Below are 144,179 nucleotides of genomic sequence, written 5' to 3'. Positions count from 1 at the left end.
CTTGCCCACTCCTCATTTCCCACCCTTCTGGTAACCACCAATTTGTTCCCTGTATTGACAGATCTGATTCTGCTTTTCATGTGTTTATTCATTTGGGTTTCTTTTTTTTTTTTTTTTTACATTCCACCTATGAGTGGAATCACATGGTATTTGTCTTTCTCAAAGTCTGACTTATTTAATCTAATAGAATACTCTCTAGGTCCATCTATGTTGCTGCAAATGACACAATCTCATCCTTTTTATGGCTGAGTAATATTCCAGCATGTGTACGTGTGTGTATGTGTGTGTCTGTGTGCCCGTGTGTATTACATCTTCCTTATCCATTTGTCTATGAGTCAGGACTACATCAAAATATAAAGCTTTCACACAGACAAGATAGCCAGACGGAGTTTTGAAAGCATTGAAGAAGAGATTGGTAATTAGATAAACACAATTCCATTTCAATAAAATATTTTTTTGTTCACCGTTGCATTGTCTCTGACCTGACACTTAAAGGAAGCTATGTTTCTTTACAGGAAAAAGACTACAGTCCTGTCCACCCTAATTGAGATATAAACTCCATGAGGGCAGAAGCGAGGTTGATTTTGTCTGTATTTCCATCAAAAACATGCAGTTTCTAGCATTGCTAGAAATGCAATGCAATTCAGGCAGCTGAATGCAGTAGACACTCAAACACCTTACTTAGTCTCTGTTTCCCAGAAGTTATTTGTTAAGTGGCTAAACAAATAAATGAGTAGCAAAAAATTTAGAGCATAAAATATTGGCAAAGGAACTTAATATGCCATTGAACACAAAAATAATGCACTAGTTAAACAAGGATAATTTTTACATACCTTGCTGATTTCAAATCCAAAGACTTCCTCAAAATATGCTGGCTGGCTAATAAGCAGTAAGTAGAAAGTCCAGCTTCTGCAGAAGTTTGCAACAATTATTGCATAGACAGGCATAGATGTAAAAAATTTCCTCCATGGAGTCTTGAATTTCTGAAATCCCCAAAAAAAGAGCCATTCTGACCATTTTAAACATTTTCTAACTTAAATAGAAATAATAGGTTCTTTGCATTTTCAGGATGCACATGTTGAGGCATGAGTAGGAGGTAATGAATAGTTAATTGCAACAGTCTGGTTAACCTTAGTTGCATAAATTATTCTTGGAAGAAAAAAAAAAGATATTAGTATCTTTTTCTGATTAAATTGGTCCCAATTTAAGATATAAGATATAAGATCCTATGTTAATAGAATCAATTCCAAAAGCACAGATCCTAGTTTCTAAGAATTTTTTTTGGGGGGGGGCAGTGACAGATGATGCCTCAGCTAATGATCATTGCCGTATCAGTGACCTTGTTGGTATCCAAAATATTTTATCTAAAAATATTGAAAATTCAATATAGTCAGGAGGAGAAAAATAAGAAAAATTAAGAGTGCAATACTCTAGACCCTATCTAAAGTTAATAATACCACTGTCTATAAATTCTCTTGATAGACAATGGATAGCAATATAAATTCTGTGATGCTGAATTGCCAGGTTCTGTAAAACTTACATGGTATATGGCTGGGTTGAAGTATTTAGCTATTCAACACACCATGGGCACATCATAATTAGTTATTTACGATAGTCACCACCTTCTGAATCAACCACTTAAATATGATTGGCTTATGGTATCCATTTAAGAAATATATCTAGTGTCCTTAGAGATCCTGCATACGCCTAAATATAAAGCAAGTATCTTTCTCCAAGACTAAGATTTTTAGACCTGAAAATGTCTCTTATACTCTCTCTCTTTTTTTTAAAGAAAAAAGATTTTATTTATTTATTTGAGAGAGCAAGAGCAAGAGAGAGCACTAGAGGTGCAAGCGGAGAGAGAGGTAGCTGGAGAGGGAGAAGCAGACTCCTCACCGAGCAGGGATCCCGACGCGGGGCTCAGTCCTTGGACCCCTGGATCATGACCTGGATCATGAGCCGAAGGCAGGTGCTTAACCAACTGAGCCACCCAGGGGCCTGTCTCTCACATTCTCATTTTCTTAAGGACTTTGTTTTGAATGGCAAAATACTGTTTGGTGAATACTGTTTGGTGAAGAAACAATAGCTTGGAATAATTGTTTAATGCTAGCTTGTGATCCCTAACCTAACTAAATTAGTAAAAGGGGAAGCAAACATTTTTCAGAGATTTGGTAATTATTCCTGGATGGAGAGCCTCATAATTACTAGTATTGATTGTGACTCTAATTAAGCCTTCCAAGAACACTTTAAAAGTAATGTAGCAGGGATCCCTGGATGGCTCAGCGGTTGAGTGTCTGCCTTTGGCCCAAGGCCTGGTCCTGGAGACCCAGGATCGAGTCCCACATCCGGTCTCCCTGCAGGAAGCCTGCTTCTCTCTCCGCCTGTGTCTCTGCCTCTCTCTTTGTGTCTCTCATGAATAAATAAATAAAATCTTTTAAAAAAAATAAAAAAAATAAAAGTAATGTAGTAAGAAGTTATACCATTGGGATCAAAAATATGTATAAGACAAAAGGAAAAACAAAAAAGCATGTCCGAGTAACATATAATAAGTACTGTGGTTAAAAATAATAATAATAAGTACTGTGGCTTTGAATGGCTTTGAATAAAAATATCCAGTGACAACATCACAGATGGATTCAAAAAGTGCATTTTTAAAATCCTAAATACTCTGGGAAAATAATGTCAGATAAATATGCTGATTTCATAGATAATAAAAATTGTTGAATACAGGGATGTCAGCATTGTAGTATTATGTTTGTATAAGAAATAGCTTCAGAATATTATTGAAAGTAAATATCTTTGTCCTGCTGGGAAAATGTTTCCATTTTTCATGAGGGGATCATCTCTACTAAGAACTTTATTCTTCTGGTTGTAAAATACTTCCTCAAATGTAAGATGTTAGTGTTTAATTTTATATCTTAAAAAATTGTTCGGGGTCCTGGGAGGGCTTATAGTCCATCTATTCACTGACCTGGTTGTTCGCTTCACAGGTGTGAACAAAAATTAGGCAAGTTGTTCACTTATGATTTGTGCATTTTTCTGTATATTAAATTTTTTTCAGAAAAAAAGATTTAAAAGGCATCACAGTCAGCTGCAATGTGTGATCCTTAACTGGATACAGACTCCAAAGAAATAGCTACAAAGGACATAATGAATATAGACTAGGTATTCAAATTAGGACTGGGCACTAGGAGTCTGAATATGATCTAGATATTGGATAATGTCAAGGAATTATTCTTAATTGTTTTAGATATAATAACAGTACTTAGTTTGTGAAAGAGTATTTTTATTTTTCTAGAGAGGCATATGAAGTATTTGTGGGTAGAGTGTTAGGGTATCTCCTCTACTTTGAAATCATTCAGCAATAAGAAAAGTGAAGTAAATAAGGCAAGGGGTTGACAACTGCTGCATCTATGCAGTGGACACATGGATGTTCCCGTTACTATGCTTTCTGCTTTGTTGTATATTAAATTTGTTCATAGTAAAAATTGAAAATAACATATAAGCATTATAACTAAAATATGATATCATTTTAATTTGGTTTCAAATTACAGGCAAGTATAAAACATCAGTAAGAAGTAAAATATTATGTTTAGAAAAGTGGTAAGGTAAGGAAATGGGGAGTTTGAGATTATCTATGCTCTTTAATAAGCCACCAGCTATTCTTCCCAAGGTCATTTCCAGAAACTGGTTTTCACTTAAACTAAGTTTCTGATTGTTTAAAAAATTCATGCTTGATTTAGACACACAACCTTTCAAGAACTCGTAAATAAAAGAAATATATTTAACTAATGAAAGTATAGTTTGATTGGATTCCTTTGGGTTAGAAATTGAGGCTAAATGCTGAACATAGATCAGCCTATATTTAGTTTCTGCTCACAGTAACCACGGCTGGTGGGAACCAGAGCACGCTGCCAACACCCGCCCCATCCCCACATAACCACTTATTTCCTCAGTAGCCACTGTTGGAAAGAAACTATCAGTCCATGAACAGAAGGAAACAAGAAGGGGGACGTTCTAATCCCAGGCCATAGTGTAAGAATTTTTTTTTTTAAGTAATGAAGTTTCACTTCTGAATGATATCTAATGTGAGATTTTTCTTATTCATTAATGGCCTCAACAACAGCAGGTGATAGACATTTTTACCTAGGATGAGATGTCAAAGACAGACCTTTTCTAACAAACGAAGTAGAGAATCAGAGCTGGAATGAGATATAATTAGAAAGAAGGGAGGAACCTTCAAAAGAAAGAGAAGCATAATATATAAGAGACACTGGTTCTTCAGCCGTGCATGGTACCTTCCAGCTCTCAGCACAAGGAAACTGAGTTACTATTAGGTGCTGAATTGCTGAACCTGCCTTAATATATTAGTTTTGCTTCCCATTTTTAATGGTATCAAATGGCTATTTGTTAATTAATATGTATGATATGTTAATGTCACACAGACTAAAATATTTGCATTGACACAGTTTCTCTGTGTCAAATATTGCAGTTTCTCTTTCTATAGAGCCCGTGCAAGAAATCAAATTAGAATCAGAAAAGGGGTCCATGTTATATTTTTATGATACTTTATCTTCATAATAAGAATCCTGAAAATGATAAGATTTTATCAGTAACAAGATTATATTATATTAAGAATATTTTTATGTCAGCTATCTACTACTGACATTCTAATGATTTCATATTTCTTTAACCACATCTAGCATAAATACACATGTATAACACGTATATTTAGACAATTCAATACACAAAAAAGAGTCTTTTTCATGATTGTATTAGGTTATCTGGCATTTCCTACAGTCTGAAATTAACAACAAATATTCATTGAATTTGTTTAATTATGGACCATATTGAGCTGTTTATAAAAGCTTATTTAGTTTTATAGTCATAGCTATAGTCCGCGGCAAATTTGAAGATTATTAAGAAAAGATAAAGAAAAAAAAAAAGAAACTATAGATGGGGGAAGTAGCAATCATTCCTAAGTTAGAAAGTATGAATGGAGGAAAGAAAACAATCATGATTGACACCAAATTGGTTTTGTCGAATAAGGACTCAGATAGTAGTTTGATTGGTCAAAGAGAGGTGAGATGAGGAATAAGAACAGGAATATACACCATAATAAAGTTCTTACTTCCATTGCACCTAAAAGATTTGCACTCTCTCCAATGCTTTCTTCAATGTACCTACGTTCTTCATCTGTAATAGTAGGATGCTTTGCAGGACTCTCATAAGACACCAAAAGCCAAAACATGTACCAAATCATTCCAAAGCTCCCTGCAAGGAAGAGTTCAAAAGGAGAAAGTCAAAAATCTATAAGTGCCCCCATTTAACTGTCATTTGCTGGAATAAAAATTACAGGAATCTTATGACAAACACATTCTACAGAATGCAAATTGCAGTTTATGCTTCTCCATGGACTTCAGCCTGTTGTTGTGCTATGCTACTAAACTTCAAGCTTCAATAAATAAATAAATAAATAAATAAATAAATAAATAAATAAATAAACTTCAAGCTTCCTGAAGGCTAGTCCTGGAGTTTTATCTCTTTGTCTCCAATAACGCGGACACACAGCCCTGGATAATTATTGAATGGTATGGTTTGAAACATGTTCATATGACCGACAAACATTTGCTGAGCATTTACTATTCCAGCCACTCTGCTAAGTGAGAGAAATATGGTGAACAAGACAAAACTCCTGTCTTCAAGGAATTTTACAAAGGGTGAGTCATTTTCTTATTTGCCTTCCTTGAATATATGAGAGTGGCCTATACTTCCACAAAAAGAAATACTCTCTTTCCTGTTAGCGCTTCCAGATTTAAAAGTAAACAGACTATTAAATAAAATCTAGATTATTTTAACCTGGGTGGTTATCATTCCTTAAATAATGGGGAGGGGGCTTCAGTAATTCATGTAGTAAGATCTAACACTTTATGTGACTATATGCCATTATTATTTTCAGTATATAATATTATCTATTGATCGTTCTTTGGGCAAGTGAAAGCTATAAATTCTAACACAATAGACCATTTGCAAGTTCTTTTGCATTCCTTTTTTATTTAGCACTCTCGCTATTTAAACATGCCCTTATTGGATAATGTAAATCTAAAGTATTAATAAAAGAAAGAATTTCAAGTGATTTATTCTTGTTTCCCATTTTTGGCCTCTACTCTTCTTTATCCCTGGGGTAACAGTCTAAATGCTTTTGATCTCTATAATACTTTTTTCTTGCTTGTTCGATCTCTAAGAATTATTTCTTAATACCACAGATTTTGATGTGTCATCCTCCTTTTCACTACCAAACAGGAGAGCAAACATAAATAGGGGTTAGATAGTACGTGAAAATTTGGGATAGTGTAGTGGTTATGGAGTACAGCTCTCCCAGATTAAATTCCTGGCTGTGTCACTCATTAGCTACATGCTCCAATCGGTGACTGAATCTCTGAATCTTCACTATAAAATGAGACAATTTCTTTTTTATAAGATTGTGGCAAAGAAGAGTTTAAGGAGATAATGCATGAAGCAACTAGCATGGTGAATGGCGCAAAATAAGCACTCGATAAATGAAAGCTCTTGCAATTCAGTAGTAATTATCATTACCGCTAACTAAAAGCATCTGAAGTGCCAGACATTCGGCTAATTGCTATATATGCATTATCTTTTTTTTTAACATAAGACACCATACAGTCCTTCTCTTATTAATTTAAAAAATATTAGCGTTGAATGTGTAACTCAAAGATCTAATTTTTTGTTATATGCAGTAAGTAAGCAAGTACTATAGGGATGTGATTTTTTTCAGATTATCTAATATTTAAACTTTGTATCATTCAATGGTAAATATTAAATGAGATACAACTTGACATAATGAGATTGATTTTCATGAGTGCTTTATGGAAGTTAATACTTTAAAAAAAAAGATCTATTTATTTATTTTGGGAGAGAAAGAGCATGTGCGTGCACATCACACACATGAGCAGGAGGAGGGGCAGAGGAAGAAGGAAAGCAGACTTGCCTCTGAGCAGGGAGCCTGACTCCGCTAAATCTCAGGATCATGACCTGAGATCATGATCTGAGCCAAAACCATGAGTAGATGCTTAACTGACTGAGCCACCCAGGCACCCATGAAAATTAATATTCTTACTTTAAAGTCACATTAATTTTCAATTAATTAATGGATTCAATTAGGGCACAAATCAGGGGATTTAATTGCCCAGCATCCCAACGTGTACTGTACACTCTATACCCATTTGCTTTAAACTTCTTTGAATTATGGACTCTTGAAAATCTAGTGAAAGACATGGATTAAAATCTAATAAAAAATATCTCCCCGGGAAAAAAATGTACAAATGCATGTGTGGCTTATAATTTTGGACATTCATTAATCTAAAACCCACCCATGGCTTTTGAACCAGAATAAGAGCTCCTGCTATAAAGTATATTTAATAATATTCTGCAAACATAAGAATTTGCTCTGATGAGAACATTTTGAAATGGGAATGGATCATGTCAAATTCAGAAGCAGCCAAATACTGTTCGGTCCTACCTCATGACTTCATTAATATTTCACATTCTCCTGCCCACATCCAAAGACGTTATTAATCAGTGACATCAGTTGGAATCCAGCTCTCTTATATTTCTCTTTTTCTCATGGCTAAAAAAAAGGTCTCCTAGAGAGAGATTTTAGGGGTACTCTCAAGCGGTAAGCTTTCTGGTTCTGGTTAAAAAGTGATCAGAAAGAGACTTCGGACTTAGGGTTTCTTGGCCTTTTTAATTTCTGCTGGAGGGTTTCATCTCATTGAATCCTGGAGTCATGAGGACTCAACTGTGCTGTTGCTGCAGGTGACTATTAGTATTTTGTCCCAAAAGTGAACTGTTGCACTTGCACTACTATTGCCTTCCAGCTTCCCATCTCTATCCAGTCTTGACAAAGTTGGGGAAATAACTGAGGAGGTAGTAGCAAAGAGGTGCTGCGTAGCTCTTTCCTCTTAATTGGCTATGAAGCAAGAGCTAATTTATTTTTTTCTTCATAATTGAGGACAATATATGAAATATATCACAATGTTTCCACCAGCAATATAGTTCATTTTTGAAATAAATAACAAAGTAGGGAGAATCATAGAAATAGAACATTTTTCTTGATCTTCTCAAAATATAAGGAAAGGATTCTTTAAGGAAAAAAATGTGAGTAAAATGCAGAAGTACATCCAGTGATCTATGTCACTGTTTTAGTTTATACCCATTTCTTTTAACTTTACTGTACAGATATACCACATACCATAGACATAGAATACTGAAGACCAACCAGTATACTGCACAAGAATGCCAGCTAAAGGCATTGCAATTACAGCTCCAGCATATGAGCCTAAAGTAAAAGGGAGAGTGGGAAGTAGGTAAGTGAAATAAACAGAAATTCTTGACTTCATTTCACGTTTCTTGGCAGGCTCTCACAAACACACACTTGCACACTCAGGTGCATGCACACTCATGCCTCTATATCTCCAAATACATATATATGTCTACATACATTACCAGTGATACAGGACTACACTAGTGGATATGACCTACTTACCCAAGACACAAAGAGATCTAAAAATAACAAGAATAAAAAAAAATAACAAGACTATAATAAAAAAATAAATTTCAAGGACTCTTATAAAAATTATTCACAAATATCTGAAAACTTAGAGTGGATGAATGCCTTGAAAAATACAAAACATGGAAGAAAGAAATAGAGGATTTATGGAGACCAATGAGAATTAAATAAATTGAAATGGTAGTCAAATGCCTTTCCACACACGCGTACACACACACACACACACACACACACACAAGCACACACACCAAATAGTTTTACAGGTAAGCTTTATCAACTTTCAGTTCTTATCTAAAATATTCCTAAACGTTCATCCAGCATAACTATAACTGCATGCAGTACTCACCACAAAAGGAAGTGGTTGCCAATCTACTCCTCTCTAGAGGAGGAGCCCATTTACTCCAAATCCCATGACATGCTGGGTAGGTGACGCCCTGTGATGGGGAAGACGCACATCACCATTTAGGATACAGGGTCACGGAAAAATAAGCGCATTCCCTTCTACGATGCTGTCTACTTAGAATAGGTACAAGGTATTAGGGAAACCTGCTACTCATAGATCTTTGCTAATTCCCTGAAATTCCACTTGAAAGCCTTTCAGCCCAGATCAGGTTAGACATGGTTTCTTTTCAGTGACCTGTCCAAATTCTCCCCACCCTTCAAGTCTTCCTTCCACCTCAGTTTTCTTCTGATGAAGATAAAAGAAAAGGCCCTCTAGTACTTCATTCATCCAGAACTCTGAACAGTTTGAGAAATGTGGGAGGTCTTTTTGTGAGGCTTTAAACACAGTGATTCCTAAATATAAGGAATCGATACAAAGGAAGATAAAGCTTAGGTCCTTGAAGCTCACACTTCCTGAAAGTAGCATCCAGAACTTAAGACCTATAAAATAATTATCTATTTTATGTATTTCTATCCTATCACTTTTTAAATTTCTTTTTGGAGAAAAAAGAGAGTGTTCTCAGTGCCTTAATATCGGATTTATCTTCTCCCACTATACTTCCAGAGAAGGGCAAAAGTAGGCGAATCCGAAGTTTTTAAATGATATTTTTTCAAAGGCTATAGGGTGATGAAGCAAAAGTCATTCATTAGAGTTTTATTCCCAAAGAACATAGTCAATGAAATATTTTGATGAAAACTCAAATCATGATTCAAGTCCAACAGGGATTTGGTATAAAACTCCCAAAAGGTATTAATTCAGGGTTATCATCAGCAAAGGACGGACTCAGAAATTCTCATCACAGCACATTAATCAAACTGTGTGTCCTTTTTTTTTTTAAAGTCAAGCAGTCATTAAGTGTTTTTTTTAATACTATTCAATTCTAAAGAAGGGGAGGCAAGCAGTCACAATCGTACTTTAGCATTATTTAAACACAAAAGATCTAATTGCCTAGATTTTCCAATTTTTTAAGCAAACTATGTAGACACAACCTTATAAAATGTTTATTTGTAGATCAAGTCAAAGATAATCTGCTGGTTCTAATCAACATGCCAACCTTAAGATGACGCCATCCTGCAGTTTCATACCTCAACAAGGCCTTGTAATATCCTGACAAAGATGACACACCCATAATGCACTCTGGCTGCTGATGGGATTAGCATATTCAGAGTAGAGGTAAGAAGTATGGCAGCTCCAAAAACCCTGAAAAAGAAAAGGAGTTAAGGGATCTAATTTTCTCAGGTCAAGTTATTATGCAATTTTAAGATCGATTTTTTTTTTTCTAAAAGAATAAAATATGTTTTGGACTTGCTTGGTTGGCCACTACAAATAGATACTTCAACTATCTTGAAATGTTACATTATTGAAACGTGAGAAATAAAAGAAAAATGTAACAAATCCTGTTATATGCACTTGTATTTATTTTCTTCTTAGATCTAATTACAAAATGCAAATGTTTAACGAATCATCATCCACCGCTTGGGTTTATAGCTCAGTCTGCAATGTAAGCTGCTTTGGGGCAAGAGTCTGTTGTTCAGGGAGGGACACTGTTGCATCCCTAATACAGCACGGAGCCTGACACATAGCAGAGATTCGCTGAAAAGTTGTCAGAAAAAGAATAAATGCCTGAGTGGAGCTATGTCTCACATTATACGACTACTTGCATCTTCCCTAGAAGCTGCATATACATAAATATTTTATGAATGGAATTATACTTTAAATGCCCCAAGAAATCTCATGATCAGATCCCACAGCACAAGGATTTGTAGTGAAAATAACTATTATATATATATATATTTCTTTCTTTCTTTCTTTCTTTCTTTCTTTCTTTCTTTCTTTCTTGTGGATGTGGGTGGGGGTACTGTCTGAGGCACACCCCTGGCTGTGCGCCGTACACAGGGTGATTCAGAAAATAATTACTGAAAATATGGTTCTTGCACCTTCCTCCACCTGCAAGCAAAAATTCCACTCTGTTTTTTTTTTTAATCTTCCATAATGTTCATACTAAGTAAGAAAAATAGTCCCTTAACTGGTTAAATTTAGAAATATCCTCTTGCAGAGGAATTTGGTGACACATTATCTCGAATGAGCTAAAGCTGTGTGTCCTGGGCAAGTTTTCTCCAGTTGAACACTGAGCCTCGAATTCAGGGAAGATGGTTGCCTCATAGAAGGTCTGATCCTTCCATGGGGCACATTTAAGTGTAAGAGTTAAATGACTGGAGTTTCCAAAAGGGTCCCTGGTCATTATTGATCAGCTACTGAAATTTGAGAAATGATTTTATGAAGGGCTGAAGTGGAACAGCTGTTTTTCCACGAATCATAGACCAGGTCTAATACTTTTGTTTACCTGATGTAACCTAATACCGCCTGTCCTCAGTGGCTTCTCTCCACTGAGATGGGTCACACAGGACATAAATATCCTGTCCTGTACTTCCCCTGTGCCGTTTGCAAAATAGGTATTGTTAGGTTTGAGTCAAAAAATAACGTATCTCCTAAAAGTCTATCGCAAAATAGAATCTTTCTATTTCTAAAAATGATTACTCCCATTACAATGCCACACCTCCAGTGACATTAAACCTCTGCTGAATATGAATTTATTTTTCCAGAAAAGACATGCAAAATCATATAATGTGTCTTTGTAAAATAAGAACCCAAAATTGTTATAAAAACTGACTTAAAATGTGTTTTTATTGATCATTACTTTCACATTGAAAGAATTTTCACCTCTCTTAAAAATGTAATCCAAATGTTCTTGTGTGCAAAGCCCAGGATACTTTGGAGGTTTCCTTTAAGGCTGAAAGGAAATAGGAGAAAGTGCATGGAGCATGTTTCCTGGACCTAGTGGTGAACAGTGCAAGTTCCCAAAGGCTGCGAGATGAACATGTTTACGCTGTTCTGGGAGTAAGGAGTGTTTTACCCATGTCACAGGGAGGATGAAGGCAGGTAGGACAGATGACACTGGGGTCTTGGTCATATTGAGAGGCTGCCTGGGTACTGCCAAACTCGTGCTGACTGTATTTTCTGTAGATGGATCCCACGTTGCTTATGATCCTCAATAATAAAAGAGACTGACCGTGCTTCAGCCTTTAAGGATAATGAGAACCAGAGCTACATGATGCTACAGAATTTTTGAAAGTGTTTATAGGAGTTAGGCATCCACTTCATTTAGCCCTTTGGAAGAATCCCTTCAAACTGTTGTCCATGAACCAGCTGCAGGAGAATTCCCTGGAGTGCTTATTAAAAATGCAGATTTTTCACACCAGAGTTTCTAAATCAGACTATGCTGGGAGTGAAGCCTGAAAATCTGTGTTTTATTAAGAAATCCAGGTGATGGGATGCCTGGGTGGCTCAGTGGTCGAGCGTCTGCCTTCGGCTTGGGGTGTGATCCTGGGTCCTGGGATCGAGTCCCACATGGGGCTCCCTGCAGGGAGCCTGCTTCTCCCTCTGCCTGTGTCTCTACCTCTCTCTCTGTGTCTCTCATAAATAAATAAATAAATAAATAAATAAATAAATAAATAAATAAACAAAATCTTTAAAAAAAGAAAAAAATCCAAATGGTTTTTTTTTTTTTGTATGCTAAGGCTTGCAAAAAAGCCCACAAAATGCTCATATCCAAGTTTATCTAACATGTGTGTCTTCTTTTCCAATAATTTCTTGAAAGTATGATGCAGGAAGTTTATTTTCTATGAATTTAACTTTCAACCCTCACTCTCTCCATTTGAAGAGTTTTAAAATACTGCATTTCTAGATAGGCCATTGAGACATGAATTTTACCCATTTCTCAGCCTCTACTCTACTGATATTTCGGGATGGATAATTTTTGTTGTGAGACGCTCTCCTGTGCATTATGTGTCTAGTGGCACCTATCACCTTTCTGCAGTAGAAGCCAGTAGTGTTTGCCCCCAAGTTGTAACAACTAAAAATGTCTACAAAAATTGCAACATTTTCCTTGGGGAACAAAATCATCCACCAGCAGAACCGAATCAGTCATGAATTATTTGTTGAGCACTTACTAGAGTTAGACCTAAACCTAGTAAGTGCTTCTTCAACTTGCCAGACACCATGCAAACACTTCACATGCCATAAAATCCACTTCACAACCAAATGAGATGGATATTTTTCATACATCCATTTGATAGACGAAGAAACTAAGCCCAAGACAAGTGAAATCACTTGCACGCGTTGTTCATCAGTTCCAAGTAGAAGAGCCTTGGCTCAAATCTATTCTCTCTGACTCCAAAGCCAGTGGGTTTTACCACTAGGGTCTTCATCTGATTATGCACAAGTGCAGTTAGTAATGTGTTTCGGAATTCTAACTGTAAATCTAAATAATAATAATGTAATTTAAATAATAATCTTCACAAAGCTACCCGAACTCATCCTACTATTCCTAAAATAAAACACCAACAGGTCACTCTTAAAGTTTATTTTCCACCCTTGCCCTGAGTAGTGTTTCTAATTATACAATCTTGTGACATGTCTAAATGCTTCCTACTTTTACCTAAATTCTTTTACCTATCCCTTTTTCATTGTTAGTTGCTATTGGATCATAGAAATGCATTGACTTTTCTTCTATTTAAGAATAAATCCATCGTAGGGCACCTGGATGGATCAGTCCATTAAGCATCTGCCTTTGGCTTAGGTCATGATCTCCGGTTCCTGGGATTGAGCCCCACATCTAGCTCCCTGCTCAGTGGGGAGTCTGCTTCCCCCTCTGCCTCTACTCCTCCCTCTGCTCATGCTCCCCCTCTGTCTTTCTCTCAAATGAATAAATAAAATCCTTTTTTTAAAAAAAGAATGAAATCCATGGGATTTTTCAGAACCTCATCTTTTTAAAATTTCATATCATTGTTATCCAAGTCAATATCCAAGTAATTAAAATTCTGATTATCAAAATTCTTGCTCAGTACAGGAAGCCTTCAAGCTTTCTCTTGCTGTGCTACACACAGCCAAAATTAAAGCAGCCACTTCATTCAACATTCATTTATGCATTCACACTCCAATTCTTTGTGAGACTATATTTAGAGTAGGGTACTGTGCTGAGGAGGAAAAGGGAGCTAAAGCTTACAAAGCTCTTACTATACTCACTCCACCTACCTTAATTCATTTAATCCTCACAACTACTCTCTGAGCCGCACATTCTTCTCATTTTACAAATAAGAAACCGGAGACAATGATTGTGCAAGACACAAGCAAGCATTAAGTGGAGACTGGAATCCAGGGCTCTCTGACATGAAAATCTGTGCTCTGTCATTGGTACGATGCTATTAGGCACTTAGTAGAAAAGATAGGATGGCCCTTGGTGTGGTAGGGGAAAGGAAGGGAAAGACAAGTAGCAAGAAATAACTTAAGCCAAAGGTCATAAGAGAAGTAAAAGTGAAAAGCAAGGGAGGAAAAGACCCAATCCAGCTGGAGTGACCAAGTAGTGAGCCCTTCACAGGAAATATTTTCACACCGGGCCTTGGAAGATGAATGTTAAAAGGAAGAAGTAAGAACTTCCAAAAAGAGGAAATGGATCAGCAAAGGTTCAAACAGTGCAAGAGATTTCATTCTATGTCAGAAACTAGGTCAGTATTTAAAATGGCTGGACATGGTGGCCCCTGTACCCTGAGTAGGAGAAGTAAGACCACCAAGAGTGAGATTATGAACAAGGAAGGTGTGAGGAAGACTTGAGGAAATACAGATTGAACGAGGGGAAGAGCAGAGTCTGGAAGTCCATGGCACCCAGGAGATGATGCAATTTAGAGTGATTGTAGAAGATAATGATTAAGCCTTCTGAGGGAAGTAAGCAGAAAGCTTACTAGAATTAAGGGGAGAGGGATCTGTGAGGCCAGTGCGACAGAAAGTGATCAAGAGCCATGTAAATTTAGACAAGATGATGGGTTACAGAGGAGCAAGGCGCCAAAGTCACGAACGGTGGTAGAGGGGGAGAAAGTAACATAATTATGGTACAGAAATTTTTATAGGACCCAAGCTCTGTTCCTTAATAACTATGTGACTTGAAAATTAGTGAACTTCTCTAGGCTTCTGATTCCTTGCCTATAAGACGGCAGAGTCACATAATGGTCAAGAGCATGGTTTCTAAGACGAGACTGCCTGGCTTCAAATTTCATTTCTGTCATCTATTACTCGAATGATCTCGAGTAGTTTGTTTAACTAACTACACTTCATTCCTTGCCAACAAAATGAGGATTTTTTTTATAAATTTATTTTTTATTGGGGTTCAATTTGCCAACATATAGCATAACACCCAGTGCTCATCCCGTCAAGTGCCCACCTCAGTGTCCGTCACCCATTCACCCCCACCCCCCGCCCACCTCCCCTTCCACCACCCCTAGTTCGTTCAAAATGAGGATATTAACAGAACCTACATGTTATTACAAGTAAAGCACCCAGAAGAACACCTGGCATACACTTAAGGGGCGTTAGAATCTGTACAATGTTGATAAATTCATGTATTACATGTCATAGGGTTGCTGTGAGGCTAAAAATAATACACTTGAAAGGTGACCTACATGTAAAAATAAATCCATAAATGTGAGCCAGTCAGGTAGAAATAATACTAAATCACCAATGGTTATTGGAAGTGTTAGTGTGTGTCAGTCACTGTTCTAGATTCTCATTTTAAAGTAACAATAGGATCAGTTTGCTGTAGGATTGCAGCTACTGCTGTAATTATTTCATAGAACAAGTACAAGTGAGTTTAAATAGCTTGCTACAGTCACATAAATATAAGTGGAGAAGTACGGTTTGCATTTACTCAGGCTGGTTGTAGATCCTAGACACATTCCCGCTAAGCTCTCCTCTACTGTCACAGCAGCAGAACTAGTACTCACACGGTGCCAGCAGCAGCAGGTAAAATGGCAACAATTTGGGAAGACAAAAACAACTTGGATAATGGATGATAGCAGTGAGGAGTGAAAGAGGATTCTACTCCTGCCCTATGTTTCAAAGTAGTCAACCTGAGAAGCTTATTTAGGGAAGGTTTGGTCTCCTTATGAGCCAAGTCTAGGTTTCAAAAGAGAAATGGAAGAAATAGAACTAAGTATGGAGTAGGAGTCCCAGAATACAAAATAGTTCAGCATGGTGATTTTTCAGATTTCATCCTTCATGATCACCGCCTTCAAGGGTTTGTCCAAACACTGCTGGGTGCCAAAGCTTCTGGTTCAGTAGGTTTGGGTCAGGACCTGAGAATCTGCAGTTCTAACTAGGTCCCAGGTGACGCTGATGTTACTTTTCCTGACTTGAGAATCATGGGCTTAGCAGTATTATGCTAGATTTCCCCCCCAAGACAGCATAAAAAGAGCAGATCTGGGGCAGGGCTGGGGACAAACCTAAAATGGACAGAGGTAGACACCACTGCAAAAGGGAGTTTACCCTTATTTATAGAGGGGAGGGGCAAGAATGGAACGGAAACACCTGCTAACAGGGGCGATATCCTTTACAAAACAAATTGCCATTTGATGGTTGAAACAAGACCCAAAGTGAAGTTCTCTGGCCTCTTTTGGACTGCCCTCACTGACCGAATCGACTGAGCAGCTGCTGTATTTCTCCTGGGGACATAGAAACAGCACAACATAATATTAAGAATAAAAGCTGTGGTTACGGTGTGTGAATTCAAATTCCAACTCTGATTTCCTTCTAGGTATAGTGTTGGGCAAGCTGTTATTAAGTTCACTAAGCCTCACTTTTTCCTTTTGTAAAATAGAAGTAGTAAGTTTTCATACTTCAAAGGACTATCAGGAAGATTAAACGAATTAGTTATGAAAGGGGACAGTGTCTGGTTCAGAGTAAATGGTTTATAAATATCAGCTATCACTATACAGGAATTTCCCAACATTCCTTAGAGTTTTCAGAGAATTCTTCTTCTTTGCCCTTTTTTTTTTTTTTCCCAGAGTGCTTTTGTCCTGGTTAAATAGTATTGTTTCTGCAACAATGGATTCAGAGTTGTTTCATGTCATCTTGAAATCCTATCAGCTTAAAGTGCATGAAGACATAGAGAAAAAATTCTATCGCCCAGTCCGAAGGCCTACAGAGTGGATTGCACTGCATCGGGCTCCCGATCTGTGCCTCAATAGACAATCTAAAATATCTGGCGGGAAACAAAATGTTTTTTTTTTTTTTACATGGACAGGCATCATCCAAATGAATTATATGTGTCTTGGTAATAGCTTTGCCTCCACCCTTATCCCTAATACCTACCCCCCGCCACACACACACATGTACACCTCTTTTTTCAGCTAATCACGTCTCTCAGATACTCCTCAAGCACTGTAGATTGCTTTTATAAGACTTAATTCAAGACATCACATATTCCCCTAACCCTGCATTGTTTGTGCCCCTTGGGGAACACAGTCTGGGTCTTTATTTCATGTTTTCAAACCCCATGTTGCTATCAGAATGCTTTATACATGACATGCTCTTAGGAAATGGCTACCCAGTTACTTTTGTTCGAAGACTTTAAAACAGAAGGCGATAATAACTTCCCTTTCTGAGGTATATGTGGGTGATAACAGATCTTTCTTCTTTGAACCTTTGTTATCCCAATATCTATTTCAATCAACTGATCATTTCCTTGTTCTTGAGCTTTTAGTAGAGATGAACTGCTGTTCTGGGTATCCTAAAAATCCTAGGAAGCTGAGTTACTCTCATAGAATAACTGTAGGATGGAGGCTATGGACTAGAATTTAGAGTATTCTTGCGGATATTTATCAAATCCTCACTTGAGAGAGTTGCTGAGTTCAAGTACGTGGCCCAGTCTGGCCTCATCCTTGTCTTCCCAACAACACTGTAGAATCTTCTGAAACCGACTGCCATTTACATTCTCTGTTTATCACAGCATCCTCATCAGCCTTTGAAACCACTGTCGCTAAAGCTCTGCTTTCAAAATTAAATTAGGCGGTAATGCTTCAGAGATGACATATTGTCCTCTTAAAGAATCCCACCATTTATCAATATTTAATGTCATCATCTATATTGTATTATGCTTGACAGTCGTTCGTTTCGTTTGGCCCGATGTCAACCAAAACAAACAAATAAACAAACATAAGCATTGAATATATTTTTGATATCGCAACAGAAGGAAATAGGTTATATACCAAGAAATATTTAATATTCATGTGAATTTCATTATCTCTAGCACTGGTTTCAACACTGACACACAATTGCATTTCACAGCGCTGCTGCCCTGAAAGCAATCTCTACCATAATAGGTTTCCAAGTTTATTCTGATTAGAAGGCTTGTCTAAAAACCAGAATCGTGAAAAAATGTTTTAAATTATTCCACAGCCATGTTCTTCCCTATGAGCCTAGCCTAGCACTAAATAATACAGTGAATTTTTTTAAGAAACTGTAAAACAAATGTTTTAAAGAACACACGCTAAAGTTTTTTTTTTTAATAGGAGAAATGTGTTTTTTTTTTAAAAAAGGGAGAAATGTGTTTAATAAAAAAGCACATCCTTTGAAATCAGATATACTGGGGTTGATACTCCAGCTTTTCCTATTATCAGCTAGTGATCTTTGGGGAAATAACTGCTATTTTGCCTTCAGTTCTCTCATCAATAAAACGAGTGTTAAGAATGTCTGCCTTACAGAGTATTTATGAAGAAGAAAGATGACGTATGTAAAAAGTTTAGTGATAAAGTATATTTAGTCTTGTAAATGAATCTGTCTAATTTCATCTGTCTCCTGAAATGAGGAACTAAGGCAATTACAAAAACAATTTACAACTCATATCCTCTCTCTTCCCACCCCAATACAAATGTACTCTTTAGGGAGAGGTAGAAATGTTATCCCTGAATGATCTACTTCACATTGATTGAAAAGCTTTCTGATGCTCACTCACCCCTCTCCACTGTGCCTGGTTAGAGTAGCTCTTCTATGTTTCCATTCAGTTGAGCTGGCTTTGTTTTTCCCCATTTTGATCTAAAAGCTAGATTTCTAAATTCTTTTTAACTACAGAGAAGGAGAAGGCTGTCTTTTACTCCATCATATAAATTAAGTAATCATGTCACTGCTTGACTTCAGTAGAACTAAGAAGAGCATCAATGCTGCTTTTTAGGTTCGTTTTTACAATCTTAATTGTCTTTTGAAATTTCGCTGTGGATTTCCTCAGGTACATTTTCAATGTTTCTCAATAGGCCGAATGCTAAATTTAATGGCAGACAAATAATAATGTAGTTTATTTGAGAGTGTTTTCATGAATGCTGATTTTGAATAGAAATTTAAGACTCTATTCAATATAAGTAACCAATTGCACATTTGTAAAATTAAGCTGACTTCTGGTTTATATTCTGGGTTTTGTGTTGTTGTTTGTTTTATAATTCATGTCAGTTAAGAAGCTCACTTATGGTCTGATCCACCACTTATTCCAAGTAAAGTTGAATAATGTATAGGTAAATAGAGAAATATTATACTCTACATTAAAAAAAAATTTTCTAGAAACAAATATCCCCAAGTAAATATCTGCCTATTTTAATATATATATTATATATATATATACTTTCTAAATTTCTATATATATATATTACTTTCTAAATTATAAATCTGAGTTCTCTAAAATATAAGGCAGTGTTTATATCAGCATGTATAACATCAGGCAATATATTCATATCAGCACCACATATAAAAATAAACCATCAATGAAAATTCTAGCTGAATTACACAAAATTTTTTCAGCAATAAAATAAACTAAACCATTTCTTTCACTGAATAATCAAGCCATGTAGTTATTAATTAAATAAATTTTGCCAAACTTGAAGTCCCCCAGAGTAAGTTGCATCTCTACTAGCAATGATATTTCTTTTCGCCTAATGTCCTTCTCCTTATAATTGGCAGCTAGAGTTCCACCTGAAAAACCCACATGTATAAATATAAGTCAGAGATGAGTGTCAGTAATTGCACCAAGGGAAAAAAAAAGGCAAAGAAAAAAAAACATGCAAACTAAATGTGAAAAATCTTAACATTTCAAATGCCTTAGGAAGAGGATGAGAAACTGATGGGTGTTCTCCATTTCTCAGGGAACATCATAATCTCTGTGAAATAGAATAAGGGTCATTTGCTTATTAAGATTGCTTTTCAAAATGATAAACCACTTGAAAGCTACTTAAAATTGTTGTTTTCCTCATGATTTCTCCTGCAGCAAATGAAATACTAAAATGAATTCAATTTGCTTATTTTCAAGTTAAAACCTAATTTCAACTTGTTTTTCCTCTACTTGTTACTCTCTCTCTCTCTCTCTCCCTCTCTCTGTTTTTGTCTTCCAGTGTGAAATTACTATATTCTCTTACATAGAGTGACTTCAAGAACAGGGGTGTGTGTATGTGTGTGTAGGTGTGGTAGGAGGCTCTATATTACTAAACAGATTCCCAAAAGGGAGAAGCATATAGTGTCCCTGCTACAGAAATGTTTGGAAAAGCAGATGTAATTGCTGAAAACCTGCATCACACCCTGACTGATGATTAACATTTGGTGTGTCCAGGGTGAGTTAGCTGTGAAATTCTCAGTCATATTATTTCTCTATGACCCAGAACCACGAACACCCTCAGCTACCAAGCCCACCCCAAAAGGCTTTGCCTGCTAGAGGTGACAGGCACACTGGTGACCTGTCACTTCTGCAGATGATATTCATTTTCCCCAAATCAATCAAACCATTTCCATTTGGACGATGACTTGTCACTTAACAGGGAACTAGTGTTCCTCACCCCAGGTGTGGCACTAATCCTGTCCTAGAGGGTCTGTAGGAATAGACTGATGCAGGCTGTTTAATCTATTTAATCTAATCAAATCAGGGCTCAGGCGCCTCCCTTTGTCACATCTGATGCCCCATTCCCATATTTTAAAAGGAATACACAGGCACAAGCCAGCCCTCTGGGTCCCTTGGTACATCATTAAGTTGTAAAAATGACTTCATCACTCATGACAGAGAAATTAGACAGCCCCAACAGTGGCATATGGCAGCGGGAGAATCATTGTACCAGCTGCCCACCTGACTCTCTCCTCCCTCAGAATCACGTCCCCCCCTCCCCAGGCTGCCTCTGCACTGCAGTAGTTGGATGTGGCGGCCGCAGGGGAAGCCAGAGCTAGTAAAGGGTGAGAGGAGAGGAGGATGGAAGGAAAGAGAAGCTCCTGTCAGCAAACCACGTGCAAGCCCTTGGGGACCCCTCCCCCTCTCAATCCATTTATTCATCTTGTGGAAAGGGTATTTTCTTTTGTTGGAAAAAAGGAAGGTCTCTTCCGCACAGTCCCAGACACCTAAGACATAGAACCCACAATGAGGAGGCGGTGAGATATCCGATAGGCTGCCAGATGAGTGAAACAGTCACCTCTGGCCCTACAGGACTGGATGGTGAGAAACCATTTCCACCGCAGCAGGACGGTGGTCTCTTGCCGCAGCTTTCTGTTCCCAGTCTGAATTATTTTCTCAGACAAAAGGAATTTGCAAATGTTTCTCACTGGAAGGGTTAAGGAACCTCTGCTTGCGATAGATGCTGCAATGGATAAGTAAATGAGCGATAGATAATAGATGATAGATAGATAGATAGATAGATAGATAGATAGAGATAATGTTTGCATTTGTGTTTAGTAATGTCACTTAAGAATTCATTTCCAAAGCTTATTCCAATAAATAAAGCGCATCTTCATTGTTTTATTTCTGTGAAGGGAAGAGAATAACACCAGGAAAAATGTTCCTTTCTGGGCTTAAAGTATGAAGATGTTATGTTTAAAATATCTTCATCCCTCTCTTTCTGAAAAATCCCTCTGACAGGAGAATTTTTCAGAATCAGGAAGGCCAGAGTATACTCTTACCTAAAGTATACTCCATTTCATTTTTATAAATGCAAAGTCACATTACTTGTTTTAAAATCCATGCATTTGAATTCATTGCTTTTTTTTTTTTTAAGTCTAAACTACTCTCTCTCTCTTTCTCTCTCTCTCTCTCATGATGGTGGTATGAATTGAGTTGTATCTATCAAAATCCCAAGGAAGAATTTCTTCTTTTTTGCAGATAAAAGGTCTAAACTACCCCAACTACCTACCCACCCACACCCCTGCCCAGTGATACTCAAATCTCTGAAATCTTGCAGGAGACCACGTTAGTAGGTTGGGAGAAAAAGTTCTAAATGCCACATTTTCTCCTGTAGAAAAATCACACTATATGTTTAAGTCATTATCATGTTTGGGTTTTTGTGTCTTGTAGAGAAGGGAACAGAATCATTCCTGAAGCCACACCATTTGGGAGTCCCTGCCTACACACACACAAAAAATACAGTATGTTTCTCCTGCCACCAAAACCAAAGGATCCCTTGGGCCAGCTAAAGGCTTCTCTTTCTAATTCTTGGATTTTTGTCCTGGATTTGGGGCATGATGGATTGTAGGCACTCATTGAGAGAGCAGATGGTTCAGCTCGCTGCTGAAAGTGAACTTCGCCGTGAAGCACGTAGTTTCAGGCAGAGATATTAAATTTCAGTGTAGAGATAACCTGAGGTCATGCATTACTGGATATCTGAGTTTTGGTGCCAATCTCTTTGTGATCTTGGGCAAGTCACCACCTCCCTGACTCTCTAGTTCCTTTCCTGGTCCCTAAGGGAGAAGATTGGATTAGATGAACCTTATCTTTCTCTAATAGGGATTTTTTTTTTCCTGTTAGCTGAAGTTCACCACGTGCTACAGACACATAGGATCCTCAATCTCTTATGCAAATAAAGAACTATTTCTTTTTGTTTTACTTTAGCAAAAATCAAGTTAGAAACCCAAGAAATACCCGAAAAGACAAAATGCGGTACCAGCAATTAAACACTTTTTAAATTAACGAGAGGAGTAGAGGGAAATAAACTATGACTTTCAACAGAGAAGTCTAATCTCAAACTTAAAATGGATTTCTCTAAGTGTTTTTCTGGTGCCTGACTAGAATTCAAAGACTGAAAGCACTGAATCACTAGCACTCTCTTTACCCTTGGCTAAAAAGCTTTGCTAAGACAGTCCTTCAAATGAGACTTAAGGCATTTGTTATTATTTTGAACAATAATGTGTAAATAATGTGTATGGGAAAATAATGTTCAAGCTAGAAATCCAACGGGTGAAAGATTTGCATTTTTATCACAGTAGAAATAATCCTTTTGTATTACTAATACCAAAGACCAACTTAAACATAAGGAATATTGAATGGCCTCAAGACTTTATTCATTCTTTCATTTTTTTCTGAATTTAGGACCTTATTAATAATAAATGATAACAGCCAATAACTAATGAGGGCCAGGCACTTGTAAGAACTTCACATGTATTCTCTTATTTAGCTGCCATGATACTCATATCAAGTAGGTAGTTTGATTAGTCCCCTCTTCCAGAAACATAAATTGAAGTTCAGAGGAGTTAAATAATGTTTTATAGCATTCAGTGATTAAGTACTACATTCAAGAGTCTGAATCCACATGGTTGGTCTTTAGAACCTGTCTCTTAAACACTCTGCTCTAGGCTCTTTTTAAAAAGCCCAAATGCTTTGTTGGGGGTGTTCATTTTATTTATTCAACAAATACCTGTCTTGGGCCAGGCTGTCTATGATGCTAGGGTACAACCATGAAAACAGCGTGGATACAACCACCTGCTCTCAAGGAGCTTACACTTAATTGGACAAAACAAAAATAATTAAATAAATTAATAAATAATTAAAATTCTGATGTGACAGCTGGCAAGAAGTGCCTGTAAAAAAACTAAATCAGCATTGGCAGATCAAGGAAGCATGAGCAGAATGGGGAAAATTTTTAAATAGGGTTTATATAATATTGCCACCTAGACAGAAGGAAGAATAGTCTTGTGAAGACAATATAGTCCATTAAAAACATAAGGTTGACCAAATATCCTTTGGTAAATCTGACCATCTTTCATTAGGCCTTTTGCAAAAATTCTGTTGTTTCTCCTGTTAAGTACTTGCCTAGGTCCCTCATCAGTCTAAATGCAAGGTAAAAATAACCCTTAGCTATTTCACATGTGTAATTATCTTGATTACTATTATAAGCCTATTGTCCGGTCCTGTTTAAAGACAACATTGATCTGCCCCAACACATTGTTATCACTGGAGTAAATCTGTTCTCATCTAAAAACACTGCAGATTTTGTCAGGAATCTTCCTTGACTCCTCACCCCAAAGCCCTCCAGGGAGGTAACTAAATTCTCCTGCTCACAATATGCAATAGCCCTTTAAGAAAAGACAAAGGAAAAAATGATGCAAAGGTCCTCCTCTGGGACTGAGATTCCTCTCCCCGTGACTCCCCATTTTTTCCCCCTCAATGAGGAGGAAAACAAGAATACTTAAAGTCCGACCAGAAAAGGGACCAAGGATCTGTATTCTGACCAAGGGTTCAGCTGCTTTTGCTGAAAGCATAAAATAGAGAAGCCACATCATTGCCAATGGTTTTTCATTGAGACATGAGCCAGGAGGTGTATCCAGGAGCCCTTCTCTCTAGAGGAGCAGTCTCCACACACCTCAGTTCCTCTACTCCGCTTCCTCCCATACCTGTGATGGCAAACACTTTCCAAAGTGAGCTTTTTTTTACACCTAGAGGGAAAGGAATCTGTCCCCAGTACCCCACCCAAGGGAAATATTGTTCTATGATTAGATGATCTACAGGGAGAAGTTTATTTGAATGGGCGCACAATATTTGCAGGTGGAAAACTGGTCTTGTATGTTGCTTTTAGTTTTTTTGAAAAACGATCGTAATGGGAAATGTATAACTTTCAGACCAATTCTAAAAATCTCTCAGATTTTATGTTAATAAAAAACAAGTTCTAAGATAAAATTCTAGATAGCATACATAGGGCTGTTTGGATATTTACCAACATGTTAACAATAAGGTCTCTGTATAATCTATGATTTTTATTATATTTGATTTTTATATATTTTTCTTAGAATATGATACTTTCATCATGAGAAAAGGGACTATTATATATTTCTCAAACCTGTCTTCACAGGAGGCTTCAACTGTATTTGTAATGTTTTGTTATATTCTTTTAAATGAGGCAAATATATCAACGCGCTAAGATCTGATAAGGAAGTTAGTCTATATTTTCTATACGTTGTCATATTTTATAATAAATTGTAGTTTTCTCAGTCTTAGAGAACACAAGACATTGAAAACATTAAGTTTCCCTCTCTTGAATATCTGTATAAAGGTAAGGTGAATTCAGATCCAAATATGACTTCTAAAGTTCACACTTTTCTCCTTTAAGGAAAATCTACCAAATATATCAGAACCTGAGTTAGCATCAGTCTTTATTAAACATAATACAAATGATAGAGAGGAGCTTGCTTTTTTTTTTTTTTTTTTTTTTTTTTAAGCCAGGAAAACCTGTTTACTGACCTCCTAGTGTTACAAAGTGGGAAAAGCTGGGGCATCCCTGGTGTTTTTTCCTGGCAGGAAAATGTTAGCATTTTAACAATTGGCAAGCTGAGGGTTTTGACTGGGAAAAAAAAAAAAAAAAACACCTTAAAGGCACAGCCATTATCCTTTCATTTCACATTACATAGTTTCCTATATCATTTTTTCTCTGTGTGTGTGAATTGTTGCTTGTTTTCCCCTGAAGCCTGAAGTGAAAATAGTTCGTATACATATATTTGGACTATCTTTCTGTGAAGTTTGTTTTGTTTTAGAAAAGAATTTGGAGAGAAAAAACCCAATTCAAGACCTTATGCCTTGGGGATATGACAGCCAAAAGTGTAGCATGTTCATTACCAGGACTATTTAAGGAAATATTTCCCTTTATTTGAGTTATCCCATCCATAGAATTGGCTTCTCTAAAGAGTTTAATGATTTTCATTTTAAGCTAACTCCTTTTTTAAAAGAATAGTTTGTCTCCTGTTGGCTCTGAGTACAAACCATCATGATGTCAGGGGAAAGATGATATTCAAAAGGCACCGTTCCTAATCTTTCACTCTCTTCTTTTGTCATTTTGAAGGACTGTCTAAAAATCCTGGCCCAAGGATTCTGAAGCCTAAAATAAACTTGCAAGAATTCTTCCTTGGGCTTTGGACAGGAGAGGGCGGAAACATCTTGAGCAGGAAGTCACCGCTGGTGAAAGGGATCCTAGATGACAAAAGCCACTGAAAGAGGCCTTCTCGGAGATTTTACTGAGAAATGAGGAGGGACCAGTTTACAAAAGCAAAGAGGAGAGAGGTGCCCAGGTCAAGATCCCTTCCCCGGAATATCCGGCTTTGGAGGGGGCGAGAGAGGTGAAGTCACAGGTACAAAGTCCAAAGAAAGACCCTAAGTCTTCTGCGGGGGGAGGGGGGGGGGAGGGGGGTGTCTCTATGAAGCAACACTTGAAGAGGGGAGTGCGGGCGTTCTTTCTCAGTTTTATCCTTCAGACTTAAGGAAGATTAATTTAGTTTTATTTATCTTCATATCTACAGAGTGAAGCAAATACAGCTGCCCCTCCTCCTGCAGTGGCCAGGTGTGCTCCTAGAGCTCCGCACCCCCTGCGTCCTCACGCCCCCTACTCCGGGGTGTCTCCGCAGGTGACCCCGGTGGCTTTCCGGGAGCTTTGCTGGGACCTGGGCTGCGGGGCTGGAAGCCTCAGGGCGTCGCGGGGTCGGACCCCACCTCCGCCCCACCTACTGGCTCAGCAGCAGGTGGACTCGCCCCGCCCGCGCCCCCGAGATCCCGCTGCCCCCCTGGAAGCGCGTCCTCGAGACCCCGAGCACCGAGCACCTTGCAGGCGGCTCCAGGGCCCGCGTCGGAGGAGCCGGGGCCCGAGGGATGCTCTGGCCAGAGCCGCAGGTGTCACCGCCCCCCAGCCGCGCACCCCCGCGCCCCTGTGCGCCCAGCCCCGCGGCCCGTCTGGCCCCTCCCCGCGCCCTGGGGGCCGGGTTCTGTGAGGAGGCACCTGCCAGGGCGGGCGCCGCGGGGACTCCCTGCCCGCCCCTCCCGGGGCGCCAGCCCGAGCGCCCTTACCTGTTGGCCGCCAGCCGAGACGCGATGTAGCCGCCCGGGATCTGGGTGATGATGTAGCCCCAAAAGAAGGACCCGTGGATCATCCCCACGGTTTCCGGGTCCCAGTTGAATTTGGCTTTCTGGGGGGGAGGGGAGGGGAGGGAAAGAGCATCGTCAGTGCTCGGGCCGCACACCCCAGGCGGGGCCCCTGGCGCCCCGGGGTGCCCCCCGCGCTCCCCAGGTGGGGGTGGCCGACTTTTCGTTTTCTAACAGAATTGAACGTAGACCTTCTTGTAGAGGGAGACACGCGGCTTTGAACTGCTTGTTGGAAACATCTGGCAGTTAAGGAGGGAGCTGGGCCCTGGCCTTGCCCTCCCCCAGCTCCCCCCTCCCCATCAGGCGGGTGCGATCACCCCGAGGCAGGAGCCTCCCCTCTGAGCTCCAGGTGTGGAGGTTAGGGCCCTCCGGGGAGGCAGTCGCCTGCGGGCTGCGGGCTGCGGGCTGCGGGCTGCGGGCGGGGACCCCTGAGCCGGGTCCCTTTAGCTAAGGCCCGCCAGCACTAAGGCAGCAGCTGAGGTCGTTTCCAGAATGAAATCCAAGCAGGGCGATGCTGAGGAAAGGGACGTGGGGCCCTTGGGACGGAAGGTGAGGACGTCGGAGGAGCCAGAGCAAAAAGCATCGTCCCTGCAGATTGGGGACGCGCGCAGGCCGCAGAGACCCGGGTCGCCCGGGGACCTGGCGGAGGGTGGGGGCGGCCAGTGGGGACGGGAAGGTCCGGGGGGGCCCTACGGTGTCCGAAGCCCAAGACCTGACACCCCCGCCCCCCCCCCCCCCCCCCCCGCGCCAGCCCGCGCCGCCAGGAGAGAACCTTCGCTGCCGGCGCCCCAAAGGCCCAGGAGCGCTGAGCTCGCCTGGGCAGCTGAGGAGCGCGTTGCTCCCTTTGATTCCTATTTTGAAACCAAATGCACTTTGCGGGGGGGGGGGGGTGTCTCCTCGGTCCCGGTCGTCCCCGAACCACCCCCCTCCCCCCTGCACCCTGGCTCTGCCCTGCTGCAGCTCGCCCGGGCCCGAGCGGGGAGCGAGCCCCACAGGTGTCGGTGGTTCTGAGGCCTGAGTCTCCTGTCCCCAGGGCCCCTCCGCACAGCCATCAGGAGGGGGCGGGCCTGGGACCCCGGTGGCCCGCTCCTCAAAGCCCTTAGGCTCCCCGTTGGTTTGATTTTGGATTTGTTTCGTTTTTTTTTTTTTTTTTTTACTGGGAATGTTTGGCCGGAATTGGAGGACACCAGAGGGACCCCATCATCACTGACACGCAGCCCTCCTCCTGCGAGTGACCGGAAAAGATTCCGATTGACATTCAGCAGACATTAATTAGGCGACTTCTCGTATGAAGTCATTCTTCAGAAAGGAAAAAAAAAAAAAATATATATATATATATATATAGGGAGCTCGATGCTGTTTTGCACCTGGCAGGTGCGCAGAGGAAGGCCCGGGGAGCAGAAGCGCAGAGGGAGCGACTCGGCCCCCAGGTGGGTCCCTGTCCTAGGAGGGCGGCGCCGGCGGGGGCGGTGGGGACGCTGGGGCCCAGGCGGGTGCCGCGGCTGCCCACCTCCTTGATGACCTTGCCCCCGCGGTGGATGGTGCTGTTGTTGACCATGTCCACGATGGCCACGCCCAGGTTGCAGCGGATGCCGAAGGAGATGCAGAAGCCCAGGCCGCTCATGATGGCGATGATGTAGCGGCGCGGCAGGCCGAAGCAGGTGCAGTCGCACAGCGGAGCCTTCTTCTCCGGCACCTCGAGGGGCTTCCCATCCTCCGTCAGCTCGATGGTCTCCCCGGTGTCCTGCTTCTTCTCCAGCACCCTGCGCGGCAGAGCGGGGGGCGGGGGGCAAGGATGCGCGGGTTAGGCACCCCCGACGCCCAGGACCTGGCAGGGTCCTCCTTCGGGGCTTGGGGTGCCAGGGCGCCACCCGGCTTCGGGACCTCCCCGGCTCTCCAGCCTCCTGCCAGGCCCCCTCCTTGCACGTCTTCAACTTTAACACCACCTGGCTGGGTGTCCACCCCCGCCCCCATCGCCTCGGGATCCGTCCCGCAGCGCCTGCATTCGCCCACACGGGCCTAACTTTCCCGCGGGGTCTGTAGCTTGTGGGGAAACCGGGAGCGGCGCCAGGTGGGCCCCGGGGTGGACGCCCCCCGCCCGCAGCGCCTCGCCCCCCAGCGAAGGCGGCTGGACCCCGGGACCCTCAGTGCCTGTGCCCCGCAGGCTGCAGCTGTCCGGGTTAGGGACGCGCGCCCCGCCCCGCCCCGCCCCGCAGCTGGGCGCCGACCCCGAGGGACCCTGCGCCTCGCTCCAGGCCCGGGTGCCGCCCGACGTCCGCCCTCCCGTCACCTGCCTTACTTCCCTCTCCCTGTTCCTCGAGTTTGAAACAAAGGCCTCCGCAGCATATGGCCGACACCTAAGCTTCCCGCTGCCAGAACATGAATAATTAATTATTCACAATCTTGCGTCATTACTATCCCGGTTACAAACAGCGAAAAATGTCAGATTTCCAAAGGCGTCAAATGCGACTCCCAGACCCACAAACGTGCCCCCCAAAATCGACTCTGGTAAGGTGTTCCACCAAAAGTAGAGCTCACGTTTATGCTTTGTTTTGTGGTTGTTGGTTGTTTTTTTTTTTTTAATTTGCATAGTGTTTCACAAGATTTCTGCCGTCTAATTCAGTTCCTTTTAGGGTTTCGTCCTTGAGGGAAGGGGGAGGGGAGGAGGAGAAAGCGGGGTGATGGAATGGTTTGCCTAAAAGCTGAGGGTGCTGCTCTAGTTCACAACATAGCCGTGAAATGTCTACTAAAAAAGAAGAAGAGAATCAATGTGAAGAGGACAATCATCGTGGACTCTTGAGACGGATACTTCCGATATTTAAACAAAGAACCTCCCCGTTTACAATTTGCAGAGGTTTTTCAATCCACCGTGTAGTTTATTTTCCTGTGCGCCCCTTTCAATGATATATTCACACACAATCGTTTCCAAACACATGAGTAAAGCTAATGAAATTTTAAGATCGAATCCAAGAATGCACAGGTCGGGAGCTGACTGCCAAGCAATTTGAGGCTACCAGAAAAACAATGTCAGACTTCCAAATCCTACAAAATATCACCTGGAGGATAGGTCATGGAGGTTTTTGCAACCATGTTAATTCTTATTTTTTAAGTTCAACCTCAATGTCAGAACACATGGCAAATTCTTTATTCTGGGAGAAAAAAATAATGTGATTTTTTTTTTTACATTGGCTTATAGCTGATATATGCAAAGTTAGACTAGACACCTGAACTCCCCACCTGATGGCAATTGAGCTGGGAAAGAACAGCTCTTTCCAGGGCAGCTGCGGGACTGCAGGGCCCTTGCGGTATCTACTGCCGCATAGGTGCATGATGGTGCCTCCATGAAGCCCACCAGATCCAAAGAGATTTGGAAAATCGGGAAGTGCATTGCTCATTTTCTTTACATTTTCTATACACTTCTAAAGCCTTCAATATCCCAAATGTGAAAATTAGCGCTCTCTTGGAATCGTTTTATCCTTCTGTCCCTGCCCTCTCTTCTTAATTTTGCTCATATTATTAAGAAAAGTGTACTCATGTAGTATTCTTCAGGTGATTTAAAGTTGTAGAATTTTCAGCATAATTACTACATTGACTACAGGAAGGTTGAGAAAATGAAATCATTTCTAGTACTTTCAAAGTCATTTTGCTGGTTATTATTATGGCTTTTCTTATAAACACTGTGACAGGCAAGAAATAGACTTCTGGGAGAAGTCAAAGAATTAAAATACATGTACATTGTTTTAGGTTCTGAGAGAGGAACCGCTTTAGCTATTAATTATTGATATATTTTGATTCTTCTTCCTTCAGCACAGAAGGAAGATTCCACTGGGAGATTCTGTACTTGAGTGGCTTTGAAGCTGAGATCTAAATTTCCTTCTGCCATTACTCTTTGGAATTTCTTGGTTAATTTTTTGAAGGTTCTATTTTTTTTAAAAAAATTCATTTGTCTGCATCAAAGGAATTTAATTTGTTGTCACTATAAACACCAAAACAAAGATTCTTTGAACAGGTGCTGATCATTTCTCGATTGTAAAGAGGATAAATCCTGGGTAAGAAAGGATGAGAACCTGCAGGTACCAAAACAAAAACCCCACACACACATACACACAAAGCAGACAGGTTCATTTAGTGCAACATTCCCGAATTAATAAGCAGGTTTCCAGAGCAGCCCCGCTTGAGCAATGAGCAACAACAACAACAACAACAACAACAAAGACTTTCCGATCATATTACAATCTCTCAAAGCAACCAGGGTTTACGGAAATAGCCCTGCAGATTTTTTTCATGCTGAGCCCCAGGCAAACATGGGTTTGCTTTCTCTTACCTGTAGATCTGGCCAAGGGATTTTCCAGCAAAATTCTTTAGCCCCTCTTTTCCTGGGGTCAAAATCCTTTGTTTTACCGACTCCATTCTTGAAAAGACTGGTGTTGGCTCTCGCCAGATTTAAATAGTGATCGCTACGAAAGGCGAGAGTTGCGCATATTGTCTTAATCGCTTTAGGTAGTTGTGGGCTTTTTCTCCTCGGCAGAACGGTACTGGTGTGCCTCCAGCAAGAGTGTGAGTGAGAGAGGGGAGGGAGTGAGAAAGAGAATACAACAGAATAGCTGCATGCAACCCACGGGTTTCCTAATAGGAGAGTTGGTAGACACAATCAGAAAGTCTCATTGGAAGGGGAGGATCCGGTGGCAAAGGGCGCACCAGTGCCTTGGTATTTGGGCGGGTGCAGAGGAGTCCTTGTCCTGGAAGTCAGTCCACTGAAAAACAACGCAAATTCCCGGTTTTTGAAAACCTGATTGCTGTCAAATCTTCTGGCTTTTAAACGGAGGAGCAGACATGTCACAGAATCTTTGTGTAAAAGCAGAATCAGAAGAATAGTATTTTCTTTTCTTTTTTTTTAATGGTGTCTTTGCTGTAGGGAGCAGAGCGCTTCCAAAACTCCTGGGAGCATCTGAGGTCTCAGGTGAGCAATGCTGCTGTTAGTTTTTCCTTCTTGCCCGGTGATCTCCTCCCATCACGCCGGCGCAACTCTGCTCTGCGGTTGTGTCGAATTAAGATGGAGAAAGCTTGCTGCTCTTTGAGGACGTGAGTAAATAGCGGATACACAGTTCTGGGGCGGGCAGCGGCAGGGATGCTCTCCCGAGCGCGGCGGGCAGCGCGGGCCAGCGCGTCGCGGCCGCACTGTTCAGCACCACGGACAGAGTAAGTTTCCCGGAGACGCAAAGCTGCTGCTGGCTGGCCAGGTGGCCAACTTTCTAGGGGAGCTGGGTGGATCGCCCTGACCAAGGACCCCTGTGGGCATCTCCAGGAATGGATGCTATGGAAACCAAGCCTGTCATCATCGCCAGAGTTTGCAGAGAGGCTGGGTGCATTTGGCTCTTCAAGGGAGGAAGGCTTGATTAAAAATTGACAAGTTACTCCTCAGTCTCCTACATTCTGCTCAGCGCGCTACCGCCAGCCCTGACAGTGTGTGTGATTCGGGGAAGGAAGCTTACAACATATTGCATTTGTGTTTCTGGAATTCTGGGGCACTTGGGCTCCCTTGGATAGAAAACATATGTACACAGAATGCATAATTATATTGTTCATGTATCGTGTCTTAATTTCTGATAAGAAGGAAGGAAGGGGAAGAAAGAGAGGCGGAAGGCAGGAAGGGAGGGGAGAGAAAGAGAAAGAAAAGAGGAGCTGCAACCTCAGTGCCCTTGGTTAAATAAAATACAGGCGGTATTTATAAAATCCTAATATAAATTCCTTAAGATTTTATGATTCTTTGCTTAACTGAGTTACAGCATACTCTGATAATATCAATATACTGGCAAAATTTGTGGCTGTATCTTGTCCTTGTTAACAAATGACCACTAATGATATTTTCAAGATTCATTTGAAGTTGCTTATATTCCTTTAAAATGTGATATTTTTCTTTGTACCATCTTCCCCTAAAGTAGAATTACAGATAGACATTCATGTAAGACTTTCGTTGTCACATACATAGGTATAGCATCAATGAATCTACTTCATTAAGCAAAGCAAGAAAGCCATGCTAGCTCTATATTAATTATTAATGTCTTTAACATGAATCACAGACCTTTTAGATGCCATTCAGCCAAGTGATTACAAAACCGATTGCCCTTGAGCCACATTGTCAAGGTCAAAATCCTTGGATTTTATTTAAGCCAACAGGGGGAGTAGATTTTTCTTAGGGATTCTGAGACCAAATCTCAAAAGTATGGATCTAAATACAGAATCATGGAAGAATGTTCCCTGATTAGGTCAAACAATACAATGGATATGTATGCACTGAATAGATAGCCAAAAAAAGATAATCAAAAGTAGCTAAAACCATCTGCTGTTATTAAATTTGATAGTTGTTACATAACACATCAGTATGAATTATAATAAAGAAAAGAATACCAGAGGCATCTTAGTCTCATTTTAATAAACGTGTATTAAAATATACACCCCTATTGAACAGTGAACCAGGTTTTTCTAAAACTCTGGAATGCTTTAAAATAATATCCCCAAAGATGATCAAGTAGAAAAAGGAAACACACACACACACACACACACACACACACGTAACTCCTTTCAAATAAAAGGTTCGAGTTAATCAGAACTTTACTCATCTAGGGTGCTTTTCAAAATATTTATATTTTTCAATTCTTTAGTGTCCAAATTCATTAGATCAAGTTCATTTAAGGAGATCTATGATTTTTAAATTCTGGGAAATTATGCCAAAAATAGAAATTAGATAAATATCTGTGATGCTAAGAGAGTGATATAAAACTGATTCTTCTCAGCACTCCTGCTTACATTTCACCTCAAATAATTGAAGATCTAAACCACCAATAAACCTAATTGCTAACTCTGCACTGTAGATTATCTGAGAGTGTACCAAGCAATACAAATCCAACATGAAAACATTGTTTCTATAGTAAAATAGTTGTATTCACCTTTATTGAAATTCATGTCATCTGGCTCCTCCATTCTCTTGATAACAGGGCAAGGGCTTGAATCAGAATTATTGCTAATATTGATTAACTCATTCTAAAATTACTCACTTAGTGCCAAGAATTGCACTAGCTTCTGGGAATATTCCCTGAAAGATCTCAGAAGCTATGGGAAATAGACACATAAATACAATTACAAACAATTAAGGATGCAATTGGACAAGTAAATAACCCAGCCTGGGAGTAAAAGAATACAGAAAAGATCCCAGGAAATGCTGTTTCCTTGTCTGTCTTCATACTTGAATAGAAACTTAGCTCTATGGAGGTGCTGACAGCCCAGTGGAATTGGGTGAGGAGGGGCAGTGATACTGGGAGAGCATCCCAACCAGAGGGGACATCTTGAGCAAAGTCGTAAACAAAGGAAAATATCGTATGTGGAAAATTACAAAAATTGTTACTAGGCCACCTGAGACCAAAAAATGCCACTTAGGCTTTTCTTAAATTAATAGCTCCCAATATAAGACACATATATTCAGGCACTATTTGCACATCCAACAGATTTTGATCTGATCCTCCAATCCAGGCACTGAAAAATGTACTTTTGTCACCTTAAGATCACCAGACTTATCTTTATGCAAAGAAATATCAGTTGTTATACATATAGTATTAATTTAGTGATATGAAAAAGGCTTTTCTTTCTCTGGACACCTCCTTTACCCTCTTACTCCCACCCATACTTGCTTACCTCCCTTAGGCCTTACACCCTCTTCAATCCAATTTTAACAGTGCCTTAAATTGAATTATTAGACAAGTCTTCCTATAGAAGAAATGTCCCCTCTACCTAAGCAATCTTAAAAATAAAAGGAGGTGGGATCCCTGGGTGGCTCAGCGGTTCAGTGCCTGCCTTTGGCCCAGGTCGTGATCCTGGAGTCCCAGGATCGAGTCCCGCATCAGGCTCCTGGCATGGAGCCTGCTTCTCCCTCTGCCTGTGTCTCTGCCTCTCTCTCTATCTCACTCTCTCTCTCATGAATAAACAAATAACATCTTTATAAATAAATAAATAAAAGGACGTTACAGAAATTCATTCTATGTCTGTAGCACAGTACAAATCATGAATGACTTTCATTTATAGGATCACATTTATTCCTTATAATTATTTTTTCAAACTAAACTAATTTCATGCCATTGTATTGAGGAGAAAAATTAGATTGAATGAATTGCCTGAAACCATGCAAACAGCAATGAAGAAGGAGTATGAGTTAGAGTAGTTGGTCACCATTTAAGATCTTGTGAAAACACAGATTCTGATTCCATAGGTCTATAATGAAGCCTAAGATTCAGCAGTTTTAACAAGTCTTCAGTACCACTTGCTCAGGGATCACACTTCGAGTATTGACAGCATTACAGTATGAAAATTGAAATTGGCTGACCTGGGTTTGGGTCCTGATTCTGCTGCTTATCAACCTTGTAACTTTTAATTGATCATTTAACTTTAATGAACTTCAGTGCTTTACTTGTGTAAATGAAGTGTTATAGTAAGTGATTACTATATTTCCCCTTCTACTTGTAAAATTTTATTACTTTTTCATTAATTTATTCATTGATGTAAAGCCACAATTACTTTGTTTATTCCACCATGAGATTTTTCTATTGTATTTGAGCTAAATGGTTAATAATGAACAGAGGAAAGTACAAATAATATGAGAGAAATGTGCTTCTTTCCAGAAAATTGAATCTTCTTACATATTCAAGGAAGAACTAATTTATTGCTGGCTTTACTATGAGTAGACATTGAGTTTTATATGCAATCATTTAAATAATTGTCTTTGCAGTATTCTTTGAAATTCACAGAAATTATTACCCAATAACAATGTGATAGGTTCGCATTTGTTTATACTGTCCTGTGAGGAAATACTTTTGAGATATCATTTAAATGACTTGCAAATATTGCCCTCTGCTGGAAGGACATACAATTATTTATTTTAGAAGCAATTGTAGTCCCTAATTATGTAATTAAAAGTACAGTTTCCTTCCTTTCTGTTGGTCTCTTGCTCCCTCTGTCCTTCTCTCCCTCTCTCTCTCCCCTTCATTCACTCTCTCTCTCTTTAGTACTTGTTAAATTAATATCTACAACTAAAAATATGAAGTCCATTTTGTGAACAAACACTTCAATTGCCTGACCAAGTACTAAATGTCTTTAGAAGTAAGTTGATTGTCTAAAACTCAGTTAACCAAGGAGTTATTATAAAAACATTTAACTCTATCTAGATTTATAAATGTTATGGTAATCACATGGGGGAAAATGGGTTGAAGTGTCTAATCTCAATAGAATAAATTGTGAAAATTTTATAAATACTTTGAAATAGTGGTGTAGGTTTGATGCTTCCTTCTCCATTACCAAAATATATATATATTTTAAAAGCATCATACTTAATGCTATTCATAAATCTTTACTAGCGCATGTTTATGGCAAATTTATTTCAAAAAGTTCTTCAAGGTGTCTAATTCCGAGGCTATTTTAAATGCAACATTTTCTATTGTTTTTTTTTCAACAAATATCAGCAGATAATTTACACGTGTAGTGGACTAGGCCCCTTTCTGGAATGTAGTAAACCAGTGAACTCAGGACAATATCATAGCTTGTTATAATAGATGTAGGGAGTGTATATTCCTGAAGAAAAAGATGCTTTGAAAAGCCTTTAAAAAAATCACTTTTTATTATTTGACTTGAATTCCTAAATCAACATTCACTCTAATAATCACACATTTCTTTCAGGTTGAGTCTATACAAATAAGCTCTAGGATTCATCTGTGACTTGTTTCTTATCAAAGCTTTTTAAGTGGACAATTTTAGTTCAGCTTTATTTGACTTTACTTGGCAGTGTTAGCCTCAGAGACATTTCCAAGAAATTATGATTATACAATTTCTTGAGTGCCAGAGATAGAAGAAATAACTTCGTTTGTCTTATCCACATCTGTGTACATAACCCAATATGCTGCACTGTTATATTTAGTGGCCTAGAATAAAATATCTTTTGATTTCTCTGTGACCTGATCTGTCTGATTTAAAAACTGGAAACTGTAAGTTTTCAATAAAGCACAATGTAATCTTAATTATATATTTTAACTACCAAAAATGAATGTATATAATCATGTATGCTACTTGTTCTTCTTTTGGTGTGTATCTTACTCTGTATATTTTACCACTAGAAAGATGTATACATTTTATTCCTGCCCCTTCTTTTCTGTACTCAAGGAAAAAAACCTTTTTCACTACAAACCATTATGCCTTAGGAAAATCCAAGTTTAAAGTAAATGGAGAACAAATACTGTAGTTCCAATGCCAGAAAAGTATTTTTAACTTTGAATCCTACAGTATATGTAGACAGTAATGTGACAAATTACAGAAGGACTTTGAATTCTCTTTAAGCTCTCAAAAATTTTTCTTAATGTGAAAGATGTGATTGTAGAAGGGAATGTTGGGAGAAATTAGAGCAGAAAAGAGATGCAACTTGTAAAAAGAATAAAAGAAATACATACTTCAATAGGAAGGAGACGAAGGCAGAGATCACCATGACTTAAGATATTTTATAGATAAACAGATTGACAAGTAATATATAATATTCTCCAAGTCTGATGAAATCTTACTAATTGAAATCTTTCTCTCTTTCTCTCTTCTGGGTCCTATAAGGATCATATTTAACTTTCATCAGCCTAGGTTACTGTTTTCTTTGAATAGCATATGCTTGTCATTCCAGCTTGTGGAATATTATCTTCCTTGAAGGCAAGCATCTAACATTATAGAAATCTCCCACTTGGCTGCAAACAGCTAACTATCTTATGTTTAAATTGTTCACATTTTCTAAGTTACTTAAGCTATTAGAGACAGAAGGTGGGGGAATTTCACTTCTAGAATACTTACACATTTTCCAAAGTAAAGATATGGGTGCATAGTTTTTTTTAATAGGAAAGGATATTATGATACAGAATATTTCACTGCTGCAAGCACACATCACAATTTTGGAGAAGTAAAAACAACAGCAATAAAAATAGCAAATAAAAAAATAAAAAATAAATAAAAATAGCAAATAGATGTAATGAAACACAGAAGCAGCTATAAATCTTTCCTAACTGCTGCCCTCTAGTGTTGAAAATGAAAAGGATGCCTTTGAGTTAAAAAGGCTAAACCTAACGATTTAAATTATTTTAAAATCAGCGGGTAAACATGTCTCAGATCATATTCGTATTATTTGTATGTTTTCTCTTAGCACAAAGAATAAAGGGACACTGATTAATTAGCACTTAAGAATGTGCCACAAACCAAGTGGGATTTATCCCTAGGATGCAAGGTTGGTTCAACATTCATAAAACGATCAACGTGATAGATCATATTAATAAAAGAAAGACAAGAACCATATGATCCTCTCAATAGATGCAGAGAAAGCATTTGACAAAATAGAGCATCCATTCCTTTCAAAACTCTTCAAAGTGTAGGGATAGAGAGAACATTCTTCAATATCATAAAAGTCATCTATAAAAACCCGTGTGAATATAATTCTCAATGGTGAAAAACTGAGAGACTTTTCCCTAAGGTCAGAAACACAACAGGGATGTCCACTCTCACCACTGCTATTCAACATAGTGCTAGAAGTCCTAGCCTCAACAATCAGGCAACAAAAAGAAATAAAAGGGATTCAAATTGGCAAAGAAGAAGTCAAACTCTCCCTCTTCGCAGATGACATGATACTATACATAGAAAACCCAAAAGACTCCACCCCAAGATTGCTAGAACTCATACAGCAATTCGGTGGCGTGGCAGGATACAAAATCAATGCCCAGAAATCAGTGGCATTTCTATACACTAACAATGAGACTGAAGAAAGAGAAATTAAGGAGTCAATTTCATTTACAATTGTACCCCAAACCAAAAGATACCTAGGAATAAACCTAACCAAAGAGGTAAAGGATCTATACCCTAAAAACTATAGAACACTTTTGAAAGAAATTGAGGGAAGACACAAAGAGATGGAAAAACATTCCATGCTCATGGATTGGAAGAATTAATATTGTGAGAATGTCTGTGCTACCCACGGCAATTTACACATTCAGTGCAATCCCTATCAAAATACCAAGGACTTTCTTCATATGGTTGGAACAAATAATCCTAAGATTTGTATGGAATCAGAAAAGACCCCAAATAGCCAGAGGAATATTGAAAAAGAAAACTAGAGCCAGGGGCATCACAATGCCAGATTTGAAGTTGTACTACAAAGCTGTGATCATCAAGACAGTGTGGTACTGGCACAAAAACAGACATAGATCAATGGAACAGAATAGAGAACCCAGAAATGGACCCCCAACTCCATGGTCAACTAATATTCGACAAAGCAGGAAAGACTATCCACTGGAAAAAGTACAGTCTCTTCAATAAATGGTGCTGGGAAAATTGGACAGCCACATGCAGAAGAATGAAGCTGGACCTTTCTCTTACACCAGACACAAAAATAAACTCAAAATGGATGAAAGATCTAAATGTGAGACAAGATTCCATCAAAATCCTAGAGGAGAACACAGGCCACACCCTTATTTTTTTCTTTCTTTCTTTCTTTCTTTCTTTCTTTCTTTCTTTCTTTCTTTCTTTCTTTTTTTATTGGTGTTCAATTTACCAACATACAGAATAACACCCAGTGCCCATCACCCAATCACTCCCACCCCCCGCCCTCCTCCCCTTCCACCACCCCTAGTTCGTTTCCCAGAGTTAGCAGTCTTTACGTTCTGTCTCCCTTTCTGATATTTCCCACACATTTCTTCTCCCTTCCCTTATATTCCCTTTCATTATTATTTATATTCCCCACATGAATGAGAACATATAATGTTTGTCCTTCTCCGACTGACAACACCCTTTTTGAACTCGGCCACAGTAACTTCTTACAAGATAGATCCATGAAGGCAAGGGAAATACAAGCAAAAATGAATTATTGGGACTTCATCAGGATAAAACGCTTCTGCAGCAAAGGATACAGTCAATAAAACTAAAAGACAACTTACAAATGGGAGAAGGTATTTGCAAATGACATATCAGATAAAGGGCTAGTATCCAAGATCTACAGAGAACTTCTCAAACTCAACAGCAAAGAAACAAACAATCCAGTCATGAAATGGGCAAAAGACATGAAGAGAAATCTCACAGAGGAAGACATAGACATGGCCAACAAGCACAAGAGAACATGATCCGCATCACTTGCCATCAGGGAAATACAAATCAAAACACAATGAGATCCCACCTCACACCAGTGAGAATGGGGAAAATTAACAAGGCAGGAAACCACAAATGTTGGAGAGGATGTGGAGAAAGGGGAACCCTCCTGCACTGTTGGTGAGAATGTGAACTGGTTTAGCCACTCTGGAAAACTGTGTGGAGGTTCCTCAAAGAGTTAAAAATAGACCTGCCCTATGACCCAGCAATTGCACTGCTGGGGATTTACCCCAAAGATACAGATGCAGTAAAATGCCGGGACACCTGCACCCCAATGTTCATAGCAGCAATGTCCACAATAGCCACACTGTGGAGGGAGCTTCGGTGTCCATTGATAGATGAATAGATAAAGAAGTTGTGGTCCATGTATACAGTGGGATATTCCTCAGCCATCAGAAAGGACGAATATCCACCATTTGCTTCGACATGGATGGAACTGGAGGGTATTATGCTGAGTGAAGTAAGTCAATCAGAGAACAACAATCATCATATGGTTTCACTCATACACAAAATACAAGAAATACTGAAAGGGATTATAAGGGAAAAGAGGGGGAACTGAGTGGGGAAAATTAGAGAGGAAGACAAACCATGAGAGACTCCTGACTCTGGGAAACCAACATGGGGTTGCTGAAGGGGAGGTGGGTGGGGGGATGGGGTATCATGGAGAGCACATGATGAGATGAGCACTGGGTGGTATACTATATGCTGACAAGTGGAATTTAAATAAATAATTAAAACATTAAAATAAAAATCTTTTAAAAATGAAAAAAAATGTGCCACAACTTAAATAATGTTTTATATCTGACGATAGAATTATGGCAATGGTAAAAACACCTTTATACTGTAGTGAGAACCAAGGTGAGTAGGTCTTATTGTGTAAGAAAAAAAAAAAAAGAGAGGTATGGTCCTTCCCTGACACTGGATATTGAGCGCCATTCCCTTTGCTCATTCATTGTGGAGAAACAGACTCAGAAATCTGATCAAACCACACCTGAAACCTACTCCCCTAAGTCAATTGACTTCCCCAAATTTGAGAAATTGAGTCCCTTTTAATTAATATTTAAGTCAGTTTGAGTTGGGGTTTTCATTCCTGGTAAGAGAGAATCCTGATTTATCACCTTAAAAGCATTTTATGGATGAATAGAAATAAAGGATGAATAGATAGATTTGAGATCTAGAACATAAACCAAAAACACTGGAAAGAGAAGGAATATATAAAAGTAATTATAGAACAAAATATTAGAAAGGAAGAATAGGATAAGACAAAAGAATTTCAAGTGATTCAATTACATTTTTATTCAACATTTCTAAGTTATGATTAACCTATGTCTTTCGCTAGATACGTGGGGAACAGAAAAAATAACACAAAGATCTTGCTTTCAGCTCAGATTTCTCTTAAGAAAGTTAGATTTTTTTCCTTTAAATAATCAGGGTAACATTCTTAGAAGTTTAATCATGCAATAATGTGGTAAACTGTGGAGACAAGCTGGAAGCAAGGTTCTCAGCTCAGAAGACAACTATTGCGGTCATGTATCAGCTGACAAAGTGCTTTAAAAATTCGTCTTCTTTCCTATGTCATGATCCAGTTGTTGCTAAAGATAAGAACAGCTAAAATTAACATTTTCACGAGGCTGTTACTACTTTTAGTTTTCTTTCTGTCCCTGTTTTTCTGTTAATTTCCTCTTTTCCACTTTTGTTTTAGATTCTTTGAGAGTCTTTCCTCAAACACCTCGGGGTCCTCAGCAGTCCACTTGTATTCAAGAGGGAGGCGCTGTGGGGGTGCCTGGGTAGTGCAGTTGGTTAAGAGGCCTGACTCCTGATTCCCCTCAGGGCCTTGTGAGATCTAGCCCCCTGTCAGCCTCCAGGCCCTCCATTTCTCTCTGCTCTGCCCTGGGTCTCTCTTTCACTTTCTCTCTCAGAAGTAAATAAATCTTAAAAAAAAAAAAAAAAAAAGAAGAAGAAAGAAAAGAAAGAAAAGAAAAGAAAGAAAAGAAAAGAAAAGAAAAAAGAAAAGAAAAGAAAAGAAAAGAAAAAAAAGAGGAACACCTGGGTGGCTCAGCGGTTGAGCATCTGCCTTCGGCTCAGGGTGTGATCCTGGGGCCCTGGGATTGAGTCTCACATGGGGCTCCCCGCGGGGAGCCTGCTTCTCCCTCTGCCTGTGTCTCTGCCTTTCTCTGTGTCTCTCATGAATGAATAAATAAAACCTTAAAAAAAAATAAAGTAAGGCACTGTTGGGAGTGGAGTTTACCCACTGAGATTAATCACACAAAAACTCAACCTTTCAGTTGTGAGCCTTGGATAGCAACAACATGTCTTTTATTTTCTTGAGCCCATGAGCTTCTCTACATAGGAACCCTCCAATCTCTTTCCTGAAGATTATGCATATGGCAACTGGGATTCTAGAAGCTGAGTAGAGAAAGGAGCTAGAGAGAGAGTCTTGCTATTCAGTATATAAACTTTCACTTTTCCCCCTGATTTTAGTAAGGCATCTCCTCCCCTCAGACCTCAGCTGTGCCTACCTCCCTTGAGAGCCAGGCCTATATGATTCACCCTGAAGGGATAAATCTCCATATTCTACAAGAGTGAGGTCTGTTGACCTGTCGGAATAGGTTAAGGTAGGTAGAAGTCCTCCTGATACAGAATTGCAGCAAACCATCTTTTTAAGCCCATGATCCTGCTTTCAGATGGACCTGGTCATCTCAACTCCCAAGTTTTTTCCAGGGTTTGCACATGAATCAGATTGTCTCCCATTGGGTTTCCACGGAAAAAGCATTTAAAGTTCATCTCTCCCCACCATGTAGGCCACTTTCCACTTGTCTATCAGCTTCCCATCTCCGAAAATCTTGTTAACATCCTCTAAATATAAGAACCTCCTGTTCCATTCCCTTTATCCTTGGGCATTTATACCTTTAAAAAATGCTTTACTATCATTTTGTCCAGAAAATGGACATAAGAAAGTCTTAGGAGAAAAGTGGACGTAAAAGAAAGTCTTAGGAGAAAAGTGGACGTAAAAGAAAGTCTTAGGAGAAAGTGGACATAAGCTATATGTTCGATCATCCAGATTTAATTGGAAACCAGTGTCTATTTTATAGTTTGAAAAAATTCAATCAAAAACCATACCCACACAAAAACCTACACATGGAATGTTATAGAAGTGTATTTATAATTGCCAAAACTTAGAAGCAATTGAGATGTCCTTCAGTAGGGGAATGGATCACCAAACTGTGGTGCAACCAGACGATGGAAAATTATTGAGCACTAAAAAACAAATGAACTATCAAGCCATGAAATGACATGGAGGCACTTTAACTGCATATTATTAAGTGAAAGGAGCCGGTCTGAAAAAAGCACATGTTGTGTGATTCCAATGGTATGACGTTCTGGAAAAGGCAAAATTGGGGAGAGAGTGAAAAGATCAGTCGTTGCCAGGGGTTGTGGGGGTGGGAAGCTGGGAGGAGAGGGATGAACACGTGGATCACAGAGGATTTCCAGAGCAGTGAAAAGGCACCATCCTGGTGGACATAGGTCGTTATACACTAGTCCAAACCCATATGATGTACAACGGCAGGCGTGAACCCTAATATAAATTAGAGACCTTGGGTGGTTGGGATGTGTCCATGTAGATCAGTTCTAACAAATAGATCCCACTAGTTGGAGATGTTGGTGTTGGGTGTCAGCTAGGGAGTATGTGCAAATCTCTGTACCTTCCCCTCAATTTTGCCTTGAACCTTAAAATCCTCTAAAAACTTTAGGTATCATTTTTTTTTAAAGAATATAGTATAAATCTTGAGGCAGGTCTCGTGTTTCTCTTTTCCAGAGATAGAAAAAAATAATATGCTTATCACAGAAAAAAAAAATCTAATGTTTCAGCTTATACCATTCTGATTAAGAGCAGCTGAATGCTTCCTAGAGAAGCCCTCCTCTTCACCTTCATCTTACCTAATCTCATTCTTGCTCTTTACCCACCATGAGCACAGGGCAAGTGTGTTTTTGTGTTAGGACCTGTTCACTGGCTTACTAGCATATATCTTTTTTACAAAACCTCTTCATTATGAGGAGCCTGGGTGGCTCACTCAGTTAAATGTCTGACCCTTGATTTTGGCTCAGGTTATGGTGTCAGAGTTGTGAGTGTGAGATCCATTCCTGCATCAGGCTCGGTGTTGGATGGTAGAGCCTCTCTCCCTCTCCCTCTGCTCCTCCCCTCCCCGACTCCCTCTAAATAAATAAATAAATAAATAAATAAATAAATAAATAAATAGTAAAATTCTCATCATTCTAGATCATATCATTACCAAAAACTATCTTGATTAATTTTCTGCTTAATTCTGTTTTAGTTCACTATTGCCATTGTAACAAGTGAACACAAGCTCAGTGGCTTAAAATGGCACACATTGGGACGCCTGGGTGGCTCAGTGGTTGAGCACCTGCCTTTGGCCCAGGGCGTGATCCTGGAGTCCCGGGACCGAGTCTCACATCGGGCCCCTTGCATGGAGACTGCTTCTCCCTCTGCCTGTGTCTCTGCCTCTCTCTTTGTGTCTCTCCTGAATAAATAAAATCTTTTTAAAAAATAAAATAAAGTGGCACACATTTATTACCTTAGAGTTATGTCACTAGAAGTCTGACATGGGTTTCACTAAGCTAAACTCAAGGTGTCAGAAGGGTGGCATTCTTCTGCACACTTTAGGAGAGAATGCGTTCATTGTCTTTCCCAGCCTCCAGAAACTTCCTGAGTTCCTTGGCTTGTGGCCCTCAGCCACCAATCAAATCCCTCTGACCTCTATTTCCATCATCATTTCTCCTTCTCCAATTTGACGGTCTTCCTCTTCCATCCATAAGGACCCTAAGGATCACATTAGCCTCACCTGAAAAATCCAGCATAATTGCCACATCTCAACATCCTTAACTCAATCACTTCTGCAAAGTTCCTTTTGCCACATAAGAAAACATATTCACGGATTCTGTGAATTTTGATGAGAACATCTTTGGACTTGCCTGCCACACTATCCATTGGTTCTTTGTCTTGTTGCCCATTGCTAAGTCAGCTAGAGAAAACTCCTGAATGGCAGAAAATGTGCCTATTTTACTTTCAATTCTATCCTGGGCACCCAGAATACTCCTGCTATGAAGAAGGTCCTTAATAGGTTTTTGTTGTTGTTGTTCCTGTTATCTGTCGTTTTTGGAAAACACGTTTATTTTCAGTCAACCTTATTTTCATTTTTCTGCATTAGAGCCTATGGAAGAACAGCTTGAGACCACTTGATGGCCATCCCTATCCATTCATGACTTGTTTCAGTCTCAAGGGCAGGCTGAGCGCTCCAGTCCTCACCAGGGAACTACTGGATAAGCACACTGAGCACCTGCAGGCCTTCAGACCTCAGGCGGAGTAGCAGTCAACTCAGGAGCTAGAGCAGTCTACCCCCCTTGAAACACCTTCTTGGTCACAGCCTTTTCAGCATCAACTTGATCTTCCTTTTCATTCTCTCCAGGATTTCTAGAGAATTAAAGTCAGGCATGACCTCCCATGGGTTCTTACACGGCACCACACATTCTTGAAACTTCTAGGTCGACATTTATCACATCAGAACCCCTGCTGTTGTACAGAATGACATGTCCACCTAGGGCAGTCTGTGTTGCATAGAGCCATGGAGACAGGTTGGCATAAGACATGTCTTTGAGAGGCTGGTGTCATCCTTAGGATCAGTAAGCATCAGAATATGTGGCTCCTGGGAAGCCTCCTGGATCTGGTTAGTGAAGGTTCCAGAAGCCAAGCAACCAATAGTAAGAGTGGTTCTGGCAGCAGCAGCAAACATCAGCCCATCTCCATGGCCAGCATTCCTGGAGGATGTGACACTGACATCAGCCACATTTTCAATGGCAACAATGGCGTGAGCCATCAGCAGAAGCTGCTTCCAGGTGCTCTTCAGATTTATGGGGTCGATGCCATTGTATCACAAATTTCCTTCTGTAAGTATATGGTTGTTTGCAAATCAGTGTTGGTGCCGCCGATGCAGTTTCCTGCTGCAAGAAATTTGAGGACATCCTTCTTCACTTGCAAGATATCTGGGTTCCAGACACTGTGACCATTTCCCTTTCAGTTAGGACAGAAAACCGGGACATTGTCATAGAGACAAAACACTGTCTGGATAACACAGAAAGGTTCAGCAGATATTTTTTTAAGATGTTATTTATTTATTCATGAGAGGCAGGGACAAAGGCAGAGGGAGACACAGTCTCCCCTTGGAGAGTCTGATGCAGGGCTCCATCCCAGGACCCCAGGATCATTACCTGAGCCAAAGGCAGACGCTCAACCACTGAGCCACCCAGGGTCCCCCAGCAGGTATTTTTGAATAAATGAGTAATTGCTGTTTGAATTTAGTGTTGTTTTCTGAAGAAAGTGAATGGATTTTGTCCTCTCTTATGACATTTGGCTCCTAAATGGATTCCTGGTCACCAGTCTCTTCCAGGCTCCAATCCATATTTCACATCCCTGTGGGATTTATCTGCCTGAAGCAACACTCAGATCTTGCCACTTGTTTTTGCAAAATCTTTCAGAACTTCCATCTCTCTCAAGAATCATTTCACAGTTCCTTCTGACATCTGCTCGTTGGTCAATAGCTGGTCTGTATCTGCCATTCCCATTTGATTTCCCACTTTTCCTTTTCAGTGTTCTACATGCTCCAACAAATTGGAGCCTGTATTACCCACAAAAGCCCCACTTCTTGCTCCTCTGGCTCACTCCCACTCACCCATAATGCCATTGCCCTTGCCTCCATTTACCAGTGCCCTGCATGGATCATCATTCCAGACCCCAATCAAATGCATGCTCTTTAATGAGGTTCCTTTCTTTATCCCCTCCCTGGAAAGTGAGATCCAGCTCTGTCATTGGAAGAAATGAACAACCGTGAAGAAGAAAATTAAAACTCATCGAACGTCAGTTTCATTATCTGTTAAATGGAATGAGTTATATCTATCTTTTGCTAATTAAATTAAATAATGCACATTAGCCACCTCTCATAGCGCCTGGCATATGAGAGTGATCATTAATATGATGATGATTTATCTAAAACTTTTAGGTGAAATCAAAACCACAGTGAGATCCCACCTCACGCCAGTGAGAATGGGGAAAAATAACAAGGCAGGAACCACAGATGTTGGAGAGGATGTGGAGAAAGGGGAACCCTCTGCACTGTTGGTGGGAAGGTGACCTGGTGCAGCCACTCTGGAAAACTGTGTGGAGGTTCCTCAAAGAGTTAAAGATAGACCTGCCCTATGACCCAGCAATCGCACTGCTGGGGATTTACCCCAAAGATACAGATGCAGTGAAATGGCAGGACACCTGCACCCCGATGTTCACAGCAGCAATGTCCACAATAGCCAAACTGTGGAAGGAGCCTCAGTGTCCACCGACAGATGATGGATAAAGAAGCTGTGGGCCACGTATACAGTGGGATATTCCTCAGTCATTAGAAATGACAAATACCCACCATTTGCTTTGACATGGAGGGACCTGGAGGCTATTATGCTGAGGGAAGTAAGTCAATCGGAAAAGGACAAACATTATATGGTTTCATTCATTTGGGGAATATAAAAATTAGTGAAAGGGAATAAAGGGGAAAGGAGAGAAAATGAGTGAAAATATCAATGAGGGTGACAAAATATGAGCAACTCCTAACTCTGGGAAATGAACAAGGGGTAGTGGAAAGGGAGGTGGGCAGGAGGTTGGGGGACTGGGTGATGGGCACTGAGCGGAGCACTTGGTGGGATAAGCACTGGCTGTTATGATATATGTTGGCAAATTGAACTCCAATAAAAAAAAATAAAACTCTTAGGTGAAATGTCATTTTCAACCCTGTGGTCTTTGAAAATGGGGTTCATATTTGCATTATGTTCATTTTCCATTACTCTTGCCTGCCAGGGAAACAGTAAATAAGATTGAATAAATACATCCTCCTCAACTTTATTACTCGGTTCTGCTTGTGGCAAAGGGTACTGTATTAGTTTCCTCGGGCTATCATGAGTGACCACATACCGGGGGTGGTTGAAAATAACAGAAATTTATTCTCTCACAGCTCAGGAAGCTAGAAGTCTAAATTCAGGATGTCAGTAGGGTTGGTTCCTTCCAGGAGGGAGAAATCATCTCATGTCTGTCTCCTAACTTGGAGTGTTTGGTGGCAATCCTCGTCCTCTCTTAGCCTGTAGATGATGGGTCATTTCAATCTCTGCCTCTGTCTTTACGAATTGCTTTCTTCTCTGTGTCTCCGTGTCCCCTCTTCTTAGAAGGACTCTGATCATTGGACTTAGGACCCACTCTAAATTCAGAATGTTTTATCTCGAGGCCCAACTAAGATCACATCCTGAGGTTCAGGTAGACATGAATTTGGAGGAGACACTATTCAATCCACTACAAGTAAGTCCAAGAGCTCCTTCTTTCTTATAACAAATTGCAATTAAGAATTTAAATTTTAAAACTACGCTGCGCTGGCCCAGGCCTTGCCTCTTTACAGGGAGTGTGGCTTCGGTTTTATTACTTAACTATACCCGGTTTCCGTTTCTGCATCAGGGAAATGAGGATAGTAATAATATCTACCTTAAAGAGTTTCTGCATGAATTAAAAGAAGTAATCCTTACAAAGGGCTTAATGTTGGCTTCTTCTTTTATTTATTTTTTTTTCAGTTTTACAGAGCACATCTCTCAGCCTGGAAAGCTCACCCCCCACTTTTTAACTGATTAACCTCTAAACATTCGTGTCTCTGCTGAAAACCTTCATTCTCCGATATCCTCAGTGAGCTCTGATCGTCCTCCATAGTCCTTCTTTCAGTCCTTATCCTAATCATACAATGATGAACTATTATTACAAACAATAATTGAATGCACTTTAGGGAATTAACATTTGATACCTGGCTCCCCCCCCGGAAGTAGACACTCCACAGGGACAAGAACTCTGTCCACTTTGATAGGGACTCAGATGGCCTGGGACGAGATCCTGGCCCCTTCACCCTTCCTCCTTGCCCAAGTTCCTCCATCTGTGCAAGTCTGTTTCCTTACGGGAAGTGGCTTTAACATCATGACTTAGCCCAAGCAGTTGTGCGGATTAAATGAGATCCTGTGCATAAAACCCATAGCTCACAGTGTCTCTCACATGCTAAGTGCTTAAAAATTACTAATTGGAGTTTTGTTTTCAGTTCCTGGCATTTTAGTTGGTTAAATGAAAAAAAAAAAAAAAAAAGAGCCATGAGCCAGGTTATGGGTCAAATCTAGGAATACATTCTGTGCCACAGAGCAGTGTGGCAATTCAATAGTTTCCAGTGACCTTGTCCTCATTAGAGATTTTCTCTAAGGAAAGGAGCTAGAAAGCCCAAGGGAAGAGCTGCTGAACACCACTGACCCTGGATAATTTTCTTTCCTATAGCCGTTACAATCCCATTTAGAACCAGAATTTAAAAAAAAAAAAAAAAAGAAGAAGAAGAAGAAGAAAAAAAAAAAAGGTTCAGAGAATCCAATTTCTTTCTAGCCCGAGGGTGGTCTTTGGGAGGTGGAGAAAGACCTCTGGAAGGGCAGTGAAAAAGATCAGACTAAGCAAGTCTAGTTCTTTATTGTAACGCGAGGCTGGACGCAATAACACTTCAGTGGAAGGAGGCACAGAAACTCACCCAGACTCTGCAGCTTTTAATGTGCTTCTCTACAGTGGAGGGAAACAACAACAACAACGCTGTGTGGACACAAAACGGCAGCTTTCAAATTTTGATTATTCACTACCCTAAGAATAAATTGGTCTTCCGGAATCCAGATGCCCACCGAAGAGCATGCAGTATTATTTCTGCCCTTGTCTTTACAGCAATAGAAGCAATTTAGTGGTATAGTTTTGCCATCGGACTGACCCGGTTTAAAATTCAGATGGAAATGTCACTTTTTTTTTTTTAAAGGAGTCATGAATCACAGAGGTTTTAAATCTACTCTTTAGGGCTGACAGTTTGATGGCTGAAGTCACTTATATGTCCTTAAATAGAGGGAGCTGAAACAATGATAATTTTTTTTTTTTTGGTGAGACACATAATTTTAGAACTTGAAGATTATTTAGTCACTTTCCAACTATTCAGTAAAATTGATTTTTGTGTATTGACCTTCTATTCTATAACCTTGCAACATTCAACTATTGATTCTACTATCCTTTTTGCATATTCGTTAAAAAGTTCTACATACACAGTCATGCCATCCACAAATAAATACAGCTTTATTATTTCCTTTCCAATCTCTATGCCCTTCATTTATTTTTTTTATTGCCTTATTGCCCTGATTAGGACCTTCAGCATGTTGAATAGAAGTGGATTAAAGCAAAAACCCTGGTTTTGTTCCCCCAAATTTCCCCAGGTCTGATGTTAATGTAGTTTTTTGTTAATTCCCTTTATCAAATTGTAAAAATTCTCTCTCATTACCAGTTTGCTGAGAGTTTTTGTCATGAATGGGTGTTGAATTGTTTTTTTTTTTCCCCTCCAAAAATTTAAGCAATGAGATTGCATGATTTTTCTCCCTTATTCTTTAAATGTGGCTAATTATTTCAATGAACTTTTAAATATGAAACCAACTTTGCTTTGCCACTTTGGGATAAACCCCATTTGGTCATGATGTATTGTAATATTTGTATGTTGCTGATTTGGTTTGCTAGCATCAATTTAAAGATTTTTGTTTCTATTTTTGTAAGGAATATAAGCCTGTGCTTTTGCTTTCTTTTAACATTTCCTTTTGATTTTGCAGAGTAATGCTGGCCTCAAAAAATGAGTTGGAAGCAACCTCTCCTTTAAGTCCTTGGATAGACAGATAGATACTAGATATGGAGATATTAGCCAATTTAAAGTCAATGGCCAATAATTTAAAAAAAAAATAAAGTCAATGGCCAATAATTTAATCATCTCTGTCCCTTCTGCATCTGTTTGTGCTGAGTATTGACTTCTTGTTATGGATCATAGTTTCCCACTTCACTACGTGTCTAATAATTTTTTTATTATATGCTGAGCTTTGTAAATGTCACACCGTTGCATGTCTGGATTTTTCTTTCTTCCTTTGAAAACTGTTTTTGAAATGCAGTGATATTATTATGAACCCATCTGATTCTTTCATGACTTCTTTTTAAGCATTCTTAAGGTGCCTTAAGAGTAGCCTATACTCTAAGGCTAGTTTAAATCTCTCTCACATGAGACAACTCTAAGGTGTCATACTGAGCTGTGGCCTTTCTAGGATCTCTACGGATCATCACAGGTGTTCACATGTTGTTTTTTCCACCATATGTAGTCAGAACTCTGCCTTTCCCCAGAACTCTGCCTTTCAGAACCAACAGGAGCTTCGAGAACTGTTCAGCTGATAGCATCTGGAAGTCATTCGCTTGGCCTCACACAGAGTTTAGCAGTTGGCAAGAGAATCAAGGGAATTCCCATGCACATTTCTGGAGCTCCTGCTCTACATAGGTCCTTCCTTTCCAATAGTCTGTCCTGCAAACACCTGGCTCCTAAGTTCCCTGAGCTCCAGGATCTGTCCCCTCCAGTCAACAAGCCCGTCCCTGCTTGGGCCTCCTTTCCCTACTATTCAGCCTTGAAAGTGCCTCCAGGCAAAGAGCCAAGTGATAGGAGAGTTCTCCTCATTCCTTTCCCTTCTCTCTAGAAGCCCAAGCCAATGAGGTCCAGTTATCTACTCTTCGGGGGCAAGTCCAGGACCAGTTACTCTGATTCGCCAGAAGCAGAAGGGCACTTCACAGGGTCTTAATAATACATGAGTATTACATTGGAATTTAATTCTCACTTATGCGAGTCCTCTAGCATGAAGTCCTGACTAGTGGTGCTGATAATTACTCCTCTCCCTCACCTGCCCATCCTTCAGTTCACAGTAGCAATAAATTGACGTTTAGGGAATTATTTCATTATCATGTATCTGCAAATAGACCAAAATCCACTGAATTGTACATTTTTAATTTTTTTTTATTTTTAAAAAGATTTTATTTATTTATTCATGAGAGACACACAGAGAGAGGCGGAGACACAGGCAGAGGGAGAAGCAGTTTCCATGCAAGGAACCCGATGTGGGACTCGATCCCAGAACCCCGGGATCACGCCCTGAGCTGAAGGCAGGCACTCAACTTCTGAGCCACCCAGGCGTCCCTGAATTGTACATTTTAAATGACTGAATTATATACAATGTATTTATATGTATTTATATTTCAGTAAATCTGTTTTTTTTTTAATGCATTTGGCTTCCATTTGCAAACCAAGAGCTAAGCTTAGAAGTGTCACCCAGAGAGTTCTTTCAGTACAGAGAAAAAAATATCTCCGTTTGCTATTTAAAAAATCTTACACAAAAATGATTTAGTACTGGGGAAAAGCAATGTATGACAAATGGGAAATCTCACTGCTTTGGAGGATGGTGACAGCAAGATGAAATCAAAAAGAGGAAAGCATGTTAATTAGACATGAACTTCAATTTCCCCTTCAGCCCAGAGAGGAATGTGCATTCTAATAAGGTGAGGGGGGTGGGAGGGGGTAAGCAGATGCCAATGGAACCCTACGCATTGCCCCTCACTCACCTAGAGTTTACTGCGGCTTCGGCAGACAAGTTCCATAAAGACAGTGGCCATTCCACCCCCAAGTGCCTGCATCTCTTTCCCTTAATCAGAATGATTTTCCTGGCTGCTGGAGTGTTCTTGGCTTGTGACGACAGGTGGAAAACTTCACAAGACTCCTTCCTGGAAGCAACCTTTAATCAGTGAATGATGGGAGTTGGTGGATCAAGACCCCTTCTTGTCCCTCCCTCAGTGTAAGAATTCTGAACTTTGTTTCCAACAGGGTCTGTGGGGATGCTCAGTAAGGCCGAGCTCTAGTTTCCCTATAATGGTAGCCCCCTGATAAGCCCGGTTTTGTTCTCTGTCTCCTCTTCTCCCTCCTTGCAATCACATCTTCATCCTTACTGCATTCCCTGCACCAAGCAGGGGGGACACTGCAGGCAGGAAGCACGTGCCTGATACCCGGTTGAGGTCTCAAGGGGGGAAACTAGGAAGGTAGACAGAGGACTCTGCGCTAAGACGGACCAGCCTAACGTAACAAAGCATGGATGGGCGTCATCAGGCCAGATACCCAGTTGTCCTCCTCAAGCCTCCTTCACTTTTTGTGCATGGTGGGTCCTAAGCTGATAATCCACAAAACTGCCACTTAGTGCACTTGGAAGACCCCCAGCAGAGGTTGCTAGCAGGCCACTGGGCCAGGGGGCTAGATGGGGCCATGACATGAATTGGGAGGCAGCTAGCTAGGAAAACCTGAGGACAAATAGAGCTAGCTGGCAGGGGTAAGGTAGTTGTTCCCCCTGAGGTGTATCATCCAAGCCAATGTCACAGGTCGACTTGCCATAGGATGCCACCAGGGCTCTCAGGGGCCAGACCCACAGGGCCATCTTCCAGAGAACGGTGGGGAATGGTGCCCACACACACCTTCCAAAATCAGTGGGGACCAGGGACCCTTCTCCGTTTCCCTCCACTAATAAATCGCAGCCCCATCTTTGCTGTAGGAGAGGGAAGGTAAGCTCCCTGAGGGCTGAGCATCTTTATCTGGGGGTGACTGAGATGAACCTAAGCACACTGTCTACTTCTGTGGATCCCACTAACTTGGCAACCGGGTGATGGTTAAAAATTCTATTTCTCCTTGCTACCAGCAGGCGGCGACCAAGGTAAGAGGATTCCCACACAAAAATCCTACTCTCCTGGCTTAACCTCTGTTTCCCACCTGAGTTACATGGTGAACTCAACTGTGTACAAATGGAACGGCTGTTTAGCAGACTCTCCATTTAATTTTAACAAATAGACTGTGCTATCTCCCAAATGTTCGCTTATTTTGACTAATTACTTTCAGGTTATTTCCAACACTTGCTTATTATAAACAGTGCTCCGGTGAAAAGAATATACCTGAACTATCAAATTTCTACACAAATTCCTCTATCTGCAGTTTACAAGGTTTTTTGTTTGTTTGTTTGTTTCAATTTCTAGAGTTACATTGCTGGTCAGTTTGTAGTTTGTTGTTTTTGACTGTTAACTGTGAAAAATTTCAGGCATACACAAAAATAGAAAGGATAGATCTTAAAACCTGTATGTCCCCATGACTGAACTAGAACAAATGTGAACACCTGGCAGCCTGGGTTTATATCTCCTCCCGTTTAACTTCCCCTCCCCATCAGGAATTATTTTGAGGATATAATCACTATGCCACTTCAGCCACATATATTTAGGATGCTTCTTTAAAAGATACATACTCTCAAAATTATAGCAATAATGCCATTATCAAAACTTTGAAAATGATTTCATAGTCCATTTTGAGATGAAATAAGTAGTTTTCTGAACTTTTTTTAATATTATGAATGGGTGTTGGATTTTGTCAAATTCCTTTTCTACTGATATGATTGTGTGATTTTTCTTCATTAACTTGTTGGTCTGATGGATCAACTAATTGACTGTGAAGACTAGGCCAGCCTAGCATTCCTGGGATGAGTGCCATTTAGCTGTGGTGAATAATTCTTTTCCTGCATTGTTGGATTTAATATCTTGTTGAGAATTTTTACAACTTTTTTTTTTAAGATTTACTTATTTATTTATCATAGACAGAGAGAGAGAGAAGTAGAGACACAGGAGGAGGGAGAAGCAGGCTCCATGCCAGGAGCCCGAAGTGGGACTCGATCCCGGGACTCCAGGATCGCGCCCCGGGCCAAAGGCAGGCGATAAACCGCTGGGCCACCCAGGGATCCCTGAATTTTTACATCTACGATCAGGAGAGATATTGCCTGCACACCAATTTTCCTGCATATTAATGAAGCTGAGCACTTTGTCAACTTCATTATGTATTGGCCATTTGGAAATTTTTTTTTAATATTGTGTGTTCAAGCCTCCTAGCCATTTTACAATAATAGGTTGTCTAGCTTATAAATCTGTAGCAGTTTCCAAAAATATTGTGGATAGGTCTTTGTCAGAAATACACATTGTTGTAAATACCTTCTCCTATACCATGGTTATAATTTCAACTTTTTATTGATGCATAATATTCATAGAGTACAGTGAACAGATATGTACGGTCTAATGAATTCAGAGTTATTTACGTACCTGTGTAGCCACAACTCAAACAAAAATATAAAACATTTTCAGTGGCACAGGAAATTCCTTCATGTATCCTTCCAAACGACAACTCTCCCCAGAAGTAACCATTATTCTGACCTTTACTGTCATAGGTTCATTTCGCCATATTTCTTAACTTTAGGCACATCAAAAACATGTACATGCAAATATACTCCTTTGTGTTGAGCTTCTTTTCTGCCTCTATGAAATTTAATCATGATACTTCATTATTTCACTGCAGTTAGCATTCTATTTAATTAATATAGCACAACCCAATTATCGCATTGTAGTTGGATTTTCAGATTGGAGATAGCTTGGAATATAGTAAGTAAAGCTGCTATGGATATTCTTTACATGTCTTCTGATGGAGTTGAGTATTTAAAAGTTGTTCAGTCATAGGGTAAACTAATGCTTAGACTTAGTAGCTCATATCAATTTTCAAAGTGTTGGTAATAATTTTCAGTTCCATCAGCAGTGGATGAGAATTCCCCTGGCTTCTCTCCTTTCTAACACTATGTATTGTCAGTCATTTCATATTTGCCATTCAGGTAGGGGTGTCCTGGTCTAACTGGCATCCCTCTTACAACTAATGATGCTATTTACTTTTCCATAGTTCACTGGTAATTTGGACTTCTTTTGAAAATGTCTATTTAAGGCCTTTTGCTTGGGCTCTCTTTTTTATTTCATTTACAGAACTTATTCATATATTTTGGGTATGAGCCATTTTGGAAATGGCTTTTTCTTTATCTGTGGCATATATTTTCACACTCTTAATGTTGTCTTTTATTGAATAGAACTTCCTAGTTTTAAAGAAGTTAGTGTATCTATCGTTTCTTTAATGGTTATTGTGTTGCCTGTCCCCAGCCATGAAGATATTCTCCTGATTTGGGTAATTTGTGATTTCTCTTTCTCTTGATCATTTCTCGCTAGGCATTTTGTTAGCTTTTCCAAAGAATGAACTTTTGTTTTTGTTAATTTTCTCTATTGCATGCTTGCTTTCTATTTTTATTATGTGCTCTTTTATCCATTCTTTGGATTTATGCTAATTTTCTTCCTATATATTTGAGATAGAAGCTTAATCTATTTTCATAATTTCATCTAATATATGCGTTAAGATCCAGATGTTTTTTCTTAAAACAGTGATTTAGCTGCTTCCCACTAATCATTTCAATATTCATTTTCATTTAAAAATGTTATCTGATATCCACTGAGATTTCTCCTCTAATCCATATGGCATTGAGAACTGTGTTACTTAATTTCCAGATATTTTTAAATTTTTCTAATTATCTTTCTGTTGCTGAGGTCTAGTTTAACCCACTATGGTCAGAAAATATACGATTTCTGTCCTCTGAAATTGTATTTGCTTTATGGTCCAGGATACATTCCATTTTAGTAAATGTTTCATGTGCACCTGAAAAGAATGTGTATTTTGCTATTTTTGATGTAATTTTATCTATATATCAGTTCTCATGTTGATTGCATTGTTAAATATTCCATATTCTTGTTGCATTTTCTTTTTCCCACTTACTCTCAGTTATGAGAGTGTGTTAACATGGTTGTGGATTTATTATCCCTTTTAATTCTACCAACATTTTAAAAATATATTTTCTTGTATGTTATTAGATATACATCTTTAGAATAGCTAGGTATTCTTTTTAAAATTAACTTTTTTTCATTATAAAATATCTCAAACTCTTTATTGCATCTTGCCTCACTCTCTACTTTGCCTGATACTTGTATAGATCTGTATTATTTCATTTAAGTTACTGTTTCCATGGAGTATCTTTTCTTTCCACTCTGTGCTTTTCAACCTTTCTGTGTCCTTATATATAAAGTCTCAACAGATAGCCTTGGGATTTTACCCTGGCTACTTATCCTTGGTGTCCCTGGAACTTCAATATTTTCCCTAAGCCCGAAATCTGTCGAATGCTCAGCTCAGCTTTTCTCCCTTTCAGCTATTACTTTTGCTTTTGGAATTTCCAATTCCCTCAAGAAGAAAAATCATCACAAACACAGGCTTACCTCACTCACCATGTTTTTCTCCCCTTTCCTGGATACTGATTCCAAAAGGCTACAAGTCCCCATTTAGTAATTTTCTAGTATTTTCAACTTTTAAAACATTTTACCCAATTTTTCTAGTTGCTCTCAGAGCTTCCATGATCTGAACAGAACCCAGGCAATTATTACTGAAGTGTTATTTCTTTTTGCTGATTATTAAAGGGGTGAGTCCAACGTGTTCCCATTAACAATGTTTTCTGTAAGCTTTAATTTCTCCTCTTAGATTCATTTCTCCTTCCTTTTCCTTTCTGTTTACATCGCTGTTCTCTAACTTCTTTGGATGCTTAGCCTATTTTCATTTCGTTCTGTTTGAATAGCCTAACTGAAGGCTGTACACTTCCCCTAAAAGCAACCCACAAGTATTTAGTACAATCACAAAATTTGAGCTGCTCAGTACTTTTGGTCCCATGTAATTAAATTATATTTTTGATTTATTGGTTATTTCAAAATCGATCACATAATTTCTTAGTTATCTTATTATTTTCTAGTTTCATTTTATTGTAGACAGAAAAAAATCACCTTCTGACTGATTTTAGTCCCTCGAAATTTTCTAAGCTTTTCTAATGGCCTTGCATTTGGTCAGATTTTGTAAATGTTTAGAACATACGTGAAAAAAATTTCTATTCTTAGTTATTGAATGTAGCATTTTATGAAGGCAAATTGGCTCCATTTTTTTTAATCACATTGTTCAAATGATCAAGTTTCATTAGCCTGGTAAAATTTTGTTTATATGGTAGTTTTGGTTAAGCTGGAGCTATAATTCCCAGAAGTCTTTTCCTTATACGGTGTCCAGTTAGATTTGCAAAAGAGACAGAAATGAAGTTGCTGCTATTTCTCTCTGGAGGTCTTTGCGCCCCATAGATGAGGGACACAGACAGGAATCTTGTCTCACTCTTTGCCATTTCATGTCCCCATCTTCCTGACCAGCAGGGAAGCTGGGCTACAAACTCAAAGAAGTCGCTATACAGAAGCAACGGCTTTCCAAAGGCTTCGTCATTTGTCCTCCTTCCCAGTCTCATTTTAGCCGCTGAATATCCAGAACGTCCTTTAATTTGTCCACCAATAGAGTGTTCCAGGAGAAGTGAATACTTCCTTTCTCTGACCCTCCAAATCTCTCTTCCAAACCATTGCTCCCCACTTTCTTCCAGTTTCAAAAGGCCTATTTCCTATATCAAATTCTTTACAATATTTTGTCCTGATTAAATCCTGAAAATCTGTGTATTCCTCCAACCTACAATGTGTCTTTCATACATAGAATGTGATGTATTCACCTTAATTTCTAGCCAGTATGCACTTTTCTTGAATATACTGGTAAAAGCAAATATATTTTATTTCATCCTCTTTCTCTTTTTTTTAATTAAGTAGAAACTACAAGTTTAGGGCTTGTAGTTTTAACATATAAGATTTGGACTACTTCTGCACACTGCAGAATTAGAACAGTTATACAAACTTGGAAATCCTGAGTCTATATGCCTTGACACATGTCCTTGAGGAGCTGGAATGACAAGTTTGAGAGTTGTTATGAAAAAAGTGCTTTAGGCTAGGGAATTTGGCATTCTTAGGAAATTCTTGAGACTCATACCCACAAAAATGTAACCTGAGAGATTTTTTAGAGTTCCTCTCCCAAAGATTTTGTTCCTAGAGATCTGGGATAGGACCAAGGGTTATGCATTTCTCACAAATATCCCAGATAATTCCAGTGCACATGGTTGTGGGTTTCTTGTTCAGAAAGATGAGATTTTATTTTGAATATATCTCAACAAACTATTTTCCTCCCTGGGGCTTTCTGTTCACCTTTATCAACCTTCCAAAGTAAAAAAAAAAAAAAAAAAAAAAAAGGCAAAAAATGAAAGTACAGCTTTCTCCAAGTTTTCTGGACCATGCAGTCTCTTACTTTGAGGAATTTGCATCTTTAAATGTGACAAACATGTAATCTGGTGAATTAAACATGTTACACATAATGCATTTAATGCTTCTAAACAAAAAGAGGCTTAAAAACCTCTTAGAGTGCTATAATTCAGACAAATTATTTCAACATTTTACTGTAAGAATAAACTGAATTCATGTCAAAGTATTACTTTATTCATGGCATGAGTCTGAATCTCTTGAGATTTATGTACATGTTACTAAAGAGCAACTTTTCCTGCATAACCCCATACACATCTCCTTGGCGGAGGGAAAAAAAACAAAAGAAAGAAAAGAAAAAGGAGGACTTATTTTCTTGGTTAATGCCATGGCACAAAATCACTCATAGGGAAGACATTTCTAGTCAGATATTTTGGGGGGATGGAAAAAGGTATCTCATATACATTGAGCCGTGCTATTCTTTTTAATATTCTCATGAATTTTTACATAATGCTGGAATAATTGACATACTTGAGTTATCACACATAAAGCAGAAGAGTAAAAATTTGTTTAGAAAAAGGATAACATAATAGTTATAGTGAATCATGGTAGTAGACTTCAAAGACTAGTCAATGGGTACTTCTGGAAATGCTCTTTTCCTTATTAACATTCTTCGACAACATAGTAACTATTGCTAGTTAAAAAAAACAACTATTAAAGAGAGGGTCTTTCAAAACAACAGATTCCCCTTTTGAGCGAGCAGTACAAACTCTTCACCCTCAACTGGAGGCAATCAGCAGAGATTCAGGGCTACACATAGCACCGGACAGTACAAAAGCACTTTGGAATCAAAGTTTTCTTTTGACATGTGACAGTTTTCAAATTGAAACTTCTTTGGCTTTCCTCTCATCCTAAGATGACCTAGGAGAGACACTCCTCTTACTACCACATTTGCACCAGGCTGCCTCACAAATGCCTCTCCCGGTGGAAGCATGCATAGCTTCAGGAGAAAACTCGATTTCCTTCATCTTTTGTCCTCTTCTTTATCTTCTTCTTTCCATCTTCTCCTTGATAACTTGCTTAATAGCTTAGTTGAAGAAGAATGTTAAAGCCAAGAGGAATCATGAGATGCAGCAAAAATAAGACAGTGTCCCATCTCATTAAGATACCCCCTTCTTGATGGATTCCTCTAAAATAAATGTTTTGAAGTGGATTCTGCTTCTTGTGTGCAAAGGAAAACTAATGGAGGCAAGGATTAGAGATGACATTTGAAAGAGTTATGTCTTCTTTTTTTGTTTTTGCACTTAAAATTATTTCAAGTAAAATCTCAAATGGGTCCTGGAACATTTCTGAGAAAATGCATATGGGTTTTATCAGATGATAAAAACATCAACTTATATTTGGTAGTTAGGTGCTCTTAATGCAGCCCTCCCACAATAACCTGAGTTTAATTAGATAAGCCAAATCTACCTGAATTAATTTGGCTTTAGATTTTGATTAGCAAGTTTTTAGGAAAGTGAGGAATACTTGTATTTCATTTTAAAATCTTGGTAGAAACAAGGAGAAATTTCTTGGTAGAAAACTGAAACATGAATGCAAAGTATTTGCCAATAATATTTTAAAAGGAAATCTATACCAATCATAGGAACTGTTTGCTTGTCTTAAAATTAGTTCCTCTTTGCTGATTTTTCCATACATTCTAGAAACCTGAAACTTGAGTTGGTCTAAGATTGCAGTATACAGATAGCTTTGTGACTTAAATGTGTCTTTATTTATTTTAACACTCTAGGTATATAAATACAAACTAAAACTTATATCCAAGAAACCAATTTCCACACCATTCCCTATTTTTATTAGCACCCAGGAAGAAAGCAATACGTATGAGCTGTGCAGAGGGACAACACTGTAGAAACACAGAGTTTGATATGACAAGCCAAAGATACTGCATCTGTGGCTTATTTCGTAGTAACATTGACTGGTGTTCTCAAGCCACATAGGTCTCCTCCTCCTATGAAATCATTCTTCAATAATGAGATCATTTTAAATTACACAAACATGTTTTTGTTTTTTTTTTTTTTTATAAAATCTACCCAGTGGAAGACAAGTCATTACTCCCAATATTGGGAGTCTGTCTCATGGTTCTATAAAATTCATAATCCTCATTTCTATATGATTACTATTGACCATTAGTTAATACTATGTGCCAATACTTAATACTGGCAATTCTACAAAAATGTATTAGTATCAAATAATGAAACTACTTTAAAAAATATCTTGTGATAAAGTTTCTTTTTTTGTATGCAATTAAAAAAACACTGTTCTTAAAAAAAACACTGTTCTTTTGGAACTGAAGTATAATTTGAAGCTGGAGATGCAAGTACTATATCTGAACGGTATCTTTCACTTTATAGTGTTAAAGATATATATGAAGTATTTTTTAAGAGAAAGGGGAACTGGTGGACATGTGCCATAGGCCTAAGTATGAGAAAAATAATGCAATTATTATTATTTTTTTTACTTAGCTATCAAATTCATTATCCCTTTCTTATTTGGTTGATCTACTTTTGGTGTTAAACTCTGTGACTGATGTTAAATTGACAAAACAAGCTAGTATTTGAGATGTTACATCACATAGATGAACAGCACAACCATTTCTTGGGTGTCAAAGGCATAGGGACAAGGCACTGAGCATTGTATGAAGTGATGCATCAATAAAAAACAGTGTAAACCCATTAAAAGATTCAAGATTACCTGAAACAGAGAAATCTAATTTCATAAATAACTTGTACCTAACTTATACAAAGAGCTAATAATGCTCAAACAGGCTTCATGATGCAAAATACGCATTGTAGAAGAAAAATGATTTTTAAAAATAATTCAACGATTTTTTTTTCAGATTAAGGTCAATAAATTAATCAATATTCATTGTCCTGCATTCGTTAGCTACTAAGAAAACACATGGACTTCTCTATAACATCTTTCATTTACTTAAAGAACTGAAGCAACCTAACAACTTCTTAATGCTGTTTTCCAGATAAGGAAATCCAGCCTTGAAACTACTGTTACCAAAATGTTGTCTTTAAAGAACAGAGTTGTTAGTCTTTTGTTGAAACCCCAATGTTCAGTCTCTTGAAAAAAAAAATCAATTCTGCCTTGACCCGGAAGGGGAATCTGGGATTCTGATGGAAGTTTAACTTAGGATGATTTCAGGAACAAACCCCTGCCATGATATTTATCCAACATTTTTTTTAAGATGTGAGTTTTCTTAAGTCATCTGATTTTGGTTTTTCATTCACATAGTCTATGATGGCAGGATATACATGGCTCAGTAGGCCTCTTCACTTCCTTTCTTTTTGTCCCAACATTTTTTCTTGATGGGAAGGAGTTATAAAACAACCCAACAGAAGACCATGAAAATGTGCAGATGCCCTGGAATGTGATGGGACAGCCCAAGTTCAGTGTTTAATTCTAAACTGCAACATTCCATGATTTCCCAGTATTCTGATTCAACATGCCTTTCACAATCATTTCTAGAACTCCAGAAGACAGTATCTGGGGAGAGCTCAGTCAATGAAGTAGACAAGTGGTTTTCTTCCAACCTCACGAACTTGGCCTCTGCAAAAGTGTACAGAAACTCTGAATGAAAAAAGGAGGAGGAGGAGGAGGAGGAGGAGGAGGAGGAGGAGGAGGAGGAGGGGTGAAACTGACACATGCCTCTGGCCTCTGGCCCAAAACCCAGGGAAAATTGTGAAGCCAGACAGGCAACCAGTTGCTTGCTCATTATGTTGATTATACTGCTGATTTAGCCAGTTGTACTTTGTTTTCCTGGATTATGACTTGTTTGGCAAGTTCACTGGAATTAATTCTCAAGTTCTCTTTTAATTTATTAAGCTCAAAGTCATGGAGAATCTTGATAGTCATTAACTTTTCTCGCTTAATTCTGTCCAGAACATCTTTTGGAACATCAGGGATCATCCAGGCCAACAAAAATTTGACTAAAAACACAACATGCTGGAAGAAACATAAGAGAAAATCAAGAACACTGTTAGAACCATCAAATGTTTAGCAGGAAGTTCTTAAAATTCATTCAATAAACTGTGCTCAACACAGAAGGTATGAAGAAAAAACAAAAAGATACCGTTCCTGTCCTTGAACTTTCCCAGGAAAGACAAACATTAAACAAATATATACTAAAATGTGTAATTACAGAAATTTCAGTTGATCAGGAATATTAAATATGCTCTTTATCTGTGCTCACTTTTGAAAACCTAATAAAATATTTGTAAGGGGATTTTTAAAAATCGTCTAACTAACAAAGACAAAAGAAAGGAGGGAACAGTGGTAAAAGACTCAAGAGAGGGAAAAAAAAGCTGACACTTTGGGGCCCCTGGGTGTTTCAGTGGTTGAGTGTCTGCCTTTGGCTCAGGTCGTGATCCCGGGGTCCTGGGATTGAGCTCTGCATCAGGTTTCCTGCAGGGAGCCTGTTCTCCCTCTGCCTAAGTCTCTGCCTCTCTCTCTGTGTCTCTCATGAATACATAAATAAAAAAATCGTAAAAAAAGAAAAAGAAAAAGAAAGCTGGCACTTAAACTTCAATTGGTGATATGATGGTGGTAAAACCCAGTAAAACCCAGTAAGTCAAAAGCCAACTTTGTTTTAGATCTCAATAAAGCTCAGGAAAGATGGTCCTAAGGACTTTGAAGTGGGTGGGTGGAGTTGAAAACAAGAGGATTAGCCAACATTTGGCAAAAGGAAAAGTTGAATTTTCAGGAATTCTCTTCCATCGTCATCCAGGTACTATTTATCTCCAACCTTCCCCTGGCAGCAACTGAGTTAATTTACTTTGTGCAGAAATCAAAACAGAAAGCTGTGAACTCAGGAGCATCAGAGACAGTGGAGGATGGAGGAGAGGAACCAAACTGAAAACAGGGCAACTAAGTGAAATTCAGTGACTCCTAAGATCCCGAGTTTTCTTCTATCTTGCTCAGCTCTCAGAACACAGGCAGCCATAGAAGAGCTCCACAGAAAGGAGTTCGGAGGCCTTTTGTATGGGGAAAGTAAGTAGTCTATGAAATTAGAACTGCAAATACCAAAATTTTGTAGGTTTCAAATGAAAAGGTCCCCTCACTACCTCATCACTCTATGGTGAAAGCCACCAAGTGACATTCCTCCTGTACGCACACAAAGCCTATAATCAGTTTCATTCATTCATCCTTAACTACGAGCAGATTGCCTAAAATCAGCAAATACACAAGAAAGTCTTTAATGCAAAAGAAAAATATTGAAACAGACAAATAGAAACTAAAAGGAGACAGATAATAAAGGAGCAAAAGAACAGCAGAATAAAAAGACAAAAATATGGGACTGGGTGGCTCAGCAGTTGAGCATCTGCCTTTGGTTCAGGACATGATCCTGGAGTCTTGGGATCTAGTCCCACGTCGGGCTCCCTGCAAGGAACCTGCTTCTCCCTCTGCCTGTGTCTCTGTCCTCTCTCTCTCTCTGTCTCTCATGAATAAATAAATAAAATCTTAAGAAAAAGAGACAAAAATATGAGTTCATCTACTTATAGGAGAAAAAAAAATATTTACAATTTCAAAACAGGAAGTGTAACACCTGAATAGATCTTCAGAAAGACAGAACAGAGAAAAGAAGAACATAATAAAAAATAGTATGTATAAGCAAATTTCCTCAACTTGAAGGGTAGGCATGTTTTCAGGTTTACAGGGCTCAGAGAGGTGTCCAGAAAAACGAGTATTATCCAATAACAAGAAACAGTCTTGTGATGTTTCATAAAAGAAGGACTAGTGAGAGAATCCTTAACTCATATTGATTAATAAAAAGATCACAAACAAAGACTGGGGAATTGGAATGGTGTTGCATCTTATAACAACACCAACACTGACAGAAAATAGAGCACTGTCTTCAAAAATGTCAGAAATACCTAAATAAGGTTGGTTGAAAAATTTTCAGGGAAAATGACTTTCAATCTTGAATTGTAAACCATTTACTCATCTGTGAGGAAAGAAAAGAAATGTTCAACATTCAAGGTCTCAACAATTGACCACCCGTAATTTTCCTCAGAAAATTACTGAAAAATGAACTTCATCAAAAGAAACTCGTAAACCAAGAATGGGAGAAACACAAACTGCAGAAAATCCAGTTTTTCCAACAAGAGAAGGTGAAGAGAAGTTCTAGGATCCTGGTGAATCAGACCCTGGGATGACTGAAAACATTAATAAGAATAATAAAGAAAAATCAAGACAGCCCTGGTGTAACTGACCAGACTGAAAGGTGATCTAAATTTATGATGGAAAATATGGGAATGGAAGAGCGATAGAGTCGTACAGAACTGAGAGAAACAGAGACAGGAAAAATATGGGGAGGGGTATATGTAAGACTGCTCTCTTTTTCATCACGTAGAACTTGTGTGTGCTTGCATTAGACTTGGCTATCACTGAGCTTCATGGCACAGTGAGAAAGGGCCTGGCCTTTATTTCCCTCCCTTTCTGGACCTCACGTCTTCTGATACGGAATGACACTATGAAACTTACCCAAATCCGTGCTCTGCATTTGTTCTCTTTTAATGTGTGCCTTATAACCTAATAAGACTAGATATTCCACAAAGAGGGAAACACAATATAGTGGACAGAGCCGGGGCTTGGGAGTGATACACCTAGCATTGAAACCCAGCTCCAATATTGGCTGATTATCTTTAAACCCGCTGTAATTCTGTTGAGTCTCAGATTCATTTTTTTTTTCAGATTCATTTTTCAAGAGTGAATAATAAAGTTTAACTTACAAGGTCATTATTATAGTGTCTGGAACCAGTATGTAATAGCTGTTCAGCAAAATCAGTGGGTTCTCTTGTCCTTTTCCCTACCTCGAGGGAAGAGGCCGTATTTTTTCTGTTCTCTCTATTACCTTTATATCTTCAACAATAGTAGGTGACTAACAGGCAACAATCCATTGTGCTGAAAATATCCCTAAGATGCTTTTCAGGACAATGAATCCTTCCTTCAAAACAATTCGCTGAGATAATACTACTTTTCTGCTGAGAAGATACCTTTAGAAATCTGAAGGGAAAACACAGACTAACTGGAATGCAAGTTAAAGAGAAGCTTACTTCCATAACGATGATGAAGGTCATCTTGGCAGCGAGGACGTGCCAGTACTGCATATTATGAAAATATTTCTGTTCATGATCAGGAGGGTATCTGTAATCTCTGTACCTGAAAAAAAAAAAAAAAAACAGAATTAAATAAAAAATTAACTATAGCTTCAAATAGAAGACCTAGCACAAATTCTTATTATTTCTTGTAAGAGACACTTTTAATTGACTACAAAAGTAAAGTCATAGGAAGGTAACTGCTATTATGATACATTTCTTTTTTGTACAGATAAAAATCATGGCCACATGTTACTTATATTTAGTAGTTTGGTGCAGCAGGAGACACAAGTGAAACTTCTCTCCTGTCCTTCAAATTTCCCAAAAGAGTTAGCAAAACTCCACTCCCTCTCTTCCTACTCTTTAACACACTTAACTGAAACACATGGTCTCCTGTCATTAAACTGAGGAAATATGCTAATCCTCATCTTTTTTGGTCTTTTGAGACTGGGACTTGAAATTGTTGACCATTTCTGTTTTTTTAAAACTCTATTTTCTTTTGGCTTATCTGACACTGCATTGTTTTCATTTTTCTTACTATTCTTCTGGACTTTTCTTAGTGCTCAACTTTGTAAGCTCACTGTTTTCTACAAAGTTGCTAGGCATTGATTTCTTCAGAGATTTAGTCCAAAGAGGAAGTGATGAAATCAAGAACTGACACCTGTCCATGCTCTTACACACTATACTATGACTTCTCTATCTGCAAATCTAAAAATTTAATAATGGTTTGGTCTACCTGTGTGTCCACCAACATTTTGCTGTCTCTTTGCTGTTTTGCAGATGAAGCAGCTCATTTAAGGTTTAAGTGGTCTTGATGTACTCTCTCTACATATGTATATGTGTATATATATGTATATATATGTTATGATCTTTAGGTAGTATACATATAATTTTTATATCATATATACTTATTATATACAATCTTTGAATCATAGAGAAAAAAGATCCTCACAGTGTATAAGACGCTGAGTGTGGAAACAAGTTCACAAATCTAATCACATGCTCCCTGCATGGAAGAAACCCTTTAAGTGGGATGGGTAGTGAATTTATCATCCTACTTCTCCTTTTCTCACTCTATCTCTTTTTAAGAACATATAGTTAAATTCAAGTAGGTTAAATGCATATATAATAAATCTCTCCAGTAAATTTAGAAAAGAAACAATTCAAAATTGATATTATCTTTATCCATAATACTCTCTTACTTTTGTACATTCTACTTTTCCAAATCAGATCCATATGATGAGTGAATTCAAAAATTGATGCATTCTACCCAGGATATTTAGTGCCCCAAGTAAACCCTTCACATTGAAAGACATCGAGGAAATGGAGAACTTAAAAAATACATTTTACAAAGCAAAATTAAAAGCTAAGAAAACAAGAGGAAACCTGCAAGTGGTGAAGTCCCGTTTTTCCCAAGGGTGCAGTGTGGTTTGGAAAATCAGCTATCAGGAATGTTGACAGGCTATCATTGACATATCCTTTCATGGGCTCAGTGGCATCCTTTGAGTAGGCATAGTAGTAAACTAAACGGGGAATGATGTCCGATGTAAATGCAACAATAAAAGCCTAAAAGACAAGGCAAGAGGGAAACCTTGAGCTAACAATTTGGTTTTTAAAATCTGTGATTTGCGTATCTCTCAGTCCTATAGGGATGCAAATGTAAATGATTAAAATGCTATTACAAATCACGTTTATGTATGAGTCTCTCTTCTAAAACATGAAATAGTCCTTTCAGAGTGTTATGATTTGTATTCCAAAATTTCCCAGCTAAAGAGTGGCCTAGGTGAAAACTGAACCTAAATGCATGTAGCTCCAAAAGCTATTCTCTTTCCACCATGCCTTGTTATTTCTTATTATTTGTTTCACAGCACATTTCTACTGTCCTTAACCAAATTTATTTGCCTGAACCAACACCTTAAGCTAGGACAGTGTGTGCTCATGAGTCCTTGCATGCGTGTACAAGTGCACACACTGGTAGGTGGCTGGTGGGAGGCAACGGAGACAGAGAAGATCATGCCATGGTAAATTTCCCACAGGTCACTGCAATTAATTTCAGTATTTGATCCTATAGGAATGGTATTTTCCCATCCTTCCCTAAGCTCTGGGATAGTATAAAGAGCACATTTCTTTTAGGTTAGGTAATTCCACTTAAAACCATCTGGTGGGGATCCCTAGATGGCTCAGTGGTTTAGCGCTGCCTTCAGCCCAGGGAGTGATCCTGGAGTCCTGGGATCGAGTCCCACATCAGGCTCCCTGCATGGAGCCTGCTTCTCCCTCTGCCTGTGTCTCTGCTTCTCTCTTTCTGTGTATCTCATGAATAATAAATAAAAATCTTAAAAAAAATAAAACCATCTGGCTCTGCCTTCTACATTTTTAGTGGTAGGTTTTTAAAAAACTTTTAAGATTACATCTGTAGCTACTGGTCCATTCAGGTTTTCTATCACTTACTGAATAAACAGGCAGTTTTTATTTTTTGAAAAGGTGACAATTTCAAATAGATTTTAAAATTAATTGGAATAAAGAAACATACTGGTCTCATAATTTTCTCACCTGTATCTTATAACTCTTTTTTTCTTAATTAAGATTTTCAGAGTTTTGTTTACTTTATATGTCTTTTCAATAAGCCAACTCTTGATTCACTTAGAAATTATACTGCTTTTTATTTATTTTTCAATTTTATTATTTCTGATTGTATCTGTATTAATTCTTTCTTACTACATTCTGTTGATCAGTTTTACATTTTTAAGTTTCTGAACTCATGCTCATCTCATACTTTCAAGTCTTTTTAATAATAAAGGCATTTATTGCTATGAATTTTTCTGTAACTGTGGTTTTAGCTAATTCCTATAGGTTTCCATCATTTTAATTAAGTGCTCTTTATAATTTCAATTTTGCCTCCTCTTTATACAATAAAGCTTACTTAGAAGTGATAGTGTTAGGTGGTTAGATTCTTTTATTATCTTTATTATCAACTTCATTTTTATACCATTATTGTATGTAAATATATATTGTAAAAATTTCTGCTTTGGGGAATTTAGTTTTATCATCATTATTTATCATCATAAGTGCTCCATAAACATAACACATAAACGTTGTATATTCTCTATCTGTAGCATACAACTTCATGTATAATCAAGCTTTAACTCTGTTATTCCAATCTTTTTATACCACTACATCTTTTCTGTCTACTTTGTCATATGCTGTCAAACTGTATCGTGGTTATTTCAAGGAGACAGGTTTTACAATTTTCCTTGTATTTAAGAGTTTGCATGTCATAAATTTCTCTATGTCGTTTAGTGTACAAAAGTGTAGGGAATGGGGGCACCTGGTGGCTCAGTCAGTTAAGCATCTGACTCTTGATTTTGGCTCAGGTCATGATCTCAGGGTCATGAGATCAAGCTTGGTGTCAGGCTCTGTGCTGGGTATGGAATCTGCTTAGGATTCTCTCTCTCTTTGCCTCTGCCCTGACCCTGACCCCCATTCATTCACATTCTCTCTCTCTCTCTCTCAAAAAAAAAAAAAAAAAAAAAAAGTATAGGGATGATTTATTGTCATGGACTGTCATCATGATGAAATCAACATAAAGACTGAGTTAAACACCATTCACATCTCCCCATCCCCAAGAAAACAAAATAAAATACAAGGCCTTCCAAGCAAAATAGGTCCACTTACATTAGTTGCAACAGAAAGGACAGTCATTCCATAAAGAATGTCTTGCCAAACACCTATGCTATGAGCTTTAGCAGCTACGGGTCTCCTGTACTGAGTTGTAAGTTTCCAGGCGTCCACACGGATCTCTATAATGTTATTCAAGAGAGCAAGGAGAGGAGCCAAAGGAAAAGAGGCCACAAATAAGGTAACAAATCCAAACTGGATAACTGTAGGGAAAAAAGAAAAATTACTGAACTCATTATTGTGAAGGAGAAAAAGGAGAAAACTCTGCCCAAATCTTGCAACATCCTCATTTTGGAGGACTCTACACCAGCAAAATGCTCCAGGCCTCCTTCCATTTGCCCACTTCCTCCTCCTCATTGGAAACAATAGTGACTTAGTTGCTTGCTAGAACAGAAAGGAGAAACTGGGCGCATACAGCTCAGTTCTGTCCTTGCTCTTTCTTTTGACATCTACTTGCCTGAGGAAAGCATCTCTTCCTGTTAGATAAGAGATTCTCTTTACTCTTCTTAAACGTAGCCTTTTATCATGGGCTACATTTAGATCAATGTTGGTCTAGTCTTTACACTGGTATTGGCATATTAGTGGGGTAATCAAGTTTTTCTATCCTGCTGAATCTTTGAGATGAGGGATAATGACTGATTCATTTGTATGCTTCCAAGAGCCAGATGTGTTGGGTATATAAACATATTCAACTACAAGCCTTATGAACAAATACACTGTTTAAGGTTTGAAGACGCTAACAGATGAAAAGGCAGTGCAAAGGAAGATACTTAAGAATAAATCAGAAAATGAATCATCTAAAGCATTAGAAACATATAAATTATATGTGGGCCAAGAAAGTATATATTTTTCTGCAATGAGGTATTTGTTAAGGTCTCGGTCCTCTATACTATCTTGACATCTTTCTAAAGAAATGTTATTCTCTTTTCTCATTAAGACCTAACACCAATGTAAGTTAGCTTCTCTTCCCATTTTATATAGTCCTCTATTTTCAGATGAATCTCAAGTGTTTCTGGATTTCAGCTTTTCTCACAGGAATTTCTCAAAAGAATTAGTCTTGCCATTTACTAAACCAACTGAACACCTCTAGTGAACTAAAAGAAAATTCAGAGGAAATGTTCAGTAGAAACAGCTTGGTTCAAATCCTACATTTGTAGGTTCAAATCCTACATTTTTTATCTATAATCTTTGTGGCCCATGGCACAAACTGACCCATTCAAATTTCAGTATTCTTTAAAACAAAATGCAGTGAATAAGGATTACTTGTGGAATGTTTCAAGATTAGGGATAATGTACATAAAACATCTAGAATTAACTCAGCTATGTCTCAGTAAATGGTAGTTAATTTTCTTATGAAAATTTTATTTCGTTTTTTAATTTCAGTGATAATCCCAAATTCATTTATGCACAAGTGGATTTGATACTTATACAATTAATTAAAAAATGCATCCCATAAAGCAAAGACTATCCAATTTTACAACCAGCTATATGAAACAGACTTCTCCTGACTTGTCCTATTTATCTATTTCAATCCAGGTATTATGTGTATGTATCACAGTGGAGAATCAGTAACAATTTTAGGTCATTTTTTCATTCCACCATGCTTCTATGGGCCTTGAGAGTAAGTTGAGAAAATTATCCTCCTTAATTCACCAGACAAGCAGAGAAATAACTAGAGAGGAAATATTTAAATGGACTTTATAAGCAGCCTCTATCATCATCCCTCCTAAAATTTCACCTCAAAATCTCTTCTCTATTCAATCTTTAGCATTTTTTATGCATTTCTTGTGTTCAATGTGAACTTCCCCTGCACAACTGTTTTTAGCCTGGTTCTTTTGAGCCTAAATGTATGTCAGGAAATGTCCTTCAACTTATTCTCTCTCTCTGGACTGTCAGTGAGGCGAACAGGAGAGTTATGCAAGCTAATTTGAGACAGGAGTTGAGAAGTGAACCTTACTTTATTTGGTTCAATAACATTCACATTCAATTGATAGGAAAAATATCTCTAACATTGGTGTTTTGAAACCAAACTTTATTCTGCATTCTATCTAGTAAGAAATATGTCCATCCACCTGTCTTTTCATCCACCATCCAATGATTTATTGGGCACCTACTCTGTGCAAGGCAGGAAGATACAGTAAGTTTCAAGACAGTGGTTAAAAATTACCTGTTTCTAAGTACTCATAGAATAGTCCAAGAGATCCAAAAGTTTCAAGGTCATGATCTTGCTCCCATCGACTGTACAGCTTTTCAGAGTTGGTCCGAGCTTTTCGACGTCTCCACCAATTCAGAACCATACTGTCAGAAGTGATAAAAGTAAATGAATGATTAGAATTTAAAAGAGAGGGGTCAGATAATCAGAGTGTTAGATCTAGAAATTGGCAGTAAGAGAGGCTAAGTAACTTAAGGTCACAAAGCAAGGAGAGGTATGACTACAGCTAAAGTCGAAATAAAAATCTAGTTGTTCTTTTTACAACACCTGCTGAGGTCAAAGTTCTTTATTGGGGTGATAAGAAAATAAGACAACCCTAACTCTCCCCATGGAAATGTATTTACTCAGAGACGGTTTTGTTAAAGAGCATGAGGAGGAGAGGGTCATCATAGGACTGCTTTTTTCTAATTTACTAACCTTTATGTTGCCATGATACTCAGAAGGATGCTCAAGGAAATGAGAAATTGGTTACAAGAGAAAAACATAACAAAGGACCTATAGAGGCTTATCAAATATGTGGAAATAAATGCAGTAATCCTAAACAAAATGTCACCTAACTTATTTCCATACATTTATAAAATGATGTATCATGATAATGCTGGATTACTTTAAGAAACAAAAAGGCTTTTTTATTAGAAAATCAATGTAATAAATGAATTAACAGAATCAAGTAGAAAAACATAAGAACATGTTGACTAATGCAGAAAAATACATTCAAGTACCTATTAAAAACTATTTACAATAAAAGCAGGAAAAGAAGGAAATTACCTCAGTCTGATAAAAAACATCTACCAAAATCCTGAACATCATTCTGAACAGGGAAAAGTTAGAAGCATGTCCTTTAGAACCAAGAACAAGGTAGGTCTGTGCATGATCACATTCAAGAATCTATTAGATGCAGCAAAGGAAACCACCAACAACTAAAAGATAACCTACTAAATAGGAGAAGATATTTATAAATGACATATCTGATAAAGGGTTAATATCCAAAATATGTAAAGAACTTTTACAACTTAACACCCAAAACACAAATATTCCAATTTTAAAATGTCGACATGAATAGTCATTGCTCCAAAGAAGACATATAGATGGCCAACAGACACATGAAAAGATGCTCAACATCACTCATCTGGGATATACAATCAAAATCACAATGAGATATCATGTCATACCTGCCAAAATGACTAAAGTAAAAAACACAAAAAAACAAGATGTGTCAGCAAGGAGGTGGACAATAAGGAACCCTCTTGCATGGTTGGTAGGAATGTAAACTGGTTCCGTCACTGTGGAAGACAGTATGGAGGTTCCTTAGAAAAGTAAAATGAACTACCCTATGACCCAGTCATTGAACTCCTGGGTATTTTCCCAAAAAACACCAAAATGCTAATTCAAAGGGATATATACTTGTACCCCTATTTTTATTGCAGCATTATTTATAATAGCCAAGTTATGGAAGAAACCAAAGTGTCCCCTGATAAATTAATGAATGGATAAAGAATATGGGGTAGGGGTGGCTGAGTTGGTTGAGTGCCTACCCTTGATTTTGGCTCAGGTCATGATCTCAGGGTCCTGGGACCAAGCCCTGTGTTGGGTTCCATGTCCAGCAAGGAGTCTGCTTGAGATTCTTTCTCTTTCTCTCTCTCTCTTTCTCTCCCCCTCTTCCTTTTGTCCAATCTCCCCACCTTTTGTGCTCTTTCTCTCTCTAAAATAAATAAGTCTTTAAAAAATATGTGATATGGGGCAGCCCCGGTGGCCCAGCGGTTTAGCACTGCCTTCAGCCTGGGGTGTGATCCTGGAGACCCGGGATCGAGTCCCTCGTCAGGCTCTCTGCATGGAGCCTGCTTCTCCCTCTGCCTGTGTCTCTGCCTCTCCCTCTCTGTGTGTCATGAATAAATAAAATCTTAAAAAAAATGTGATATGTCACACACGTGCACGTGCACACACACACACACACACACACACCATGGAATATTATTCAGCCATAAAAAGAATGAGATCTTGCCATTTACAACAACATGGAAGGATCTAGAGAGTATAATGCTAAGCAAAAGTCAATCAGAGAAAGACAAATACCATATAATTTCACTCATATGGAGAATTTAAGAAACAAAACACACAGATAAAGGGAATCTCTCTCTTTCCTGAAAAGAGAGAGAGAGAGAGAGAGAAAAAAAACCAGACTCTTAACTGTGGAGAACAAACAGATGGTTACCAGAGAGGAGGTGGGTGAGGGGATGGATGAAATAGGTGAAGGGAATTAAGAGTACACTTATCTTGATGAGCACTGAGTAATATATGGAATTGTGGAATGACTATATTGTACACCTGAAATGATTATAATACTTTATGTTAACTACACTGGAATTAAAATTAAAAAAGAAAAAAGAAAGACATCTTACTTGAATAAAGTAGCACTATGCAGAGCAAACTACAAATTCATGGTCAATTTAATAAATAATTTTCCACAAACAAAAATAATCTATGGGAGACCTTAGCACAGCAAACTGAAAAAGAAAAAGGCCAAACAATTGGAAATGAAGAGAAGAAATCTCTGACTCAGATTATTAACAGCAATGTGAATGAACTGTCTGCTCAGAAAACCCAAATGAAGTTAGATAGGAATTATTAGAAATAATAATGGAGTTTTCAACATATTTAATACACACAAAACACAGGTAGAAAACATAAGTTTTAAAAAGATATCATTTACAATAGTAACTAAAATTGAAAGTACCTTTAGATGGATTTGACAAAAGATCTGCAAGGCCTATATGAAGAGGTTTAAATCTTTATTTAAAGTCATTAAAGTCCAAAATAAACGTTCATGAAATAAAAAGACCTCACATTATAAAAATGCCAGTTGTTTTTATTGAAACAACTGAAATGTCATTTCAGTCAAACAAAATTTTCCATATGGGGTCTGATAAGATATTTCTAAAATTTGTAGAGAAAGAGAAAAGACAAAAGATAGCCAAGATATTTCTATAGATGAATAAGCTGGTAAGACTTGACCCACCGGAGGTCCAGACTTATTATAAAGCTGTATTCATTAAGAGAGGTTGTATTGGCCCAAGGGTTGACAAATCCTGGAACAGAATGGAGACTTAGTAATAGCCTTGCACTTGCTACATGGCATAAGTGGCACAGTAGACCATGGAGACTGAAGAAGAGGAACTTCTCAGAAATTGGTAAACACAATTACATATATGTGTATATGTGGAAAAGAAATTAAATTTGAACATATCAAACACAAAAATCTCTTCCATGTATATACAAACTTCAAAAGAAAAAGATAATGTTAAAATGTTAAAAATTTAGAAGCAAATGAGAATACTTTTTTGATCCTGGGGTAGGAAAGGATTTATTAAACAAGACTTAAAAAAATGCTAACCCATAAAAATTGGCAAATTCTGCTGCATTAATAGTATGTACTTTTGTCCATCTACACCACAGGTTCCACAGAGAGTGATTTAGCCCACAAGGGTATATTTGCAATGTCAGAGACATTTTTGGTTGTCAGAGCTGGGGAGAGGGTGGGCTACTGGCATCTAGTCTGTATAGTCTCCAAAGATGCTGCTAAACCACTTGCAATGCAGAGGACAGGTCCCCGACAACAAAGAATTATCTGGACCAAAACGTCAATAGCACTGGGGATGAGGAAAAAAAGACGAAATTTACGTTGGGATAAAATATATGCAACCCATATGACCAAAACCCAACCAAAAACACAATTATAAGGTATTCCTAGAAATCATTTAGAAAAAGATAAATTGGTACAAAAATGGCTAAACAGCTCTTCACTGAAGAGGAAACACATGTGCCAAAAATGCTCGTTCGTGTTATCAGTCAGGGACATGCAAAATAAGACCAAAGTGAGATTATCATTCATACCTTCCAAATCTGCAAAATTTAAAAGACAACAAGAAGTATAGAGCAAATATATATTAAAATGAACACGTAGGATGCCTGGGTGGCTCAGCGGTTGAGCATCTCCCTTCTGCTCAGGGAGCAATCCCGGGGTCCTGGGATCGAGTCCTACGTCGGGCTCCCTGCATGGAGCCTGCTTCTCCCTCTGCCTATGTCTCTGCCTCTCTCTATCTCTGTGTCTCTCATGAATAAATAAAAATCTTCAGAAAATAAAATAAAATGAACACTTATTTGCTGCTTATATCCAAACTCCAAGACAAAGAGGAAGGGCACAGAACCCCTGAGACTTTTCAGACCATATCAAAAAGATGGGCATTCATGGAACTGGAATCATAAAGAAAAGGGGATCACCCAGTTCAAGCAAGACACATCTGCCAGGAATCCCGGGAGAACTTCCCTGTGCTCCATTCTGATCCTAACTCCTCAGTCCCCACACAGTAACCATGATCTTGAATTTAACAATAATTACTTCCTTGCTTTCCTAAATATGGTTTTGCCATCTATGTGATCCATTGTCAGTTAATTACTAAATGAGCTGTAAGGTTTACAATGGGGTTTGCTATTTTGCACATGGAGGTCTAATTGTTCCAGCACCAGTTGTTGAAAAGACCACTCTTTCTTAAATGAACTGCTTTTGCACCTTTGTCAAAAATAAAATGGCCATATTTACGTAGATTTATTTTTTCAATCTCTACTCTGTTCCATTAATCCAAATATGCATCCAGTCAGCAATCCCACCATCCTGATTCACAAAGTTTTACAGTAAGCCTGAAGATCGAGTAGTGCAATTTTTCCAATTCTATTATCAGAATTGTTTTGCCAATTTTAATTCCTTTACCTTGTATATAAATTCTAGAATCTGCTTGTCTATATATATAGAAAGAAATTCTGCTGATATTTTGATTGGAATAACAAATCTATAGATCAACTTGGGAGATAACCAGCATCTTTACTAAATTGAGTCTTCCGGTCTGTGAACACAATATTTTTCTGCATTCATCTAGATTATTTTTTTTTCCATGAGGATCTGTAGTTTTTTAACATACAAATCCCATGTATTTTTTTAGATTCATATCGAAGTATTTAATTTTATTTGGGGTGCTAGCTATTTCTGTACTGATCAATGTTTCTTGCAACCCATAATTTTGTCTTGTGTTCTTTTCTTGCTCAACTACACCTTTCAGTTCTTTTTCCAGTGAGGGCCTATGAATGGTAACTCTTGTTTTTCATGTCTAAAAGTTGTCTTTATCTCACCTGCTCTTTATACAATAGTTAAACTGGTTCTAGACATCTAAGGACAACATTAGACATTAATTTTATTCAGGATCTTGAAAATACTGTTTTCGGTATCTAATGTTAAGAGTAAGAAATCTGTGGACAGTGTAGATAATAGTCCTTTTTTTCTTCTGAAATATTTTAAGATTGTTTAGCTCTCATGAATTCTGGAGTTTCACCATAATGTATCTGGGTGTAAATTTAATTTTATTTACTTTACTTTATACTATGAATTCTTTTCATTTCTAAAACTCATGTTTTTCTTCATTTCTGGAAAATTTTCAGCAATTACCTATTTGAAGAATTTTTTTCCTCCACCATTTATTGAATTCTCTTTTTCTGGAACTACTAGCAAGTTAATATAGAAATATCTTAATATACCATAAAATAGCTTCCTGTCCATTAATTTTTAAAATTTCATTGTCACTCTGTTGTGTTGTACAATGTGAGAATTTCTCAGCACTATTTTCCAATTTATTAATTCATTCAATTGTGTCCAGTCTGTAATTGATATCATCTATTGTACTCTTTACTTAAAGTACCATGTTTCTTTTATGTGTAACTGATTCTTTTTCAAATTAATTTGTTCTTGTTTCATTTATATCTGTTTATATTTAAATCATTTCCTGACCATTTTATTTTTATTTTTTTTAAAGACTCTATGTATTTATCCATAAGAATATACAGAGAGAAGAGAAAGAGGCAGAGACACAGGCAGAGGGAGAAGCCGGCTCCACGCAGGGAACCTGACGCGGGACTCGACCCTGGGTCTCCAGGATCATGCTCTGGGCCGAAGGTGGTGCCAAACCACTGAGTCACCCAGGCTGCCCTTCCTGACCATTTAAATGACATTATCACCTCCTTTTATGTTTTTAGGCTTTGCCAGAATCTTTCTAAAGATCACTTTCTAAAAATTAATTTTGCCAGCTGCCTTTGTAGCATGAAATCTCATCATAAGTTTTGGAATTCTGGTTTGTAGGCTTAATTTTACTTGCTTCTTTCTTCTTTTACTTCCCTGTGTGTCTGTCTCTTTTTCTCTCTGTGCATATTTACTCTCACTCTTGTGTTTGGTTTAGGGGTCATCCCCAATCTGCCTCCAGGTTCTCAATCTAGAGCTGGGACTTAAAATAACAGCTTAGTTATTTCTGTACGGCAACTGGGATGTGGTATATCAGATATTGCTTGCAAAGATACGTCATCTTCTTCCTTTGTCAGCACATGAAATAGAACCCTGGTGTGAGCTGTGGCTGAGCTGTGGGGAGAGGCAGGAGCTGTGGGGAGAGGCAGGAGCTGAGCTGTGAAGGAGGTAGGAGCAGAGGGGGAGGGTGTTTTCAGCCTTCTTTCATGAAGAAAGGAGAACAAACCCAATCCCTAACGTCAAGAACAGTTACACCGGCCAAGCCCCGATCTTAAGTGGAGCACTTTAGTCCACTTGATACTTGTAGGTGCTAAAACCTGATGCTGTCATTTCCTAACTAGTAACCCTGCAAGATGACAGGCTTATGATTCTTTCTCTTTTTACTTATGGAAATTTTCAACTTAGATTTGATATCAACTATCATTTTGGTTTTCTCTTTTGAGACTGTGTTCATTATTACTATGCTTTGGAACAGGGAGCAATCCCTTCACATAATAAAACTTTATGCATGACCAATTTTTGTGCCTACGTGTGTCCATGTCATGTGGACAGTTTTATAGTGTTCAACTTTCAGCAATCTTGAGAAACAATATGCAACATATAAAATAATGTACAGAGGATATAACATTTAGATTTCCCAATGGAATTTCCTTTGGAGAGGGGGATAATACTTGACACTCAGCTTCACTGAAGCAATAAAAATCCATATCTAAAAGCCTATATTACTTTAATGCATTCCTGACTTGATTAAAAGTGAGTTTTTGCTCTGGGCTTAACCATTTGTTAACAATGATACCATGGGAATCAAAGAATTCTATCTTCTTCTGAAGGAAATCCCTCATGGTTACTTAAATCAACAAAAATTTCTAAACCATACATACGGGTAAATGGCTTCTTTAATGTTTCCAAAGATCTGTTTTCCAGTCATGATGATGGTCAACTGGGTTGTCAATTCTATTAGACAGCCTCCAGGGTCACACTAGTCAGAAGCAAGAAGAAAAAAAAAAAATGAATGATGGAAGATAGACTTTGGCAACAAAAGAGATCTCAGACCTGAAGACTACAATCTGAAGATTTTAATGGGAATGGATATTAAAGGGATATAAAGAGATCCTTGACTCAGTAGTTTCAAGCAGGATCACTAACCACTTACGAGATAGCTGCATTAGATTCAGATTGCTGGGTCTCGTTCTTAGGAAATCCTAAATCTTTATGTCTGGGCCAGGGCTAGCAGTTGTTATTTTCTCCATGTGACTTGGATGCACAGGCAGGTATGGAAACCACTGATGTGGGCTAGTCTAGGACTCATGGTGGAGCCCTTGCTATATTTCCGGAACGTTGTCACCTATTCTTTGCAGGAAGCCTTCAGGATTATAGACTCACTTATCCCATTTCATAGGTCATATTCTATTCCTAAATAATAAGTACAAATAAGTGCTTGCCCCAAAGGAACTGGAAAGTCCACCAGATGATAGCATTGTAAGACCAATACTCTCTGTGGAGAGAATCAGGGTCTTAGACTTCTCTTAAATCTTGATAAAAATCTGAGTTAGTACTGGGCACACAAAAAAGTGTAATATTGAGCTCCTGAAGCCACAACCTCTCAAGAGAATTCTTACCTCTTCACTTCTCCACACATTAAATATATATGTGTATTTTCCGGGATAGCCCACAAACTTCCCTTTAAAGAAAGCTACGTAGAAGCAGGACGAGTAAAAATTCACAAACTGAAACAGGAACATTTTCAAAGTAAGACTGCTCTCATATTCCTGGTAAGTTCGAGGAATTTCTGTTAAGTAATAAAACACCAAGGTTAAATTATGCATCTTCCTGTTTCTCCTCGAATTTCGTATCGTCTGGGACAAGTCACATTATTAGTCATATTATTCTAACAGCCTATTGAAATATGACCCACTCTTTGTCCTAACAGACCAGCGTTAAGTAACTACAGATTTGTGCTCGGCTGTTAGAGACTCCATACTAACCTAATCACCGGAGAAGCCTAGGAAGCAGTCATTACTATTTTTACAGAGGTAAAATACTTGCCTGGAGTCACACAGAACACGGAATTCAAACCCATATCAGCCTGGAGAGGCTTATGCTCACCCTGTACCCTCGCTGATACCCTGTGAACATATCAGATCTCTCTCTCTCCTTCTTGTCTGTTGTCAATCACATTTAAACAACGTAAAGGGTATCTTCAAGGACAGAGGATGATTTCCAAGCTACATTGTGTTTTCCTTTCATGAATTAAATGGTTATACCAATTTTGAAAATACTGTCATACAAATGGTGGCAGCAATAATACATTTTCTCTCTCATTTATTTATTTATTTATTTATTTATTTATTTATTATTATTTATTTATTTATTTTTTTATTTATGATAGGCACACAGTGGGAGAGAGAGAGGCAGAGACACAGGCAGAGGGAGAAGCAGGCTCCATGCACCGGGAGCCCGATGTGGGATTCGATCCTGGGTCTCCAGGATCGCGCCCTGGGCCAAAGGCAGGTGCCAAACCGCTGCGCCACCCAGGGATCCCTCTCTCTCCTTTATTTAAAATGCATGACCAGGATCTATCACTAGTGAATTCCAACGATTAAAAAAAACCAAATCAGATTCCCACAACATCACAGAGAAGCATCAGAAGGTGTAAGAGAGTCAGGGAATGTGTATTTTTGAGCTGATGATCTCCCAGCACCACAAGCTGATCCAGTCAAACTGGTGACAGCTTCAATGATACTGAAATGGTAACACATATTATTTTAAAGACACAGATAATTCCTCCCATATAGTGAAACTTAGCTGCATTCTTACAAAATCTCTACTGCATATACAAGTGATTTTTATCACTGAAAATTTATTTTTTAGATGCTTTGTTAAGTGCTATCTGCTAGATTTTTCTTTAATTAACAGAAAAAAAAGCAGTAACATTGAGTGAGAACTAGCAATCTGAGGATAGCATTTGATCAAAGTTGCTTCCTAGTGTGTATCTGGTGCTCAGTAATGAGTGCAGTGATGGTGTGCTGACTTCGAGAAGGGGACCAAGCAGGGAGAAGAGATGCGGAGGCCTGGGGTGGCAGCTCAGCTCTCACTTCCAACTTGCTGGGGGCAAGATCAGAAGCCACTGTGCGCTGCGCTCCTCTCCCTGACTGAATCTCCCACTTCAACTCTCACCCCTTCACCATCCCTCACAGCTGTAGAACTTTTAATCATTTGAAAGGAAAAGAGGGGCATCTGGGTGGCTCAGTTGGTTAAGAGTCTGACTCTTGACTTCGGCTCAGGTCATGATTTCAGGGCCGTGATCTCAAGCCCCACATAGCGCTCCGTGCCAGGCATGGAGCCTGCTTAGGATTTTCTCTCCCTCTCACTCTGCCCCCACCTCTGTCACCACGTGCATGCACACTCCTATTTCTCTCTGCCTAAAAATTAATTATTAATTAATTTAAAAAGGAAAATAATCTAGGGTCTAAGACCTATGGCAACTGAAAAGAAAAGCACTACGTTTTAGACTTATTCAGGAGGAGCTGATTGTTCTGTTTTTCCTGCCTGTCAAAATCAAGTCACTTACAAAAACCATACACATAAAAATTATCTGTGTCTTGAGTAAAGAGAGGATATTACTTAAAATTCAACCAGTCTGATCAAGGGAAGATTAAGATGAGAATACTCAAAAAGATCTATAGAGTCCTAATTCTTCTGTTTAGTTCTTTTTCTTGCTTCCACCATAATGGGCCTAAATATGGCTGTTAGGGGATCCTGACTACCAGCTTCTGCATCTACCTATAGAGCAAAACTGTCATTGAAAGTGCCTTTAAAAACTGCCTTTAAAAAAAATGGTTATTTTTTGGGATCCCATTTGGGATGGTCCAAAATGGATGTATAGCACTGTTACGAACATTTTCAGTGTCACACAGATGACCTGGTCAGCTTACCCATTTTTGTAATCCAGGCAGATATCTTTTCATAAAAGAAATTCAAGATCAAGATGATGATAAAGTTCAAGCAGGATCCGGTGAGTGATGTGGTTATCTGGGGAGTGAGGAAACTTTTGACATGTTTCAAGGAAGCTTCACTTTCCATAAAACTAGCAAATGTGGCAAACACTGACAGGCGGTACACAATCACAGCAACCATACACGCGATGACCAGAGCCATCTGGAAATGGGAAACAAGGAGTCAGTCACTCGGGTCTCTGTACATCTGCGCATGCACTTCTGAAGCATATGCTCCTCTTCGTCTCATTATGTTAAGATTAGCACTCTGACTTGGAAAGCAGACCGAGCCAGTCTCTCTCACCAGAGATGTGGGGAAAGAAGCCCTGGCAAGGCAAAAGGGTTGGAGGGAAGACAATGCATATGGTAGCAGCTGGGTGAGTCTAAAACATTGCCCATCCTTTAGGCCTGTCATCTACCAAGCCTTGGAAAACTAGCCAGAAGGCCAAATCCTGCCCATGGCCTTACTTGCTCTTGTACAGTTCTTGAGTTAAAAATGGTTTTTTGCTTTTTTTAAAGGTTTCAGAAAAAACAAAGATGATTACATGCCAGAGACTATTTGTGGCCCACAAAGCCTAAAATACATCTGGCCCATTCCCAGAAAACATTTGCCAACCTCTGTCCCACGTTGTAATTAAACAGATAGTGTGAAGGCCATGTCCTTTGCCAAGAACACATTTACTCATTCTATTTCATTTCCCCTCAGAATGTTGCCATTTGTGGTCTGATATGTCCAGTAGTTTAGACATTTGGATAGATTCTGCATAAATTTTAAGCACTTCCCATATTGCAAAAGCACAAAGATCTGGGGATACCTTTATCTTGATGTTTGGAAAATCTGACTGTGAAAGTTGAGGGATCAAATCAAATAGAATGAATACTAGAAATAAAAGATAGAATCATCTTTCTGGGACCACACTCTAGGTCACTTCTCAAGCAGTGCCCTGAGTTGATTATTGCCCCCACCTTTTTACTTCTATCACTTCCCCTCAGTGACTATTACATTGCCTAAGAAAACACACAGTTAAAATTGAAAAATCAATACCTTTAACTAGAAATACTAAAGATAAAAAATATGGGATACTATGAACTAGTAAGGTTAATAAGCTCATGTCAACAGCTGCTAATTATTTATGCTTCAACATGCTAAACTCTCAGAGGGTAACACTGCTTCTTTTCCTAAGATTAAAGGCCTACTGTGAGAGGACATATATTTGGAAAGTGGAGGACAGGAAACAAATTGGTGATAGAGGAATCTATTAGCTAAAAGGCATGGAAAAAACGTGAGTCCTTCACAATGGGATATTCTAATTAAATTCTTCAAGTAGAAGCAATACTTTCTTCTATTTATCTCGGCAAGAAAATAAATCGTATATGCTTTTTTTTTGCATTTTGTGTAGATTAAGTGGAGATAAAGATAAATTAATGATATTTGTAAAAAAAAAACATATATAGTCTGCAAACAAATCGTTTGTTACACTGTTCTGGCTTCAAGAATTAATGAAGTGCTGGGAGAGGGCATGGGGCAGGCTCTAAGATGAAGCACTATTCTCTCCCCACAGCTCTTTTTCCAAGGTTCAATTATAACACATCCATGTAGATCACATTTTATTTTTCATACGAGCTCTTTTCAAGATAAAAAGATAGGGGAAGGGGAGGGAGGAGAGGGGCTCAAGAGCCACTGCAGATGAAACTGCTGAGTTAGCCCTAATATGACTACACAGCAATGAGACAAGAGCAGTTTTATAAGAATGCTCACCCATAATGTCACCGTAGCTCCTGATAAAAAGTACCATGGAAGACGACTACATAGAGGCATGTATGGTTCCATTTCCTGCAATTTTGAATAAATCACAGAAAAATTCAAAATCTACCTTCAAAGTTGGGACTCCAAGCATAGTCAAGACCACAAAACCCAGTTAAAGTAGAAACCTCCCCCAGAGTCCACTAAAGATCGTGGAATGCTATATTCTAGCAATGGCTCCTCCTCTTCCAGTAGAGACCTTGAGCACTCTTGGGTGAGATATTTCACACATAATATGAGACATTATGGATACACACTATATCCTCAGTGTTGACCTAAAGTGGTATTCTGGGCTTGGTCGACAGGAAACAAGGTCAAAACCTGAGGGCTGCTGCCTAAGTGGACGTGCTTTAGTGATCTTACAGTTTTACTCTAACTGAATTGAATCGAACTGCATTGCTCCGTAATTGCTATGCATGATATTAAATAGGTCGTCCTCTTTATATTTATAGGATTGTGTTCCTCCACACAGGTCAGGGGACCAGACCATTCTTTACCTTAATGTTTTTCTAAGTCATTAATGGAAGATATGAATTACACATCAGCTGGAATTCTTAGCTATATCAAGAGGCAGTTAGAGCTTAGCCAAGAAAAATTGCCGCAGAGTAGAAAATAGCTGTCAGCAGAAATCTAAATCATGTAATTCTACCTAGAGGATAGGAAGTTTAGGGAGGGTTTTTATACCTTGAGGATTTTTAGGGAAGATTGAGTGCAAAGAGAACTCAACAGAAGGAACAACTGTCTAAGAGCACTACTGAATGTGTGTGCATGTGTGTGTCCAAAATGTACTTGCTTGTGTATGCGGGTTTGTTCGTACATGCGTTGTGTGTCCATGCATATACGTATGTGTTCCCAATACAGACTCAAACGTGAGGTCTCTGGTCATATTGAACCATGCAAGAAGTGCTGCAAGTAAATCAAAATATTTGATTTCCAAACCATTAAAGTGGATAATTCACAGATAATCAATCCATACTGTTTTTCAGCTGGTTTCAAATGTAAACATTCAATACACCTTGTTTTTATGGCAATAATTTTAGGCCTCTTTTTAGTTTCTTTTTTACACCAGGAAATGTGAACAGATACATATCATGTCATTATTATGGCAATGTCTCCTTTAATATATTTTCTTATTGTCATCCAGCCACCCAAGTGGCTAATATATTTTCTGAGGTGTTTTTTCCCTTTGCTCATTTACTGAGTTTTCTGTAATGTCTTAATAAAAGTTAATAAATGTCTAGTGAATGTATGAGTGCCTAAACTGTGAAAATAATTTTGAGTATTATACTATAAGAATAGTGTCCTGAACACAGCAGGAAATTCTGCTGAAAAGATTATGTTACAGACATATTCTATTCTCCCTTTAACAGCATCAGGCCACACAGATATTGTAGATGATGGAAAGGTAGGGACACTAAGACTATGTGGCCAAGAATCTGGTCTTTGAAGGCAAAGTACCTTGCATTTTCACATTAAAAAAAAAAGGGTACCAAGGAGTCAAATTACTCAGTCAACAATGTATAGGTGATTCGCCAGAGAGGGATCCCAAATCTAGACTTTGCTGTCCAAACACCAGTGCAAAGATCTTCCCATTATGATAAATTTAAAGGGACTAGGTGAATAAAATTTAGCCTAATAAAACAATCACTCATAAGCTCACTATCTTAATACAATACCATTTTTATTTGGGCATATTAACTTAGTATCATTTCCATACGTATATATTTATATGCTAAGTCCACTGCATACACATAATTTTCCATTTTCCTTTTATTTAACTTATTACAAAATGATGTTATTTCATGATACGATGCCTTGTACTTGCTTCAAAATAATCTAGTGGCAGGGAGGAGAAAGGGTAAATAAAACAAGACTGTCCAGAAATCAGTATTAATTGAAGCTGGTTGATGGGTCCTTCCTGGGGTTCACTATACTTTTCTATCTCCTTTTTTTTTTATATATTTGAAACATATATTAGAAACAAGTACTGAAGATTATAAGATTTATATGTTGGAGAATCTTTAAAAATATTTTATCTATTTATTTGAGAGAGCGGGGGGAGTGCATGAGTGGCAGGAGGGGCAGAAGCAGAGAGAGAAGCAGGCTTTCTGCTTAACCCACGAAGCCACCCAGGCACCCGCGTTGGAGAACATTTTAAAGGCAAATTAAAATATATATTATTATTTTGAGGCAACTTTTTTTTTCTTTTAACTGATTTGGATTTTATTCTGATAATGCAAAACTATTATTCACGACTATGACAAGGTTAGCTCTGGCTTTACAAAATATGTTAAAAAAAAAAAAAAAGGCCTAGAGCTGTTGTTTCTAAAGCAGTAACCTATGAACAAGTTAGAAATGCAAATGTTCAGGTCCCTCCCCACCCCATACCTATGCAGACTCAGAAAACTCTGGGGTTGGGGCCTGGCAACAGGCCAGTTTTAACCAGCCCTTCCGGGTGATTCTAATGCCGACTAAAGTTTGAGAACCACTGGCCTATAGAACAAGGCCAGACTGGAGGTCCCGCTTACCTTACAGGGTTGAGAATCAAATTGCACACAGTGTGTTCACTGAGAAATGCCACCCCTTTTGGTTCCCTGATCTACCTTAGTCACTGCATTCATCTTCCTGTGTTTACACATAGCTTCAAATTCAGGTCTCAGCTGAAGCTGCTGCTGCTCCTCCTCAAAGTCCACCAGGTCCCACTCATATTCCATTCTGGCTTGTCGTTGTTTCCAAAACTCCAAAAACAATGTGACTGTAGGCAAAGGAATGTATAAAAGCAAATGTAATCAATAGATGAAGAAATAAAGTAAATAACAAAATAACCAGTTTTTTTTTTTTTTTTCCTCTACTTTGGAAAACCATTTGGTTGAATGTCACTACTATGTTGGCTTAAGACCATGTAATAACACTGAAATAACTCATATATAAAAATTCAAGTTAATTTCGTAGCAGTCCATGCAAGAAAAAAAATCTCAGGCAACAGTACTCTCTTTCCATTCAGATAATCTGAACTTATATTTAGACTTAACTTTTTACTAACACCTAGATTTTTTGTTTGCATGTTTTTTACTGAAATCATTCCTGCAATTATATCAGTTTCTCAGGCTCAGGTAAATTTAAGGAAAACATGAGAGCCATTCCCATAGCACAATCTCTGTCTGTGTCTCTGTGTCTGCCTCTGGTTCTCTCTGTCTCTCTGTCTCTGTCTCTCTGTATCTCTCTCTCTTTCTCTCTCTAAATATATAATTTATAATAAACTTTCAATTGAAGCATATTTACAGAAAAGTACATAAAACAGAACTGAATAATTTAAGGAATTTTCACAAAATAAACACTCTTGTGTAATCAGCATTAATATAAAAAAATGGAACATGACCAGCACCTCCAGAAACACTCCCTTATGATCTTCTAAGACAGAAGTGTAACTAGCATCCTAGCTTCAAATATTATAGGATAGCTTCTCCTGTCTTTGAACTTTACATAAATGGCGCCATACAGCAGGTAGTTTCTGCATTAGGCTTTGTTTTGGTTCGATTCTTCTAGTAAACTGAATCCATATTGCTGCGTTATTTTCATTGTTGTATGGTATTCCATTATTTAAGTAGATCACAGTTTTGTTTATTCTCAGGTCCATGGACATTTGGGCCATTGCCGGGTTTTTCTGCTATTACAAATAGTGTTGCTGTGAATATTCTTGTACTATAGCTTTTGGTGGGCATATGCATGTCTTTCCCGAGTATATATCTAAGAATGGAACACTAACACAATCCATATGAATTTATAATTCTATCGCCTGTGATTCAAATTTTATTTCATCTGACTCATTCCCTACCTACTTATATTTTATTTTTTAATTTTTTTCAATTCTTAATTTTTCCAAAGGAGGCTCCACACAAAGTGTGGAGCCCAATAGGGGCCTTGAATTCACAACCTTGAGATCAAGATCTGAGCTGAGATTAAGAGTCAGATGCTTAACTGACTGAGCCACCCAGGCGCCTCTTTTCCTTGTTGTTTTTAAAAAATATTTTATTCTAAGACCATTTAACCTGCTTTCTACTCTCTTAAACAAATTTTAAATTTATTTAAGGTATTTTACAATACCTTATTGTTGACTATTGGCACAATGTTGCACAGCACATCTCTAGAGCTTTAGATGTGCTATTTATCTTCCGTAACTGAGACTATCTGCCCAATGATTAGTTACTCCCTTTTTACCTCACATCCCCTAACCCCCAACAATCTCTATTCCACTCTCCTGATTCTATAATTATGACTATTTTAGATATTTCATATAAATGGAACCATGAAGGATTTCTCTGTGACTGGAACTGACTGTAATGTCTTCAAGGTTCATCCATGTTTTCGCATATTGCAGAATTTCCTTCTTTTCAAGGGTGAATAGTATAACTATATATATCAACAGTATATGTGTGTGTATATATATATATATATATATATATCAATTTCTTTATCCATTCATCAATGGACATTTAGGTAGTGTCTACATCTCGCTTATTGTGGATAGTACTGCAATGAATATAGGAGTCCCAACACCTATTCAAGATCCTGATTTCAGTTATCTGGAGTAAATACTCAGAAGGAGTATTGCTGGATCATATAGTAGTTCTATATTTAGTTTTCTGAGGAATTTCCATAAGTTTTCCGGCTGCATCATTTAGCATTCCCACTAACAATGTAGAAAAAATAATTATAATTATAATTATAATTTTCCACATCCTCATCAGCTCGAGTCTTTGGTTTTTGGTAATAGCCACCTTGACAGATGTAAGATGACATCTCATTGTGGTTTTGGTTTGCATTTCCCTGGTAACTAGTGATACTAAGCATTTTTCATATACTTATTGGCCATTTATATATATTCTTTGGACATTTGTATATATTCTTTGGACAATGTCTAATTTGAGTTCTTTGTCCATTTTAAAATCAGGTTATTAGGGTTTTTCACTATTGAGTTACAGGAGTTCCTTATGTATTTTGAAGATTAACCCTTATCAGATACATTATTTGCAAATATTTTCTGCCATTCCATGGGTTGTCTTTTTAACATGCTGCTTTCTGTGCTGCATGGACACTTTTTACCTTGATGTAGTCAGCTTGTTTTTGGTTTTTGCCATCTGGGCTTTGGTGTTAGGTTTAGGAAATCATTTTGCCAAGATCAATGTCATGAAGTTTTTCCTTAAATTTTCTTCCAGAAGTTTTATATAGTTTCAGATTTTACATTTAAGATTGTATCCAATTTTGAGGTGATTTTTGTGCATAGCATAAGATAATGATTTAGTTTCATTCTTTCACATGTGGTTATCTAATTTATCAGCACTATCTGTTGAAGAGACTATCCCTTCCCCATTGTGTATGCTTAGAACTCTTGCTGAAGATTAGTTAACCATATATGTATGGGTTTTATTCTGAATTTCATTCTGTCCCACTGGTCTTATGCCAGTGTCATATTATTTTGATTACTGTAGATTTGTAATTTTGAAATCAAGAAGTGTGATGTCTCTAGCTTTGTTCTTTCTCAAGATTGGCTTGGATAATTCAAGACTTCTGTGGTTCCACGTCCTTTTTTCAGTTGTTTTTCCTACTCCATAAAAAAATGCCATTGGGATTTTGGTAGAGAATATACTGAATATTTAGATCACTGTGGGTAGATGGAAAAATTAATAATATTAAGTCTTCCAATCTATGAGCATGGGATGGCTTATTATATTATTCCTCCAAATATTTATAAACATAGGTATTCTTTGCTTTGCGTAGTTCCAAAATGCATACATTTCCGTTTCTGTGGGTTAGTTACATAACACCAGTCCCCCAACATGACTCAAATTTCAAGTACCACAGTATATTACCTGTGAACTGTTGCATAAAGTACAAATTTTATTGTTAGTTCTTCAAATCACAAATCACTATATAAATAGCAGATACGTATCATGATTAGTAACCAATTCCAACACTTTAAATGCTGTTGGTATTTGAACCACAGCACATATCTGTTATTCCATTAATGTACAGATAGAAATGCATGCATTTGTGTTTTCTCCTGGTATTCCATATGACATCATACAAAAACAGATATCAAAAGATAGAACTGATCAACAAGGATGAAAATACAGCAAGAAAAGTGATGGTAAAACATAAATGGAATTATAGACGAAATGGAAGTCTCTGAGAATACTAACATTGCTGCCATTTGAGAGACTCTACATATACAGCCAGAGAAACTTAGCAAAAGCAACCTATTGACATAAGTGAAGAAAGCAGTTGTGAGAAAGAGGATGATGTCCCATAGGAAGTGATGTTGGCAAAACTTTCAGCTTAAATGGACTCTCAGAGATAGTTCATTACAACGAAAGCACAGAGGATAAGCTAATGCTCACACCAGATTTTTCTATCCTTGGGAAACCTTTCCTACCCTTTTCTCTATCAAAATCCTATTTTATTTTATTTTATTTTTTTTTAATTTATTCATTTATGATGGAGACAGAGACACAGGAGGAGGGAGAAACAGGCCCCATGCCAGGAGCCTAACGTGGGACTTGATCCCGGGACTCCAGGATCACGCCCTGGGCCAAGGGCAGGCGCCAAACCGCTGAGCCACCCAGGGATCCCCTATCAAAATCCTATTTTAAAAAATTCCAAACAAATCCCAAATCTTCTAAAAGTTATCTCAGTTCCTCTAGTCAAGAAGTAATTCCTTCCTTCTCTGTACTCAGCACTTACAATTTAATGAGAGAATGTATTAGATCCTGGCCCAATTAGATTGTGACCTTCTTAAGAACAGGTTATATTTCACTCATTTATTTATTCATTTTTTAAATGTAATATTGACTGAGGCAGTTGACTTTTACTCAATTATTCATTTCTTCACTCATGTACTCAGTAGATACATTGTTACCAGGAGAACAAAGTTTTAAGAGCATAGAATAATTAAGCAGTGTTTTAATATTCCAATCTTTCCCTGAAAAAGATCTACCTGCATACTTAGAAGCTGCTTCCTGAAGGTCTGGCTTCCAACCAGCCTGCGTCTAGGTGTTGACTGAGTTCTTCCCTCTTTGGGACACTGACAGGTTTTGGCATACTCCCAAATACTGGGAACTACTAAAGACAAAGAAGTCAGTGGAGACAATCACAGAGTTTAGAGAAACAACCAAGAGTTCAGACTGAATTGATCAAAAGATTCATCTCCTATACCAAATCACATGGTCAGGACTGGGAGAAATAGCTGTTTTATCAACATAGAGAGACAAAGCAAATGAAGAAACATAGGAATAGGTTCTAGACAACATCAATGACAAAACAAAAAGAAAATAAACCTAAGCAAATGACCTTAAGGAAATGGAGATAAATGATTTACCTGATAAAGAGTTCAAAATAATTATCATAAAGATGCTCACCAAGGTGAGGAGAACAATGTATAAAACAAAGTGAAAATCTGAAGAAAGAGACAGAAAATATTAAAGAGTAATAAACACAAGTAGGAGAACTAAAGAATGCAATAGTGTACTAAAAATGCTCTCAAAGGCAGAAGAGAGTAAGAAAGGGGCAGAAAACTGACTCAAAGATATAATGGTTGAAAAATCTCCCTAACATGGGGAGAAAAGAATCTATAAACTCCTGGAAGCCCGAAGCATTTCAAATGAGTTCAAAAAGACCCACACTAAGACACACTGTAATTAAATTCTCAAAAGTTAAAGGCAAACAGAGACTCAGAATGGCAATAGGAAAACATCTTGTTATGTACAGGGGAACCCTCATAAGACCACCAACAAATTTTTCAGCAGAAACTTTGAAGGCCAGAGAAAGTGGCATGATATAGTCAAAAGTGCTAAAAGACAAGGACATGAGGAGAAACGAAAACTACAGGCCAATATTCCTGATGAACAGAGATGCAAAAAACCTGAATAAAATAGCATCAAATCAAACTCAGCAATACATTAATAGGATCATACACTATGACTAAGTAAAATTTATTCCAGGGATACAAGGATGGTTCTACATACACAAATCAATCAATGTGGTCTACTACATTAAAAAAAGGAGTAATAAAAAATTATGGTCATCTCAACTGATGCAGCAAAAGCATTTAATAGAATTCATGATAAAAATTCTCAATATGGGTATGGAGGGAATGTATCAACATAGCAAAAGTCATATATGACAAGCCCATACTAAAATCATTCTCAGTGGTGAAAAGCTAAAAGGTTTTCCTCAATGATCAGAAATAAGACAAGGATGCCCATTCTTGCTAGTTTTTTTTTTTTCCAATAAAGTACTAAGATCCTAGGTAGAGCAATTAGCTAAGAAAAAGAAAGAGATGACATACAGTTTGGAAAGGAAAAAGTAAAACTGTCTCTATTTGCAAATGACATTAAATTATATAGAGAAAGTCCTGAAGATCTCACCAAAAATAGAATAAAGGAATTCAGTAAAGTTTGAGGATAAAAATTAATATACAAAAATTAGTTGTTTCTATACACTAACCACCTAACTATCAGAAAGGAATCCCATTTCCAGTAGCATAAAAAGGAATAAAATGTCTAGGAATAAATTTAACCCAGGAAGTGAAAGATATGTACACTGAATACTACAAGATATAGATAAAAGAAACTCAAAAAGACATAAATAAATGGAAAGATATTCCATGCTTATAGTCTACAAGAATTAATATTGTAAAAATGTCCATACTACCCAAGAAATCTTCAGATTCGATACAATCCCTATCAAAATAATAATGACATTTTTCACAGAAATAGAACAAACAGTATTAAAATTTGTATGGAACCACAAAAGACCTGGGATAGTCAGAGCAATCTTGAGAAAGAAGAACAAAGCAGTAGGCACCACAGTTCCTGATTTCAAAGCTATAGTAATTACATTTTGTAATCTATATTACAAGACTATAGTAATCAAAACAACAGAATAGTGGCATAAAAACAGACACACGGATGTATGCATCAAAATCAAGAGCCCAGAAATAAACCCATCCATGAATGATCAACTAATATTTGACAAAAGAGCCATGTTCTTTCAACTGTTCTTTCAATGAGGAAAGAACAGTTTCTTCAACAAATGGTTTTGTAATTAACTGGATATTTATTTGCAAAGAAACAAAGCTGAATCCCTATCTTAGACCACATACCAAAATCAACTCAAAACAGATTCTAGACTGATTAAGCATAAGACCTGACATGATAAAACTTCTGCAAGAAAACATAGTGGTAATGAGCATCTTGACATCGGTCATAGCAATGATTTGTAAGATTTGACATAACACCTAAGGCAACAAAAGCAAAAATAAACAAATGGGACTACATCAAACTAGAAAGCACAGCAAAGGAAATCATTAACAAAATGAAAAGGCAACCTACAGAATGGGAGAAAATATTTGCAAATTACATATTTTATAAGGGATGTATGTGTGTGTATATATATATATATTTATACACACACATATAAAGAAATTGTACAACTCCACAGGAAAACAAAACAAAACAACAATCCAATAAAAAAATGGGACACAGAATCTAATTAGATATTTTTCCAAATGGCCAACATGGGAGGCAACCTGGGTGGTGGCTCATTTGGTTATGCAACTAACTCTTGATTTCGGGTCAGATCATGATCTTAGAGATCAAGCCCCGAGTCAGGCTCTGTGCTGGGCAAGGAGCCTCTTTATGATTCTCTCTCTCTCCCTTTCCCTCTGCCCCTTGCCCCCCACTCATGCACACATATGTGCTTGCACTCTCTTAAAAAAATTAACCAACACAAAAGGATTAGTGAGGCTCAACATCACTGATCACCAGGAAGATGAAAATTGAAACCACAGTATCACTTCCCACCTGTTAGAAGTGTCGCTGTCACCAGAGGCAAGAGATTAACAAGTGTTGGCAAGAATGTAGAGAAAAGAGAACTCTTGTGCACGGTTTGTGGCGATGTAGATTGATACAGCCACTAAGGAAAACAGTATGGAGGTTCCTCAAAAGATTAAAAATACAACTACCATATGATCCAGTAATTCTGTTTCTAGGTATATATACAAAGGAAACAAAAATCCCAAATTTGAAGTGATATCTGCATCTCCATGTTAACTGCAGCATTATTTACAATAGCCAAGTCAGGGAGATACTCAATGGATGACGAATGGATAAAGAAAATGTGGCATATACATAGACAGGGAATAACACTGAGCCATAAAAAAGAAGGAAATCCTGCCATCTATGACAACATGGAGAGACCTTAAGGGTGTTATGCTAAATGAGATAAATCAGAAATACAAATATGTGGGATATCATTTATATGTGGAATCTAAAAAAAAAAAATCTCATAGAAACAGATTACAGATTGGTGGTTACTGGAGTTGGGGGTAGATGTGTGAAAGTGGTCAAAAGGTACAAATTTGGGGCTATAAGATTAATAAACTCTTGGCGTATAAGGTACAGCATAGTGATTATACTTAAAAATATTGCATTGTATATTTAAAATTGTTAAAAGAGTGGGCATTATATACTCTCATCATAAGAAAAAATACTATGTGATGTGATGATGCTAACTAAACTCACTGTGGTAATCATTTTACAATATATACATATACATCAAATCATCATGCTGTACACCTTAGACCGATACAGTGTTATATGTTAAATAAATCTCAATAAAATGGGGGGGGGGAGTGGAAGTGACCTAAATGTCTCAATAGAGAAGTGCTCAGGTAAAATGTGATAAAGTCCTACTCATTCTATTCAGTCATAAATACACACACACACACACACACATACCTACACATTCCCATATCCATTGCTCTGGAAGGAGTCTTGTCACTCACTTTTTAACAAACAATGAGTAGATTTAAAACTATGTATATCGGTTATGTCAAATTATATGAATACACATGCCCACACATGAAGCAAAAGATTCTGAAAAATCATGGCCAAGATATTTCTATTTCTAGTAATTTTAACAATAATTTTCTCTACTTCTATATACGACTTGTATTTTCTATGAACATGTATTTTCATTATGAACAAAAAGCTAAACAAATAAATAAAATGCACTTCCTATCTGGCAGACAAAGTACTATTTTCAGGTCTCAATGCCTTGAACTAGTGCTGGCCCTTTAGCCTAGAGTGTTTTTTTCTTCACATCCATTCCATCTACTCATCCTTTGATTGGGCTTAATTATTTATTAGTGGTTGTACTAAAACAAATATCCTTAAAGTTCTGTTTCCCTAGAATTTGGCCACAATCCTCAAAAATCAAAGGTAAACCAATTCACTAGTGAGTAAACTTCTCCAAAAGTTGTCTGCGTGTTCCACATACGACTGTTTCTCGATCTGTGACGAAACGTAAGGTTGCCATGGGTGTACAGTCTCTCTCATTGGGAACAACTGAAAACTATCTATATTTGCTATAATTTGCACACCGATCAGCAGTGAATGAGAGAGGAAGGACTTGGCAGCCACAGGATAAAGATGCAGCTGTACTCAACAAAGTCGGGGTCATCAGAGACCTGCCACTAGGATTTCTCTATTCTCTGTTCTTTGAATCCAGGCTCCTTTCTTTAGACATAGCAGCCAAGCAACATTGACAGAAACCCATAAATCCCTCTGCTTCACACACTGCCCCCCCCCACCCACATTCTGGTGTCTTTTTGCCTGGGTCGGGTTACCCTTGTTCCCTTGCCCACTTTTCAAATGCACATATTTGTGATTATTAAAGACATATTTTTAAATTGAAAGGGAAAACAAAGTCTATTTTTTTTTTTGCCCCGAGTCCCCTATAATTTGGGACATGTTTCATAAGTCTTTGGGCTTCCTCCCAGTAAGTTACTGTTACATAAAATATTTTCCTCACTGATGGGAGGGACAACTTCATGACACCTCTACTTCTCATGTCAAATGAAAAAGATGAAATAGTGGGACATTTCCAAGATTAAGGAAAATTCCACTTTATACAGAAGATTTTTAACAAATGGAACTGGATGCTGGAACCAGAATTATACATGGGGAATTTAGACGCCAACACTGATTTATTAGTCCTCAACAGTTGTTGAGTCTTGTTCAACTTTGTAGCCATGATTCAATATCTTCCAACCAACAAATATTTATGTGTATTCTCTTCTGAATTAAGTACTTACTGAGCTGGTTTTTTTTACCATAGGCCTGGGAGACAGTGTGAACTGAATATATACCAAGTTTCAAAACTGATATTATCTCTCAGAGAAATAAACAGAGGATTAATAAAGACCTTTTTGGACCAAGGACCAAGGACTACAGACCGCCGATGTAGACTCCAGCAGCATACTAATGCTAGTAGACTAATGCTGTGACTACTTACTCACCCCAAATCCCCATGAAAATTGCAAAGAACACTGTGGACTCGTTATCAAATAAGTAGGAGATCTGTAAAAACAGCAACAACACAAAAAACACTTAGTATCAAATCTGATACAAAGAGAAATCTTGAGCCTTTTTAATTGTACCACAACATCAGACATACCTTTGAAGCCAAACAAGTAGTATTTAGTCTCCAGTAATCACACACTAGATCACAGAGTGGGCACATGATAATCTGACCTCCAATCATAGGGTCACAGATCTCAGTGCTGAAGAGGGAACAGCAAAGTTATTTTATTTTATTTTTTTAAAAGATTTATTTATTTATTTGATTGTTTATTTATTTATGATAGACACACACACACAGAGAGAGAGAGAGAGAGAGAGAGAGAGGCAGAGACACAGGCAGAGGGAGAAGCAGGCTCCATGCCAGGAGCCTGATGCGGGACTCACTCCCGGGACTCCAGGATCGCGCCCTGGGCCAAAGGCAGGCACCAAACTGCTGAGCCACCCAGGGATCCCCAGCAAAGTTATTTTAAAGGTGATGCGTTTTTGGGTGACAGGACAACTGTTTATATGGCTTCTCACATATGGCAGAGGGGCAATAAAGCAGCAATTTCTGTAGAAGGTCAAGTCATGCTTTGAGAAGCAGAATCTTTAGGGTTGATCATTAAAAACAGATTTTCCATAAAGCTCCAGGTGAGGGGCAGCTGTTAACATTTGGGGTTTTTCAAAAACATCAATTATCTGCTGCCAGCAGGAAACATTTTGAAACAAATGCCAGGGAAGTAATAACAACCATTTCATTTAGTATAACAGCAAGATGTTTTCTCTGGGCAATTCCGTTGTACTCACCTGCTTGAGTTACCATCCATTGATAGTAAGCCGTAAATGAAACAAGCTAAGCCCACGATAGCTGCAAAGGACAGCATTTCGGTGTAAAATCCAAGAAAGACAAAATACATGGCGATTTTTTCTCCAAAATAATTCCTATGAAAGAAGTTAAAAATAAAATCCAAGGTTAGAAGAATGATACCTTCCAGAGAGCCTTGGTTCTACATTCAGGAAAGACCTGCATTCCTGGCTCCATTGCTTTCTCACCCTGCAATTTTGGTAAAAAGTCACTAAACTCTCCTCACTTTGGTTTCCACCTCATAAAATACAGGGTGATGCTTATCCACAGAATTGGTGTAAGGACTAAAAGAGATAACACATATAAGCTGGAAGCCAACTGAATATAAGTTGTTTTAATTTTGGAACAATTAGGCAACTTGAAAAGCTTCTAAGATATAAGGAGAGTTTAAAGGTATTGAAATAAACCGCGGAACATTCTGCTACGTAACTTCTAGCACTTAACAAAAATCGAAATCACATTCACGAAGTGCATGGAGTTTTGCTTTATTTCTCTTTCTAAGATAGAAGAAGGTACTCTGACCACATTAGGCAAGAGTGGTTCGGTGTATAGACTTCCATCTTCCTGCGATTTCGGATCTCTGATGGACATTTATAGAATTGTGAGAGGCGTAGCACACCAAGGACTTAAAATTGATCGCTTAATAAAAGTTCCATGAAATATGCAGTTCAGATCTTGCTTTATAGAGAGGTAAAAAGTTACAACATTACTTGTCATAAATGTTTAAGTCTTACCACCAAAGTTTTTGTGTGTTTCTGTTCCTGTTTTTCTAAACCAAGTTCCCCCTTAAGAAGTCTCTTTAAGGAACTAGAGAACATAGTTTTCTCTGTCTCAGAAAACCACACTTTTTTTTTTTAAACCAGATTAATCCTCCTTATTCACATGGAGTTCAGCTTATCAAATCTGTGAAACCCTTCCACAGTTTCCAAGGCAGTTAGATGTGATCCCTTCTGGGTTCTAATAGCATGCAATCTAACAATATATTACATCATTTAATATTAAATTGTAAATTCCATACATGCTCAAAAAAGAAGGCAACTCTCAACATAAACAGTAAAAACTTAATTTTCAAATATTTGAAAGCATCTCGCTGCTTATACTGTTTTTCATTCCTTTCACTGATGATAAACATTTTCACACTCTTGTTTTTCTCTTGTTCGGCTCCTCAAATCACTATAAACTTGAAATTAAATTATGATTCCATCATATTCTCTTGTTAATTTGCCATTCACAAATTCCTTAGGTTCACTTACACTTAGGGTAAGTGAATTTGTCTTTTTCTTTTTCTGCTGAAAAATAGAGCAATTACGTCTATACTGCATAAAATCAAAATCTTTTTTTTTTTTAGAAGTTGCATTTATTTATTTTTTGAAAGAGAGAGAGGGAGAGAGCACAAGTGGCAATAGGGGCAGAGGGAGACGGCAAAGCAGACAAGGGGCTTGATTCGAGGACCCTGAGAGCATGACCTTGAGCCAAAGGCAAATGCTTCACTGACTGAGCCACCCGGTGCCCCATAACATCAAAATCTTTTAGTAAAGGATAAAATATTTGATTTGTGGAATTTATCATTCATCATATCTACTTCCACTTGATGTTTTAAAAATTACAAAACTAATGCTTTTTTAAAAAATATTTTATTTATTTATTCATGAGAGATACAGAAAGAGAGAGAGAGATGCAGAGACACAGGCAAAGGGAGAAGCAGGCTCCATGCAGAGAGCCCGATGTGGGACTTGATCCTGGGACTCCAGGATCATGCCCTGGGCCAAAGGCAGGTGCTAAACCACTGAGCCACCCAGGGATCTCAAACCAATCCTTTTTTAAGTTAAGATGTCAATATTACTGCTCTAGAGTTAACCTAAAAATTCTTTGGTAATTCATAAACAAACTGGATATTTCAGCTTTAAGAACTACCTTTTGCTTTCTTTCAAATGTCAAGAATCTTACATGTGACCTTCAACACCTATTTCTGAAAATTTTAAATACAGCCTCCTTACTTCCCTGACTTCTGTCTTGCATCCCTCCCTCAAGTATCTTCCATTCCCAGTGAAGTGATGGTTCTAAAGCAAAACCTCAACCATGCCCTTTTCCTCCTTCAAAGGTTTTATTCTTTCTTTGAGCAGTGTTCTGCATGATGTTGCTGAGAAACATTAAAGTCTCGCTGCTTCTACTCCCCTACATGAAGAACTAAATATACAGTTGTCTTCCTCAGCCCAGTGCTCTGTACCTTCTTCTCTCTGCCTGAGAAATTCTTACCTAACTTGTTTACTTAGCAACTTACTACTTATCTTCAAGACACAGCTCAAGAAAAAGTAGGTGCTTTTTCATCCATGCTCTGTTGTTTCATGAGTATCACTCTGTTATAATTATTATACATTTGTGTGTCTTCCTGAGACATTCATATTAGAAAACCGTGTCTGGGTTATCTTTGTAGCCCTACTCTCTTGCCTTGTACCTAGTAATGTTTAATAAATGTCCATTAAAAGAATGTGTGCATTGTAATCATGCATCTATGGACAATTCCTTTCTTTTTTTAAGGATGTTTTTATTTGCATCATCTTGCTATTAAGTGCTAACAGGTCTCTAAAGCTTTTCCTAAAACCCATAAAATCAACAAGCAGAGAAAATAAAACCACACCAAATACAGGCCTTCAGCATCATGACAGAGAATATCATGATCTTCAAATTATCTATAAATAAAGAAATAAACCCAGTTCCAGCAGGGCACCTGCCACCTGCTGTCATAAACCTGAGGTACAAGAGAGCAGTGAAGGAAATTATTAAGAAATTCCAGTACATAAAAAAAAATTAAGTAGGGTAAAGACATTAGACAAATACAGACAAAATAACCACCTGTGGGGGCTGGGGAAGATATAACTAAATGTTATAATACTGAACACATGTTGGGACATGGTAATTCAGAGCACTGGCCAAAAGGAAGGAATCTGAAAATAAGCAAGAGTAGCAGCTTCAGAGAAGCAGTATTTTTTGGAGATGAATAAGATATACAGGGTGGTACTCCCTAAAGGTGTGGCAGTAAGAGAAAGAAGAAAATAAAAGGGACAGTTAGGCTCCTGTAGAAATGAGAGAAATAGCACGCAATAACCACAACCATCATCTATAAAAGAAACTGCATGGAATCGTAAAGGACTAGCATAAGAGTGCACTTTAATGCTAGGAATTCTGTGAGTTAAATACAAACAGACAAAGACAGACTATAGCCATACAAAACTATATTACAAAAACCGACAATGTTAAATAATTTCATTCAGCTCATGAATGTTCTCCCAAAGGAACATAAGAAATAGTGCAATAAAGTACTATAAACAATTAAATTTTCTTGAATAAATGAGAGTATAAGAAAATGCCAGAAATATAAAAATAAGAAGAAGAGGGAATTGAATAAACAAAATAAGAAAGAACTCCATAAAGAGAGGAAAAAACAAAAAAAAATCACATAAGGTTATATCAGAATTGATGCTGAAATTATGAGATATTCAAGAGAGAGAATAAAGGGGAAATTAAGTGAAAAACTAATAAAAGTAAGAAAAACAGGAAACCTATCAAAAGAATGAAAATAACAAAAAAGTAAAAAGAGTCTGAGAGAAATTGATATGAAGATAGGCAAAAAAAAAAAAAAAACAAACATATATATAACTGGAGTCCAAAGAAAATAAAGACCCTGGAATCAAAATACTGGAAAAGAGCTAATATTTCAAAACTACAATCCAAGAACACTTTCCAGAAAAAAAAAAAAAAAAAAAAAAAAAACAAGAAAGAAGGTATACATTGAAAGGATCCAGTAGGAACCAGGAAAAACAGACTTAGAATAATCAACTCCCAAACATGATGTGTTAAATCCATAAGATATTAAAACAAATGAGCAAGCAAACAAAATCTCAAAGCTCCCTAGCAAAATGATAATGTTCAAGGACAAAAGAACTTTCTGCTCATGAGGACACACTGGAGGCATTTCCACAAGGCAGGGACACCCACTATGTCCGTTACTATTTAATACTGTTCTGGAATTACCAGCCAATGCAACTGAACAAAAGAAAATAATTGGGGTCATAAGAATTGGCAAATATAAACTATTACTGTATAAAAAATGACATCATGGTGCACCTGGGTGACACAGTTGGTTAAGTGTCCAACTCTTGGTTTCACTCAGGTTGTGAATCTCAGAGTCATGAGATGGAGCCTGGTGTCAGGCTCTGCACTCAGCGTGCAGTCTGCTTGAGATTCCCTCTCCCCTCTGCCCCTCCCGCTCGTGCTCTCCCCCTCCATCTATAAAATAAATATTTTAAACATAATAAATGAGTAAATAAATAAATAAATAAGCCATGGTAACATATCTGGATAACCTTAAACAATCAATGCTAAAACTAATCTAATGAAGAATTCAAGGTATCAAAACACAAAATTAAGATGCAAAAATCAATAGCCTTCAATATAGAAATAGTAAGTCAGAAGATAGAAGAGAATACATAATTTATAATAGCCACAAAACTTTTAAAACACCTAGGATTAAACCTAAGAAAATTGCCTGACTTACGTAAAGAAAAGTCTACAATACGCTTGAAAAATCCAAAAGTAGCCTGGAACAAAAACATATCCTTTCCTTGACGTGCCTTTTCAATGATTAGAATGACTGAACTATCCTCAAACTATCAGGCCTACCTAAGTTAATTTATAAATTTAATGTGATCCCCATATAAATACCGACAATCTGTTTTTTTTAGTAAACAGCCAGACAAGTTGATGCTAAAGTTTTTATGGAAGAAGAAATGTGCAAAATGTACAAGGAAACACAGAATGGAAAAGCTATGTGGAGTATTAGCCCAGCTAGATTTTAAAATATACTACCCGTATACCCGTACTGCAGAGTAAAACACTAAGCAAAGACGCTACAATTAAAACGGGATGGAAAAAAAAATAAAAAAATAAAAAAAATAAATAAAACGGGATGGTACTGATACATGGGTGGCTGGCTCGGTCAGAGGAGCAACGCAGAGCATCTGGAAAGGAACTGAACTGCACACAGAAATCTAGCATAAGATAAAAAGGGGGCACCTCACATCACTGGGCTGCAAATATACGTCTTAATAAATAGCGTCGGGACAAGTAGATAAAAGTAGATCTACTTCTCACACAACATGTAAGAATAAATTCTAAGTGGATCGGGAGTCTAAATATCAAAAGAGAAACTATGCAAGTAAAAGAAGACGTAGGTGAATTCCTCTGTAACTTGTGTGTATAAACTGGCATTTTGTCACTAAAAATCCAAAAGCAATAAAAATTCTGATCAATATTTCTATTGATTTGTGTAAAATAAGAAAATACTTGTACGTAGCAAAAACCAAACCACCAACCAAACAAATAAAAAAAAAAAAAGCCCATAAGCTCCATAAGCTAAGGCAAAATGCACATGACAAACGTGGAGAAAATATTAGGAATACATTTTATAGATAGAAGGTACAAAACCTCGGTGTATAAAAAAAAAAAAAAAACTGAAAAAACACTGAGAAAGAAGGCAAAAGTCCTATAGAAAAATGGACAAAAATATGAGTAGAGATTCATTTTAAAAGCTACAAAAATGTCCCTTAGCATACAAAAAGATGTTCGATTGCATGCATAATGAGGGAAATATGAATCAAAACTACACTAAAATACCATTTTTCACCAGTCAGCTAGCAAGAATTAGAGAACTTGACAGCATACTCTGTACTTTCATACGTTGTTGGTGGGAATTCCGAATGGTCCCATCCCACTGAGGGAGAATCTGGCAATTTTTAACACAACTACATATGCTCTTACCCTGCAATCCCAGGATTTCACACAGATGGATCTACCCTGGAGGTACACTCCCAAGGGCACATACACATGTACATTGTTACTCACTGAAGTACATGGTTACTTTTCTTTGTAATTATGAAGTACTGGAAACTGCCCAAATGAACACATAATGCCCAAGAACACATAATGGTAGGTATACCATAAAATGGAAAAATGAATGATGATGTCTCAGTGAATTCGTTTGCTTTGATCTTGAGGATATATTGTTAAGTGAAAATAGCAAAGTGGGAAGAGTCTATAAAGAATTTCACTTTTGCTTAACAGGGAGAAATTTCAGGGGCATCTAGTGGGCTCAGTCGGTTAAGTGCCTGCCTTGGGCTCAGGTCGTGATTTTGGGGTCCTGGGACTGAGCCCCACATGGGGCTCCCTGCTCGGTGGGGAGTCTGCTTCTCCCTCCCATTTCCTCCCTTTCTCTCTTGCTCTCTCTCTCAAATAAATAAATAAAAAATCTTCTAAAAATTTCTAAAAAAAAAATCATTTCACTATTGAAATGGAAAAGTATAACTTGCTACAAATGGAGGTCATTAAAAGAAGATGAAAAACTTTTAAAAGTTATTAAATTTATGCCAGACACTGGCTATTGATTAAATATCTGAGCTTCCCTTTGTTGTAAAAGGGAATTGGCAAGGGCTGACTACACATTATAGGTACACCCTGTGCTGACCCAAGATGCAATGTGTTTGTATATACCTAGGGCCATAAATACTTTTGGAGAATCCTAATAGCAGAAACACCATGTTGATAGTTTAAAAATGTAAATGAATTCAACTTTCAATACATTTTGAACAATGCACACTATGTAAACCTTCATTCTGATGACTATGCTTCTTTAAAAATATGCTACGAAAACATTCTCCAAGGGCCCAATGTCTGCAAATGTCCTTAGCAGCAGGTTTGTAACAGTGGAAAATCTGGGACGGCTGTTTTCTGACAGAAGAACAAATAAATGAATTATGCATCATTTATAACATGGCACTCTGTGTTCTATTAAAAAACATGAGATAAATCTGTGTGTATTCACAGGAGAACCAATAATATGTTACTTAGCAAAAAAAAAAAAAAAAGAAAAAGAAAAGAAAATGGCAGCAAAAAGGTAAATAAAGATGCCATTGTTTTTTCTAGGGAAAGAAAAATGATTGTGTATGCATTTTATGATGTATGCACATAAAAATAAAACTGAATGGATACATCAAATCAAGGGCAGTTACTTCTACAAAGTTTGATACAGGAAGAATTTCACTTAAGGTTTTGCATATCTCTGGAAGCCTGGGTGGTTCAGAGGTTGAGCATCTGCTTTCGGCTCAGGGGGTGATCCCGGGGTCCTGGGATCGAGTCCCGCATCAGGCTTCCTGTATTCCTGTACGGAGTCTGCTTCTCCCTCTGCCTGTGTCTCTGCCTCTCTCTGTGTGTCTCTCATGAATAAATAAATAAAATATTTTAAAAACTTTGCATATCCCTTTACTATTTGAATAGCTCATAAATGTGCTACTTCTGTCATTTAAAAAATTAAATGACTGTTATTTAAAATAAAACATCTACCCAACAAAGACTTCACACAATGATTTACAAAAAGTAGTAGCTTATATAGGCTACCTTTCATTTATCCTTAAAAATTTCCCCTTACATGCATTAAATGAAACTGCTGACAACTGTAGGACTGATTTGAATGTATGCATCAAAATCAGTCTCCTTATGAGATGCTGCGCAGGCATAGCGCTACCAGCACAAATCACCCAGTAAAACACGAGATGTAGAGCAACCAGGAGTCTAATCTGATTATTCCTTTACTGGAATCATAGCTGGAGTGTCCTGACATCCTGCATGTATGGAGTATTGGTAGGGGTCAAAGCAGGAAGCTGCAAGTCCTCTTGCGTAGCCAATGAATTGAACTGGTCTAAAGAATTGAGGTCATGGAACAAGTGCCTTCACGGATCTCTGAGATCTACACACACACACACACACACACACACACACCTCCATACACAAACTTTCTGCTATCTTCTATAAAACTAGTATGTATAAAGCACTAAGTGCTCATCCCTATGCTAAAAAACATACATATCTCAGTTCATTATTAAACAGCACCATAAGGAGAGTGCCATTGTTATTCCTATTTTACAGATGAGCCTCTACGGTTAAATAATTTGACCAAGTTTATGCAGCCCCTCAAGAGGAAGAACTTGGATGTGAACCCAGCCTACCTAAATATCAATGCCCAACCTCTGAACTACCAAGCTACCTCCACATGGTGGTTAGGCTCATTCCTCCAACAGCAAGCATCCTGCTCACAAATGAAGGACTCAATGACAGTGTGGCCACAAAACTGAGAAGGTGTAATATGTAGTGAGTGAAAACAGTGGTAAGAGAAATGACATGTGATGCCATTGTGAATAAAAATCACATTATCAGGTTTTAATCAGTTCGAGGCTATGCAAAAAAACAAAACAAAACAAAACAAAGACAAACTTACCTGACCAAATCTAAAGGCTGCTCCTTGTAAAAATAGGAAAACCGAGCCCAATTCTGGCAAAGTACGTATCTTTCGTTGACAGGATTAGGAGGTTCTGAAGGCTTCCAATACTGACCCTATAAACATTCAAAAAGAAAGTACTTGAATGATAAAGCAAAAGACAGGGGTGAAGTAAATAAGCACGGCTTTTATAAGGTTGGTGAATGAGGCAAATTGTTCTTTTGCTTTGGACTTGAATTTTCATAGTCCACTGATGTGCAGTTACCTCCTAAAATCTATGAGAAACTGTAATAATAGTGATAATCATTAAGAACCCCACTAAATTATTTAAAAATACAAGTTAAAGTTTTCAGACCCTGGCTTTACCCCCGTTGCTCTTTCCTATAGAAAGCCCTTCCTTCCCTACTCTAATTCTACTAGGATATTCACAGCTCGGAGATTCAGGTTAACTGTATAACCTGCTGGGATACACCAGCACTTTTATTTTATAGTTAGAAAAATTATACCCAAGCAAAGTGCAGTGAATGATCCAAAGTCCTACTACTATGACAGGAATCTCCTCCAGACTTGTCTGGTCCTCACTGGTAATCACTGACACAATTTCCCAGAAAATTTAAAACACGTATCACAAACTTTAGCACCAAAGAACCTTGGTACTGTTTTGTGCATAAGGTTTTCCCCATTGTTACATACTGAGCTGCTTTATTAATAATGTCCCTTTGGGATCTAGCAGAGTAATGTCTGCATAGGGGGCTTCAACACGTTCTTTTAATTGTTCACTTAGGTGAGTGGACTGCTGAAGACGGCGTGAACAAAAATATCCAATTTAAAACTAAGCATATGTGAAAAATCTCAATATGATAAGGTGTAAGATTTTATGTCACCTAGATTCCAGCTTTTTTTCTTCTGTAGCTAATCCTGCTAAATCTTGAAAAATGAAATAAATACTATTTGGGTGTCTTGAAAATTGGTTCCTTAAAGCCCAGAAGGGAAAATCCAGTACCTAACCTTGCATTCAGGATAGAAAAAAAAAAAAAAAGAAAAAAGAAAAAAAAAAAGGCAAAACTAACAGTAAGTTACAACTATCTTTAACAACACCTAAATACCATTGATTTTCTAGTGATCATAAATGACTCTGCTAGAAGGCTGGGTGTACAGATTAAAGTTGCAGGTGCTGAGGATATTAGTTTGGCTTAGTGACATGATGATATTAATAAGAGAAGTAATTCCCTAGAAACAAAACAAATAGCATCAAAAACTTCTAAAAGGCAATGAGCCCTTTTGTGAAGAAAGACTGATAAAATGCATCGTATGGCATTTATTAACCCGCTATACATCTCGCTCCAAATGACCATGGCATTATTTTGCTTTTATAATCCCCCCCAAAATTTCTTTTGCCCCAGAAGAAAACAAAATGTATGTGGAGGATGGGGAGAAGGTGGGGAAGGATGATTTCTCTAACACTTAAATTAAATTCACATGAATTGACACTCCTGTTAAAAACTGCCAACCATTTTGGAAAATTTGGCTATACTCTTTCTTACAGCAAACATATCAAAGATAATCCACTAGACAGTGCTGAACAGACGTAGTTCTTCAAAGGTGTCCCTACCTACAAAGAAATCATTTGTGAAAGGAAGAGTCAAATCGGTGTGGCAAGCTTCATTTTCTTGTTTCAACATATTACCATGGCCACCCCAACCTCCAGCGATCACCACCCTGATCGGTCCCCAGCCATCCAGAGGCAAGGCCCCCCATGAGCAAAAAGATGACAACTCATTGAAGGTTCAGATGATGGTGAGCATTTTTAGCAATAAAGAACTTTTTAACTAAGAACCTTTTTTTTTTTTTTTTTTGCAATAAAGAAGTTTTTTTAGGCAAACTCTTATCGCACACTGAATACACTACAGGATAGTGTAAACAACTTACACTATGCAGTGGGAAACCAAAAAAAAATCACTTTTTAATGAGACATGGAGTGAGCAAATGCCGTTGGAAAAATGGTGCCAGTGGAATTCTGTGACATGGAGATGCCACAAAACTTCAATTTGTAAAAAAATGCACAATAACTGCAATGTGCAATAAAGCAAGGCACAAGAAAAGGAGGTATGCCTGCAATTAAAACCAATTACATATCTAATGAAGGAATACATGAATTCATATATATTTTTTAAAGATTTTATTTATTTATTCACGAGAGACAGAGAGAGAGAGGCAGAGACACAGGCCGAGGGAGAAGCAGGCTCCATGCTGGAGCCTGATGTGGGACTCGATCCCAGGACCCTGGGGTCACCCCCTGAGCTGAAGGCAGATGCTCAACTGCTAAGCCACCCAGGGGTCCCATAAATGCATAAAATTTAAGTTCTTATGGATTCAAAACTTTATAAAAAATATCTGATGGGTCCACATAAAAATTTCCAAATATTCTATTCCTCAGTGTTGTTTTTAACAAAACTGCTCTTTTCTATATGGATTCTAAAGAAAATTCGCCTACAAATGTGATTTTTTAAAAAGATTTTATTTATTTATCCAAGAGAGAGAAAGAGAGGCAGAGACACAGGCAGTGGGAGAAGCAGGCTCCATGCAGGGAGCCTGACGTGGGACTCGATCCCGGGTCTCCAGGATCACGCCCTGGGCCAAAGGCAGGCACTAAACTGCTGAGCCACCCAGGGCTGCCCTACGTATGTGATATTTTTAAAAATAAATATCCATTGAAACCACAGTGTAAAGAGGTATTAACTACGTGTTTCAGCATAGCTGGTAAAGTTCGCAGCTTGGAACTAAGGAGTGTTTGGGGGGATTTTCCCAACATGAGAAAGAATTAAGCAACCTGTCATCAAAGAGAGCAAAGGGAAGATTCTCTCTCCCAACAAAGCAGCCTCAGAATGTCAGAGAGAAAATGGGCTCGGTATTTCAAAACCAAGCTTACACTTACATCATGGAGTGGATAGGCAGATGAGTAAGTATTAGAAGTTAGCAGTCTTTCAATCCCAAACTTCTTCTTCCCGTCTTCTACGCCAAAAGGACACCGTGAGAGAATATAATATACCTATGAGGTAAGAATTGAACACATTTCAGAATTTTATGCTATGCACATTTTTTATCCCATCACAACTTCACAATGTCCAACTTTGTGTGAATGTGGATACAGGTTCTGATTACAGAAGGAACCTTCCCTCTGTCGTTTGAAGGTGAGCTTGTGTGGAGTGTGCAAGTAGTTCAGCTCCCGGGCGTGAGAGTTCTCTAGTCCCTCGGGGAGAGGCAGGGGTGGATCATGATTTATTTTGCTTCTCCTGTCCCACGTTCTTCTCGAAGTCTTGTGCCTAAATTCTTACAATCAGGCCTTCACGTTGGAATCTAGTATCACTACCACCGGTTCAGCTGGGGAACGTGGGATAGAGTTGAAACTTGGCTATGCTGATTACTCCAGTGACTCTGAGGATTTATACAGGGGGTCTTCTTGATATCTGAATTTATTAACTCAAGATTGCCATACCTCTACAAGCACTTTGCAATCACCTATACCTTTGTATCAGTTTTCTCCTTCATATAGTTTGGGCTCTGATGTCCCTCTGCTCTCATATTTCTGCCAATTCAACCCTAACTGCTTTTTGTCTTCCAGCAACTTTTCAGAATTTCTGCTTTTCTGACTGTCAAATTTGGTCATTGCAGCATTCTTTTTTTTTTTTTTCTTAACGATTTTATTTATTTATTCATGAGAGACACACAGAGAGAGGCACAGACACAGGCAGAGGGAGAAGCAGGCTCCCTGCAGGGAGCCCGATGCAGGACTCGATGCCAGGACCCCGGGATCACCACCTGAGCCAAAGGCAGACAGATGCTCAACCACTAGCACCCAGGTGCCCCTTAGCACTGTTTTAGATCCATTTCCCTTTCTCCCTTCTTACGTTTCCTAAGTTAAGGAATTGTTGGTTGGAGTGCTGGTTGTTCTCAAAACATCATTAGCTAATCTGGATACTCATTTAAGTGCAGCTTAGGGGCAGCCCCGGTGGCCCAGTGGTTTAGTTCCGCCTTTGGCCCAGAGTGTGATCCTGATGACCCGGGATCGAATCCCACGTCAGGCTCCCGGCATGGAGCCTGCTTCTCCCCCCTCTGCCTGTGTCTCTGCCTCTGTGTGTGTGTGTGTGTGTGTGTGTGTGTGTGTGTCTGTCATGAATAAATAAATAAAATCTTAAAAAAAATAAGTGCAGCTTACTATTTTATGTTGGTAAATATATCATAATTTATGAAAGCAGTTTTAATTTGTACAACTAATGTGTTAAATATCAATTACTCTGCATACTTAGTATTTCTTTAGGAAAGATTGATCAAAATTAGAACTCTGTCCTGGGGTATTAACAAACTGGAGAATTTTACTCCACCAGAGATTGAGACTTATTATGAAACCATGAAAAATACAGCACGGTATTGTTGAATAAAAGCAAATCTGGACTTAGGAAAGACGTTATATGAAAAGATTATTACAGGAGGGGGAGGGACACTATTTTAATATGGAGACTTGTGAACATCTGCAAAGTCAGGCTGAAAGGGACTTTCTTTTCTATTTATTCATTCACTCATTCATTCATTTGGGTGAAGCAAGCCAAGGTTCAGGGAGTGTCTTTCTTTGTGGTAAGGAAGGGCTGCTACACCTGCCAGTGTTGGCTTGGGTTAAGTGTACATCAAAGTTTAGGGTCCTGCGGGAAGGAAAGTTTAATTAATGTTCAGTCAGTTCAGCTAACAAATACTTTGTTTTAATGGATCAGTGGGGATAAATAGTTCAGCTAGCCATTTATCAGACCAAGAATGAGAATATGGAGGGCCTATGTCTGACTCTTCTTACTACAAACTAATTATAAAAGGGAGAAACTTTTTTTGTATATTTTTTATTGGAGTTCGATTTGCCAACATATAGCATAACACCCAGTGCTCATCCCATCAGGTGCTAAAAGTAAGAAATGATAAGGCTAATTATAAATTTAAAGGAACTGAAATTTCCCTGGTGCCCAGAGGAAAAGAGACTTTCTCTACCTCTCTGTTCTTGGAGCATTTCCTTTAGAGAACTTGTCATTTTAAACTCTTTCTCTATCCCTTTGAGATTTATGTAAATCTGTAACAAATGCTAAATAAGCCTCTAGACAGTGTTATAACCCAAGAGTGTTTTCCTTAAGTCTTCTAGGATCCACCTCTTTTAAATGCAAACATCAAGAAAGATAGCATCCCTAGCCCTCAGCCACGCCCGTGTATCTATGGGAGCCATAGCCTGGGCACCTGGCTCCAGCTTATACCTATTTGATTGGCATTGAGATAGGAGAAGCGTAATTTCTTCTTGGTATCAAGACAACTAACATAGATGGACACCTCAATCACCAGGCGAATTTAAGATGAACTATGTGGCTGTCAAGTCAAACTGGGAGATGGGGGCAGTGGTTATCTATGAATATACAGGGAAGGGCGATCCTTTACAGTAAGCAGTTTCCCAGAACAGGAAGAGTGGGGGATTCCTTTAATGGTCCCTGTTTTCTAGGAGCACAGGATGCCAGTAAAGTTCAACTTTGTCCATATCGGTACGAAAATAGACAAAAAGATCAAAGCTGTAGAGTTGGTCTCAGAAGTAGACTTATGAAGAATATTTAAATACTCAGGTTATGACAAAGGTGGAACTAAAAAAAATGGTGTGAAAAGTTGAATGTTTTCAGTAATTGCTACAAACTGAATGACCACACATATGGTGGGAAAATTACACCATGCACAAAAAATGAATTCCAGGTGGATGTTAGTTCTCAATGTAGAAAATAATACAACGTCAAAAAATAATATAGGAAATTAACTTCATGGGCTGGTGGTAGTTAAAGATTAAGAGCGTGATTCATAAAGAAAAGGCTTGAGAAATTGAGGACTACATTAAAATTAAAAACACCTGCTGTGCAAAAGAAGCCATTAAAAGAAAGGAAAAGGATACTATATGTTGGCAAATTAAATTCATTTTTTTTAAAAAAGGAAGTACAAAGTAGGACAAGATGAGTAATATATATGATAAAGAAAGGGCTCATATAAGGAATATATAAACAATTTTCTCCCAATCAACAATTTAGGAAAAGATCTAATTGAGAAATAGACAAGACTTACAGGGGCTTCACAAAAGTGCGTATCTTAATAAGCAATAAACCCATAAAAACACATATCAGAGAAATGCAAATTAAAACCACAATGACACATACACAAATAAATTTCAATACAAAATAATGAAAATAGAATGTACAAAAACTCATTCAAGAGCTAAATTAATCATCCAAATAAATATTGAGCAAAAGAAGCCAGACTCAAAAGAATATATACTACATGATTCCATTGTTATAAAGTTTCAAAAAAGCCTAATCTCTGTTGGGAATTAAAGTTAACCTCTGCTGAGGATGATGGGGAATAGTGATTGGAGGCAGCAGGGCTTCTGGAGGGCCAGCAAGTCCTTGATGAGGGTGGTGGTTATATGGCTCTGTTTGTTTTGTGATGATTCAGTGAGCTGTATGTTTACGACTCGGAGGCCTATCGCTATTCATTTTATGCTACAATTTATTTATTTTTTTTTTATTTTTTTTTTTTGATATGCTACAATTTAAAAAGAAAGAAAAAGAAAGATTGGTGAATTCTAGTGTTGAGAAAGAATGTAGGATACTGAGCACTCTCACACGTTGTTACTAGGACTCTAAATCAGTGCATCTTTTTGGAAAGAGTGATAGTATAATATAAAATTTTAAATATGTATGCCCTTAGATCTAGAAATTTTTTATCTGGTATTGATTTTGCAGAAAAAATTACATATATGCTGAAATACATAAATACTAGGTTGAAAACTACAGAACTATTTGTGAATCGGAAAAGTAGGGAACAAAGTCAATAACTGTCAGATTTGAGAATATATAGACATGTAAGATATTATAAAATCTACAGTGGGAAGCTCAGATGTCATGATAGTTGTGGAGATGCTTCGAGAAGTATGAAATTCGATATCAGTGCAAGATGCTCTTGGAATACTTTCAATTTGTACATACATAAACTTTTAAAATTTTTTTGAATTCAAATTCAATTTGTACTACATAGATTAACCTGAATGCCCTGGATAAGGATAGGAAGGAAGGGACTTTTCCATATTAATCTCCCCAATAACTTCCTCAATAGAGCAAAAATGGTTCTAGTCTGCTGTGAAGGAGGAAAAACTTGTTTTAATGCTGAATTAATCTAAGGTATCCACACTCTTTACACAGAATAAGTAAAGATAAATGGATATTGATATTTCTATACCTGGTCAAGCTCCTAATTTGTTCCTCCTGGTTCACTGGCCTTTCGTTAGCTACTTTTTAATGTAACAAGTCTATCTAAAGTACTCTAAGGTTTGCAAAGTGCTTCACACAGGAGTCTTTCATTTGCTTTTGACAGTAATGTCAGTATTGACTATCATTAGCTCTGTCTTAAGACACGGTAGCTTATTTAGAAAGCAGCAGAGTTATGACTTGAAACCAGGTCTTCTGATTCCATGTTACATACTCTTTACTCCCTTAGGGGTTGCCTCTTAGGTTTGTGGTGGTGGTGGTAGTTTTTTATTCCTGGTAAGAAAAGGAAGAGAACTTTTGGGTTTGTAAATGTATAGTCTTCTATGTAAATTCTAGACATGTATTTTGTTTAATACTCCTGTCTTTGAATTTAACAAGAAAAGATTGAGACACTAGAAAAAATGATTATTTCAAAACCTTTCTTAGACACTGAAGGGTACTGAACCTAAAGGGAATATAAGGCCTCAAATCTGAAAAGAGAGTTAAGTGATCCCCAGTGGGAGGGTGCTGTGATTGCTAGAACCCCGGTGATCACATTAAAAGGCAACAGGAAGAAGGGGCAAAGCAACAAAGAACCAGAACTTTTCTCCCTCTAAAGTCAGGTTGATAACAATAATACCTGAAATGTATTGTGCACCTAGGGTATTCAGGTATCGAAGTCTTTCATACCTTAACTCATTTAATTCTCAGGGTAACCTATGAGGTAGACTTTATTCTTAACATAAGGAAACAGTGGCACTGAGAGCATGATTTTTTAGGAGAAAGGCTTTTAATGGAAAACTTAAAGATGCTAGGACTACAAACAGAGAGGAAATATTATTCAAGACTGAAAATGGTTTTGAGAGGAAAAGGTTTTGAGGTTTCTCAAACGCTATCTATCTATCTATAAGGAAATCTTAGAATTCCATTTTCACTTGGAATGACCAATATTCCTCCTGCTGTGTGCATTTATAAAAACAAACTCTAAATTTATAACACCATTTACAAGTAACTAATAAAACCTAAGCCCTGGCTCTCAGTTAAGAGCTTTTCCCAATATCGCATGAAGCCTCTGTCTTAACTGTGTCTACACTGTCAACTTTTCATGTTTAAACAAGTTTGATACGTCAATCTATATGTGAACAGGTTTAAGTGGTCCAGGTGGAGCTTCAAACCTGCTCAATACCATCAAATATTTATCTAAATGTATGCAGAAACACTGGGCAGACACAGCATCTCCCAAGCACATGTACACAAGCACACGCAGGCACACATGCCTCACTTGAACGGATGTGACCAAAGGTCTCTCTACCTACAATTCTGTTTCTTGATGAGGATGGAAAGAAGCTTGACTCGTCTTCAATGAGGAAGAGTTCCTGCCGATGTCTGGTGAATTGGGCAGTGAAATATTCAGGACGAGGGTGCCTCACGTTCTTTGGGAGCTTCAGAGGTCCAAGCATGTAACTAAAGGGGAATGTCTCAGCTGGAGGAATATCACTCTCCTGAATAGGCATTTTGATTCCCAACACTTCAGCGTAAGTAACTAGTACCTCCCAAGGGGCATGGATCTTGACAAAATAAGTCCTCCCATCTTCAGAGTTCTGCATAAAAAGACAGCAAAATAACAGAAAGCATAATGATTTATTTGTTACTAAACTGATTAAAGAAACAAAGTTTTATAAAATCTCAAAGATGTCATAGCATTTTCAATTTATTGAAATTTTTCAGCAAAACTTCTAAAGGGACAAATGCTCAAAACATATATCTGTATATTATATTTACATATACATGTAGATGCGTAAATGTTGTGTGTACATGTGTGTGTGTGATAGAGACAAAGAAAGAATACTCTAAAAATATATTTCAGAGTCCGTGTATACTAGCCCTGCTATAAAATCATAAATATTTGTGATTCTGGGCAATCTATTAAGTTATTAGTAACTAACCATGATCCTGAGCTTAAGGTATATGAGGGATACGTACAATGTATAAGATATACTTATTTTTCTTACCCAGCTATGTATAGCTTATATCTAGAGGAAGAATTTTAATAAGTAATAAGGTTCATTACACAGGAGAATGACTAAGTTATAGATTGTGTAGTATAACACATATTTATTAGTTCAGGAAAAAAAACAGGGATAAATAAGAACTAGAGAATACTAGAGTTTCATGGACAGGGTGGAATCAGAAATAGGTCTTTAAAAATAATTTTGAAGGAAATTCTAGAAAACCAGTAGATGGAGAGAGGTTTTAAAAAATAAATAAAAGAATTTGCCATTTTCATGAGCAGAGGAAGTTGTCTTGGCTGACACAGTGGGTTGTGCTATAAAACAGCCAGGTTAACTAGAGTGCCAGATTACACGCAGCCTTCAAAATGAGAGATAAAACAATCTTTGTACCCTGAACAGAATTATGTATGTCTATTTTTACAATGTTCCACTCATCATCTTATATTCAGAGCACTGACCTACTTATTTACTGGGAAGACCACAGGCCCTGCCATCTACAAATCTGTACCCAAAAAACTATTGTATAGCTCCCAAACAATCAAAATCAATCCCAAAATCAATTTGGCTATCTGGTCAAAGGCCATAGCAGAAGAAAATGATGCTTAAAACACCAAGACTCTGATCCAAATGAACAGCTACACCTACCCTTTTGTCTTCGACTTCCAACTCAAGACCTGTTTTTCTGAGATTTTGTTCAAATTCTTTTCTCCTTTCCTATGGAAAAACAAATCAATAAAATTATGTGAAACACTCTTGTTTGCCCAGTGATAATCAGATGGCCCTCTGCTCCTCTCATGATTGTATATAAAAGTATTTTATGTATTAGCCCCATCTTAGCACCATGTCCTGCTCTTCACCTGTACTGAAATTCGCAATACAACTATACAAATCCAATATACCAAGGAATAGTTTCCACAAAATGTACAAGACCCTATCTGAAAATATGCGCAAAACTTTACTAAATGACATTTAAAAAAAAACTTGATAAACAGAGAGATATATCATGCTTCTAGTTGGGAAGACTACTATTACAAACACATTAATACTCTTAAAAATAAATGATACATTTAATTCAATTTTAAGGCAAAATATCATTATGGCTTTTTAATCTTGAAGAACAGCATAGCTTCAGTTAGAAAAAATTTTTAATAATTAAAATAAATTAAAACCATCATTACTGGTGGGCTTCAAAACAATTCACTGACAGTTGAAAAATCTTTTGGCTTTCGTTATAATTTAAATGTGTTTATAATTTAAATATAAAGGATGTGACAGTAACTGAAAATTTAAAAGGCTTTTTGATGATACTATAGAATGCTAAGCTTCAAATGGAGAGGTCTACCTTGACATATCTTCAAACTTTACAAAGAGTAAAAGATAATTTACTGTGCTCTTTTTCTCCACTTGCAAAGTTTGCCACAGATGAGGTCTACAGTAGTGGTACAAAGTTTCCTCCCAACTACCCTTTCCTAATCGCCCTTCTTCTATGGTATTAGATTGAGGCAGACTGCAAACTCCCAGAAAACCAAAGGGAAAGGGGGAAAGAGGTGGACAAGAAAAAGGAGGAGGGACATTCAAAATATGGTTATCAGAACTGAGAAAGTGAACTACTCTTTTCACTCTCGTGTAACAAATGCTTTTGCAAGCTACATGGCTGCCAATTCCCTGAGTTCAACAAAACTGAAGAGCTAGTAGGATTGTTAGTTGATGGGCCATTAAACACTACTTTTACAATACATTACTATAATTTGGGGATAGAATTCAGGGGTTCAAAAAGATGAAAATAATAATATTTCTACTCCAATCTACTTATTTACTGAACAAGCTGAATTTATACCACCATATAAAAACAAGAGAGCAATATAGTTGAAGCTGAACTATCTCACTCTGGAAATAATTCCTGTTTATCTATAAATATTTTTAAAGCCCCTCTGTCCATCTCATTAACTGACAAACTTATGATGAGTTTATTTTTTTATCTTTGATTATTACTTGTCAAATTTTGTAGCATATTCATGATGCCTTATTAATTATATAGTTGTACAATTGTTTAAAAAATTCAAAAGAAAAAGTTTAAGGCTTAGACTGTCCTGGCTAAGGGAAATAAAAATATTTCAATGTGTACGCATATATTTGTTGCAGCAAACTTACAATTGAACAAACAAAAGACTCCCAAAGGTAAAACTTTTACTTCAGGAAAAATTTAAGTGGTGAAGATGGGATGGAAATTTTAGGTGAAGGAGAAAAATAATGTAAAATTTCAAGTGCTGAAAGAAGATTTCTTCATATAACTCATTTTTTTTAGATGAATGATGGTGAGTGTCAAATTTCCACATTTAAGTTCTATGAATATATGCTAAAAAGTGGTTTAACTGGACCATTAGCATTACATTGTAAATTACCACCTTTGCAACTATTGAAATGTAGGATCAATACTTGTAGTTGGGGAAGACTTTTAGATAGATCAGGATTTTAGGAGGGGCGGTGGATGTTCAGGAGCTTATTTTGTACCTGCCAAGTCTGAGACGTCTATGAGACTTCCAAGTAGAGACACAAAATAGTCATGTGGGAGAGAAGAATGGACTGGAAGGTGAACTTTGGAATTAGCACAAATGTCGTTTTACAATGGTGAGACAGGATGTGTCCCTGAAGAAATGTATGCAGGCTGGGTAAAGAAGAGGATTACGGACTGGACCCTGTGGTACTACAATAATAAAAGATCAGGGAGAGGGAAAAAAATCAGGGAGAGGAAAAGATTGAGAAGGAGCAACTAAAGAAATAAGAGAAAAACTAAGAGGCTATGGAGTTCTAGACTCCAGGTGAAGAGCATACATATGAGAAGGGAATGAGAAACTGTGGCACATGCTGCTATAAGGTCACTAAGATGAGGGTTGAGACTTGATCACTGGATTTATTTATATGAACATGAGCAGAATGGTTGAGGTGATGGCCTGATAAGAAAGGGTTTGAGAGGAAATGGGACAGAAAAGAATTTGAGTGAAGAATAGTAGCTGGCAGGGAAACTGAGATCAAGTGTAAGTTTCTGTTCTTCGCAAGTGGGAAGCTGAACTGAATGAAGAGGCGAGGCATGACTGCCAGACAGCCTGGAGGACCCAGCTGAGGTCCAAGGGCACAAACACGAGGTGAAAATATGTAAGTGAACTGCACGTCCTTCTTTCTGCCTGGTTCTGGCACACAGTGGGTGGAAAGGTGGGTTCGACTACAGTTGCTGTTTTGCCATGGAAGGACAACTGAGAGAGGGGCAGGGATTTGAAGGCATAGGCAATAGAGTGATTATATTTGTTGACCATGAGATTTAAGCTGGATCAGCACAAGAAAACAGGGGATAAGGACCAGAAGTGAAAAGGGGGTTAAAGTAATTAGATCTTATCTGGTCCTGCTCGAAGGAAGGGTATTAGTCAGATATGTTTGAGAGGTTGGTCAAATAGCTGGATGCCTGGATGAGATGAGAAAGATTTGTACTTATCAGTAATGACAAGTTCTAGAGGAGTGAATGGAAGAGAGATAAATGGAAACAGGTTCCAAGAAAGAGGATAGGATGCTAAAACAGTCATCTATGTAAGCATTGTGATAATCAGTAACTTATGAAGGAGTATTGGTGGAGAGAATGAGAGTGAACCAGGAGTTCAAACTGTTGAGAAATAAAAGGGAAGACCCAGGGACAGATTAACAACAGCAGCGAAGCAGGGCAATGATTAATCTGATCAGAGTTAAGCTTGGGAATTTTAGGGATGACGTAGGAAGAACCGACTGTGATCAACAATTAAATACAAGGAGAACAGGAATTTATCCATCTCCAGAAAAAGGTCCCAGTGTGAAAACCAACCACCACTTGAGAGGACTCTTGGACAAGACAATGAGCCTCAATCAAGAGCCCAGTTCCAGGGGGACATTCAGAGAAAAGGGAAATGATAACTGTGGGTGGATTTCAGGTGCTTGATGGAAGGGCTTCGAGGGAAGAAAGGGACAGGGTCTTATGGGATAATATCGATTTTTTTTTAATTTTTATTTTCTATGATATTATTTCCCACATAAGTATGTTAGTAAATGTGTGTGTATGTGCTTGTACATATGGGTTCATTTATTAATTCATATTTCAAATATCCAATATTTATTGAGCATCCACTATACTGCCACCATTGTTTTAGGCATTTGGGTATACAACACTGAACAAGACCAGTCCTTGGTCTCATGAACTTGTTATTTTATGGTGTTGGACCCAGTAAACGGATTAGACAACAAATACATAAGCTTGGAAAGTATGACTGTTATAATGAGAAGAAAACAGGATAAGGAATAGAGCATAATGTGAAGGCTATTTTGGATAGTGTGGATTAGTCCTACATTTTCAAAATGAAACTGCCTGCAAAAAAAAAAAGAAATATTATATTCAGTCATATACCTCAAATTCTGGAGGTCACATTTAATATTGTGGAGCTACATAAAAAACTATACCAGTCACTTGGAAGAAGATAAAGAAGGTAGTGCTTGAGGAGGGCACTTGACGGGATGAGCACTGAGTGTTATACTGTATGTTGGCAAATTGAACTCCAATAAAAGAATATACAAAAATAATTAAATTAAATTAAAAAAAAGAAGGTAGTGCTCAAAATGTCCAAAGAAACAAACTGACTTTACATATCTAATCCAACCTTAGGTCTTCTCACCCACACTCAGCTTTCAGTAACATTTCAGAAGCCTCTCTGACTTTTACAATTTAATTCAATTCGATGGGAACAACCCATGGGAACAACCCTGTTGAGCTACAGAAAGTGGTTCTTTTAATGATTCCTATTTCTCTCTTCTCCGTAAATACTTACTGCCTTAAAGTCCGCTTCTTTCTTCATGTCATCAACATATGAAAGCACAAAATCGATTTGCCTAATCCCATCTCGAAAGAAGATAGAATCTTTGCTTTGTTCATCTTTTTTAAACTGCAGGAGACATGAATGACACAACTTTACAGTTTTATTTTCAAATGGCAAACGCACAAGAAAAATTAGCTAAAATTTGGTCTAATTTTCTTTCAGTCCTGAAATGACAGGTGAAGACAAATCACTACAGTTTTCATCACAGGTTTTGTTTGTTTTAGAAAATTATATTTTATAAAGGAGATAGATATACATATATAAACAAGAAAGACTCAAGATAAAGCTAAGCATTTAACTACATGCATACACAACAAAAATGCTGCAATTATACCAAAACAGAAAATGAACTTATGTATACATTGATCCCAAAATGCATATTCAGAGAGAGGCTTGTTATCTTCATTAATATACCAAGTAAGTCCAATAGATAATTCATTTTTACATACTACTTTGAGGATGTAATTAATCAGAGACCAATTAATGAATCTCACTCCAAGAAAATCAACTTATGACTCATGCTTATACTCTTATTTTCATACAATTGCCAATTTCTAATTCAACTTTTGAAGGGTTAAAATAAAATCAGGGTGCAGTTAAAAATTAGAAAGCAGTAGCTTGCCAGCTGAGTTTACTACAAGTCACCACTCATGCAGATCTCCTTTCAACCCCAGTCCCTAAGTGAGACACCTTTGTTTAAAAATCTGTCATCAATTTTCTCAATAGAAGAGTAAAACTGACAAATTCAACTTTCCCATTAAGCTCCTGCTAGAGATCTTCAGAAGAAATTTCATGTTCGACTAATTTGACCTTCCTCAGAGCTTATTTTTAGTATATAATACATAATATTTGGAATATCCTGCATATAATACTTAAAGTGATGCAAGCAGATCATGCATGTGGATGTCAATGATCTCTCTAACCCTGTGGTGCAGTTAAAACTTAACACAGGCAATTTCCCAACTGCTTCAGCTAACCCGTGAATGGAGAACTGGATGTTTTTAATTTTCATATTTATGAAAATGTCATATTTAATTGTCCTATTTATGTCAGTTTATGAGTTTCTGTTATGGTACTCTATGCTGTTTTTCATCCAAGTCAAGCCTGGGAGACCTCCCCTAAAAAAGGCCTGGTTACAGGTTAGTCACGTGTAATAAGACAAAAATCTCATGTTTGACCTGGTCTACGAACAAAGTAACTATATTTTATTTAAGTGAAGGCAGAGCCATTGTGTCTTGGGAAGGACTAGTTCTTGATGTACAGGAGGAAATGAATGGGAAAATAAAGACGAAAGACACATCCAGGGAAGCTAGAGTGTCAGCATCAAAATACAGTCATTCAATTGTTATGTCTGAGTTCCCTGCACCCTAACAAAAGATGCATAATTATCTCCCTTTTCCTAAAGGAAGAAAGTAAGAGAATCTGAGAAAACAAACTGTTAACATATTACTGTTACCTCTTGATTTATAGAAGTCACTGCAGAAATGAAAAGGAAACAAAGCAAAAAAAAAATCATTTGAGCTCTTGTAAATCATCATAATATTAGCATATTTTATGAAGTCTACCAAAACTCATGGAAGCCAACTAGGGCAGGAGAAAAAAAAAGAATTAATTGGACTAAATATAATCAAAGCAAAAAAATTAGAGGAGAAAACCCAATAATCCTTATGCTTTTAGTTTGTAACAGGCAAAATATGCAGGGTAGAGATTATTTTTAAAACAATATATATTTACAACTGTTTTTATTGTTTGAACAGGTAAGTCTAGGTCCAAAGAGAAATTCTGATGACAAAAGATGTGCATATAGAATCCAACACAAATCACACTTAGAGTATTTTACTATTAGGTAGGGAATAAACAAAGTAACCAGAAGAATAGTGTCTCCAATTTTTCTGAGTATTCAGTAAAATGGGTATATATACTTCCCTCCTGAAAGCCAAATGCTACCTGGGAAAACTCAAACTTCTATGATAATGCTGTACACTAATATTAACAGTAAAATGTTTAAAATATGGAGAAATCACTGGTAACCTTGTAGAGCACTATGAGGTTCACATCTTAGTGCTGTTAAGCAAAAACTGGCTGAAGCAAACAAGGTGAGGAAAACCTGATAATTTTGTTAAGTATAACTGAAGGCTATTAAAAAACATCATTCTTCTGTTTTGCTCAAGACACGACATTAAGATAATATCTTGCAAAGTGTATATGTGTTTGTGCTTATATTTGATTTGTTCTTAGAAATGCCAATTTATAATGAGACAAACATCTGGGTACCTTTTCTTTGAATGAGACAGTTATTCTAAGGTTCATAGTCCAGGATTCCCATTGGGAGTTGATAAACTTCTAAAACTCTAGGTAAATTGTGTGTATTTGTGTATATGTATGTAATATGTGTGTGGGTATATATATTTATATATATATGCGCATATACCAAATATAAACATATATACTACATGTAGCCAATATATATAACATTATGGTATATATTAGTACACATAGTGTATATAAATATGTATACACACCAGATATATATATATTATGTGTAATATATAAATTTTATGTATATGAATAGACACACATATATATTTTTTAGAAACAGGGTCCACTTTAATCAGATCCAGAAACAATTAAGAATCACCATTCTAAAATCTCAGTTGCCTGGGGACTGGGAATCAGTGACAGTCTCTCCAGATCATCAGTGTATGTTGGAATACAAGTGACTAGGGCTATCACTACAGCCATTCAAAGCATAAGCAGCATCATTCAGCACTTGTTTTACCATAAGACGTCGTCTCAGGAACAAATTGAATCGCTTTGCAGACTGTGAAACAATCAACAGAAAGTTAGCAAATCCTCCTGACATGAAAGATTCCAAAAAAAAAAAAAAACAGGTTCGTAAATATACAACCCTTCAGTATGATCACTCAGGTGAGTGTGAGTATGTGTGCGTGTGGTGTGTGTGTGGGGGCATCTAAATTTGGAGGGTAGGAGAAGCTAGCAAGAGAGAAAGAAGAACAAATGTAGGAAGAAAACAATAAAGAATAAAAGAAAGGGGAAACAAAGAGATTTCAAAGTAAATTTCCCTAAGTTCTTTATATGGTAACTTTACATAATATGTATTTGTGGAACTGAGTTAAAGAAGAAAGGAGAGAGAAAAAAATAATGAAGGAAAGCATGAGAAGAATAGAAATGTAAAGTAAAATATGTATCCAAGTAAGTATTCCCATACATAGCAGGCAAAGAAACTAAAATTGCTACAATTATACCGTATGGTTCGGAAAGTTCACCTAATAGCATAAAATATTTCATAGCCTCCCAAAATACCAGGGGAAAGAAAGGAAAAGCCATTCGGTTATTTAAAGCTGAATTGTCTTCAATCTTCAGTCACTATGACCATTATTTTTAAAACATCAAGGCAATTACCTAAACACATCTGGGAAAATCAACAATGTTTGAAAGAAAACCAAACAATGGCACAAAAAGACAAGCACTCTGTGTATTTTATAATATAATGAAATGATAAGGATTCTAATAAAATTGTCAATAAAAAGTTTTAGTTCTTGTCATGAAAAGTTTTGCTGAAACTGTTGTCTTCTTAAAATAAGCTAAAGACGCAAGCAGTGGTGGCTACTGGAGTGAAAAATCCCTGCTCTATAAACCGAGGCTCTACTATGCATCAATGAGTTGATACTGCCATTGCTTAAGAACACAACAGACACAAGACGGAGGACAGTCATTGCACAGGGCGTATTATAAAATGTATTGTTCTGCTGGGCTAACATTTTTTCATCTTAGCGCTTTGGTTTTCTTGGGATATTTCATGAGATTCCAAGTTACTGTTAGCTTTTTCCTAAACTCATTACAGAATCATTAAGGGAAAGGATAGAGTTGTGCACTAAGGGGTCATGAAGGACCACATTGTGCCTTTCATGGGCTCTGTCTGGCCTATTTGCTTAATGTGGGCTCCTTCCACCATTATTTTTTTTTTCAATCTAAAAAGAAATAAATGAATGTATGTGTATACACACACACATATACACACTATTATATTTATGGGGGGGGGTTGTTTCTTTAATTCTGATTTTAAAAGCAATTAAAATATTTCCATGGGCTCCAAAAAGTGTCGTGGGCTCTCATAAGCATGGTGCCTACTGTGCCTAAAGAATAAGTGGGCCCATGGGGTGCCTGGGTGGCTCAGTCAGTTAAGTGTCTGCCCTCAGCTCAGGTCATGATCATGATCGGAGCCCTATGTTGGGCTCCCTGCTCAGCAGGGGAGCCTGCTTCTCCCTCTCCCTCCCCCAGCTTGTGCTGTTTCTCTGTCTTGCTCTCTCAAGTAAATAACTTTTTTTAAAAATTTTTAAAAAGTTACCTAGATGATTGCTAAAAGCCTCCTGCAATAAAAACATCTACTATCAAGTAGGTTTGCAGCTTTCTCAATATGATCTTCACAATATAAAAACCAATGAGATCAATACCAGTAGTTGGTCCTGAAACATATTGACTCGATAGTTAATATTTTTTTAAGAATTTATTTATTTGACACAGAGAGAGAGAGCACAAAGAAGGGGAGCAGCAGGCAGAAGGAGAGGGAGAAGCAGGCTCCCCCTTGAGCAGGGAGCTCAAAGCAGGGCTGGATCCCAGGACCCCGGGACTATGACCCGAGCAGAAGTCAGATGCTTAACCAACTGGGTCATCCAGGCACCCCAGTTATTTTTTTTTTAAATTTTTTCCCAGTTAATATTTTTTAAACTCAATTTTAAATATATTAAAAGATCTCCACCAAAGGATCTGTTTATAAAAAGATAAAATTACATTCTAGGGACAAAAATTATAGAATTAATAACCTTATTATGTATTTCCATCATGTGCTAAATTATGCTTGCTTTTTAAAAAAATGATTAACAGTGAAACTATTTATTTCTGGTTTTCTGGAAGCACTGAATTTTTTAATATGGTAAATCATCATATTTAATGTACACATATTTCTTGCCTTTTTCATAATAGTACCAAAATATTAAAATAAATTTTCATTTATCAAAAACTTTTCATAAAATGTTTTCTCTATGTAACTTCAATTCATTAAATTTAACCAAATTTATTTGTAAGAAGACACTTCAGAGTCCTATCTCTAGGAACAGAGTTGATAATCTGTATTATTGGTATCACATAGTAGGAGTTGTCAACAGCATCTCTGTCTCATTATATATTAGTTTTTATCACTCATCTACATTCCTCTTTCTTTATGTATTTCTTTTTTTCTCACACCTTTCCTTGGCCATTTTTTAATGCTTTCGATGGGCCAGCTACCGAGCCATATAGGCACTACCTAGTGTGGTGTGGCAGGCATCACTTCAGAGATTGCTGACTCCAGGTCCTGGCTCAGCTACCTGATCACTGGTAAGAGATCAGCAAGGAGTGAAAGTCCAATATCACAGACAATTCTGGAATGTATACTGTAAATGAATGAAAATCAATATAATTCATGGAGCTGTAATACAATAAGCCATCCGATGCTCTGAATTTCTAAACAAGAAAAAGTCCATTCGCTCTTGAGATTTCAATTTCACATTTAAAACTACATTAATCCTTGATGTTAAGGCTACAAGATACTCAACCTACAAACTATAAAACCCACTTACTGAGTGGATCCTACACAACAACTAAATTTAAACAAAAACCATAGTACTGGCATATCTTAATTTCTTTGTGCCAAACACAAAGTATACTCTGTTACACTAATCAGATAAATCCTATGAATTATTAGCAAATGGTAATAAGGACATATAACCCCCCAAACAGAACTTAGGTTGAATTTACTGGAGAAGATCCTTCTAATGGAATTTTAAGGATTGATTTCTTAGGAATTCACTGTGAAATGGGATTTTATTTTATGAATCTCTAATACCCTTATGCTTAAGACTTTTCCTAACTATGTGTGTATATCGGTTGCTTCACATGAAACTTCTGAAGTTAAATTAACAAAATATATTATTTTATCAACAGGAGTATACTTGACAACTTTGGCTTATACACTATTGGCCATAAATATGCAGAGTTCAATTTTAAATACACGACTGACACATTTCCAAAAGGCCCCAGACAGGCACTGCAATTCATTGCTGATGTAGACCAATACGCAGAAATACGGTTTCTCCCTCATTTCCAAAAATTCAAATAATATATTAAAATTATTCATTATTGTTTTTGTAATAACATATTTACTTATAATTTTTACTTTTTTAACTAGTGTATATGTATATTTCATATATATATATGAAATGCAATAACATAAAATGTTTGCTCTAGTATTTCTTTTCTGGCCAACATTATTACTCATTTCATAATTAAGTCTGAAATATATTTTGTCATGCATGTTTTAAAAAATTAACTATTCCAGGTATCAAATATAGTGTTTATAGTACTCTAAGCAAAGAATAGAGTGGATCAGAATTTTTATAACAATGAATATTCTAGTGAGGCTTCTGAATATGCTATATTAAATACTTTAACAACTATACGTGAAAAAAAAAAACAGTAAATATTTCCCAATACTACTATCATCTTTTTATGTTAACTGAGACCACATAAAAGGATGCTTACATGTTGAATAAGCCTAAAATCAAAGATTAAAAGAATGTAGCAGAGAGTCTTTTATATGTTTCCATTTCATACAGGTAAACCTCACTTTTCTCAAGGCCAGTCTGACTTCCTTTGTGAAGACCCTCACATAGGGAGAGCTCTGCGTCTTCTGACATTCTACTTCCTTCGTGTCTATACTACTCATGCAGCACAATATGGTGCTTTAGGATATCTCATATGCTTTAATCTTTGCATGTTTGCACTAATAGAGATCTAAAGGAAAAGTCAAGGGAAAATTCCAGGAACAAAGAGCAAAAAGATAAAATCTAAAATGAGAAACAATGTGAGGCAATCCTGGCAAACCCTGTAGTTTAGTATTTGCCAACAATAATTTCCAAAAGAGAGCATATGTAAAATACAGGAAGGAAATAATCATTATACTGAAGAAAGATTTTTCCTTAGCTGAAAACGAATGCACAAATCTTAGGACAGAAATTATCCCTTCATGTGCCATGAAAGATCAGTGAAAGAAGATCACGTTTAGAAGAATGTCCAAGCTCTGAGGCTTTGAGAAATATTTCAACATTGAGAAATATTTCAGACATGCACACCTAAACAAAAACAAACTGAAAACAACTGATTACCTACAATGGAATGAGAATCAAAATGGCACCAGGTTTCTCATGAACAACACCAGATTCACTAAGACAGGAGCTGTACCTTTAAAGGTTTCCAGGAAAAGTTATTTTGAACCTACCGAGACAAACTATACTGTGCACTATATTCCTTTTACTTTTCCTTCTCGCCTATTTTTGAAATGACTCTATTTTTAACCTCTACTAGCTGGTTATTTATTCCCTTATGTATATTATTACCCCAAAATAATAAATACACCTCTAAGTTATTGGGATCAGATATGAGGTCATAAGTTTACTACTTTCTGGACAATGCAAATACCTTTGAACACCCTAAGTCCTACTCTGCTTATTATTCCACCATGTATTTCTCATTTCTGTATATCTTTTAAACCCAAGATAATAATTATTTATGCATATATATTAAAATGTCTAATTGAAAGTTGAAAAAAATAAGATCAACAAAATATAAACTATTTCTGAACATATTTACCAATAGATGTGCAAGACATATACTGAAAATGAAATTGTTGTTGAGATGGATTAAAGATCAAAAAAAGAGATATACTTCATATTCATGTATCAAAAGATCAGTATTGTTAAGATACAGTTTCTTCTCTAATTTTTCTAAAATTCTATGCAACACCAATCAAAATAACCAGTAAGATTTATTATTTTTTAAGATGATTCTAAAATGTATACAGAAATGCAAGAGACGTCTCGGTGGCTCAGCGGTTGAGTGTCTGCCTTTGGCTCAGGGTGTGCCTGGAGTCCCAGGATAGAGTTCCGCATTGGGCTCTCCACATGGAGCCTGCTTCTCCCTCTGCCTGTGTCTCTGCCTCTCTCAGGAATAAATAAATAAAATCTTTAAAAAAATGCAAAGAATCTAAAATAAGCCAAACGATTTTGATAAGGGAAAACAAAGTAGGAGTAACCACTACTTTGCCTGATGTTAATACTTACTCCAAAGCAGAAGTAATCAAAACAGTACCATCCTGGCATAAGAACAGACAGATGATGTGGGACAGAACAGAGAGTTTAGAAGTAAACTCACATATATACAGTCAAATGGTTTCCCACTGAAGTCGCAGTGTAATTTCTGAGAAAAGGACTGTCATTTGAACAGACAGTGCTGTATTTATATTAAAAATAAATTTCAATCCTCATCACAAGTCACCTACAAAAGTTAATTCCAAATAGATCTCAGGCTAAAAGTAAAAGTTAAAACCATAAAACTGAAGACAATCTGAGAAAAATCTCTTACTTTGGTGTACACAAAAATCTCTTAGATAGAACACAGGAAGCATGGATCATAAAAGAAAAAGATGAGAAATTAATATCCAAACCCTTCAAAATGTGTTAAAAGATCTGAAGGAAAGTCTCAGACTGGGAGAAAATATTTGCAATGAAAACACCTGACAAAGGTCTTGTGTTCAGAATACATAAACACTCTTAGACATCAACAGGAAGTTAATCAACTCGATTTTTAAAATTATACAAAAGATCTGAAAGGACAGTTCACAGAAGAAGATATGTGAATGGTCAATAAGCCCATGAAAAGGTGTGTAATACCATTATTTATCTGGGAAATGAGAACTGAAATCATAGGATACCACTATCTTCCATTAGATTATTAAACTAAAAAGCTGACAATATCAAGTGTTGGTGAGGGTACAGACCAACTACAACTCTCATACATTACTTATAGGAAAGAAAAATTAGTAACCACTTTTAAAAATAGTTCAGCAATTTCATATAAATGTACACATACTCTTTCATATGACCCAGAAATTTTACTCCTAGGAAATTAATCAAGATCAATTAAAATACATGTCTATAAAAACTATTTGTCTCACTTGAATGTTCCTAACAGTTTCATTTATAATGGTTCCCAAACTGAAAAGAGTATGAATATCTATCAACAGGTGAATGGATAAACAAAATTTGGCATATCCATTCAATGAAATACTATTTAGCAATAAAACTAAATAAATTGATAAAAAACTAAAGATATGTTCAACAAGATTTAATTTACCAATATCATTTGAAATTCCGATGTATCTCAGCAACATTATGCTGAACAAAAGAAGCCAGACACAAAATAGTATATAGAATTTGATACCATTCACATAGCACTTTAGAAACAAAAAATCAAATCATTGGTTGCCTTAGAGCAGCAAAAGGACATTTTTTGAGATAAAAGAAATCTGTATCTTGATTGTTATGGTTTGTTAAAAACTCATGAAACTGTACACTTAAAATAGTGCATCTCACTATATATAATGTATAAACCATAAAGATGATAACTCTTAAAAAAAGTTTTTGGTTTAAACAACTAGAAATTTGGACTGTGTGTAGCTGGAATATGAAATATTATATATATATATATTAAACATTATTCAGCCATAAAAAAGAATGAAATTGTATGACTTGCAATGACATGGATGGAGCTACAGAGTATAATGCTAAGCAAAAAATGTCAGAGAAAGACAAATATATATGATCTCACTCATATATGGAATTTAGTAAACGAAACAAACAACCAAAGGTGGAAAATAGAAAGAAAAACAAACCAAGAATCAGACTCTTCACTCTAGAAACAAGCTGATAATTACCAGAGGGGAGGAGGTGTCGGGATGGGTGAACAAGGTGATTGGGATTAAGGAGTGTGCTTGTCATGATGAGCACTGGGTATGTATGGAATTGCTGACTTGCTGTATTGTACTCCATGTAACACTGAATGCTAACTATACTGTAAATAAAATAAAAACTTAAAAACAAATAAATTAATGCAATGTACTATCCTAGACAGGATCCTGAAATAGAAAAAGGACATTAGGGAAAAACCAAGGAAATCTAAGTATGGGCTTCAGTTAATATAACCATTATAACCATTAATAACATATTAATGGTTCATTAATTGTACCATGCTAATTAATGCAAGATGCTAATAACAGGTGAATATGGATATGGGGTGTAAGTAATTTTATGTACTATATTCATAATAAATCTGTAAATCTAAAACTATACTAAAATAAAAAGATTATTTCAAAAAAGCTTACTGTTTAATTTTCACAACTTACTGTTTAACAATATTTGTCTTTAACTATATTGACATAAAAAATGAAATATCATAAATCATTTTTAAAATCATTTGGAATCTGGAATTTTAGTTACTAACATATGACATAATGGGGAAATTATTTACAACTCCTATCACAGGCAGGGGGATAACAATAAAACTATAAACAGCTCCGAAAATAATCAAGAGAAAATAGAAAAACCTAACAGCTTGACAGGAAAATAGAATAAATGAACAGAGTTATCCAGAAAAATAAATTAAAATGACCAACAACATAAGGAAAGATGAATATCCCCCTTGAAATAAGAGAAATGCAAATTTAAACCACACTAAGATACACAACTAACTAATGGAGCTCCCAATGGCCACTAGCTATCGCATTACCAGAGAGACAAAAATCTACTCGTGACAACATGCTATTGATGAGGCTGTGGGCAAATAGGCATTCTCAGGAACTTGTAGGAAATGCAAAGCAGGAGCACCTGGGTGGCTCAGTGGTTGAGCGTCTGCCTTTGGCTCAGGTCCTGATCCTGGGGTCCTGGGATCGGGTCCTGCATCAGGCTTCATGGATATGGGGTGTAAGGAATTTTATATTCATAATAATTACTATATTCATAATAAATCTGTAAATCTAAAACTATACTAAAATAAAAAGATTGTTTCAAAAAAGCTTACTGTTTAATTTCACAACTTACTGTTTAACAATATTTGTCTTTAACAATATCCCCTGCCCCGGGGGAGCCTGCTTCTCCCTCTGCCTATGTTTCTGCCTCTCTCTGTGTCTCTCATGAATAAATGAGTCAGATCTTAAAAAAATATATAAAAGAAATGCAAAGCTGAGGGGAATTTTGCAATATGTGGCCAAATTACATATATGCTTATTCTTTTATACAGAAATCTTATTTAGAAAGATAACACTGGCCAAAATATTATAAGACTGTAACAATATTTGGAGAAAAAAAGATTAAAAAACAATCCAAATTGCATCAATAAAGGGATTGAATGAATACACTATGCTAACCCTCCACAAAGTAATATTATGCAACATACAACTGGATAGGATGGAAATCTATATCAATATTGCATGAACTCAGGTTATGTTAAGTGAAAAACAAGGAACAAACAAATACATATGTATGTGTACACACACACATACACACACACCCATATATGGAAAAGTAAAGGACACATTAAAAGGATAAACCAAAAATAAATAAGTAAATAAAAAATAAAAGGATAAACCAAATAAAAATGATTACTACAGAGGATTAAGAGGAAAAATCAGGAAGAAAATTTTCTCTGAAAATGCTTTGTTTCATAATTTCATCCTCAAATAGATTTACCTTCAAGTGGGGTAAATTGCTTGAAGCGGGTACCTTCAAGCAAAACTTCAGGGCTTCTTGCTTGTACCAACCCCTCCAACGACTTAGACAGACACTAACAATGTGTTCTCATGGCCAAATATTTTGTGAATTTCGTAAAGTAAATTATCGTTCTATCATTCTTCTTAAAGAATGGCACCAAAATAGCCTAAGATTTAGGCTCCACTAAACCATATTTGATCAATGGTTTTCAACTTTGGAATCAAGTAAATGTTTCACACAATCCAAAAAAAGAAAAAAGAAAAAGAGAGAGAGAGAACCAAAGAACCAACAAAGCTGCAGTTATTATGATTTGATCAACCCCACATCCTTCATTCTGGAACGTTATAGATTAGCATGCTACCGAAAAGCAAAACATTACCCATTTTAAAACTGTCAGTATAAAAATATAACTCTATTTCCCCATCTTCCCAAACAGCATCTTTTTTTTTTTTTTTACCAAGCAATTAGTGAAAATGTTCAAATCCCTTTATCCTCTTAACTGATATTCAACTCTGATTTTTAAATAAACTGTACTTCATAATTTTTCTCACGAATGCACTTAACAGGTAAAAGAAATGAAGGGATCAAGTATGAAGAAAGAACACTAAACCAGAATTCAGAAACTCGAGTTCTGGTCCAGGATCTGCTTCTTCAGCAGCTGGATAATTTTGGCCAAGTCATTAAACCTCCCAGACCCTTCATTCTTTTTTTCTCATTTATAAAACAGAGAGATTTAAAATGTAAAGCAGATGGCTATGCTTTATGGGTCATTCTCATTAATTCGTTTGAGGTTACTTTTTCTCCCCATAAGAAATAGATTTTTTTCCAAAGTAATAAATTCCTAAATATTACATATGAGCACCTGAAAAATAACTGACATGGAAAAGAGAGCATCACCCTCTCTGACCATAAAAGACCCCCTTTGCGCCCATGCAGGGAAGTATAGGAATGATGGCTGCTCACCACTGGTTCTTCTCCGATGAGGAAGCTGGTCTCTCTGCTGCTCAGGGGCTGCTGACGGTAACATGGGGGAGACAGGATGCTGTTAGTAACCGTGCAAGTGGGGAGCATATAACTTGCAACAACAAAAAATTCTAGGTTCTCAATATAGAAACACTAAACTTGCAATTGAGAGGACTTACAAAACACCTGAGATTGAAGGCAAAAACTCTGTATATATGTGCATCTGTGCACTTGTGTGCTCCTGCTGCATGTGTGTGTGTGTGTGGAGAGGGAGAAAGAGCTTGAGAGAGAACAAGAATTCCGAAGGTACCTTCATCAAATCACGAAAAAAAAAAATGGGAGATGCAAGAAACGGTTAAGAAACTACTATATTACAAAGAGGTAACAGAGAGTGCCACCCTCTAATGATGCCGAGTCCTGAACAGGACCACAAGGAAAGGGAGAATTAATTGGCTATTGGAGGCCTTCCTTTTCGACATTTGTTTGGAATCCCTAAATAAATATTAATATTCATATTAACTAATGTAATTGGTAAATATTAATTAAAATCATTGAATAACATCATCATTTTATTTAATTTACTAAATAATTAAATTATTAAATCAAGTGAATACCTTAGTAAACATACCACCAGGATTCTTAAGGACCTGCACTTACAACTCAAGGAAAAAAAGCCATGCATGGATATAGATACACACAAAAAACACCTGTAATTAAAGCAATAGCTATGTTGCTCTGGTGTATGGTGGATTTTTAAATCCTCACGTTCCACGACAGATGGCACACCACAGCACATGCTCCTGAAACCACACACTATCACTTCTCTGCAGTCCCCACTGACAGATACCGCAGGGTGCTATGGAGAGGCAGCAGCCAGCCGAAGTGACCGGAAGCTCATGTCTATAGACTAGGAATTCACTTACCTGGTTCTTGGAAAAAAAAAAATCACAAACAGCATCTCATTATGCCCAGGTGATGTTGGGCAGATGAGTTTTGAAAACAGGAGATAAAAAGTACTATCAACATAAAAAAACAAACAAACAAAACAAAACCTCAAAGGGCACTTTGGAAACACATCCAAGGCTACAAAAGTTAAGTTGCAAAATGTGCCACACACGCACACACTACAAGGAGCAACAACAACAACAACAACACAAACCTAATAATTTGTCTGTGTTCTTAAGGAGGACAAGGAAGAGAATTTTGAAAACCTATTAATTTTCATATTGCAGTATTCAAAATAAATTCCATGAAAAGATGAAATCGGGGTGCCTGGGTGGCTCAGTTAGGCAGCTGCCTTTGGTTCAGGTCATGATTGCGGAGTCCTGGGATCAAGCCCCACATTGGGCTCTCTGCTCAGTGGGAGCCTGCTTCTCCCTCTGCCCCTCATCCATTTGTGCTCGCTCTCTCTCGCTCTCTCAAATAAATAGATAAAATCTTAAAAAAAGATGACATCATCTATGGTATTAAAGCTATACTGAAACAGTGGGAAGAACTAAGGCAGACTGAGTCTAAGAGTAAATAGTCGCTCAAAATCCTCTTTAACTAATCTGTGTTCTGCCGATGGACCTTGAATGCATTCCGTTAACTCGCCTAAATACATCACATATGAGCTAATGGATATCTCAATCACTCAATTCCAAAACGGCAACCTCAATAAATCGTTTTATTTCTGTATTTCTGCCTTTAAGATAATATGTATATTCATTATGGCTTCACTTTCTGTTGACTCCTCATCACATAATTTTTTTTCAATAATGCTAGATAATGATCAGCTGTTTAACTTACAAGAAGGTACAAAAAAACCCTAAAATGTCCCAAAAGCAACCGGGCTGGTCAGTGGACACTCTCTCACTGGAAGAAATACCAACATGCTGCGACTTCCCAATCAAAAGCTGCAGGTGCATCTTCAGTTTGCACAATAAAATTCACAGAGGTCCCTTCATACTTTTTGCTGAGCATTTCATTGCTTCATTTATCACTGACCTCAGTCTCAGGCCAAAGGAGAATCTGTGCTGTTCTCAATTCTAAATTTCCCTCTTCCAGGGCCACGACTTTCCTGTCCCAGGCTGCCTCTTTCCCTGACCCCGACCATTACGGAATGGAGGGAGGTGGTACACAATGGCATGAAATGAATACATAGATGAATGAATGATGCAAACTTCCAGGAGCCAAAGAAACCTGGCAATATTCTGAAGATCTACAAAACCCCATAGAAACTACATAGCAATCCTGAGGATTCCAAGTATAAGAAGCAATTATTTGGAAATTGAAATTTTTTGGGGAAAAAGACAGGATTCTTAAAACAGTATTCTTTTTTTTTAATAAAATAATTTTTGATTGGTGTTCAATTTACCAACATACAGAATAACACCCAGTGCTCATCCCGTCAAGTGTCCCCCTCATTAAAATAGTATTCTTAAAGAAGTAATATTGTAGAGTAATTAAGAGAGCAAGCTCTGAAATCAGCCTGCCTGGGTTCCGAGGCCCAACTCCAGAATTCTACAGATATAACAATAAACTAGTTTAGATAGGCTCATTTTAGAGACTCTCCCAAACCTTTTTCTTCAATTATACATGTAAACTTGAGCAGTTAACCTCTTCATGCCACAGTTTCAGTACAGTGAAGTTAAATATGATAACACATGGGACGTTTTCAATAAATGTTGACATTTTAAGTTATTTTTTGCTTCATTTCTACTAATCGTATCACAGATTTAATATAGTTATCATGCTACAAATTTTTAATTCACATGCATTCTCTGGATCTCCCCCAAAATTCTAATAATGTTCTGCGATGACCTGTATTAATTGTAGATCAGAAGGTAATACCCTAGAATTTAGTCCTTTTAAAGTTTAAGCAATCATAAAAGCAGAGATGATTCAAAAGTAGATAATTTTAAAATACTGAGCCTACAATTTCTATGTATTCTTTTTTGTAAAAGACCCAAATATTCATAGCTATGAATTTGCTCATAGACTAAATCGAATTATTCTACTCACCTTCGCCTCAATCCAAAACTGGAATGAATATTCTCGTAATTAAAGTGTCCTTTTCAAAAGGCTGACTACAATGTAAATTTTGTATCTTTATAGCATTTGAGTCAATAAAAGGAAATCAAGTTAAGCACTGAGGGAAAGTTAAATAAGTTGTATTCACTTACTGTTTTTTTTCTTTTCATGTTGAAATGATTATGGATTTATAGAAATTTGCGAAGATAGCAGAGAAATCCCACCAACTGGGTTGCCCCCAGTGACCAATACCTCACATAACTGTGATACAACCTCGAAACCAGGAAACTGCCATGAGTACAAGGCACGTATTCAGGATTGTGCTGCTGCATCACGTATGTACACTTGAGTAAGAACCAGCACAATTAATACACAGAGCACTTCTAACCAGAGATTTCCCCTTGAGCTACTCCTTTTAAAGTTTTATCTACTTCCCTCCCTCTGAACGTGCATAACCCCTAGCAACCACTAATTTTTCCTCCGTCTCTGTAATATTGTCATCTCAAGAGCTATAAAAATCGAATCATATAGTATATGGCCTTTGAGGGTTGTTGTTGTTGTTTTTCATTTAAGCTCAATGCCCTGGAGATCCATTCAAGCTGTGTGTGTGTATCAAAAGCTCATTTCTTTTTATTGGTGGGTAGTAGTCCATGCTAAGGCATGCGGCTTATTACAGTTTGTTTAACCAGTCACCTACTGGAGCACAATCAGGTGGTTTCTACTCTGGGCTACTACAAATAAAGCCACTGAAAACACTTGTGCAAAGGTTTTTGTGTGCTTATAAGTTGTCATTTCTGTGGGATAAAGGCCCAAGGGTGTGATTACGGAGCCATAGGGTTAAGTGTATGTTTAGTCTTTTAAGACACTGCCCCGCAGTTTCCTAACATGACTGCCCCCATTTTACGTCCCACCAGCAGTGCATGGGAGACCCAGTGTCCCTGCAGCTTCTCCAGGTTTTGGTATTGTCACTATTTTCCATTTTAAATGGTGTGTTCTCATGGGCGTACAGTGAAATCCAACTTTGGTCTTATTTTGCAATTCCTTAATTGCTGGTCATCATGAACATCTTTTATTTGCCAAATGCATGTGTTTGCCATCTTTATCCTATTTAAGGTAATATATCATCGTGTACTTTACTCATTTGGGTTGGCTGCTTTTCAAAAATGGGTTTTGCTGTTTCTTCGTAATACCACACATAGGGGGAAACTTTTGTCAGATATGTGACGTGGACATATTTTCTCCAGATCTGCAGCTTGGTGGTTCCTCTTACCAGGATCTTCCATAGAACAACAGCTCTTAAATTTGAAAAAGTCCAATTTATGAATTGTTTTTCTATGGATGGATCATGCTTTTACATCAGTCTAACACCTCTTTAGCCACACCTACTTTCCACAGATTTTTCTCCTCTATTTTTTCTTCAAAAAGTTGCATGGTTTTACATTTAAGCCTGTGATCAATGTCGAATTAATTTTTGTATAAAGATGAGGTTTAAGTTAAAGTTCTTAATTAAAAAAATAAATAAAGTTCTTAATTTTGCCTATAGATATCCAAATCCTCCAGCACCACTTGCTGAAAAAGATTATTGTTTCTCCATTGAATTTTTACACATATGTACAAAATCATTTGGGTGTACTCGTGTAGGACTATTCTTGCCATTTCCAATCTGCTTCATTAATCAACATGCCGCTCTCTGCAAATGCCACAGTGTCTTGCTTGCTTAAACTGCAGCCAAAAAGTCAAGTCTTTGAATTGGGTAGAGTGATTCTTCCCACTTTCTTTTTCTCTCTTCTACTTCCGGTGATTTTCGTATAAATTTTAGAACACTTCTGTCTATTTCTAGAAAAAGTCTTGCTGAGACTTCAATAGGAATTGCATTGACCTATATACCAATTTGGGCTTCCACGTGTTCACTGCTCAGAGAAATGTAATTTCTGTATGAAATTTGCTTCTTAGTTCCAGGGGGGATTTGTTTTGCTTTGTTTTGTTTTTTGGAGGGGTGGGCTGTGGGTGTTTCGTTTTATTTTGTTTTGCTTTGTAAATTTCTTGGGATTTTCTAGTTAGATCACCATGTCATCTGCAAACTGTCAGGTTTATTTTATTTTATTTTATTTTATTATTTTAAGATTTTATTTATTTATTCATGAGATACACATAGAGAGAGGCAGAGACACAGGCAGAGGGCGAAGCAGGCTCCATGCAGGGAGCCCGATGCGGGACTCCATCCCGGGACTCCAGGATCATGCCCTGGGCGGAAGGCAGATGCTTAACCACTGAGCCACCCAGGGGTCCCCAGAGTTTTATTTATTCCTTTCTTATCCATATGCCTTTTAGTTTATTATCTTATTGCAAGAATTTTCAGTATTATGTTTAATAGAAATGAAGACATTCCAGTCATGTTTTTTATTATAGGAGGAAAGTTTTCAGCCTTCCACTACTTAATATTATGTTACTGTTTTACTGTTCTTTTTCAGGTAAGGAAGTGCCTCTAGAGTCCTAGTTTTCTGAAATTAGATAGATAGATAGATGATAGATAAAGATATGTAGATATAGACAGGTAGGAGTATATATATATATACACATATACATACATATATATGTGTGTGTATATATATATATAATGCAGTTTTTTCTGAAAAAATAGATAAAAATCATCTGATTTTTATTCTTAATCCTTTTAATATAATGAAGTACATCAACTGATTTTTGGATAATGAATAAGCCTTCCATCAATGGAATAAATTTCACTTGGTATAGTATTATATTTTCATATTCTACTTATTAGTATTTTACTAAGGATTTTTCTGTCTATGATCATGAAAAATATTACTCTGTAGTTTTATTTTTTTGTTATTTTTTTTAGTACTATTTTTGTTTGGTTTAGGTTTAGTACCAGGGTTATACAAGCCTCTAAAATGAATTGGGAAGTGTTCGTTCCTCTTCTATTTTCTGGAAGAGATTGGTGTTAATTATCCTTGAAACATGTCATAGAATTCTCTAGTGAAACTATTTGGGCCTAGAGATTTCTTTGAGGCAAGAAGTCTTTAAGTAACTCATTTTATTTCCTTAATAATTATGGGACTATTCCCATTATAAACAATATTGAATGGGTTGTGCTAATTTGTGATCTTTGAGGAATTCAACCATTTTATCAAAACTGTCAAATTTATAGGTGTGGAATTATTCTTAGTATTCCTTTGTTATCATTCTGATATCTACAGAGTCTATAGTGATATATTCCTGATATTATGTGTATCTCTTCTTTCTCCCTTGCTTGCTCACTCTCTCTCCACCCTTTTTGTAAGTCTAGCTATAGGCTTGTCAATCTTACTATCTTTTCAAAGAAACAGCTTTTTGTTTCAATGATTTTCTCTAACATTTTTCAACTTTCAATTCATTGATTTCTGCTCTTAATTATTTCCATCATTCTGTTTTCTCTGGGTTTATTTTGCTCATATTACTTGAAATGGAAGTTTATTATTGACTTGAGACTTCTCTTTACTAAGATAAACATTTGGTGCTACAAATTTCCCTCTCATCATTGCTTGGCTATAACAAATGTTAATATGCTGTATTTTCACTTTTATATCCAGTTTTTTTTTTCTTGAGACTTTCTTTGTCCTTTGGATTGTTTAAAAGAATGCTATTTTGGTTCCGCTATTTGGTGAATACGACGTTAGCACTGCTGTGTCTTATTGTTGAATGGACCCCTTTTATGATGTTTCACTCTGTCCATGGTAATTTTTTTCCTCCAACATATACTTTATAGGATATTAATGTAGCACCCCTACTTTCTTTTTATTAACAGTTGCATGTATCTTCAGCCATAATGTACATTTTAATCCTCTTATTGTCATGTTTTTTAAGTCATTTTTCAAATTTCTGTCTTACATGTCGTGTAACTTGATTAATGTACATTAGGGATTAATTCTTCATTTTTATTTTTTGTCCTCTATTTGTTCCCTCCATTTTATGTTTCTCTGCCTTTTCATGATATCCTGTGGGTTACTGAAACCTTATTTATAACTCCTTTTTATTTATCTAAACAGTTTTTTTTTTTTTTTAAGATTTTATTTATTCATGATAGTCACAGAGAGAGAGAGAGAGTCAGAGACACAGGCAGAGGGAGAAGCAGGCTCCATGCACCGGGAGCCCGACGTGGGATTCGATCCCGGGTCTCCAGGATTGCGCCCTGGGCCAAAGGCAGGCGCCAAACCGCTGCGCCACCCAGGGATCCCCTATCTAAATAGTTTTTGAGTGTATCTCTTCACTTAGTTTTTTAAATGGTTGCTTTTTATATTACATCATATCTACATTATTTCTCACAGTCTACAGTCCACATGCTTTCTTTCTCAAGAAGCTTCATCTCCCTTTTTATCCCAAAACTTTATTTATAATTGTCTTAAATATTTCTCTGCATACATTGAGAACCATATCAGACATCATTTAACATTTTTACTTCAACTGGCGAATATAATTTTGAAAACTCAAAGGGAGAAAGTCTATTTTAACCCTTTCTGTTGTTGTTATTGTTTTTCCCTCTTTCCTCATGCTACAAAATTCTTTCTGTTTTCTGTTAGAGAACTTCCTTTGGTCAATCTGATAAGGTAGATGTGCTAGTGAAAAATGTCTTCAGTCTTCCTTTACTTGAAAATGTCTTGTTCATTCCTAAGGATATTTTCACTGGCTATAGAATTCTTTTTTTTTTTTTTAATTTTTATTTATTTATGATACTCACACAGAGAGAGAGAGAGAGAGAGGCAGAGACATAGGCAGAGGGAGAAGCAGGCTCCATGCACCGGGAGCCCGATGTGGGATTCGATCCCGGGTCTCCAGGATCGCGCCCTGGGCCAAAGGCAGGCGCCAAACCGCTGCGCCACCCAGGGATCCCCTGGCTATAGAATTCTGAATTGGTTCTTCTCTTCACTTCTCTTTTCTGAAAAAAATGCATGTATGGGTTCTTTCAGCCTCCATGGTTTCTGGTGAGAAATCTACTGTTCTTTTAATTACTGTTCCCCTATTGTTAAGGTATTGTTTCTCTCTCACTGCTTTCAAGATTTTCTTTTTCTTAAATCTAGTTTTGAGAATCGGTGTGAATTTCTTTGGGCTTATTCATTTGTGTGGTTCCCTCAGCCTCCTGAATCTGTAAGTTTAGGTCTCTTGAGAAATAGTAATTTCTATTCTATCTCCAAATTCAGTGATTCCTTCTTCCATCCTTTCCACTTTGCTGGTCAGGTTTTGTTTGTTTGTTTGTTGTTGTTGTTGTTGTTGTTGTTTTTGAGGTATTCTATTTTTCAGTTTTAAATTTTCCATTATGTTTTATTTAAAATTTCTATTTTTTCATAGGACTTTCTATTTGCTTATTCAAAGAATGTTCACAAATGCTCACTGAAGCATTTTTGTGGTAGTTGCTTCACAATCCTTGTCTAAACAATTCTAACATCTGTGTCACCTCAGCATTGGTATCTGTCTTTTCTCAATTGAGTTGATATCCTCCTGGTTCTTCATATTACTTGTGATTTTTCTCTAGAAGTCTGGACTTTAGGATATTAAAGTATTATGTTATGAGTCTAGATTTTATTTAAATTTTCTGTTTTAATAAGTCTCCTCTGATATTACTCTGGTGGGTTAAGTGGGATGATGCCTCACTATCTGAAGCAGGTAGAAGTCCAGGTTCTCCACTCGGCCTCTACAGAAATGAAGGGGTGGAGGGAAGGTAGAAGTGTTTCTCATTAATGCTGGCTGGTGTTGGGAGTTCAAACTTTCCATTAGACTTTCACTGATTCCAAGCTGGCTTAGAAAGGGCAAGGGTGCCTCCTCTTGTTCCCCATGGCCCTCACTGTTAGGCAGTGGTATGAGGTGGCTCTACTTCTTGACAATGGTGAAATTCCTGGCTCTCCATCAAGCTACCTGTGATACCTACCCAGCAGAAAAGCATTTGGCATCTTGTCACTACTGATGAGAGTGGAAGTCTAGGCTGTTTACATGGTCTCCACAACATCATCAGAGGATTGTGAGAGAGGGACATGTTAACATCCAGTGGGGATGAAAGTCCTGGCTTCCCATTCAGAATTCTTTGACATAAACTCCAGGAGGTGGGGCATCTTGTTACCACCAGACAGGGGTTAAAGCCTAGTCTTCTTACTTGAGCTCTTCTGGAGAAAATGATGGTAGGATCATGTTGTTGTTGTTTTTGTCTCCCTGTTGTGTTTGGCTACAAAAACAGTCATTGGTTAAAAGTTTTCTGTATTCCTAGGTCACCCTTTCCCTGGTCCATCAGCTAAAGAAAATAGGCTTTTCTTGTTGCTTTATTTGTCAGAGCCAATTAGTATTTCGGCACTGCTGGCCTCTCCTGTACCCAGTCTGTAATAGATAAAGCAAAAAAAAACCTAGAGAACTAACTTTAGTGTTGCTCCTTGGGTCCCCAGGTCACTAGACAGTTTTCTCCTCTCTAGCTTTCAGTCTTCTGTTTTATACATAATGTCCAGGGTTTTTAGTAGTACTTAGCAGAAGGAACAGGGAAAATTTCTTCTATTCCATCTTTCTAGAAGTGAAAGCTACAATCACTTTTGAACTGATTAATTCAATAATATATCCATTTAATAATTCCAAATTTTACTAGGCATTCTTCAACTATGTTTCAGAGAGATGCTGTTTTTACTCCAAATACTTTATATGAGAAAAGGTATGCTAGACACAACTCTAGGTTGAATCTAAAGGGGGGTTTGGAAAGAGAGTGCCATTCTCCTGAAGGTGAATCAATTCCCCTTTCACTTGTTGCTTTCCTATAAAACTTATAAAAATATTACTAAAAATTAATACATATAGTATTTCTATAATACTAAGGCTTAAACTTAAATGAACATATTTCTCAGTGTGGCAAGCCAAATGTAAAGCCTTAAAAATCTAAGCAAAATTGTTTAAAATGAAGGCCTATCCAAAGTTGAAGGCAATGAAGCAATATCCATTGCTTTTTAAACGTGCAAAGAGATAAGGAAGAGAACAAATATGACTTGATGACTTGATCAATACAAACAAAATGAAAATGACAATATATTTACCATTATATTGTATCAATCTCATATGATAACTGTTTCTTCAGTCCACTTCAAACATACAAACTTTAACTTTTAAATTATTTATTATGTAGTTACCTTGATTCACTCATTTAATAAATATGTTCCCTGTGTCACATTATATAGCTTTAGTTGTAGAGACTCTGCTTTATGACAGTGGTTTTCAAACTTCAATAGCAATAAAAATCACTTAGGATATTACTGTTAAATCATGACTCCATAGCCTTATTCCCCAACAATACAATTAGCAGTCTAATATTGGGCTCAGGAGTCTGAATTCTTAAGAAATTTTTAATGTAATTGTTATTCAGGTGGGCTACAAACTGCGCTGTAAAAATCACTGAAGTAAATGATTTTCATAGTTCCCTTGGTTGTTATATTCTATTTCTCTCAGCATTTTGGTTACAGGTTTTATTTGTATTTATTTTTTTTAATATTTTATTTATTTATTCATGAGAGACACACACTGAGAGAGAGAGAGAGAGAGAGACAGAGAGAGAAAGGCAGAGACACAGGCAGAGGGAGAAGCAGGCTCCATGCACAGAGCCTGATGTGGGACTCGATCCCTGATCTCCAGGATCACACCCTGGGTTGAAGGCAGCGCTAAACTGCTGAGCCACCCGGGCTGCCCATGGTTACAGGTTTTAAAGGAATCTCAGATCTTCTGGGCATCTTAAGTCAACCTTACCTAGCAAGTCTCTATTTGGTAGGTTGTGTTTTCCAGGGTAGGAATTTCAGTCATTCCTAAAAAACTATTTTTAAAGAGCTTTTTTTTTATCTGGCTGGAGATCTCTCAACCCATTGAAGGAAATCACCTCTGTGAGTGCTTAGGTGTCAACTAGAGCCTACCAGAAAAATTATTTTATTCGAAAAATATTTAGAATGCTTACTCTTGTATACAAAAGAATGTATAAAGTTTATATAAATAAAATAAAGCCTTTAGGTAAGAGATTTTTTTTTATTTTTATAACTGTACTTAAACTTATTATTCATTATTTCATTTAATATATGTACTGAATTCGAGTCGGGTCACTTGAACTGTAGGATAGTCATCAATAAGCAGTCATTACATACCAATAACTGTAACATGAAAAGTTGTCACATATCCTACCTGCATCATACTCTAGCAAAGCATTAAGCTCACTACTCTTCTCTTACATAGCAAGACTCACCATATCTGAGTGTTTCACAGGGAGCC

The 144,179-nt window shown here is 37.5% G+C and overlaps 2 protein-coding genes across 2 annotated transcripts in view; both read right to left on the bottom strand.

Annotated features, from left to right (window-relative positions):
- SLC17A6 (solute carrier family 17 member 6) overlaps window positions 1–31,458 on the bottom strand; it is a 38,111-nt gene extending 6,653 nt beyond the window's left edge. The window contains exons 1-8 of the mRNA NM_001168414.1: window positions 31,372–31,458; window positions 28,559–28,813; window positions 26,974–27,092; window positions 10,118–10,232; window positions 8,937–9,024; window positions 8,273–8,359; window positions 5,132–5,274; window positions 834–983 (exon numbers count right to left, since the gene is read on the bottom strand). Of these exons, the coding sequence (NP_001161886.1) occupies window positions 834–983; window positions 5,132–5,274; window positions 8,273–8,359; window positions 8,937–9,024; window positions 10,118–10,232; window positions 26,974–27,092; window positions 28,559–28,813; window positions 31,372–31,458 (1,044 nt within the window). The remainder of the gene's footprint in view (window positions 1–833; window positions 984–5,131; window positions 5,275–8,272; window positions 8,360–8,936; window positions 9,025–10,117; window positions 10,233–26,973; window positions 27,093–28,558; window positions 28,814–31,371) is intronic.
- Window positions 31,459–63,073: 31,615 nt separating this feature from the next.
- On the bottom strand, window positions 63,074–133,922 carry ANO5 (anoctamin 5). The gene is given in 22 exon segments (NM_001168413.1): window positions 63,074–63,295; window positions 66,406–66,511; window positions 67,834–67,861; window positions 67,863–68,013; window positions 70,120–70,325; window positions 72,290–72,420; window positions 79,556–79,653; window positions 80,294–80,463; window positions 82,610–82,832; window positions 84,429–84,503; window positions 87,077–87,228; window positions 96,832–96,892; window positions 96,990–97,095; window positions 97,682–97,816; window positions 106,066–106,181; window positions 109,001–109,114; window positions 114,689–114,973; window positions 116,030–116,098; window positions 120,226–120,339; window positions 123,053–123,094; window positions 132,900–132,975; window positions 133,846–133,922. Coding segments are annotated over 22 exon segments (2,757 nt in total).
- Between the last annotated feature and the right edge of the window lie 10,257 nt (window positions 133,923–144,179).

The sequence above is a fragment of the Canis lupus genome, chromosome 21 (genome assembly GCF_011100685.1).
Source record: "Canis lupus familiaris isolate Mischka breed German Shepherd chromosome 21, alternate assembly UU_Cfam_GSD_1.0, whole genome shotgun sequence".
In the NCBI taxonomy this organism is placed as follows: domain Eukaryota; kingdom Metazoa; phylum Chordata; class Mammalia; order Carnivora; family Canidae; genus Canis; species Canis lupus.
The sequence above is the reverse complement of the archived record's forward strand: the minus strand, read 5'-3'. Positions and strand labels throughout refer to the sequence as shown.